At 48.5% G+C, this 121,896-nt stretch overlaps 1 protein-coding gene across 1 annotated transcript; it reads left to right on the forward strand.

Moving 5' to 3' along the window:
- The first annotated feature begins 7,551 nt into the window (after positions 1 to 7,551).
- On the forward strand, positions 7,552 to 119,474 carry NIN (ninein). Its single transcript, XM_062205146.1, has 30 exons — positions 7,552 to 7,620; positions 16,627 to 16,830; positions 31,917 to 31,998; positions 45,020 to 45,189; positions 59,993 to 60,032; positions 61,210 to 61,400; positions 67,918 to 68,064; positions 68,485 to 68,652; positions 69,497 to 69,633; positions 69,967 to 70,107; positions 70,385 to 70,559; positions 74,108 to 74,218; positions 74,570 to 74,659; positions 78,894 to 79,032; positions 80,897 to 81,018; positions 82,783 to 83,261; positions 84,155 to 86,248; positions 87,360 to 87,485; positions 87,598 to 87,667; positions 90,999 to 91,214; positions 92,951 to 93,064; positions 95,610 to 95,732; positions 96,401 to 96,514; positions 98,464 to 98,610; positions 99,982 to 100,161; positions 102,010 to 102,159; positions 105,856 to 105,957; positions 109,988 to 110,188; positions 113,484 to 113,597; positions 115,476 to 119,474. Exons 2-30 carry the CDS (start codon positions 16,648 to 16,650, stop codon positions 115,683 to 115,685), a joined length of 6,336 nt encoding a protein of 2,111 aa, XP_062061130.1. The 5' UTR covers positions 7,552 to 7,620; positions 16,627 to 16,647; the 3' UTR covers positions 115,686 to 119,474.
- Positions 119,475 to 121,896: the final 2,422 nt, after the last annotated feature.

The following is a 121,896-nucleotide window of genomic DNA, read 5'->3' on the forward strand; positions in this document are numbered from 1 at the left end:
TCCCCATGCAGGTGGGCTCATGCTTGGCACCTGGGACCTGCTTCCATATCTTCACTGACTTGAATTGAACGCTCCTTGTGCAACAGTTGGCCGTGGTGCCTCCTTTTGCTGAAGATGTGTGTCCCTCGCTGGCTTTAGCTGCATCACACAAGATGGGACTTGTGGAGTTTCAAAAGCTGAGGTTCAACTTTTCACCTCGCACTTCTCTTCCCGGGGCAACGACTTGCTCAGCACATCTTCTCCCGAATTCCATGACAGGCTGCGCGCTCTGTTCAGTCAAGAATGCCAACACGAGAAACGTTTTTGAAAGATCACAGTCAACCTCATTGCCAAAAGAAAAAGTTCTTGGCACACAAAGAACCTGGTTCAATATGAGCTGCCAGATGGTGACTGCAACTTCAGCTACATTCCTGCAGAAAAGCGTGTGAACTGCAGATGAGAAAAGCTCCTGTGACAAATCTCCAAGCATCACAAGCTTCAGAGGAAAATGGCAAGTGTGGATGGACTCCTCCCAGACCCTGCCCTGCCACCAGCCACTCCCCATTGCCACCAGCCACATGCACACCTGCCGTGGGACTACTCCCTGCCCCGAGGCGTTCAGATGCCCACAGAGGAGCCTTTGCTTTTAAAGAAGCCTGCAGAGCCTGGTTTGATTTGTACTGCTGAAGCTATTGACAGAGGATGCTGACAATAAACATGATTTGACGAATGCAGTGCTTTTTCACAGGTGTGTCCCCTTAGCATCCTAAACGTTCCTTCTTCTTCACTGGGAGCCCCATTGTTCAGCCAATGAATAACCAGTGTGCCTGCCCTCCCCTAAATACTTTCCAATTACAGGGGGTGGGTGTGACCCGTTAATTAATGGTGCTCTGTCCGGATGCCCTAGGATCCCTCTCCCTGGTTCTGAGTGCCCGCACTCCAGAGTCAATGTGCTGTGCTTTCTTTCTTTCTTTCTTTCTTTCTTTTTTTTTTTTTACAGGCAGAGTGGATAGTGAGAGAGAGAGACAGAGAGAAAGGTCTTCCTTTTTGCCGTTGGTTCACCCTCCAATGGCCACTGCAGCGGGCACATCTCGCTGATCCGAACCCAGGAGCCAGGTGCTTCTCCTGGTCTCCCATGCGGGTGCAGGGCCTAAGGCCTTGGGCCATCCTTCACTGCCTTCCTGGGCCATAGCAGAGAGCTGGCCTGGAAGAGGGGCAACTGGGATAGAATCCGGCGCCCCAACCGGGACTAGAACCTGGTGTGCCGGCGCCGCAAGGAGGAGGATTAACCTGTTAAGCCACGGCGCCGGCCTGTGCTGTGCTTTCTTAAGATTGCCTCTGCTTCTGTCTTAAGAGGATTGACCTTGGACCCTTTGGGTTGCTGGAAGTGCCTGGGAGGCACTGCAGCCCCCACGTGCTCACAGACCTGGTGCCACAGTGTGGGAGCCCAGGATCCTGAGTCAACCAGGGCAAACCATGGGTTTGCCAGAGCTCTGCTCAACAGGAGCCCAAGACTGGGGCTGGGACTTCATCTAAAATGACACGCTTGCTCGACTTCTTCCCTCTTTCTCTCACTGTCTTGCTCCTGGCCACCAACACACCCAGTCCAAGTTTCTTTGCTGAAACTCTTGCACACAAATCCTCACCTCAGGATCTGCCTCCGGGAAGCCTACCAAGGTGATTCGGGACAATGGCAGAGTCACGGAGCGTCACAGGAACGGAGGAAAGGGCAGATCCTCTGGAGTAGGGAGTAGATGGCGCCCCCTTCATCAGTCAAGGGCCCAAAAGAAAAATTCAGCATTTGCAGAAAAATTAATAATCTAGGGTTGATTTGCAAGTGTGTGGGCTGGGTGCAGAGAAGCAAGGGTAGTGCTTGTCTGGAGCCTGGTAGCAGGTGATGGTGCCATTACCAACTCTAGGCCTTATGGCAAGAGGTGGACAGGGCTTTGGGAGCTGGTGGTGGATGGAGAGGGCTGTGTGAGAGGAGCCATGAAGATTGTGGGCAGCCTACTAGACCCTACTGGGACTGAGCAGATAACTAAACATCCCAGATTCATGTTCCAGTCTCTCTCTCTCTCTCTCTTTTTTTTTTTAAGATTTATTTACTTATTTGAAAGTCAGAGTTACACAGATAGAGAGGAGAGGCAGAGAGAGAGAGAGAGGTCTTCCATCCAGTGGTTCACTCCCCAGATGGCCACAATGGCCAGAGCTGCACCAATCCGAAGCCAGGAGCCAGGAGCTTCTTCTGGGCCTCCCTCGTGGGTGCAGGGGCCTAAGGACTTGGGCCATCTTCTACTGCTTTTCCAGGCCATAGCAGAGAGCTGGATGGGAAGAGGAGCAGCCGGGACTAGAACCGGTGCCCATATGGGATGCCAGTGCTTCAGGCCAGGGCATTAACCCACTGCGCCACAGCGCTGGCCCCATCTTCCAGTCTTTTGCCAATGACCCTATCATCGGAACTTATGAGAGGCCAGGGCTCAAGGACCCTATCAATATAGATTGGCTTCTTAAGGCATAGAGAAGGGCACAGAGAGGATTTGGAGGGACAAGCAGAGACTATCCAGAACACCTACCTATCTTTATACACACAGACACACATGTGCACACATGTACATGCATGCACACACACACACACACACTGTCCTGTTCTTTTTTTATCTGTAGCCAGATACATGTAGTTAGGCACTACTTTCCACCTCTCCTGACATTGTTTTCTTCTGTCTTATTTGTTTGCACTTTGGAGAACCCAGAGATAGAGCTGCACGGTATGAGAGAGGAAGCCTCGACAATCAAGAATTAGATGCAATACATTTTGTTAAAGTCTGAATGTTTGGACATCTCTGTGTTAGCAGCAGACCTTCACCTTCTATGACAGAATTTCATGGAGGCTGAAAAATGACTGACACAGCTGATTGCCATCAATGTTATCCTCACTTTGACCTCAGCATTTTAGGGCAAAGAGATCTAAATTACAACCTTAGAGAGCTGTAACCAAATGAAAACAAGACGCAAGTAAAATCTCTCGATGTCACTTTTTGATGTGCTGTCTCCAATTTCTTCTGTATAAATCCGGGTGCCAGAATGCCCTCATCTCTCTTTAATTCCCAGTGTCTGCAAAGGCTCTGTTCCTATCGGTCTCATTTTCTGCTTTTCAAATGGCCGCTTTTCCTGCATTTTAGCCTTGGCTTGATTCAGAACATGAGGCACTGAAAAGTGTGCAAAGCAGAAGAAAAAAGGTCACCCAGTTATTTCAAGGCCTTTGAGATTAATTGTGGAAATGATACAAGTCCTCAACATCCTGGCAGGAGCTGACATGGGAGGGCTGGGGAAGGGATGGAGGTGAGGCACTGCACCGTCACCGTCACTGGCCCTGGAGGACAAGCAGGGCACAGCAGCCACTGCCTTCTGGCTTCCAGCCCTCTCTGCTGGGTCCCCTGCAGGCACTGACATAGCTAAACAGAAAACTGGTAGTTAGGGGGCATTTTCACGAATGGCCTAATGGGCCGTCTTTTATAATATTTTTGCAAAGATTTATTTATTTATCTGAAGGGCAGAGCTACAGAGAGAGAAAGAGAGAGAGGTCTTCCATCCTCTGGTTCACTTGCCAAATGGCCACAATGGCTTGTGCTGGGCCAGGCCAAAACCAAGAGCCTGGAGCTTCCTCTGGGTCTCCCACATGGATACAGGAGCCCACACACTTTGGCCATCTTCTGCTGCTTTCCCAGGCCATGAGCAGGGAGCTGGTTTGGAATTTGAGCAGCAGGGACTCTAACCAGTGCCCATAGGGGATGCCAGCACTGTAGATGTCAACTCTATCCGCTTCTCCAAGTGCCAGCCCCTGGGCTGTCATTTCTGTCTTAAGATAGTATACATTGGGCCATTTTCTTCTGAAAAAATTTTTAAAATATTTATTTCAAAGACAAAATTACAGAGAGAGAGGAAAGACAGAGATCCATCTTTCATCTCCCCAAATAGCCACAATGCTCAGGGCTGCGCCAGGCTGAAGCCAGAAGCCAGGAGCCTCATCCGGGTCTTCCACATGCATGCAGGGGCCCAAACACTTGGACTATCTTCTGCTGCTTTCCCAGGCGCTTTCACAGGGAGCTGGATCAGAAGTGGAGCAGCCAGCACTCCAGCTGGTCCCCATATAAGATGCCTGTGTTGTAGGTGGTGGCTTAACCTGTTATGCCACAATGCCAGCCCCTGAAACTTTATTTTTAAAAATATATTTGAGGGACTAAAGAGGTTATACTGTGTGATTTTAAAAAATGATTGTCAACACTGTGCATCATTCTGAAGCAACTGTTTAGGCAGTGCCAGCCCTAAACCCGCTCAGGGGCCAAATGCTAGGGTGGAAGGGATCAGGCTTAGTGGTCTGATATCAAGGTACTTCGCCAAGGTCACAGAGAAGTGAGTGTTTAGCCCAGTGATTAAGGTGGTGGTTAGGGGTAAATGGGGCAGGGATTAAGCCACCTCTCGGAATGCCCACATCCCATACCTGAGTGCGTGGCTCAGGTCTCAGCTACTCTGCCTGTGATCCAGCTTCCTGCTAATGTGCACCCAGAGAGGCAGTAGATGATAACTGAACTACTTGGGTGTCTGTCACCCACATGAGAGACCCACCCTGAGTTCCAGGTTCCTGGCTGTGGTCTGACCCAACCCTGATGGTTGCAGGCATTTGCGGAGTGAACCAACAGATGTAAGATCTCTCTTCTTTCTGCCTTTCTAATAAAGTGAAAATAAGTAAAAATTTAAAAACACATCCACCAGATTTTGAAGACTTAGTACAGAAACATAAAATATGTCATTATTGCTAATAGTACATGTTGAAATGATAGGATTTTGGAGGTAAGTTCAGTTGAATATGAAAAGCAATTTTATATGTTTGTTTTTACTTTTTGACATGTGGCTACCAGAAAATGTTGAATTACACAAAACATATAGCTCCCATTGTATTTCTTTTGGGCAGAATTGTTTTTAAGATCTATGCTTGTGTATCCCCTTTTCTCTGTGTACATTGAATTCTAGAAAATTCAGTGTCATCTTGCTTAGAGCAGAAATATTGCACCACTTTCCCCTCAGAGATGTAAAAAAAAAAAAAAAAAGTAAAGATTTCATGTCGTGTTGGCTAAGTGTTTTAGGGGAAGGAACACCAGTGTTTCCTAAATGAAGATTGCATTTCCTTCTCCTTTGAATGAAGCTGTTGTGGTGGTCTTTTGGCCTTGTAACCTGTAGAACAGGGGACCATTTCCAGATTTGAGCCACGTGAGAAAGGACAATTCCAAAAAAGAAGATGACCCCTCACAGGCACAGATGCAATACACGCGACCTGTCTTCTCCATGGAGGGCACCTACATGCTCAGCCCTTGAGAGCCAGAGGCACGGCTTCGGCATTGACTTCCCCACTGTGCCCCAACTGCTGGGCACGGGCCAGGCTCCAAAAAGACCTCAAGACTGGGCATGTGGGCAGGAAGAGCAGCAGCAGGCGGCTCAGAGCAGAGAGGAGGGAGCAGGGCTCGGCTGCAGATGTGAGGGCGCACACACGGGCAGGCCAGAAAGGAGATTCTGGATCAGATGCAAAAGGCATGGCTGTTCTCGCCTGATGGAAGCCCTGTGTTTGGGAAACCTCTGCTCTCTTCCGTGCTGAGCTGTGCAATGTGTCAGTGCCCCAACTGGAGGGTCTGATTACAATCCACTGCCACCTCACAGGTGCCCTTAGTCTCTCACCTGTGCAGTTTTGCTTCCCCAAGGGAGAACGATCAATTCCTCAGGGACAAAGACCAAAGTTGTTGCTTTAAAATCCCTTTATTTATTTGAAAGGCAGAATGACACATAGAGAGAGTTTAGTGATTAAGATGCTGCTTGGGACACCATATCCCATGTCAGTGCCTGGGTTCTAGTCCCGGCTCCTCCATTTCCAGTCCAGCTTCCTCTGGGAGGCAGCAGGTGCTGGCTCAAGTGCTTGGGCCCCTGGCACCAAGCACCCAAGTTCTGAGCGCGCCTGGCTTCAGTGTGGCCCAGCTCCAGCTGCTGCAGGCTGTTAGGGAGTGAACCAGGTCAAATAAGACTTTTTTTTTTCCCCCCAAAAAGGCGAGAGCAGCCTGAAGCTGTCATCTTAACTCTCCTGGCACACTCTATTGAGAGAAGAGAGGTTGAGTTTTTTAAAATAGGACTGATCTGCTTAATTTTTTTTTTTTTTGGTAAATTTGAGACAACTGTAGATCCACATCAAGGTATAAGAAACAAAGCAGGGACATCGACGAGACACTTCACCCAGTTCTCTCCAGTGGTAGCAGTTTGCATAACTGTACCAGGACGTCACGAACAGGAACGAGGCAGGGCTACGATCCGCCGGCCTTATTCCACCACCCCACCCCCGGGTTCACATCCTTTCATTCCCTGAGTGTGCATTTCGGTCCGTTCAATTTTGCCATGGAAGTGAGCTGCTTTTGACCCCCAGCTCTGCCAAGCAAGTCCTTGCTGTGTGACCCAGAGCAAGCTCGTTGACCTTTGGGAGACGCAGTTTTTTCCCAGGGCTGCCTCGGACGGGCGGTGTGGGGGCGTGAGAGGTCAGCTCGCTTCTGTCTCCAGCACCCCGGATTTCCCTAAACCCAGGTTTCCGTGCTGGGTCCGAGGCCGGGCCCTGCAGCCGCAGCGAAAATAACGGACCCGCGGGCTGTGATAAAGCTCGCGAACCCTTCTGCACGGGCCTCACGCTTAAGCCCGCAGCTCCGGAGGCCCGAGGGCGTGACCGCGGACCCCAGTCGCCGCGCCACCCGCCCGGCGCTCAGGACCCGCTTTGATGGCGCTGGGCGCAGGGGCGGAGGGAAGGGGGAGTGAGAGTGCTGGGACGTCGGGGGAGCGAGTGGAGTAGCGGCAGGCGGAGGCGGTCCGCACCGAGATACCGCTGGCCCGTGAGCCACAGACCCCCGGAGGCTGCGCCGCGGGCAGGTGCGGCGGCCCGGCTAGACCTGGTGGGAGGCTCGTGCGCTCTCCAGGGCTCGGGGCTAGACCCTCCAGGAAATCCAGGTCCCGCCTCCAGGACCCTTCCAGGAAATCCAGGGACCGTAAAAAGCCCCCCCCCCCCACACACACCCATCTCAAGGTCCCGCCGGCGGGAGACGAGGTATGCCCCGCGTCGGCGGGGATGAGGAAGGTGGGAGGTCGGGGGTGCGGGGTACGTGCGGGAGCCTCTGCCAGCACGGGCAGGCAGGCGGGGGTGGGGGACGCGCCCGCCTCGTCCCGCGGCGACCTCGGGGGCGCAGGCCTGCTCTACCCGCAGCCCGAGCCCGGGCGTCTCCAAGTTCAGCTGTCGGAGGCAGGGGCTCGGAGGGGGGCGAAGCATCCGGGAGGGCCCGGGCGGCGCCTCCCGCTCCTCCCTCGGCCGCTGGAGCCGCGCGAGCCGCGGAGGAGGAGCCGCGCCCCGGCCGGCGTCGCCCTGACTCCTCCTCCTCCTCCTCCTCCCCGCGCGGGCCCAGCGCTTCCTCCCCGGCGTGCAGAGCTCGGGGTGCCCGCGGCGGAGCCGGGAGCCGAGCGCGCTGGGCGCGGCCGTCCCGCCGCTGCAGCCGCCGCCGCCAAGCCCCAGTGCGCCCGCGGCCATGGTCCCCGCGGCGGCGCCGGGCGCCTAAGCCCCGGGACGCGGTAAGCTGGGCGCCCACCCCGGGGCCCCGGGCCGCGGCCTGGGGAGCGCGGAGGCCTCTTGCGCCGGGGGTGGCCGCGCACAGGGACCGGGGACCAGGCGGGGCGGGGACGGGTCTGGCGGGGGCTGCCGGAGGCCCCGGGAGCCGCGCTTTGGTGAGCGCTGCCCGTTACATGTGGAAACGACGCCCGCGCCGGTCTCGATGCGCGTCCTTTTGAAGGACGCGCGCCCGGAGCCGCGGCGCAGGCTGCTAAGTATTGTCCCGCGTCCCGGGCCCTAACAAAGCGTCCTCCCCGGCTCCGCACAGCGCCTGGCGCCGCCGGAGGCCCGCGGAAGGTAGGCAGCGGCCGGCGCCAGCACGCCCGGATGGCCGCGCAGGTTGCCAGGGACGCGGGCGGCATTCGCGCCTCCCCCGGCTGTCCCCGTAGCGTCGCCCCGGGCCCCGCCGGCAGCCCGGGACTGAAGCTGCCGTGGTTGGCGAGGGGTGGGAGGGCGTGCGCGGGGCAGACCTGGGTGCCCAGGGGCTCGGAGGGTGGCGGTCGCGGAGGCGTGCGCCCCCGGGGCAGCCCGGCGCTGGAGCCGCCGCCGAGGGAACCCCGGGTGTCAGCCTGCACCGTCGGAGGGTGGAGGGGGAGCGCGATTGCGACTTTGCCAGCGTCATGCCGGGGGCCGGGGCGGAGGGAGGGGGGCGCGAGAACACGGAAAGCCCCGGCCGCCACACTTGCGGGCTGGGAGTGTGCAGCTTCGGGGGCGGGAGCTGCTGGGGTCCCCGGGTGGGCCCCGCAAGGGGACAGCGGCGCGGGTAGTCGCCGCCGCTTTACAGCTCTTCCTGTGAAATTGAAAGAGAGCGAGACAGAAAGAGGCGACTTCCCAGCCTCCGCCCCACAACCCGGGGTTCAGGTGGAAGTAAAGTGGGGGCTTGTCCCGCCCGGGGGCGGTGAGTGCAGGCGGGTGGGATACGGTGACGTCTTGCGCTCGCTTCGCCCGACAGAGCCAGAGCCCCCCGGGGTTCCGGAGGCTGCGGGCTGGGCCGTCCCGCCCGGCTCCTGACTGCGTTAAGTCGGCACACATTGCTGGGACTCCCGGCAAAGTCCGTGGGGGCGCGGGAGCCGAGCCCCTGGGTACCCGGCAGTGGCCAGCCGGGTCCCTGCAGAAGCTGTGACATCTGAGGCTTTTCCAGCGCCAAGGGATTGGCTTCCTCCTCCTCCTCTTCCCTCCCCCTACCCTTTAGCTAAAGGTTCTCTAATGATGAGCATATTAGCTTGGCGAGTGACCTGAGTTATGGGGTTGATCCTTGCTCTAGAGTTGAAGGGAGCTGTGAAAATGGCCAGGCTGCAGAGACAGGCACAACACAGGCCGGCTGAGAATGGAGTCTGGGGTCTCCTCCGCCCGTGGCATTGTCCTCCCGGAGGTGATGCGAATGGCGGGGGCCGCTCGTGTGCAGAATCTCACCTGTTCTCTCAGCGTTTCTGCGGCGGAAGCACGCTAAACTGCAGGGCAGAGAAAGCAAACGGGTCGGACAGCAGCACAGAGACGGGCTTGGGGTGGGGGTGAGGGTGGGGGGCGGCAGAGAGAAAGCCGCCCTCAGCGTGGCCTTGGCATTGAAATGTCAGGAATCGGCTGTGTTAATAGGCACTTGTTCAGAACGACCTGTGTTTCTTTTTTCTTGTTCTTTTTTTTTTTTTCTATTTTTGATATGTAATGACCCTGAGTATCAAAAGATGCTGTCTCACACACGGAGAATAGGAAGCCAATGAATTCTTAACAGGTGATCTTAATTTAGCAGCCAATATTATGGGTCAGATGTTGAAATAGCATGATTTAAATGTCACTGCAAATGACTTTCTAAACTAATATTTCACCAGTCTTGATGCTTCCAGTTTATGTTGATAATGAAAATGCATTTCATCAGTCTTACGTGGATAAAGGGCTGGTAGGTTTAGCTAGAGTGTTTGAGAGACACTCATTAGCCTAAAGCCATTTGAGGAGGCTTATTTTTGTAGCTTCCAATTCATTTGTAAGCCAATAAATAATGCAGCTTGAATTCTGGCTATTTAGTTTGCATCTGTTCCACAAGGCCTTATGGGAAGACTCACTGAAGCTTGCAAAAAAAGATATTTTTATCCTATTAACAAATAAAACAGAATTATTAAAAGATTATGCATTCTGCAAGTGATCAACTTTGAAATTAGGATGCTGCTTTGTTGCAGCTTGTACCAGCAATTAGCCATTTATTCAAGCTTTTGGTTGGATAACATTACAGACCATCTAAGCACTGATGTTTGCCTTAATACGAAGTTGGGGAAACAATGTTTATAAATGTGAGCGAACATAGCTCTTCACTTACACCTGGAACTGTGAGCCCAGCTTCAGGCATCCTAAGTTAATTTGAATAAATAGGGCTCAAGAAGCGAAAGTTGTTACAAGCCTTCTATTTTAGAAAACAGTATCACAGAGTTCTGATTTCTGCTTTTGTATTTTCCCTTAGTTGATTACAGGTTATTGAGTCCACATTCGGCTAGGCTAATGATTTTTCCTCCAGCTACCCTGAGTTAACTACTTGATTGGGTAATCCACCTGCTGTTAGGTTTAACAAAAGCCTAGGATGACGGCATCCTTCAGGATATAAAATACTAAGGCTTGTTTGCATTTTAGAGTAAATGCTAAAGGGTGCCCTTAGTTAACTTAGATTCTATAGTGCACTAGCGAAGGTTGCTATTTTATTTTAAATTTGTGTAACCTGACCTTTTCCCTATGCCGTAGCACTGAGGCTTTTGTGGTCAGTTTTTACACCACAGTCTTCCAGTGATACTGTCATGCTTCTAGTACCCAGCTAGGAATGGAGGACTATCTGAGCAGAGAGGCCACACTGGACAGTACCTGATGTGCTGCCGGGCAGCAGTAGCGTTGGACAGAAGTTGTCTCCCTTGTAAACACACAGATGGAGTGCAAGCTCTTGTACTGTCGAGCTTTGGCTAAACTTGAATTTTTTTCTTGACACTATTTCCTTGTATACAGAACTGGGTCCAAGATGGTCAGCCTGGAAACCCTTACAACAGATTAAAGTGTTTGCAGCAAAGACAGAAGAAACAGTGTAATGTGATTGTTGGCGTTATTAGGCCCTGGCTTGCCAAATGAGGAAGGCGACAGCATGAATGAAAGGTTTTGCCAAAGTACGCTCTGTGTGCATCCCTTCAGTTCCAAAGTAACTAAATTAGCTGCGTGGTGGTCACTGCCTGCTCTGTGAGCCCCCGACAGCTCTGTCTGAACACAAGCCCTAACACATCTATTCTCATGCCCAGCAAGCAGGGCGGCCGAGCTGAGGGGCTTCCAGAAATTCCGCAGAGCTGTTCAGCTGCTGGGCCATCTGGAGGGGAAATAAAAGGCCTAGGCCAGGGGAATCTGGCCTCGTGCTTATTTATCATTTGGCTTTCACTTGCCAGACTTTGGCCCCTTTCACTGTCTCCAGCCCAGAACAGACGTCCCCCTCTGGCCAGGGTGCTGTTCTTACAAGCTCTTTCCTTGAACCTTGGATGCTGGAAAGTTCATGAGCCCCCTTTGGTTGGCGACTTCATTGTCCCAGCTGCAGTCTCTGTTGGCGCTGTGAGGTCGTGAGCTAGGGTGGCCAAGGGGGGCACTGGACACAGATCTGCACTGGGCTTCCTGTCAGGGTGTGCGGCAGTGTTTGGGCAGCCTTGTTTCGAGTTATTTGGAAGGAAAATGCTCAGAATCGTAGTCATTATGGGTGGTGATTGGGGATAAATGTTTTGATTAATGGCTGTGTGCATCTGTCTCTCTTGACCATCCCTAGTTAGAATTCCAAACCATGGCACACACTGGGTTTTTTTTATTCCAGAGGACTCCTAAGGACTTGAGACAATTGGATGGGGAAGGTAAATGGCGAAAAGAGGCCCAGGTTTATGGCAGGCTTCATAAAACTGGAATTGTTCTTTGGAACTGGAAGGAGGTTTTGTCACTCAAAACCCAGCCTTCTTCCTCCTGCTGTTAATGGGGTCTACTTGGGCTTTGTGGAAAGCATTGTATCCTACAGGTGAGACTTCAGTATCTGTTGTGGGGAAGTTAGCAATTGTCAGTTCCTGGGCTATGCTCATTACAGAGGATATGGGATGCTGTCTGATCAATTTTATATAAAAGTTCACTACTTCTGTGCCCTAAGTCAAAAAGCTGCTTTAGAAAAAAAAGACAATATTTATTCTATCTGGGTATCCTTTGTAGGCCATCATCAGTCACTCAGTAGGTCAAGAGAGGTAGGAAGAAAGGAGTCCACCTCTCCTTTCTTTTATTTTTTATTTTTTTTTTTTATTTTTGGACAGGCAGAGTGGACAGTGAGAGAGAGAGACAGAGACAGAGAGAAAGGTCTTCCTTTGCCATTGGTTCACCCTCCAATGGCCACCGTGGCTGGCACGCTGCAGCCGGCGCACCGTGCTGATCCGATGGCAGGAACCAGGTGCCTATCCTGGTCTCCCATGGGGTGCAGGGCCCAAGCACTTGAGCCATCCTCCACTGCATTCCCTGGCCACAGCAGAGAGCTGGCCTGGAAGAGGGGCAACCGGGACAGAATCCAGCGCCCCGACCGGGGCTAGAACCCGGTGTGCCGGCGCCGCAAGGCGAAGGATTAGCCTAGTGAGCCGCGGTGCCGGCCTCTTTTTTTTTTTTTTTTTTTTTAAGATTTATTTATTTATTTGAAAGTCAGAGTTACACAGAGAGAGAAGGAGAGGCAGAAAGAGAGTGTGAGTGAGGGGTCTTCCATCTACTGGTTCACTCCCCAGTTGGCTACAATGGCCATAGCTCTGCTGATCTGGAGCCAGGAGTCAGGAGCTTCCTCCAAGTCTCCCACATGGGTGCAGGGGCCCAAGGACTTGGGCCACCTTTTACTGCTTTCCCAGGCCATAACAGAGAGCTGGATCAGAAGTGAAGCAGCCAGGACTCAAACTAGCGCCCATGTGGGATGCTGGCACTGCAGGCGTCAGCTTTAATGGCTATGCCACAGCGCTGGCCCCCACCTCTCCTTTCTAACTTGAAGTTAGTGGGCATGGTATTCTGTACTGTTTGGCAAGCTAACCTATAAAAGTGGTTATAAGTTTGCTGGTAGGGTCTTTTCTGTGGTCCCATTCATGTGGTCTGTGTACATGTGTAGGATTGAGGTAGAATATAATTCAGATTCACTTGAGTTCAAATCTCACCTCTGCCCCCATGTTAGTGCTATGTCCTTGGACACTGCCTGATTTTCCTAAGCCCCAGTTAGAACATCTGAACTGGGAATATGGTAGTAACTGTTCACAGAATCAGGAGGATTACATGAGATGATGTACATAAAACACTTAGCACAGGCCAGACTCAGGAAATGCTCAGAAGTTAAAACTAATAAAATTTGAAAGTTCCTTCTAAATTCCTAACTACATTTTAGCCTTTCTGCTTTTATTTAACATTAGTGATTAATAAATCGCCTTTTTTTAAAAAATGTTCATTTATTTATATAAAAGGCAGAGTTACAGAGCAGGTAAGTGAGAGAGAAGTATCTTCCATCCATCTGTTCACTGCCTGAGTGGCTGCAGTGACTAGGGCTTTGCCAGGCTGAAGCCAGGAGACTGAAACTCCATGCAGGTTTCCATATGTGTGGCAGGGGTCCAAGCACTTGGGCCATCCTCTGCTGCTTCCCCAGGCATGTTAGCAGGAAGCTGGGTCAGAAGTGGAACAATCAGAACTGGAAATGGTACCTATATGGAATGCCGGTGTCACAGGCGGCAGGTTAATCCATTGCACCACAGTACCAGCCCCAGTGATATGCCTTTAAGAGCAAGGCAGCACTGAGCATTGCCGTTGCCATTGTCATTTACTAATACAGGGCTGTTTGTCTACATAATTCATCCCCTGCCCATTCTCATGCTTTGCTTTCTTGAAGGTAAGTCCGTGATTGACTTAAGTTACCCCTCCTAAGTTTATCCTTCCTTTGGAAGTCGGCAGGATTTGCTCAGTTCCCCTCCCATAGTAGCTTTCTCTGATTAGCCACTCTCCCATGCCTGCCATCTTCAACCCTCACAACAGCCCTTCTGCGTGGGTGCTGTTGTCCTCATGCGTAGATGAAGGGACTTGAGAAAGCATGTGAGCACAGATTCTCCTGCAGTTTCATCCCACCGCCACCACAACAAATGTGGCTGAGATGCATGAATCCATTGGCTTAATTATGAACCCATTTGATTAACCTTCAGATGGCTCCACATAGTACAGTTTGGCAGCTGCTGTTAGCGCTCTGCTTTTGCTTCGTTATGTCTGCATTTGAAGGAGGGCTGGCTGGAGGGAGGGGAGAGGTGAGTGGAGAAGAAACAGGTATTTCAGAAGTTTCATTGACTCCTTTCTCCAGCTCACGTGCAAGGTGAGTTGCCTCTCAAGGAATATGCCTAGACTGAGTCCATGGTGTTTCCTGAGTCGCTGTGCATTTGGAGGTTGGGGGACAGGGTAGAAAAGAAATAGAAGGTATGCACCTCACCCTGAAAGGCATTTCTTCCCAGTGGCGAGGAACAAATTCTTGCACATGAAATTACTGATGAACATTTGGAGAATCATATGAGCCAGCAAAATGCATGTGTGCCAGGGGAGCCCTGACAACTTGTCACCATGTGTAACATCTCCTGGATGTTTGCAGAGCGAGCTTATGTTCCTCAGGAGTGGGGCTTTCTTCCCAACCTCTTCTGCCCACCCTCCCGTTCCCTGCCTCGGTCTTAGCACGGGCTAAGAAATGTCATAGAGGGCTATGAAAGAAGAGATTTTTAGAAAAGAAAGCTGCTATCAAATCAAAGATGTTTGATTTCATGAAAACGCAGTGACCTTCTGAAGAGCTTGAGGTGACTGCGGATCAAATTCAAAGCAGCCCATGAGATCAGACCTCTGGGTGCATTGTTTTGCTGCTGCTTTCATTGGTTAGAGGTACAAATCCCCACCCCTTAGTTTTAATTTTTATAAAGGAGCAGTGTTAGAATTCATCCTTTTTTTTTTAACACATGCAATGGCACTTCAAAGAGTTTGTGGAAAAGGCACGTGAAGAAAAAAGCTAAGTATGGATTTCAATAAATTGATCTCTTAGTTCTGTTTGTCTAAGAACTTTCTGCATGGATTTCAGCCACTTTCTCTCTTCGTTGTCTAAGAACTTTGTGAGGAGCAGCTGTGGATGCCAATGTCGGCAAGAGCGGAATAGTGTGGCTTTTATGGAGTTGGTCAGGTGCCGTCCCAGTGGACAGTGAGGCTGAGCGCTATGGCAACCCTGGAAATCCCAGAGCACCCTGGGGATTCTCAGCAGGTTTGGGTTGACACTGGGCAGACCCTAGGTGAGTCTCATTAGCCAGCCCTTGGCCTTGTCTAAATTCCTAACCCTCACGTCTGGCTTAACACCTTGGTGCCTCTTTTCTGATGCGGTGATGTTTACATAGCACTCTGCTTATTTTGAAAATATTTACATGGTGATTAGTTAACCCAACAGACCAACTTCGGGAAGGTTGCCAGGACCAGGAGCACGTTAGCAGTGGAAACCCTGATAATTAAGAGAAAGATCCCTGTCCCAGACAAGGGGCCTGGGCCGCACCTGTGCCTTGTCCCTTTAAAAGTAGCCCCAGTACACTTGGAGCTGCCTGGCAGCGCTGTTTGGGTTCAGCCCCTAAGTCCACTGAACGCTGCTGAAGCCCTTGGGAAGTGGTGGCTCTGTTTGGCTTGTTGTGTCTGGAAAGACGGAAGTGGGATGCTGAGCAGTGCTGCCCGCTGATGGAGAGCGCTGCTGTTTCCAGCTCTGGCCGTGGTCCACATCCCTGCTGACGTGTTTCCCGCATGGCAGTGCTCTGTTCTGTGCACCCCTGCCTCTGGAATAGAGCATTTTCTGACCTAGAGCTTGGTTCAGTTCAAGGTGTTCTTTCCGTCATTCTGGGCCCAGAGATGAGAGGCTCACTGCAGGTGGCTCATGTCACTGTCTCAAGGGCCTACATAGATGGTGTTTGGCAGCCATTGCATCATGGTAAAGGGACCTTCACATGTGCGGGTTTCAGGCTTGCATTGGGCTATTCAACGCATTATGGATGAATTATTCTGCAAGGAATACAACAGATTTCGGTACCCGGTATCTGGAATTTGATGATGCATATCACTGGCATAAGTCACCGAGAGTTCTTGATGCCTTCAGTCTTTTATGGAAAGCCCAGGGTTGGGGAGGGTCAGAGAGATGGAAGGTGACCCTGCCAGGCATGAAGGGGTGGGACGCTGTGTGGTGCAGGTTGCCTGCCATTCTGCGGCATTTGGTTTGGGACTCTTTCAAACCTCACCACCTGAAATGTTGGAGAAGTGTTTTCTCATTTCTCCAGGCAACTGAGCATGACCTAATGCTCCCTGGGACGAAGGCACCCTTCAGGGAATACTCTTCCTGTCACACCTTGGGTAATTGCACCCACAGAGTTAATTGAGTTGCTTTGTGTCAAAAGCAGCATTCAGCCGCAGGTAAACAAGGAGCTGGCTTTGCAAGAGCTGTGTTCCTGCAGTGCCTCTCGCCGAGTCTCCCTGTTATTGGGGCATCCAGGCGGAACCAAGTGGAGCCCATCAGCTTGGCCCGTCGCAGCCTGCAACATCCAGACAGGTGCTCCGGAGCTTGCTGACTTCCAGGGAATGTTCGCTTGAACATTTTGGTTGTCACAAGTGGTCTTTGACCTTCAAGTTCTGGGTCAGAGGAGCCCATCGAGAGAGACCGACCGTCAGCCTGGAGTCTGGCAGACTGGCCATCCCCCCGAGGGCTGAGCAGGAGAGGAGGGTGACTTTGTGCCTACGTGACCCCCTGACTCTGGTAACCCCATCCTCGTGAATCTTCTCCTGATGGGAGCCCTTGTGGGAGCCCTGCTGGTCCAGGCTGGGGCGTGAAGGGACCTGTGGGCTTGCTGGGGTGTGTGTCACAGGCAGCGACGGCAAGTGTGCACGGGGGCTGCCTCACCCTGTCCCTGTCTCTTTCCTGCACACAGGTGAGCGCTGTGGGCTATGGGATGGATGAGGTGGAGCAGGACCAGCATGAGGCCCGACTCAAGGAGCTGTTTGACAGTTTTGACACGACGGGCACCGGGTCCCTGGGCCAGGAGGAGCTCACCGACCTCTGCCACGTGCTGAGCTTGGAGGAGGTGGGCCCGGTGCTCCAGGAGACGCTGCTGCAGGACAACCTCTTGGGCAGGGTAAGCTGTTGGGGAGAACGCAGGCTGGGGGAGGCGGGGTGCGCTTTCTGTTATTGGGGTGCCTGGCTGGCCATGATCTAATCGAAAGAGGACCGTGCTGGGCGTGCAGTGACGGGTGAAGGGGCCTGCTCTCATTTGTGCTCAAACAGGAGCGGCGTCTGAGTATCTTAGAGGTAACAGGAGGAGGTTTTCCTGGTTCTTAGTGTGCCATTTTCATCCTTGGAATGGAAAGGAGGGGGTGAGATTTTCATTGAAGAGAAGAAAACACGCTAAGATAAAAGAAGCCTGAACCTAGCGTTCCTGAGAAGAGCGGGTTTCTGTTGTGACTTTGACTCAGTAAAGCTGTTTTGTGTGCATTGGTTCTGGGTGAAGTATTAATTAAACCTTCCACCAGGAAATGAGACAGAAAAGGAGGTAAATACGGTGCAGGTTCATTTAAAACTCAGCATGCCTTGTTCCCCGCAGGGATGTGTGTCTGTGCCAATGTTAGCTTCCATGTTTGACAACGAATTGTCACACTCTGCCACAGATAAGTCACAGGTGGAAGGGATTTTTTTTTTCTCTTGCTGATAGTGGGAAGGACATTTGCTCTGACCTGCATTTGTCTCTCTCTTTTTTTTTTTTTTTTGTTTGAGAGTTAGAGTTACACAGACAGTGAGAGGGAGAGACAGAGAGAGAGAGAGGTCTTCCATCCTCTGGTTTACTCTTTAAACAGCTGCATCAGCCAGAGATGTGCCAATCCAAAGCCAGGAGCCAGGGGCTTCCTCCAGGTCTCCCATGCAGGTGCAGGGGCCCAAGCACTTGGGCCATTTTCTACTGCTTCCCCAGGCCATAGCAGAGAGCTGGATCAGAAGTGGAGCAGCCAGGACTTGAGCTGGCACCCATATGGGATTAACCTATTGCACCACAGTGCTGGCCCTGCAATTGCCTTTTAATTCTCATAATTTTAATTAATAACATCGTGTGTTTGGCTTGGTTGAGTTTCTTGCTGTTGGCTTTTAGAAGAGATAAGAGGGAAGACGGGTGGTGCTTTGAGCTCTGTCGCTCTCGTTTCACTGGCACTTTGTGGACGGTGGTTTCTGTCATGCGTTGAACACTGGGGAAGCAGGTGTGAAGCTCTTTCTCACTGGTGACTGAACTTCCTCCTCTTCGGTGCATATTGGCTGTCCCCTGGCTGACGAGATCTGTTAGCAGCCTCAGATCTAATTTGATGTGTTGTCTCCCTATAACCTGAGACAGGAGTTGTGATCCTCCTGTGTCCTCTGGGGCATGGCACCACAAATGGAGTGTTAAATGGGGCTCACACCTAGAGAAAAAGACAGTTCTTTGCAAAAGCTGAGGCTTTTCTTGGCTGCTCTGTGGGAGGTGAGCTGCTTGGGGATACATGGGGGTCCCTATAAAATGCTGCCAGTCTTGCTCTCAAGGTAGTAGCACCGGGAGCTTTGAAAGCTGAAACTATTTGCTCTCCATCGTGTAGTTCACTCCCATGTTGTTGTGGGGCTTCAGGATCCAAGGACTTTTTGTGCCGAAGGAATAGTACCAAGAGATGGATCTGTCTGAATGCTTGCTAAAACCTGAGGAGACTTAATACTTGTCCAACTGCAGGTCTTAGAATCAGCAGAAATACAGAGTCCTTGGCCCTGACCAGGTCACACCCTGGCAGCAGGTGTCTTCTTTCCAGCTGTTGCACATCTTTGCCTTTCTTTGACTATAACAAGGGACCGGCCATTGATTGGTTTGTTAATGACTGGACACTGTCAGCCTGATTTTTGTGTTTGCTGTTTGCTCAAGTAATGAATACCTGAGTGGTGTATAGCGTGATATTTACTTAGTGAGCCAGGGATAAACGTTAAATAGATTTAAGCTTACTGATTTCATGTGGGAGGTGCCTGGTGATTGTCTGGATAGCGGGTTTGGTGTGAACTCCCGCACTACTGCTACATCTGCATGTTCGGTGGAATGGAATTGCTCTCAGTTGATCACATAAACTTGGCCGTCTGCTGTGAAGGTACTCTCGGTGGTCTATAATTTTAAATTATAAGAAAAAAGAAAGCCATAGAATTCACTGGGGCCATCCAAATGCTAGTCCCTTCATGATAAATTGAGCAGGGACACTAAATTGAATTATAAATTATTTTCTATGCCAGTCACCTTTCTTCTATGTAGAAGTATTTATGGGGAAACTTGTAAGAGTGAGCAGCTTGGTTTAATAATAATAATAAAGCAGGAAGAAAGGGCATCATAAGAACCTGAAGAGATTTATATGTTAATTTATTCAACAGCTATGTGTTAGGTGTGGCCTGCGTGTCTGGCATCCCAGTAGTCCTGGGGTATGGGTGCCTCTCAGTTAGTTGTGCGTTTACCATAAACTGCAGTTTTCCATTAAATTGGCTTTCAGATGCATCAGTACCATCAACTTTCTGGATGCTTAGGGCATTAATTTTGTACATACACATAAAGTATAATTTTTTAAAAAAATAAAACTTGGAAATTTTACCTTTATTGAAATTGAGGCTGCTTTCATCATTCTTTGTTGAAAGAGAGATAAGGGGCCAGTACTGTGGTGTAGTGGGTAAAGCTACCACCTGCAGTGCCGACATCCCATATGGACGCCGGTTCGAGTCCCGGCTGCTCCACTTCCAATCCAGCTCTCTGCTATGGCCTGGGGAAGCAGTGGAAGATGGCCCAAGTCTTTGGACACCTGCACCCGCATGGGAGACCTGGAGGAAGCTCCTGGCTCCTGGCTTCAGATCGACGCAGCTCCGGCCACTGTGGCCAACAGGGAAGTGAACCATCAGGTGGAAGACCTTTCTCTCTGTCTCTCTACCTCTGCCTCTCTATAATTCTACCTTTCAAGTAAATAAATGAATCTTAAAAAAAAAAAAAAAAAAGATGAGAAGATGGAAAATATTTTTTCCTTAACCAAGAATATGAATATTATCTATTTGCTTTTTAATTTGACCATCTACCTTGAATCATTTGATTTTTCTCTAAGTCTAATTCTTTTAATGATTGTCAAGGAAGGTAACTTGAAACCATATGTCGTTTTCATGATAGGCCATTTCCTCCAGAATCACGTTTCCATTCATTTGTCTGGCTTTATACCTGGAAGCTGCATTCCCCTGAACATGATTGTTTTATGCAAGTGTTGAAAATGTCTAAAGCTTGAAGATGCCTGATTTGAAGGAAAGGGGTCCTCACTGATCTGTGTTGTTGACTCATTTATCTAAAGAGCTGCACCCATGCCTTTGTTATCATTAAACACCTGTCAGTCTCTTCTCTTAATCTCTCCCTTTCACTCTTCCAAATAAATAAAATAAATCAAAAAAAGAAAAGAAAAATCTGAGTTGCATGAAGCTCCAACACCAACTCCATAAGACACAGAAGAACTGGGGCTAAGCTGGTCAGTTAGCGATGTCTGGATACTATATGAGGGCTGGTTTGAGTCTTGGCTACTCCATTTCTGATCCAACTCCCTGCTAATGCCCCTGGGAAAGCAGCAGAGGAAGGTCCGAGTGCTTGGGCCTGTGCCACCCACAGGGAAGACCAGATGGAGTTCCTGGTTCCTGGTTTTGGCAAGCGAGTCAGCAGGTGGAAGATCAATCTCTCTCTCCCCTTATCCTTTCTACCTGCCCCCCTTTCTCTCTCTAAATCTACCTTTCAGATAGATAAATATTTTTAAAAAGAACTGAAGAACTTAGTCTAGTGGGTAGTGACCTGGCAGGTGACTAATCTAGGTAGCAAATACTACACAAATCTGAAAAGGGTAACAGTTTCTTCTTGAATCAAATTTTTATCCAAGCAATAGATAACAATTGCAGATACCTCCTATTTCTTGTATCTTTTACATGAAGCATTCCTACATGTTTCTCTATATCCTTCTGTTAGAAATCAAGACATAGGCCGGCACCATGGCTCAATAGGCTAATCCTCCGCCTTGCGGTGCCGGCACACCGGGTTCTAGTCCCGGTTGGGGCACCGATCCTGTCCCAGTTGCCCCTCTTCCAGGCCAGCTCTCTGCTGTGGCCAGGGAGTGCCGTGGAGGATGGCCCAAGTCCTTGGGCCCTGCACCCCATGGGAGACCAGGAGAAGCACCTGGCTCCTGCCATCGGATCAGCGCGGTGCGCCGGCCACAGCGCGCTGGCCGCGGCAGCCATTGGAGGGTGAACCAACAGCAAGAAGGAAGACCTTTCTCTCTCTCTCTCTCTCACTCACTGTCCACTCTGCCTGTCCAAAAAAAAAAAAAAAAAAAAAGCAAGACATAAGAATGATAGTTTGCCTTGGTTTTATTGAATCCTTTAGTTATAGTCATCAGCTGAATATCTGTTTAGTTACATCATTTAAATGAATTTTCCTTTCTTAAGCAATATACTCAAACTTTGAAACAAAATAGCTGAAGAGTTTTATTGCTAAGTTTTTTTTTTATAAATATTTATTTTGTTTATTTGAAAGGCAGAGTTACAGAGAAAGAGAGGGAGAGACAGAAGTATCTTCTAATGGCTAGCTCACTCCCCAGACGCCCATGATGGTCGGGGCTGGGCCAGATCAAAGCCAGGAGCCAGGAACTCCACCAGGTCTCACACATGTGTGGCAGGGGTCCAGATATTTGGGCCATCTTTTGCTGTTTTCCCAGGTGCATTAGCAGGGAGCTGGATCAGAAGCAGAGCAACCAGGACTTGAACTGGTGCTCCAATTTGGGACCCAGAGTTGCAGATGGTGGCTTAACCCACTGCCCCACATTGTTGGCCCTGTTGCTAAACTCTTGAGTATGAATTTGGATGCAGAGATACTGTGGTGTCCAGTACTCTTAATGATGAGCACAAGTCAGCTGAGAGCAGAGCTCACTGTCGGCTTCCATAGAGTCCCAGGGGTGTCAGGACTTCCATCACCAAAGGTACTTGGAAATATTCTTGTTAAAATTTGATAGCTGTACAAATACTTAATTTTCCTCAGCTTCCCCTTAGCTCAATTTGAACTGTATATATATATATATATATATATATATATATATATGTCATGATTAGTTTCCTATGCTGGATTTGCTTATTTGTTTGTCTCCAACTCAATGAAGGCACTTCAAAGTTTCTTTCCACCGTATACATTGTAATCGTTGGAAGAGTAAATCCCAAATAGAGAAGTACTTTCTGGTTGTCATTCCCCGGGCTTCCTCTCTGCATGCAGGATTATGCTTGGTCACCACGCAGTGTCTATTTATAAAGACCCCATGACTGTGCTTCGCCTACATTTTATTGATCTGAGGCCGCTTGAACCTATCACGGGTAATGGAAATATTTTATCACATCTCTCCATGTCCGACCCTTTCGTTTATCCTGCTGCTTAACCACTGTGATCTAACCTGAAATGGTTAGGCTTATTTTATTTCATTTTATTTTTATTCCTGTGCTGGTCTTGTGCCTCCAGGTAAATGATCATTCTCTTCCTTTCCAGGAGTTGTTTTGAACTCTTGTTGGTCTGTGGTTCCCCATTATAGAAAGCAGACTCTCCGTGTAGGAAGTTGCTAGACTTGTTTCTATTCTGTATTGCGTCTTTGCTGTCAAACTCCTCCCAGAATTAACTGGGCTTTTGTGTCCTGGAAATCCTTGAGTCTCTCAGAGGTGTTCAGTGTAACAGGAAGCGAGGGCAGGGGGAGAGCTTCGGGGAAGACCTTGGTCTCGGAGTGGCAAGGAGGAGACAGAGCTAAACGGCCTCTGTCTTCCACCTCCGTTATTTCAGTAGCACCTGCCTCCTGTGCGGATCAGATATGGTCAGCATGCTCATCAGTTTGGTTCACCAGTTTGGTTTTTGTGACTTGCTCCTTACCCACACAAAGGGGACTTTTTGCAGTGGCCATCACAGATGTTTGCCTCCTGGCTTTGGATTGGTGCAGCTCCGGCCGTTGTGGCCATCTGGGGAGTGAACCAGAGGATGGAAGACACTCCCCCCTCCCCGCCTCTGCCTCTCTGTAACTCTGCCTTTCAAATAAATAGATAAATCTTTTTAAAAATTATTTATTTATTTATTTATTTTGAAAGAATTAGATCTTCCAACTGCTGGTTTACGCCCCAGAAGGTTATAACAGCCAGGGCCAAAGCCAGGAGCTGGGAGCTTCATCTGGGTCTCCCACTTGGGTGGCAGGGGCCCAAACAGTCAGGGCCATCCTCCGCAGCTTTCCCAGGTGCAGTAGCAGGGAGCTGGATGGGACGTGGAGCAGCCAGGACATGAACTGACATCCATATGTGATACCAGCATCTCAGGCTATGGCTTTACCTGCTGTGCCTCAATGCTGGCCCCTAAAAAAATCTGCCTTTTAAAACAGCCTCGCTTGGGCCGATGTGGTGCTGTGAGTTAAGCCACCACTTGCGATGCCCTCATTGTATATCAGATTGCCTGTTTTGAGTCCCAGCCACTCCACTTCTAATCTAGCTTCCTGCTAATAGGATCCTGGGGAAACAGCAGGTGATGGGTCCCTGCTACCCAAATGGGAGGCCCATATGGACTTCCTGGCTCCTGGCTTCAGCCTATCCCAGCTCTGGCCCTCTATGCTGGCATTTGAGGAGTGAACCAGCAGATGGGAGGTGTCTCTGTCTCTCCATCTCTCTCTTTCTCTGCCTTTCAAATACATAAAAGATAAACTCTAAAAGTGGCCTGCACCTCGCTGTGTATTATCTACATTAAATATGACTGCTAAGCTACAGTAACCCAAATGCTTTTTGAAAATATTGGTTGTTCATTCAGATACCACGTGCCTTTGTTAGCCTGTGTCATCTCTCCTTGCACGGTGCTGTCAACATGGTTTTCCTGTGCCTTGACCTTCCCATGAGTTCCTATACCCATTTTAGCTAATGTGTCGTGTTTTTCTTTTCTCAACTTCCCTAAGTATTAAGAATTGCAAACCTACTGAATTTAATGACAGGCCCATAGGTCTCTGCGTTCTCTCCTTTTAGTGCCGTTTGAACACTGCCCCCCCACCCCCGCCACGTTGGATTGCCTTGTCTGTGCGAGGTGATTTGAGGCACCGTTAGCATCTGCATTCCGGTTCCTGTGGCAGATTTTCTGTGGTTTGAAAGAGCATTTGTTCCTTATGTGATGCTTAAACTCTCTCGGAAAGGCAAATTGTGTGTCTTAAAAAAGTGCTGACATGAAATGTTGAGAGGCAAAGTGAGGTGCATTTCTATTCAGCCATCGTGACACCTGACAAAAAATATCAAACTTGACTCGTCTTCCTGGTAATTGAGTTTAAATGTCATGTGTGTTTTGAGTCAGTCATGTCATTTTCCCATTGCTGGGAACTGCCCTTTGTGCCACACCAGATCCAGGGATGCTCTTAGGATGAATGGCATGCATTCTTATTCAAATGACGAGGCTACACCCAGCCGGGCCTGTTACTTGGTGAGGTCTGATTGCATTGTATATTTGGGAAGATTTCTAAATTTTAACAGAATACAATAGTAGAGCTCCCTTGGAAGAGAAGAATAGTACTGAATAATTGTACTTACTGAGCGTGGTCACCCCACGGATGCCCGATTATTCATGCTAGAGGAGGTTCGGGACAGAGGAGGGGGAGTCTGCGTGGGGCCCTGGGGGCTTTCCCGCCACATCAGTATTCATGAGCACTAATGGAAATGAGCCATCACCTGCCTCGGCTGGTGAGGCCTCTCCTTGAAAGATGTAGCGTTGGCTGCTATTTCAATCCAAGGCCCAGAGTCTCTGGCCTTTGCAAGAAGGAAACTAGAGATTAGTTTAAGGCTTAATGTTGTTCTGTTGGTTTGGATATGTTAGGTTTGGAATAGTTAGGGGTTCTGGCCTTCCGTACCCCCCAGAAAAGAGAGACGGAAAAAGAGCTGGAGACCGACCTCAGCAGAGGCAGGCTGCTTTGTTGAAGCAAAGAGGTGGTGACAGTCTGTTCTTGTGAAGAGATTGTGCCCAGGGCCCACACAGGGCTGGGTTTTCATCCGGCTGGAGAAGGAATCTGCTGCTGCTGGTGGGAGGCAGGGGTCTTGCAGCTGGTGGGGAGCAGGGAGTAGGGGGCTCAAAGAAGCTGCTGGAAACTTTCCTCTTAATCTGTTTGACAAGCTGTGCAGCTTCTCTGTCTTGCAAGGAGTCTGAGAGAGGTTGAGCTTGGTTCCTGAACCAAGGGTCTCAACAAAAGGGAAGAAATGGGGATTTATTGCCCTGTAGGATCAGCTGCTGAGTTGTATCTGGATTTTTGGATTGTTTAAGATTTATTTTTATTTATTTGAAGGGCAGAGTTAGAGACTGAGATTGAGATTGAGATTGAGATTCCACTGACTGGTTCACTCCCCAGATGGCCAAATGACCCAAATTGGGCTGATCTGGAGCCAGGAGCTTCTTCCAGGTCTCCTACATGGTTGCAGGGACCCAAGGACTTGGGCCATCTTCTGCTGCTTTCCCAGGCACAACAGCAGGGAGCTGGATTGGAAGTGGAGCAGCTGGAACTGGAACCAGTGCCCATATAGGATGCCAGCACTGCAGACAGTGGCTTAACCTGCTATGCCATAGTGCTTACCCTGAATTTTAATTTTTTTTTAATTTTTTGATTATAGATTATGAAGAACCTCCAAGTTAATACTCACGGTTCATCTTCTCTAGAACCCTTTTTCTGAAATGAGACTGGTTTACTACCTGATAAGCACGCCTGGAAACCTTTTGTTCTGCCTGTGCATTCATTGAAGAGGTGTCATCAAACTTTCCCTGTTCCTTGCCCTCCTGGCCAAGAAGGATATGCCTATCCACCCAAGGACCCTCCTGCCTGTTTTGCCTCTCTCAAGGCATTTCCCAGTGTGCTTTCTTCCCTTCCCCATCCCACCCCCCTGCTTTCTAGAATCTAGCCTAGAGCTGACAAACTCCTTAAAGGCAAAGCTCTTTGTCTTCCCCATCTTGCATCCCCTGATGCTGCCTGACACCTGCTGTGTGCTTTCCACCTGCTGGCTTCTGTTCGGTCCAGGGCTTGTCTCAGCAGCAGCAGGGCGTGTCCCTGGAGAGTGAAGCCATTTGGGTTGGGCAGAGTTGCTAGGCTTGGAAGAATCCAGTTGGAAGGCCTGATTCTCCCACTACCTCCATCACTTCCAATACCTTCGGCCTCGTGCAAGGCACATGCCTTCCTCTAAGCCTCTCTCCTCAATTTCAAGATGGGATCCCTGACTTGACTGTCACCCATGGATGTCATGAGATTCGAATGACAAAATGTCCGAGGGAGAATGAGCTGACAATAATATCCCCATCCGTGTAGTGTCATCCACAGCCACACTGTAGAATTTTCTAGTCACTGGATCATTTACCCCAGGTAGCAGCAGACAAAACACATTGCCCCTTGGGAACTCAAATATTGTTTTTAAAGTTTCACCCTATCCAAGAGTATGTTAAACATTGTGTTGTTCTAGATCATTTAAAATCTTCTTGGTCCCTCATTTGTTCTTCTCTAAAATTGATACCCTCAGAATTCATTTGGTGACATTTAGGGATCTTTGCCCAACGCTGAATAACTCCAACCTACTAGATTTTTCAGTGCACCTGTCAGCTTTTAAAGAAGCAGTTTATTAAAGCATAAAAAACCTTTTAGTTTTGGTTGGAGGAGGATGGTCGATGTATTTCCTCAGCCTCAGTATGTCCATAGTTGCTTCTGGTACTTACCTCGGGCTGTCCTTGTCTTTTATCTGCTGCTTCTGATCTGCAGTGGGTTGGGGAGCACAGAAATGAAGTTGATGATAGATCCGGAAGAGGAAGAGTAGGCAGACCCCACGTTGATCCTGTAGCATTTCCTATGAAAAGAGTGACTGGGGCTTGTGATGCCTGTCGGATTTTGATGCACTTGTTTGTGGGTTGTCTGGGAGACTGCAGTAGAAGCTGTAAGATAAACAAGCTTCCATGTGGTTGAGGCTTATACAGTCTCAAAAGTTTCTATGTTCGCTATCCCATATTCGAGGGATACTTAGGCCTCTTCTACAGCCTTGGAAGTTGATTATAAGTAATTCTGGATTATGGCTGTCTTTGTCGTATGTCCTGGGGAGCAACGTTGAGGGAGGTGGACCGCGGGAGACTGTCGCTGCCCATGCTTGCTGAGTTGAGCTCTGCTGGGACCAGATTCACAAGGGTTCTTCACAGTTGCCCCTGAGAAAACTTCCACCTTTAGAAGACTCACAGGCAGGAGATGTGCAGAGTCAAGAATAAGGGACTCAGGGTTCTCAGGACAAGCGCTCCTGAAATAGGAGCCTCTCCCTGTTCCCTTCTCACTGTAACCAGGGGAGGCTTGGGTTTCACTCACGTCCCCTCCAGGAATACCCTGAGGGAGAGAAGCTCAGCACCCCTGGGGTCCCTCCACAGCCAGCTGAGTCCCCCTCTCTGGAGCTGGGCAGCTCTGCAGATACCTGGTGGGTGGGGTGGGGTGGGGGCACCCCCACCCTCCTCCTCTGCTGTCTCTCTCTCCCCCAAGGCCAATTGCCTGGCTCGAAAGAATGGCCTCACTTCCCTTGGAAGTGAGGGGAGCAGATACGCCCCTTTAGTACAGTTCGGAGTGTTAACTACACTTGCAGGGTGCTCGATACAGGTGTATCCGAACAGCTTGTGGAAAATAGAATTCAAAAGCTTGAAATCCATACAGACTTTTTTCAAACTATGGTTTCCATGAACCGTGTTGAAGACCCCACCTGGCATGGACTTCTAGATGTATTTATTTTTATTTTATTTATTTATTTTGCATCAAAATAAACTCATTTTCCAGGCTGGTGCTGTGGTGTGGTAGGCTAAGTCTCCACCCATGGTGCTGGCATCCAATATGGGCTCTGATTTGTGTCCCGGCTGCTCCTCTTCTGATCCAGCTCTCTGCTATGGCCTGGGAAAGCAGTGGAAGATGGTCCAAGTCCTTGGGCCCCTGCACCCACGTGGGAGACCCAGAGGAAGCTCCTGGCTCCTGGCTTCAGATCGGCCCGGCTCTGGCTGTTGCAGCCATTTGGGGAGTGAACCAGTGGGTAGAAGACCTCTCTTTTTCTCTCTCTGTCTCTCCCTCTCTCTGTAACTCTGCCTCTCAAATAAATAAATAAACATTAAAAAAAAAAAAAGCACCTCATCTTTGAATTCCATTTTCCATACACCTTCTGGAGTACCCTCATGCATCCCGCAATATTCTGTATACTTTGTTCATGATGTTCTTTTTATCTCCTTGCCGGCGCCGCGGCTCACTAGGCTAATCCTCCGCCTTGCGGCGCCAGCACACCGGGTTCTAGTCCCGGTCGGGGCACCGATCCTGTCCCGGTTGCCCCTCTTCCAGGCCAGCTCTCTGCTGTGGCCAGGGAGTGCAGTGGAGGATGGCCCAAGTGCTTGGGCCCTGCACCCCATGGGAGACCAGGAGAAGCACCTGGCTCCTGCCATCGGATCAGCATGGTGTGCCGGCCGCAGCACGCCTACCGCAACGGCCATTGGAGGGTGAACCAACGGCAAAAGGAAGACCTTTCTCTCTGTCTCTCTCTCACTGTCCACTCTGCCTGTCAAAAAAAAAAAAAAAAAGAAGCATGATGTTCTTTTTATCTCCCTAACACTGCCATCAGCGCAGTAGGATTATCATTAGCCTAAATTACTGCCCTGCTGCTAGCAGTGTGCCTGCCTGACTCCCCGTGACACTTCCTGAGAGTCTGCTCTGTGCGGCTAGAGTTTTGTCCCACTTGGTCACCGCCTTGTCCCCAGAGCCGAGGGCAGTGCTGGCATGTGACAACTGCTTGATAAATATTTATGGAATGAATCATAAATATCCTTTCCTGGATAGCCTCATTTTCACAGATGCGTGAACTAAAGCGGCTTAGTAACGGAGCCAGTTCACGATGGGAAGTGGGCAGTGGAGGCAGAATTAGAATCTGGATCCACCTGCTCCAGAGCCTGAGATGTCCTTGCTCCCTTCTGCCTGCCCTGGGAAGGAGGGCCATTGCTAGTAGGAATTAGGAGACACCTGTCCAGCAGGCCAGGTTGGGTGCGTGCCTGGGCGTGTGATGACTGTGGGTTGATTGGCTGCTGGGGAGGATGGCCTGGCCCACGGGGACTGGGGTACACAGGCTCCAAGCCCATCACCGACTCAGGCCCACGGAGGCACATCCTGGCCCTCGCGCCTGTAACATGCTGTCAACTGTGAGACCTAATTAACACTGCTCATGTTTCTACCATGTGTTAACCCTTGTAGGGATTGTGCCCTGGGTTTTCAGCAGGTGCCCCCCACCCCCACCCCACGGACGTGTGCTTGGCTGCTTAGCTGACATTGGTCCTTAAAGTCCATACAGTCTAGCCAGCGCCGCTGTAGCTCATTAGGCTAATCCTCCGCCTGCAGCGCCGGCACACCGGTTCTAGTCTTAGTCAGGGCACTGGATTCCATCCCGGTTGCCCCTCTTCCAGGCCAGCTCTCTGCTATGGCCCAGGAGTGCAGTGGAGGATGGCCCAAGTCCTTGGGCCCTGCACCCACATGGGAGACCAGGAGAAGCACCTGGCTCCTGGCTTCGGATCAGCGCGGTGCGCCGGCTGTAGCACGCTGGCCACAGCGGCCATTGGGGGGTGAACCAACAGAAAAAGGAAGACCTTTCTCTCTGTCTCTCTCTCTCTCACTGTCCACTCTGCCTGTCAAAAATAAAAAAAAAAAGTCCATACAGTCTGACTTGAAACTGGCTAAGTGTTCTCATAACCAAAAACAATCAACAAATAATTTTTTAAAAATAACTATGTGAGGTGATGGATCTATTAATTAGCTTAAATGTGGAGATTATTTTCCAATGTTTATGTAGATCCAGTCATCAAGTTGTGTATAAAATTAAAAAGTCCATATAAATTGAAGGGAATATGATTTTGGAGGGTAATTTCAATCCAACAAAACAAAGGTGGTAGAGAAATCGCATAAGCAAGCAAATACGGCTTTAGGAAGTGTAAATTGAAGTGGGTTTTTCTCCTTTGATTGGCATAGATGAGACATTGTGTGATTTTTTTTTTCCCCTCCTTTGTTTTGATGATCAATAAGATTTGCTGCCTTTCCTAATTTAATTTGGAAGTGCTTTTTAAATTTTTGTTTATTTTTTTAAAGATTTACTTATTCATTTCTTTCTTTATTTGAAAGGCAGAGTTAGAGAAGGAGAGTCACGGAGATATATATATATATAGAGAGAGAGAGAGAGAGAGATCTTCCATCTGCTGTTTCACTCCCCAAACTACCACAACAGCCAGGGATGGGCCAGGCCAAAGCCAAGAGCCAGGAGCTTCATCCACATCTCACATGTGCATGGCAGGGGCCCAAGCACTTGGGCCATCTTCCACTGCTTTCCCAGACTGCTGGCAGAGAGCTGGATTAGAAGTAGAGCAGCCGTGACTCTAACAGGTGCCCGTATGGGATGCTGAGCTGCAGGCTGTGGCTTAACCCGTCGCACCACATCAAGGGCCCCTGAAAGTGCTTTGTGTCTGTCACCTATAATTAAACCTAGGTAATACGTTGTCTGTAACATCCAGAGACAGCTGTAGTAGCACAAGGCACAAATCTGTCAACTCTGCGTTTCCATCCGGGGACCTGTATGGATAGGTGCCTCTTGATCCAACTAGAATTATAATGGTAAAAAGTAGCATCTCTCCCTCCTCTCCCAGGGAAAGGTCCCATAAATTGAGGTTACAGAAGAATATATTTGGCTATAAACTGTTTAGGGGCCAGTGTTGTGGTGCTGCCTGTGATACCAGCATCCCGTCTGAGCACTGATTCCGGTCCCTGCTGCTGTGCACCTGGGAAAGCTGTGAAAGAAGACCCAAGGTCCCATCACTGTGGTACAGTGGGTAAAGCATCCGCCTGCAGTGCCAGCATCCCATATGGGTGGTGGTTCAAGTCCTGGCTGTTCCACTTCTGATCCACCTTTCTGCTGATGGCCTGGGAAGGCAGCGGAAGACGGACCAAGTCCTTGGGCCCCTGTACTGATGTGGGAGACCCAGAAGAAGCTCCTGGCTTTGTCCTGGCCCAGCCTGGTGTTGTGGCCATTTGGGGAGTGAACCTGTGGGTGAAAGATCTCTGTCTCCTTCTCTCTCTGTAAACTCTGCCTTTCAAATAAATCTCAGAAAAAAACTGGTTCACTTTTTTAACCATAATGATATCCCCAGTTTGGATCAGTTACCTAAGTAACACTTGGGTTCTTGTTCATTTCCTTCATGGTGATTGTATTTTTAGGAATTCAGGAAAGTACTTTCTCAGATTCTTTAATCCTTTGTGTTTGCTTTTTTTTTTTTAAGATTTATTTATGTATTTGAGAGGCAGAGATAGAGAGGTCTTCCATCACTGGTTCACTCCCCCAAATGGCTGACAGCTGGAGATGAGCCAATTGGAAGCCAGGAGCTTCTTCCAGGTCTCCCATGTGGGTGTAGGGGCCCAAGGACTTGGGCTATCTTCTGCTTTCCCAGGCCGTAGCAGAGAGCTGGATGGGAAGTGGAGAAGCCAGGTCTTGAACCGGCAGCCACATGGGATGCCAATGCCGCAGGCGGAGGATTAACCTACTGTTCCTTAGTGCCAGCCCCTTGTGTTTGCTATTGATTGCTGCTTGTTTATCCCATCACAGAGGTCTCAGGAGATGAAGAAAATATGCCTGCCCCAGGCAAGACCGGTATCAGTCACCCCCCAAAAGACAGCCTGCTTGGATATCTAGGAAATGAGAGGGTCTCTGGGGCTCCTTGACAATGCTTCATTTACTCAGGAACTTCTCCCCAATATCCAACTTGACAGCTTTCTCTTCTGGTCTTGTTTAGACAAATAAAAGGAGCTCAGAGTTCAAAACATGTCTTTTCCCGAGCTTGCAAGGAGGGCTTTGCCCTATTGCTTTCACTTGGGGACTGGAATCACCGCCCCTGTCGGTGTTGGTGTCTCGGCCCTGTGTGTTGGAAGTGCTCGTCCCACTTTACCTCCTGTGCTTTTGAGAAACACAAGGCAGCCGAAGTGGGTCGTGACTCGCTTCCAGGTTGTCGGGACAGGAGCAAACAAACAGAACAGATCTGCTACCCTGTAGATAGATTTGTATTCTTAGGGCTGTGGAAGTGATTTTAAAGGTAATCGTGTTGGCTTTTTTTTTTTTAAGGTGCATTTTGATCAATTTAAAGAAGCGTTGATACTGATCTTGTCCAGAACTCTGTCAAATGAAGAACACTTCCAAGAACCAGGTAAGGCCACCTCTTTTTTTTCCTCTGCTCCCCATCCTCCATTAAGAGGTGTCCAGGGAAGAATGTGGGGACCCCGAAGCACGTGCAGGGGGGATTTGGGGCATCTGGCTCTCTCGGAGTGAGCTGTTATTTTCAGTGCCTTCTCTCTTGATAGCATCCTAAAAGCCTTGCAGCTTTTGGACACTCGAATGAGACATCTTTACTCCAGCAGCACATTATGGAAAAAAAAAAAAAACCACTGGGTTTGTTGCAAGGCACCACGTCGGATGGGGTGGCAGCGGAGCTGGTGACTGCCTTTGTCTTTGTTGGCTGCGCGTGTGGCAGGAGAGGCTTTGGGGGACATCTTCCCTGGGAGAAGGAGGGTGGCCAGGCAGGAGTTGATTTTATTTAGTCCTAGTGGTTGGGTAACTCCCTGCTGTGAATATCAGCTCCCTGTATTAGGATTGTTTACCTGTCTGTGCTCTCTGGGATGGTTCCTGCAGGACTGTGTGGGTCATTTGTACATCTCCAAGTGTCTCAAGGAGCGCTGGAAATGCTCAATGTTCAGTGAATGTTGGGAAAGAAAAGAATTTTGTATTTCTTGGTTTTTAAAACATAGCCAAATGTCACCGTGTTCAAAGCTGTGTGTGTGTGTGTGTGTGTGTGCTGGATGAATGAGATGTGGCAAGTAGCTAAGGGGAAGTCTAAACAGGGTAGAAATTGGAATTGTGGTGCAATCTAGCTTCGACGGCTCCATGGTCACCGTGAGCTGGGACTAGACGTTGATTCTAAAGGGACACTGGGGGACTAGGGGTTTGATGGAACTTTTAAATCTGATGTGTGATACAGTTACAGGATTGAACTTTTCTAACCCTCAGAATCGTGCACGAATGTTGTGAAATTTACTCGATGTAAATTACTCTGCAGTGAACCTGACTTTAAAAAGGAAAAGATTTTTTTTCCCCAAATACAGCTCAGTTTGGCACTGAGGAGAGGTGTTCATGTTTTGTTGCTGCAGGGAGTCCTTCACTGGGACCTCTGAGATGAGGCACCAATGGGAATGCATGCTTATCCTTCTAGAATGTTCCAGATTAGCATCCTGTCTATGATCGCTTTCTTTTTAGTAATGCTGTGGATTCTGGATTGAGCCTCTCACTTTTGCCTAAGGGTGGCCACCTCTGGGAAGCTTATTGTCAATGCTGGGGCTGGCCAGAACGCGCTGGAAGCCTGTGGGGGCCTGGAGGCAGGTCACTTGCCTTTTGGAGATTTTCCTAACTAATAACAGAATTTCTGTAGGTGGCATTACCAGAACATGGACTTCAGTTACCTATGGGATGACCTATGTTATTGGGATTTATGCTTCTTTAAGGTTGCCTGTCATCTTGGTAACAATTAGGCATGATCTGGGGACTCCGAATAGAGCTATGGTGATGTCACCGCTGGTGTACACTTTCCTTGATAGAAACGGAGGTACTGTGAGGGCACCTCTGTAAGCTCTTGGAGAGAATGGAGTTCAAAGATAAGTTTATTTTGCTTCATTCAGTATTTAAACCCTTTGCATAGCTTTTCCATAACGGGATTTTTCATGAACCTCTGAATCCATGCGCAGATCTCAACTTTTTTTTTTTTTTTTTTGGCATCAAGATAAACTTATCTTTGAATTCCATTTTCCAGAAACTTCTTGAAGTATCCTCATCCACACAGGAATTCAGTGATCGTGGGCTTTTGTGTGGTGTTGGAATGGGCAGCCCGCCCACACGCCTGCATGGTTGCCATTTCTTCAAACCCTGTGCCGTCACCTGCCAGAAACTTGTCCTAATAAACAAGCAGATGTGTGCTCATCACTGGGTGCCCCTTAGAGCTGTGTGGTGCAGGGATCCAGACAGCAGGGTGCTTGGCTGGGCTTGGCGGTAGCCAGGAAGTAAAGTTTGCAAAGCTGGATCTGCGTGATGTGTGTGCCTCGCTCCTGTGTGGGCACAGACCTCCGTTTGGTCCAGGTTCCAGGAGGGCCCCCAGCAGGGACTGTCTCAGCTTTGCTGTGTGCTTGCTGCCTCGCGTGGGCTGCAGAGAGTCCCTGTCTCAGAGCGGCAGCAGCAAGAGGAGCCATCACTGCTGTTCTGTGTGGTGTTCGTGGGACTCCCCTGGCATCTGTCCTGCCGGGATCTGGGATGGATCCTGTGGGTGATGTGTCATCTCCCAGGAGATGCAGCGGCTCAGCTCTTCCTCCCACGTTCACCACGTGGTTCCTCAGTGGCCCTGCTTAGTCAGTGTCTCCCTGGCTCCTCCAGCTGTTCGTGGGGCTCCTACGATCCTTTCCACCCACCCGTTCTTCCACCCACTCTGAGACATGGCCGCAGCCCCTCACACGGCTGGGGAGAAGGCAAGAGAAGGGACGGGGCTCGGAGGCAGCATTTCCCAGAGGCCATCTGAGGCCCCCTCTTCTTTGAAGAAAACAACTACCCCTTCAATCACGGACCATGGCTTTTTAGGGCTGGGGGGAATGCAACCATTCTGTCAGCGAGCAGTTGAGGCCTAAAGAGGATCATGGCTGAATTGGAGTCTCAGGGTGATGGCGGTGGAGGAGGCTAACAGTGTGTCACCCAGGGAGCTCCCGTGATGCCACAAGGCTCCCGTGCAAAAGACTGTAGCCTTGAAGTGGCTGAGGCAGGCCTGAGTCCATGCAGCCTGGCCCACAGAGGCAGCCAGAGGCATTGGGAGCGATTCGCACCTGATCGGTAGTGATGAAGGTGCCCGGGGCCTCTGTGCTAGCTTCTGCTTGAAGCTTCGGGGCGAGGTCTGTGCTATTTCTGTTTTGCCTTTTGGAATCGGTGGACTTAGTCAACTTGGAAAGAAAAGATTCCTCTCCAACTATCGAAGGAGACTTGAGAAGCAAAAAGATCCTAAGGCACCTCATTAGAAACAGAAGTGCCAGGGACTGGTACTCTGTAGTACACGAGACTTTTTAAGAACATGCATGCATGTAACTGTGATGTATTTGAAAGGTAGAGCAACAGAGGAGGAGGAGACAGAAGGAGAGGTTTTCCATCCATTGGTTCACTCCCCAAATGGACACAAAAGCCAGGGCTGGACCATGCTAAAGCCGTGAACCTGGAATTCCATCTGGGTCTCTTACATGGCTGTTGGGGCCAAGCACATGGGCCATCTGCTGCTGCCTTCCTGGGTGCAATAGCTGGAAGCTGGGTTGGCAGAAGAACTGGTGCTCTTCTATGGGACACTGGTGTTGCAAGCAGTGGCTTAACCCTCTGGTCACAATCCTGGCCCCTAAAAGGGATTTTTGTTGGTTTTTAAGCTGGACAGGTGTGCTATACCAGACTTTAATGTAGAAAGTCAGCGTGATGTGACATGAAGAGTCTTGAGCTAGGAGTTAGCAAATACTACCTCTGCCTGTGTGTTGGGGAGACCTTGTGTGTCGCCCCCTCTGTGGTTGTGGTCACCTCCCGTGTAAAAGTGGTTGTGCTGGAAAATACGTAAAATCCATTCAGCTCCCAGAGTTGATGTCTTCCCGTCTCCCACATGGATACAGGACAAACACTTGGGCCATCTTCTGCTGCTTTCCCAGGCGCATTAGCAGAGAGTTGGATTGGAAGTGGAGCATCCAGGACTTGAACCAGGGCCCATATGGGATGCCAGCATTATAGGTGGTGGTTTAACCCACTAGGCCACCGCGCCAGCCCCTTGGGTATTTCTAACATTTGCAGGCCATACACAATTAGCAAATTAAATTTAGCCTGCTACAAATTTATGGAATTTATTTTATTTTATTTTTATTTTTATTTTTTGACAGGCAGAGTGGACAGTGAGAGAGAGAGAGAGAGAAAGGTCTTCCTTTTGCCGTTGGTTCACCCTCCAATGGCCGCCGCGGTAGGTGCGCTGCGGCTGGCGCACCGCGCTGAAAATTTATGGAATTTTGACTCCCATCTGTGGTTGCATTGGCAGGGCGAGACCAAATGATTCTGTGAGCCAGATGCGCACTACCCCTGATGTTAAGCCATGAAGAAAGCCCTTTGTGTTTTTGTAAGATTTTTGTCCACCATAAATGGACACCCTCAAAGTCGTATTCCTACTGGCGTGTGCCCGGCATGTCTCCTGCTTTCAGAGAAAGGCAGCTGCTTGTGAACAGTCCCAAAGTGAAGCTCGAGTGGGGTTTGGAGGAAGTGAGATGGAGTCATGATTTGCAGTCTTGGGCCCCCCTGCCATTTTTCACCTCTTTGAGGCACAGTTTCTTTTAAAACTAGAGGATACAGCCTGGATTCTTCTCAGTATCTCTTTAATGCTCATATTTGTGATTCTCTAAGCTTAGAATTTTTCCCTTAAAAGGCAATAACAACAACAACAAAACATGGTGAAAAATACTGAAAATCAGATACGGGCAAAAAAAAAAAAAGTGAAAACACAGGGCATCTTTGGTCAGTTCCAAACTGATTAACATTGCCAGTGGCACAGCCCTCCTATCTATATGTGCAATTTAATTTCTCAATTATTTTTCTGGAATAAGATAGGCAACAACTTAATTATTAGCTATTTATTCCACTTGCGATGGCTTTGGCTTATAGGATTTTTGTAATGGAAATGTTGGTGTGAGCTCTGACCTACGTGAACGCACGGGCTGGGGCTGCCCTCCTGAGATTTTTTTTCTCTTTGATGCATCTTGCATTAGATTTCTGTTCGGTAGTCGATGCTAGTTAATGCGGGAAGCCCTGATGTGGCTCATGGAAAATGTCTTTCCTTTGTTTATTGCGGGAAGAAAAACTCAGGTTTGGGAAAGCCAAGTCACTGGGAAAATAGGACGAGGCATTGTTTTCATGTAGATGATATTTTTTGAACAGACCTTTTCCAGAAACTTCCTGCACTGTAATTATTTTACCTTTATCTGGAAGAAGCCGGGATATAATGAACACACGTGTTTTCAGTCGCTCCGTAGAGGCGCATGGAAGCGGGTCCTGTGGGCCGGCGCCGGGCTAGGTCCCAGTTTGCACTGCTTGCAGTTTGTTTGTGCAGCCACAGTGGAGACTTGGGGCCTGAGCCCTGCCTGAGGGCCCTGTCTTGCAGAGCTGTGAGTCACAGGGGGCCCAAGAGACTGCTACTGTCCTCTCTTTGGTTAAGTGCCTGTTCCCTTAGTGTTGATGAGATGCTAATGGTGAAGACTAGATGTTCTCACTAAAAAGCAAAAACCAAAAACACTCCCACCACCCCCAGTAACAACTGAGGTGTGTTAGAGGTGTGTTTATCAGGAAGTTGAAAACATCCACAGCCACCAGTGGTCATAAAAAATGACAGAACCGGGCCCTTGCTGCGGCTCAATAGGCTAATCCTCCGTCTGCGGCACCAGCACACTAGGTTCTAGTCCCAGTCGGGGTGCCGGATTCTGTCGCGGTTGCCCCTCTTCCAGGCCAACTCTCTGCTGTGGCCCCAGAGTGCAGTGGAGGATGGCCCAAGTGCTTGGGTCCTGCACCTGCATGGGAGACCAGGAAGAAGCACCTGGCTCCTGGCTTCAGATCAGCATGATGCGCCGGCCATGGTGGCCATTGTGGGGTGAACCAACGGTAAAGGAAGACCTTTCTCTCTGTCTCTCTCACTGTCCACTCTGCCTGTCAAAAAAAAAAAAAAAAAAAAAAAAAAAAAGAAAAAGAAAGAAAGAAAGAAAAAGAAACTACCAAAAAATGACAGAACCTTTCTGGAACTGCGTAAGATGACAGACACTGAGGACTGTGATACTGCACGTGGCTGATCAGTGCCATGCCATGAGTTGATGCTGTGTAAATCATGGAGAGGCACAGATGTGTGCAATCACTTACGACAGTGGCTGTATGTATATTTGCAATAAATGCTCTCAAAACTTGCAAATCCATGCACGTAAGGGGTTTTCAAGAAGTTCATGAAAGATGCATACTATGAAAAGCCTGTGCATGGGCAAAATTTCCTTTTTTTTTTAAAGATTTATTTATTTGAAAGACAGAGAGGTCTTCCATCTGCTGGTTCACTCCCCCAGATGACAGCAATGGCCAGAGCCGAGCTGATTAGCAGCCAGGAGCCAGGAATTTCTTCCAGGCCTCCCACTCAAGTGCAGGGGCCCAAGGACTTGGGCCATCTTCTACTACTTCCCCAGGCCACAGCAGAGAGCTGGATCAGAAGTGGGGCAGCCAGGACTGGAACTGGTGCCCATATGGGATGCCGGCACTGCAGGCTGGGGCTTTAACTGATGAGCCACAGTGCCGGCCCTGGACAAAATTTCTTCACACCAAAATAGTTTTATCTTTTCATTTCATTTGTTCATGAACTTTTGAAAGTACCCTCATATAACACAAGTGAAAAAAATTGATAGTGTATTAGTAGGCAGATTATAATATATCCATGTAAGCAGTCTATCAGAGCTATTTAACTGTGCTAAAGAACACTTAGGCTGATTGTCCAAAGGATAAAAATGCATTCTTTAAAAATATATATATGTGCAAAACATATGCTGTTTAAAATTTAATAAAAAATAGGGCTGGTGAGAATTGTGATAATGCAACAGTTTATTTGGGAGTTGTGTCTTACACTTTAGTTCATCTCCACTGGGTGCTTAAGAAGGTTTGCCAACAGGGGGCATGAAGATGATGGTTTTCAGAAGGGAAGCTTAGAACAGGTGTGCCCCTTTAAAGGAAGCTAACTAGGCAACTGGGACAAGCGTGAGAATAAGATCAGGGCAGCTCCAGTTTCTCAGGTGACAGACTGGATGATGTCATGCACCTGCCACCACTCCTACCTGTGAAAAATGAGGTTGAGGAAACTGCTGAGAGGTGAGAGGACCATGAGGCTCTCCTGACTATTCTCCAAGGTGCCCAGCGTCGGATGCCTTGCCCCGGCCTGATGGCTTTGGGCTGCTGCTGGCTCCACAGGAGTCTGTGTAGAAGGTCCAGAGTGTGGTTGGAGCTCCCAGGACAGAAGCTGCTAGATGGGGTGGTGATCCTGAGCCATGGAGCTCCTGTTGATTTTCTTCCCTCCAAATAAGAAAATTAAGCCTCTGTGAGGTTAAGTACTTGTAACCTTGATAATGAACCGAGTGTCCAGGTCCACGGTCATTTGATTCCAAAGCCTAGGCTCTTCCCATGAATCCTTGCTTCCTTGGAAGGTGTTAAAGTCTCGCTGGGTGGATAATTCTAACATGAGAAATGCTCTTAGAAAAATATGACCATGGGGGCCAGTGCTGTGACTTAGTAGGTTAAGACTCCCCGTGCGATGCCAGCATCCCATAAGGGCTCTGGTTCCTGTCCCAGCTGCTCCACTCTGGATCCAGCTTCTGCTATGGCCTGGGAAAGCAGCAGAAGATGGCCTGAGTGCTTGCTGGGTCCCTGCGCCCATGTGGGAGACCCAGGAAGAAGCTCTTGACTCCTGACTTCTGATTGGCTCAGCTCTGGCCATTTCGGCCATTTGAGGAGTGAACCAGCGGATGGAAGACCTTTCTTGCTGCCCACACCCCGCAACTCTACCTCAGAGAGAGAGAGAGAGAAGGAAGGAAGGAAGGAAGGAAGGGGAAGGGGAAGGGGAAGGGGAAGGGGAAGGGGAAGGGCCCGGGCCCATACACGGTGGTTCATCCTGGTTTACAAGGTGAATATTAGCACAGCTGTGCAGTCTCTCTTCTTGGGACAGACAAGATGTGGAGTAAAGAATGTAGTGTCTTTGAGGCCACTGATGAGGCACAGTGGGTTAAGCTACTGCCGGCAATGCCGGCATCACATATGGGAGCACTGGTTGGAGTCCTGGCTGCTCTGCTTCCAATCGAGCTCCCTGGTAATGTGTCTTTGGAAAGCAGCAGAAGATGGCTCAAGTGCTTGGGTCCCTGCCATCCATGTGGGAGACCTGGATGGAGTTGGGGATTCCTGGCTTCTGCCTGGACCACCCCAGGCTGTTGCAGCCATCTGGGGAGTGAACCAGTGGATGGAAGATTCACTCTCTCTCTCCTTCTCTCCTTCCCTCCCCCTCTCCTTCTCTCTCTTTCACACTCTCACTCACATTTATGCAATGCGGCCAAGCAGGAGAAATAGAAAATAGGGACGAAGGGGCAATGGCTGAGAAGCTTGGCAACCCAGGAGGACTCGGGAGCATCCTTCCAGGGAACTGCGATGCTGCCAGTACTGCAATTCTTAGTGCTTTGTTTCACCAGCATGGAGCCCATGACTGGAGCAGCTCGTTTTATTTAGGCTAAAGAAAGACATGTGACACAAATAATTTCTTTTATAAAAAAAATATTTGAGAAGCAGAGATATATAGAGACAAATAGAGCGCCCATCCTCTGGTTCACTTCCTGGACGCCCACACTGGCTGGCCCTGGGCTGGGCTGAAGCCAGTCTCTAGGAACACAACCCTGATCTGCCACATGGGCGGCAGGGACCCAAATGTGTGAGCCGTTGCCACCGCTACCTCCCCAGGTCTGCATCGGCAGCAAGCTGGCATCAGGAGCCAGAGCCAAGAACTGAACCCTGGTGCTTTGATATGGGATGCGGAATCATGACTGGTGTCTTACCTGTTAGATCAGATGCCCGTAACTTCATGTCTTATTTTTAAAAATATTTATTTGTTTGAAAGTCAGAGTTAACACAGAGAAGGAGAGGCAGAGATCGGGGCGGGGAGGGGAGGGGTTGGTCGGTCGGTTGGTCGGTCTTCCCCCTGCTGGTTCACTCCCCAGATGGCTGCAATGGCTGGAGCTGCACCAATCCAGAGCCAGGAGCTGCTTCTGGGTCTCCCATGCTGGTGCAGGGTCCCAAGGACTTGATCCATCTTCTACTGCTTTCTCAGGCCACAGCAGAGAGCTGGATTGGAAGTGGAGCCCATATGGGATGCTGGCACTGCAGGCAGTGGCTTTGCCCATTATGCCACAGTGCCAGCCCTTTATTATTGTTTAATTAAAAAAAAATTTAAATAGCCATTTTATTAGAGAGAGGAAGGAAGGGAGGAGGGAGAGAGGGAAGGATCTACCTAGTGGTTCACTTTCAAATGGGGAAGGGTCAGGCCAAAGCCAGGAACCAGGAACTCAGTGTGGGACTCTCAGGTGGGTAGGAGGGACACAACTACCTGAGCTATCACCTGCTGCCTCACAGGTGACATGTCAGGGAAAGCTGAATATTGCAAGTGGAGCCAGGACTCAGACCCAGGCACCTGGATACCTAATGCAGGCATCCCGAGCAGCCTCGTAACCACTGCGCCAAATACCTGTCCCCTCTCCATTCTTAAGAAACCAAACAAAATGAAACCCTAAAAACATGTGAGTCCCATCTATGGGATGCTTTCATGAAGCAGCAGACTGCCCAGAGCTGCAGTTCTGGGTGTAGCAGGCACCGAATGAGCCGTCCTTTGAGTTCAGCAGTGCCCTCCTGCTTGGCACATTGACTGCTGCTGGGGGCTTCTAAAGCCCTGGAGCCTGCTCACACTTTGCAACTCCCCGCAGTGGTGACGGCTCCGTGACTAACCGCTGCACCTGCCTGCTTTTGCCGCACTCGTCTCGTGCAGTCCGTGCGCTGTGGTCTGCACAGGAGAGGGTGCGTGCCGGTGTCATTCTAAGAGGTAAGTTTTCTCAGTGCTGTGACGAGCCGCCGCCTCTGCGGGTCACATGCACAGTTGGGGAAACTTGGGGATGAGGAAGCCTGGGTAATCCATTTTTCCTTTGTGCGTGCTAATGTTTTTATTCTGAAAGATTATGCGGTTTAATAGGGTTCTCTAGAAATTGACTTTGTCACATATGAGGGCACTTCAAAACATTCTTGGATAAATTGAATTAAGAAATAAGTTTATGGGGCCGGCGCTGTGGCATAGCAGATAGAGCTGCCACCTGCAGTGCTGGCATCCCATAGGGGCACCAGTTCGAGTCCTGGATGCGCCACTTCCATTCCAGCTCTCTGCTATGACCTAGGAAAGCAGTGGAAGATGGCCCAAGTTCTGACCCCTGTACCCATGTGGGAAACTTGGAGGAAGCTCCTGGCTTCAGATTGGCGCAGCTCTGGCCATTGCGGCCAGTTGGGGAATGAACCAGCGATGAGAGACCTGCCCCCCCTCTGCCTCTCCTTCTCTCTCTGTGTAACTCTGACTTTCAAATAAATAAATAAATCTTTAAAAAAAAAAAAAAGTTTATTGTCGAGACAGGCGTTTAGCCCAGCAGATAAGATGCCGATTAGGATGTTCGAATCCCATCCTGGAGTCCTTGGGTTCTCGTTCCAACTCCAGTAGCCTACTAATGCAGAGCCTGGAAGGCAGTGGTGATGGCCTGGGGATGTCGGTCCCTGCCAGCCATGTTGGGGCCCTGGATTGAGTCCCTGCTCCTGGCTTTGGTAGCAGCCAGGGCCATTGCATGCAAATGGGAAGTGAACCACTGGATGGGAACTCACTGGCTCGTTCTCTCGCTCCCTCTCCCTCTCCCCTCATCACCAGAATGAATCTATGTTGGTGCAACAAATGTTTGCAGTTCATTCCCAGCTTTTTCTTTTTTTCTTTCTTTTTTTTTTTTTTTTTTTTTTTGACAGGCAGAGTGGACAGTGAGAGAGAGACAGAGAGAAAGGTCTTCCTTTTGCCGTTGGTTCACCCTCCAATGGCCGCCGCAGTAGCGCGCTGCGGCCGGCGCACCGCGCTGATTCGATGGCAGGAGCCAGGTGCTTATCCTGGTCTCCCATGGGGTGCAGGGCCCAAGGACTTGGGCCATCCTCCACTGCACTCCCTGGCCACAGCAGAGAGCTGGCCTGGAAGAGGGGCAACCGCGACAGAATCCAGTGCCCCGACCGGGACTAGAACCTGGTGTGCCGGCGCAAGGCGGAGGATTAGCCTAGTGAGCCGCGGCGCCGGCCATTCCCAGCTTTTTCATAATACATATTTTCCATCAATCTTTTGAAAACCCCTCCTAAGTGCATTCCATGTAGGATTAACGTTTGATTAAAACCAATTATTATGATAATACAGTGTAACTCAATACATTAAAGTGTTTGAAGTTGCTGACAATGCAAACATCAGCAGATCAGTTCCTAAACGAGACTCTGCCGTGTCCTCCAAGTGTTCAGTCTCTGCTGCCTTCTATTGCTTCAAAAGGAGCTGTCCCAGCTGTGTTGCTCCCGCCACTGCCTGGAGTAGGGAGTGAATAGCTGGGGAGCGCTGTTGTGCCCAGGAGGGTCTGGGCAGAGGTCACGGTGGATTTTCTGGGAGAGACTTGTTTTCTCATGCTTGTTTCCCTCTGAAAAAGCCCGTCCTGCAACCAGGGCTCCTTGATCATTTCCCTGCACAGAAAGTGACTTTGCTCTCCCGCTGGGAAAATCCCGTGCTCCATCTTCCAAGGTTGTACGTTTTCCTTTTGGTCCTCTCCAAACCCTCCTAGTCACTCACGGTGTATCTGTGGTGCGCCACTAAAAGTGAGAACTGTAATCCATTAAGGATGACTCTGCCTTGCCTCTTACCCGATCAGCATCTGTGGGTATCAGCTGCCAACCAGGAGCTCGGGTGTCGGGGCCACTGCTGAACACTTGCAAGCTGACACGTTCCCTGCTGATGAAGGGGACCTTCTCCTCCGCATGCGGTTTTCAGTGTGGATGCTGTATGCTTCAGCACTTCCTGTTGGAGAATTGCTTGACCTCCTGAAATGACGTGGCTGTGACTTTTTCAAGTGCTGGATATAAATATCACTGAGCAGTGATATCACTTGCATAAATACCTCACTCCGAGCTGTGCTGAGCACTTTCAGAGTGCTTCTAGCCACACTTGTGAGGGTTTGAAATCTGGGGGCCTGGGGAAGGACATAGGGGGAGGAGGAGGATGGTCACACAGGACCACCCATCCTCCCCGGGAAAGCCCCAGCATGGTGGTTTCCGGGGAGACTCAGGAAGGGTTGTCTTTTAGTTCTTGTCCAATCAGCCACTGTCATTTGATGTTACATGCACAGAACTCATCTCAGAATCTATGTGTCTAAGTTGAGATGCACCTGCTGAGACCATCATGCTCAGAGCACATATTGCCTTCCCCAGGGAGGCCATGTGTGTCTGTGTGGATAACACAACAGACAGCAAAGCAGTGCTGGTCTTCTGTATGTTAGTGGAATGTTTTATTCTGCTATTACTGGGCAAGGCGCTAAAAAAAAAATCAGTGTCTAAGATGACATTTTGAGTACAGTGAAGTATTTGTTTTATTGCTTTAAAGCTGACTGTTGTATCAGAGGGTTTAGAGGTGATAGGGTGGCAGAGGTGGTGGTGGTGGCCCGGCTGGCAGCGGTCATGGCCATGGCCATGGCTGTGGTGCAGGCTGGGGGTGAAGGTGATGGGGAATCTTGAACCCGAGATGCCTCTCCATCTGTGCATGTTCCTTTTTTATTTTGGACAACACAGAAGCTCATGCAGGCAAACATCCCATTTTTTTTCTCGATGCAGTTTCACACTTGCTGTGTTCTTCCACGACTCTGAATTTTATAACGAGGTCCCGATGGCTGGTTCCATGTCAGCGTTGCTGAGAGTCTGTGGCGGCGGGTTCCTTGCTGTGTCCCCTGCTTGTCGGGTAGATCAGAGAGTGGCGAGCTTAATGAAGGAGTCGCTGAGCCAAGGGAGGGCTTTTCAGACTAATTGGTGTGGGTGCCAACTACCCACCGCGGATCCGGCGTCGGTTTTCTTACCATTTTCCGAGGCTTCCTGGGAGGTATCAGTCTGTGAATATAGCAACTCTCTCTATCTCCCCTTCCACCTGCTTTCGAAACACCAGCTTAATTAACAAAAGAACAAATACAACTCCTCACCTTTTCCTGATCTGTTATGTGCTTTGAAGTCAAATCGCTTGCTGCGGTGGGTGCACGCCTCCCACCCTCTGCAGATACCCATTCAGGGTGCCATAAATCAACCCGAATTAGAAGCCGCGCTCTGCCTGTGACTTGAGGGCTCGTACACGCCCACGGCCACCACAAGTGGCAAGCGGTGGGGGTTTATTTTGAGGCTGGTATAAGAGGCCAGGCGCGTCGGCTGTGTGTGTCAGCTCAGGGCCCAAGACGCTCGTGTCATGTGGCCTCAACTCTTGTCTCCTTGTCCAGACCGGCCCCTCGAAGCGCAGCCCAAGTACGTTCGAGGTGGCAAGCGCTACGGACGAAGGTCCTTGCCCGAGTTTCAGGAGTCCGTGGAGGAGTTTGCAGAGGTGACAGTAATTGAGCCGCTGGATGAGGAAGTCCCGCCTCCGCACCTGCCCGCCGAGGACAGCAGCGAGGTAAGTAGCTAATGTGCGTGTGCACCTGCGCGGTGGGCGGCTCTGGGCTGCCGGGGGCCTTGGCCCCTCACCGTCTCCTGGCTGGTGGCATTGCTTACTTGTGGACATCCTGGGCTCCTCTTTCTGTTGTTGGAATGCGTTCGCCTCTCAGCTTTTGGCGAAGCGGCCTCTCTGGGCGTGCTTTCTGCTTATCCACGAAGAATTCAGCCTTTTTTTGTATTCTCTGCGTTCTGCTATACTCCTGATTCCCCTTGGCGCTGTACCTCTCCTCGCTGTCTGTAATTCTGTCTTTCAGATTCATAAATCTTAAAAAAACCTTACCCGCACCTCCCCTTCCCCTGTGAAATGGCATCACGATGTGCATGGGCTGAAAGCAGTGTGTAGAGACGTCCTGAGCCCCTGCGCCTCCTCTTTTGTGGTGAGACTGCCAGCTCTCACACTTGGTTCTTGCCTCAAGATAGGAGCAGGGGCGCTTTGCTGGTGCTCGGCGGTTGCTCCCGGTGTCTGCCCGGTGCTGGGGTACTGAGCCCATCCTGCCATCCTGCGTGCGGAGACCCGCCTACCTCCTCGAGCTCCCTTCTTGTCATTCTGCACGTTTGCCATAATCTCCCAACCAAGGGGGAAGCAGTAGCATTTTTCTTTATTCTTTCTTTACGGCTCATTTCCCAGCATCCCAATTATAGAACGTGATGGAAAACACCATGCTGAGCAAGCTCTAAATATTTCTTGCAAATCCCAGCCCAGACGGGGCCTCCAGATATTCCAGATATGAATATCAAGTAGCAAAGAGACAAGGCACCTCAGCTCTCTGAAAGCGGTCTGTACACTGTCGGCTGGGTGTGGGGGCTGAGTGTTGGGGGGCTGCGCGTGCACATTGCTAACATTAGGAGTTCCACTTACTGAAGTCTGCGGGAAGCCTGCTCCCCACGCTGTCCCCCACAGTTAGGCATCGCGTGTCCGAAGCCTTCCAAAGCACTCACAAAGCCAAAGGTAAGTAGAGGTAGCCTGGGTACTGAGCAGAAATGAAACTTGCAGTAAGTGCTGCAATTGACAAGGACACGTGACCCATCTGCTGATCCGAAGTTGGCATCATGTTTTTAAAAAGAAACAAAAAACCAAGTAATGTTTGTCCTCACACCAGAGGTGAAGGAATAGTGGTAGAAGTGTGAGGGACTTGCTGGGGAGAGAGAAAAGCCACAGGAGTGGATGGGCGAGGAGTAGCGTGGGTGAGAAGTGAGGCTGAAAACAGAAAAAGCTGCGAGGAAGCAGAAGGAAAGCGCAGCCTGCAGCATCCCAGCCCCAGGGCCGGGGAGTCTGGGCCAGCAGCTGCTTCCCATCCCAGGGACGGTCGCTTGAGTGGCCTCTGCCCCCACCCACCAGGTCCCCTTGACAGTTTAGAGGAGAACCTTTGTCCGGGAACACACGTCCGTGCACAGCAGTTTTCCGTCTTCACATTTGTCTGCTTCGGTCAGCACAGACCTCTTCATGTCTGCGTTGATGTCAGCAGGGTCTTGTTGTATTACGTTGAGTCTGTTCTTATGTCCTTACGTGACTTCTTGACAACAACAAAACAAGAAAACAAAAAACTGGCTTAAGTGTCCCAAGCCTTGAAGGACGTAAGTTTTGTTATCTGGGAGACACTTGTAAGTCTAACATCTCGTTTTCCCCTCACTGTTTTCAATACTCAAGGTGTTGTTATCTTGCTAAGAAATTCAGTGAGCGCTTATTTTTTCCTATGGTAGTTTCAGCAGTATCCAGAAGTTCTCGGGCAGAGCTGACCTCGTTGCCAGCCAGTTTAGATCCTTCCTTAGATCCTGTTGCATCTCATCCATCAGTTGGTTTCACGTATAAGTAAAGATAAGAGCTGGGGCCTGGGCGTGGGCCAGGTCTCGCAGCTGTGTCTCAGTGAAAGCACAGAGCTCGCAGGGCCGTATCACCCCCCACGCGCCCAGCTTCTCTCAGATCCTGCAGAGGCTGCTAGGTACGGACCCTGCTGTGTTCACAGCCGACGGAGGCCGACACACGGCTGTTCCTCTGGATCTCTGTTCTCAGTGGGGACTTGCCTGTGACAGTCTGTCACATCCCAGGCCAGAGCAGCTACAGGGGTACCGGATAGCATCTTTTTATAAGTCCTGGCCTCTTTTATTGCTGAAAGTGGACTCAAACCAAAGCTCATCCAGCTGCTTATTTACCTAAAAATAAATGTTCCAGAAATTGAGTTCAGCCTGTCAGTTTGTAAATCAACATATCTCTAAAACATTAATAGCTTCATTTATGATATTTATTTATTTATTTATTTGAAATTCAGAGTTTCAGGGGGAAGGGTATAAAGGGAAAGGGAGGGAAAGAGAGCTCTTCCATCTGCTGGTTCACTCCCCAAATGGCCACAATGGCTGGAGCTGGACCATGCCGAAGCCAGAAGCCAGGAGCCAGGAGCTTAATTCAGGTCTCCCACATGGGTGCAGGGGCCCAAACACTTGGGCCATTTTCCACTGCTTTCCCAGGCACATTAACAGGGATCTGGATCAGAAGCGGAGCAGCTGAGACTTGAACTGGTGCCTGTATGGGATGCCGGCTATAGCCGCTATGCCACAGTGCTAGCCTTGTGATTCTTTTTGTTGTTGTTGTTGTTAGAGAAATAAAGAGCCAGCTTCCATCTGCGAATCCATTCCTCAAATGCCTGCAATGGCCAGGGCTGGGCAGAGGCTGAAGCTTGGGGTCGGGAATTCAATCCACATCTCCTCCAGGGTGGCGGGGGCCCAGTTACTTGAGCCATCACTACTGCCTCCCAGGGTCTGCATTAAGCAAGAACCTGGAGTCAGGATCTGGAGCCAGGAATTGGACCCAGATATTCTGATGTGCACACAAGCCTCTTAAACACTAGGCCAGACGCCTGCTCCATGTATCCCGTTGTTAATGTCTCTTCGTGGTTAAAAGAGCTAATCCCAGCGTCGCGCAGCAAGTGTCTGGGTTACTTGCTGCCCTCCCTGGTGTGCACGATGTGCTGGTCAGCTTTGTCCTTGCATCGTCACTCTTGCTGCCTACCATCTTGTCACAGTAGCATTCCTCTCTGCTGGCCAGTGGCAGTACCAGCCTCAGCCACTGGGGGCCGATCACTGGGCCACCAGGCAGTGTGGAAGGTGGGCATGAGACTGGCTGGCTCCCAAGCTGAATAGTGTGTGGGAGTACTTGGGTGGGGCCAGGCAGCCTCCTCAGTTTTGCTTGTGGTTTCCTTCCACTCCTGGATCCTTGCTTAACAGAACGTGAGACTCTTGGCTTACAGTTTCTCTTGCTTTGAGATACACCTGATTTTTCCTAAAGCAATAAAGGAAGTAGAGGAATTGAATTTGTTGTCGGAAGCTAAATCTGTTGTCAGAGGGGCTGGCACTGTGACATAACCGGTAAAGCCGCCGCCTGCAGTGCCAGCATGCCTTATAGACAATGGTTCAAGTCCCAGCTGCTCCACTTCTGATCTGGCTCCTGGCTAATGTGCCCAGGAAAGCAGTGGAGGATGGCCCAAGTGCTTAGCCCCTGCACCCACATGGGAGACTCAGAAGAAGCTCCTGGCTTCGGTGTGGCCCAGCTTCAGCCATTGTGGCCATTTGGGGAGTGAACCAGCCGATGGAAAATCAATCAATCTCGCTCTGTAACTCTGCCTTTCTAATAAATAAATAAATCCTAAAAAAAAAAAAAAGTTAAATGAAGGGGAAGGAGTTTGGTTATTGCTACCAAATAGGAGACTGATTTTAGCTCTTGGTTAAATCCAATCCTAATTTAACTTGACCTGAGGCCCTGTGGGGGGTGGGCCATGCACTGGAAGCACTCTCAGAGCCGCCCCCAGGTGGCTCACGAAAGTAACAACAGCGCCTCCCCTTTCCCTCTGGGCTGCTTCCGCAGTGGGAGGGCATGAGAGCTCATTCCTAGGCTCCTGGGTTTATAGGCGAAAAGATTTTTTTCTGCCTCCTTATTTGGAGTGCCTTCTCCCATAGCAGAAGGAAAGCTAGGTTGCTGTCCGTGGTGACCATTCTCTGCAGTAAATCTACAACTCCGCCCTTTGTCACCCACTCAGGAAAACATCCAGCCATGCAGGCGAGTGACAGCCTGGCTGTCACAGAGACGGCTTTGAAGCCACTAAATTTATATTTAATGTAAGTCCCGTGTGAAGCTGCAGGCTTCATTAGTCACAAGGGACTTGGAGCTCATCTGGTTGGCCCCGCACCTCCGGGACGCAGAGCCGTGGCTGGGAGCCTACACCGTTGTCACTGCAGGTGTAGCAACCGTTGCAACACCTTGGCTGTGTCCCCTGGATGGCGTCCACGAGGACCAATCTGGTTGGTTCTGATTGTGTTTGACTTGCGTTTCAGCTCGTGCACGTTAGTGTCCGACTAGCCTCCATGCGATCCCCTCTCTCCGCTAGGGCTTTTATTGATGTAGCCTCTTCCTGTTGCAAAAGAAACTATCGAATCTAACCACTCGCTGCGTCCCCCCGGGAAGCCGGGTCTGCAGGGCAAGGCAGCCACTCAGGGGGGAAAGACGCCGGTAGCCTTGCTCAGTTGTCAGCACTAAATGTGTGTTCCCGGATGTCACGTGGAAAAGCTGGCGCAGCGTGTGCTGGTGCCCGGGGGTCAGCTCCATCCACCGCCGGGCGGCCGTGTGCCTGTCCCTTGCAGCCTGCTCTGTGTATCTGGCAGATGGAGCCCGGGGCAGTCCGACCTCTCATGTCAGCAAGTGGCCGTGTTTCTGTTTCCTCATGCCATCATTCCCACTGGAGCCAGTTCAGTTGGATGTTGTCTCCTAAATGCATCCACACTAACAAAGGACACAGTGTTGATTCCAGCCTAAGGGGTGGTTGACGGGAAGCTTTTGGTTGTGGCTGTTTTTGCCCGAGTCCACGTAGAAACAGAAAGGCGGCTTTAGGTTTGAAGAGTCAACTTGTTTCCCTTTTCCTATGCGGTAGCTCCTGAGTTCACTTCAGTCGTATGCTTGCGTTTCTTCTGAGGGTGGGCGTGAGGGGAACAGCAAAACCAAATGGATTGTCTATTCTCTCTTAGGCAGACCTGGGAGGAAGGTTGTGCAATGAATACAACTGGGGCAGGCGCTGTGCGTTCTGGCCTGGTTGGGAACAGGAGACAGCTTGTTAACTGGCTTCCTCCATAGGGAATAAAGCCCGTCTAGTGAGATTCTTATCAAAAACAAGGGGATTTGAACAATGATCTCCCTAACCATAGACAATAGGTACGTAAGCCAAAACCGGTGGCTTGCACCTTGCAGCTTCAGGGAGAAGCTGAGGGAAAAGTTAAAGCTGATTGCTGCCTGGGCCCAAGGATGGAAGGGCAGGGCCAGCCTTTGTTTGGGCGTGGGAACAGGGCAAGTTGTTTAACAGCTAAAAGCAAATAAAGAAAGAAAAAAAGGACTGATTTTACTACCCACAGTGCTCAGAGTTCAGGAAGTGTGAAGCTGACTTCTTCTCCACTTCTGCTGGTTATCATAGATGCATAACTTGGCAGTTAAAGTTGATGAATTATTCCTGTCTGTTGCATAGAGTCAACACTGAATGCAGAGCAAGCGTCTAGAAGATGGGGGCAGGCCTGCCGAGACTTTGTAGTCGGGGTACACCTGCCTTCCCATCGTTCCTGTTACCTTTTCTGCTCTAGTCTTTGACAAAGCGGTTTTATTCACAATGCCTTTTTCACAAATGATTCCACATCACCATGATAGATTTTTTTTTTTTTAAATAATGGCATTCCCAGTCTTTGCCTTTGTATTTCTGGAGTCTTATCAGATCATCTGGCTATTCCAAAAGATGAAACGCTCACTCGGGACGAGTGTGTGGGTGACTTGAAAGTGATGGAAAGAAGCCCCTTCAAAGCTTATCAGATGGCTCTGTCCCAACACAGCTGCCCGGAATTGGGTGTCCGTCCTGCTGTATCTTCCTGCCCTGGCCTGGGAGGGAGGGGTCTTGGACTCTGCCCTGCCCCTCCCTCCTTCCAGACCCATAATTTCTATTAGGCATTTTCTAACTAGAAACTAAAAGAGACAGCAGCCCACACATGAACGAGGTGATTCGTGATGATAGTAACATTTTCCAGCTGTATCATGGAATATTTTCCACATAGCAACTCCACTCTGATGAGGGTTGTTGTTGTTGTTGTTGTCAGCTCTTTTCTTTAAGGATGCTAAAATCCAGGGAACCAACACGAGTCCCCAGCCTCAGGATGAGACAAGGGTTAAGGCTGCGATGCTGAAATTCACAGTGCTTCGCGCTAGCGGCACAGAAGCTTGTTGGCAAGGTAGCCAGACGCATCTAAATGCCTGTGCATTTTAAACCATGCAATAATTCCTGTTATCCCCGGCAGGCACTTGTAGCTTTTAATTGCTTTTAAAGATGAAGGCACCGATTTGCATTCTAGTCCTGACCGGCCCTGCGGCTGACCGGTTTGTCCCTGAGTTCAGAACAGAGAGGTTCGGAGGTGAGCTGTCAGGCTGGCCCTGTCGCTTGTGCCTTCAGGGGCGGCCGTGTGGCAAGCGCACCCCTGCAGAGACCACAGCCAGCGCTCCTGGGCACGCTTCGCCTCTAGTGCCCAGCTCAGAGCTCCGGCTTCATAGATCTGGAGGATTCCGAGTGCGCTTCGCCTGGGATGCTGTGTTTTCCCAAGTCCTGGGGTTGGCTCACAGGCAGTGTCCTCACCCTGGTTCTTCTGACATTTGCTGCATGTAGCTCCGTGTGCTGTCCTGTTGCATCGGATACTGCAGCTCAGTTTGTTGGGAGCTGCTGTTCTGCTCTGGGCTTCCGAGGCTTCCCCCTTTAAAAAGAAAAAGAATCACTTTGGGCTCCAAGGCCGTGGAGGTTGGCCCAGCAACCTGTGCTGGGAGAGAACAGCCCCGTGTGTGCCCCCGTAATCGTTTTAATTAGCCGTGCACTCTGCGGGCACAGAGGTCCACATCGCGGCAGATGGCTGGTGGGGGCAGGGGCCAGGCTATTGTGGCCCACGGGCAGTGCGGGGGCTGGGGGGCCTTAGGCTGCAGATGCTGGCCTGGCTGGGGCTGGGAGCCGGGACTCAGAGTCTCCAGCCATCTGCTCCACAGTGCAGCTGAGCAGGTGTCTCTGCAGAGAAAGCATTCCTGGAATGGGTGCCACCTGCCCCACCGATGTGTGCAGGACACCCTCGTCCAGCTGTAGCACAGTCCAGGAAGCGGCCACAATGGCCTGCGTGACGTGGAGATGCCAGGGCCACAGGGCGGCTGTGGGCTCCCTTTGTCCATCTGGGGGCACGCGGGGGGGGAGGGGGGAGCAGGGGTGTGGGGTGAGACTCCTTCTGTAGCGGCCACTTTGGGGCCAGGCAACCTCTGACCCTGTCGCCTGCTACTGCTGTCACTAGGGCTGAGGGACAGAGCACTTGGCATGGTAACCAGCAGACACAGGGCAGCCCCTGCCATCTGTGGCCACCAGGGGGCACTGTCTGCAGGGGCGTGGCCTCAGGGCCAGCCCTGCTCCCAAGTGGAATCCAAGTCAAATGCTTCATCACAACCCCCAAGCTGAGAGCTGCAGCTGGGGCGACTTCCCCAGCTTTCAGGCATAGCTGGTGAAGAAGAAGTCCTTGGTGGCGGTATACAGCGTGACGTGCTGGGGTGCCATGATTAAGTCAAGCCAACTCCCTTGAAAGTTCTGTCCATTTTCAAGAATCTGAAACATCGCCGGGCTCAGTGCTGCTCTTCGTCCTGCCCTGGGCCTGGCCTTGGACATCCACGTGATAGGAAGAGTATTTCTTAACATACATTTATTTGGCAAATGCCTCGCCCTTCGGTTCTCACAGGCACTGTTCTGAAGGCGTCCCAGATCTGAAGCACATCCTCTGAGCAGCTGTTGTCTTGCAGAGAGAGCTTAAGTCACTTCCCCAAGGTCACACAGCCAGTAAGTCAGGGAGCTAAACGTCCAGGGGTCCAAACCCCTAACCCCGACCTGGTTCTGGCTGAAGTGATGAAGGTGATCGCTGAGCTTTCCTGAGTGCCCAGTGTGTGCCTCGGTACCATCAGGTGGCTTGGAGGGTCATCCCCGCCTGGCAGGTGAAAGTGCTGAGGGTGGGGCCGGCACTGTGCATAGTGCCTGCAGTGCCCACATCCCATATGGATGCCTGCTCGAGTCCTGGCTGCTCCACTTCCAATCCAGCTTTCTGCTATGGCCTGGGAGAGCAGTGGAAGATGGCCCAAGTGCTTGGGCCCCTGCACCTGCATGGGAAGACCCGGAGGAGGCTCCTGGCTTCGGATCAGCCCAGCTTCATTGGCCTAGCTCTGGCTATTGCGGTCAGTTAGGGAATGAGCCAGCGGATGGAAGATCTCTTCCTCTGCCCCTGCCTCTGCCTCTCTGTAACTCTGCCTGTTGAATAAATAAAGAAGTCTTTATTAAAGAAAAAAAAAAGTGCTGAGGGGTCACAGAAAGTGGCAGAGCCAGGTTTCACCCAGGCAGCCTCTGTGCCAAACCCTTATCCACTCCGTGACTTTTTTTCCCTCCAGAGTTGTTGCCAAATGACCCCCAAACTCGTTGGAGTGGTTGCTGTAGAACCCTAAACCTGGGTCCACTCGCCCAGCGTGCAGAATAGTGATCGATGGCATCGGGATGCTGGAAGAAAGCAGGTGTTTGTTGCAAGCACTGGACAGCTTTTGCTTTGTCCCTGGGCTCCTCAAGGAGTTAGGGGTGAGGGTTCTTACAGACTGACACTGGGGCTGGGAGGGGTGTGTTCAGCTGTGTCCAAGTTCCTGATTGGTCAGTGGTGCTCGTGACCCTCCTTTGATTGGTCGGTGATGCCGTGCTCTTCAGGGAATGTATAATGGGCAGGTGGGCTCCAGTTGACCTGGGGAAGTTAAGGGCAAGTAGCAGTCACCTTCTGCCCCAGTCCTGGAATTTCGCTGTCTGGACCTGGAATTCGCCGACACGGACCCCTCCGCTTGGTCCTGGCCTCCGAGTTTTATCTACTGCAGAAGCAGATGGCTTCTTTGTGCCCGGTTATTGGAACCTTGGGCCAGCTATGTCACTCCCTCTGTTCAGCGACTTCCGGTTGGCATGGACACCCTGGGCCGAGGCAGGCAGATGGGAAGCTGCATCCCGCCTTCGCATCCTCGGGGCTCAGGGGTTCCAACTCAGAGTGGGGAGCAGCCCAAGCCCGGCAGAATGACTACAGTGCATTCCGACTTGTTTTCCTCCAGTGAGAAGCTACATAAGATTTCCAGGGCAGAAATTAAAACTCTTACCTCCAGTCCTCCCTACCTTTCTCTCCAAAGATTGCCCTGAGTCCATTCCTTGCAGTGCACCTGGCGGGTCTGTGTGGAGGCCACCGGCCAGCTTCGGCCGTGAGTGAACGGCCCTGTTCCACAGTGATGGCCCTCTGCTCTGGTGCTGCTCCAGGAGCCGGGCATCTGAGCCGCCATCCTCCTAACCCGCCCCCGCCCCCGCCCCCTGCTTTTTTAAGTGGACCGACTGGCTCCAGGCAGTGAGAATGAAAATAAATGAGCTGTGAATGAATTAAATCTTCACACCCCCACCCTGAAATTGGAATTTAATAACAAATGTGGAGGAAGGGCTTCCCTCCCCAGTCTGCTGAAAGGAAGGGACCCTTGATGGAGGCCCCGCTGGTGTCTGGGGGTGGGCTTGGAATGAGATTGCGGCCTTTAGCATGCGCTTGTGTCTGTTCCTGGCAGGGTGGTCCTAGCTGGCCCTGTGTTTCCTCTGAAGGGTCGTGGGAGCAGTGCCGGGGCTACCATTGGGCCTCCCAGCTTTAGACCACGCCTGGGTGCTCCCCTGCCCTGCCACCCTCCCACCCCCACCTGCTTTAAGAGTTTGTGCGAGGCACTGGCTGAGCCTTAGAAGGCTATACTGTGCCTGGCCCTGTAGGGTCAGACTGTACTAGAACTCCTCTTGGGGGTGGTCTCTGTCCCCAGGCGAGGTCCCAAGTTAGCATCTCCAGGGGTTGCCACTAAGCTGAGCAGGCGTTGGCATCGGAAGAACTCGCCTACCCAGGCTGTACCCAGCCCACTCATGGGCCTCTGTTGAGGAATGTGGTACAGAATGGGTCTCACTCCTCTCCCTCCATGTGCCCCCGCCCAGGCCAGCGTTAACTTTCTGAGAATGGGCGGACAGGTGGGCAAAAGAAACCATGTAGGCTGTGCCTGTTCCCCTTGCATAAGCTACGTTCCCGACAGGAAGCTCTTCTCCCGTAGTGTCTCAGCCAAAATGTCTGTTTCATGATCTCTGTTTCCTTCCAGCCTTTGTCGGATTGAGTAAATATTTTTGCCAGTGGTAATCATTGTGAAGACAGCGTTTTCATTATGGTCTCTCACTTAATGTTTCCTGAGATGTTTTCCGATGTTTCTCTGTGGTTTTTTAATTATACTTTTAATGACTACATTAGGGTGAATCATACTACGTTATGCCCTGTTGTTCAATATTTGAGTTGTTTCTAATACTTCATTGTTTAAAAAGTGCTGTGATTTGCGTATTTATGCATATGATTTCTTCCTGCTTAGTTTGATTTTCTTGCCTTCAGATGTCAAGTGAAATTACTGAGTCAACAAGCATAAAGACTTTTTTATTTGCTTTTGTTTCATGAAGCCATTTCCTTTACTAAAAATAATGGGATCTTTTTACATGAAAACAGCTCTATTTTAAGTCATAGTCTCACTGGCCAGAGGAGTTAAATCTCTGGCTAATTTAACAAGAGCACTGTGAGTCCTTGGTGTTAGTTTACCCTTACTTCGTTGGTCCCCTATACATATATTTTTTTAAAGATTTATCTATTTATTTGAGAAGTAGAGTTAGAAAGAGAGAGAGAGATCTTCTGTCCACTGGTTCACTCCTCAAATGGCTGCAATAGCCAGACTGGGCTGATCCAAAGCCAGGAGCTTCTTCGGGGTCTCCCACATGGGTACAGCAGCCCAAGGACTTGAACCATCTGCCACTGCTTTCCCAGTCCAGTAACAGAGAGCTGGATCGGAAGTGGAGCAGTCAGGACTCAAACTGGTGCCTATATGGGATACCGGCACTGCAGGCGGAGGCTTAACCTACACACGGCACCAACCCTGGTCCCCATATTTAACGTACTGCCTTTTATAGAAATCATTGGTGTTCTTAGCATCTCTGCTGCAGTCTTGGGCATTTTTTCTTACAAACTTAAGTGAACAAGGGATGACTCCTCAGGCCTACCCACATTTATGCTTTGAGTTTAAAAGACACAGTGATGAAAAAGTTGTACAAATATAAATTTAGTATGTGTTACAAAAACAATTGTCCAAGAAAAATGACACAGTTGTGCAGGACTTTTATGTGCCAAGCACAACTCTAAGCACTTGAACCCTAATGCTATGAAATACGTACTGCTTACTCCCATTGTATAGCTGGAGAAACTGAGGCAAAAGAGATCAAGAAACTTGGCCACGTCAGAATCCAGCCCCAGGAGGTCCAGCTGCCAACCTGTGCTGCAGGTCAACACTGGATCCCATGGGGGGGGGGGGGGGGGCGTTGGAGAAAGAAGGCAGCCAGGGAGAACTGTCCTGGCAAGAATGAGGAACAGGCCCCAGAACCCGAGACTCGTGGGCGTTGGAAACAGTATTTTGGAGCTTCTTGGTTCTCGAACTCGTGACTTTTCCAAATGAGCCGAGGGTAGTTGGCGTTGTGGCATAGCAGGTGAAGCTGCTGCCTGTGAGACTGGCATCCTCTATGAGTGCCGGTTCAAGTCCTGGCTACTCTACTTCCTATACAGCTCCCTGCTAATGTGCCTGGGAAAGCAGCAGCAGGTGGCTCAAGGGCTTGGGCCCCTCTAGCCACATGGGAGACCTGGATGGAATTCCAAGCTGCTGGCTTTGGCCTGGCACTGTTCTGACTATGGAAGCCAATTGGGGAATGAACCAGAAGATGGAAGATTCTCTCTCTCTCTCTCTCTCTCTTCCCCCCTCTCCCCCTTTCCCCTTCTCTATGCAACTCTGCTTTTCAAGTAAATAATTTTTTAAAAGATTTATTTATTTATTTGAAAGTTAGAGTTACATAGAGGGAAGAGAGGCAGAGAGAGAGAGAGAGAGAGAGAGAGGCCTTCCATCTGCTGGTTCACTTCTCAATTGGCTGCAATGGCCAGAGCTGCGCCGATCTGAAGCCAGGAGCCAGGAGCTTCCTCCAGGTCTCCCACATGGGTTCAGGGGCCCAAGGACTTGGGCCATCTTCTGCTTTCCCAGCCCATCACAGAGAGCTGGATCAGAAGTGGAGCAGCTGGGTCTTGAACTGGCGCACATATGGGATGCCAGTGCTTCAGGCCAGGGCATTAACCCTCTGTGCCACAGTACCAGTCCCAATAAATAAATATTTTTTAAAAATGAATTTAGTAAATGACCAAATGTATGAAATAAATTGCATACAGTAAGACAACAGATGTAGATTTAGGGATTTTTTGAAGATGTGTGAGCTGCATTTTTGCTCCTGTGTGTCCCAGCTGGGGTTCTCTTCTTGGTTTGGGTTGGGTGGGAACCCAGGCTCCTACCATTTCTTCCATCGGGTGCTGGTGGTGGAAACCATCCCCTGCTTGTGATGTGCTGGGTCTCGATCTTGACCAAGAGTTATTAGACCACAAAACCCTATTTGTTTGTTGTAGGTGGATTTAATGGATTTCATTCCAGGCTGTTTCCAATTTATTTGCTGAATAATGACTTTTCACAGTTCCGGATGCCAGAGTAGGGTGCGCATTTGGATCATTTGGTTCTGTAGGATGAAGAATTCGTGCTGGGGACCACAGACAGGACTGCAGGACGCTTCTGAAGTGATGCTTTGTTGGCTGGCAGGTGTTTCCGTCTTCCTGTCCCTCTGTGCCTTAAACTCCCCGTCTGGAGATGCGTCTTTGTGCGGGAATGGGGGTTGAGATGAGTCATCAGAAGCAAAACCCATGCTGTGCTCCGGTTCCTTTCCATCAAGACCACGTGCATGGGCTCTTCCGAAGTTCATGGAAAATGTACATTGTGGGAAAACTGCCGGGATTTCAAAAAAAATTTTTTGTACCGAAATAAAATCATCTTTCAAGTGAATGCTTATCTGGGAGGCAAAGAGAGGGAGAGCGAGCTCCCATCGGCTGGTTCACTCCCCAGTGCCTGTAATGGCTGAGACAGGGCCAGGAGCTGGGAAACAGTCCAAACTTCCTACATGGGTGGCTGGGACCCAGTACACCCAAGCCATCACCTGCCACCTCCCAGAGTGCACATTAGCAGGCAGCTGGATTCCAGAGCAGAGCTGGCACTCAGGCTTGGGCACTGTCACTTAGGGTGTGGGCGTCTCAGGTGGCATTCTAACCGAAAGGCCGCAAGCCCGCCCAGACTTTGCTTTTAATTTAACTCAGCTTTTCCATGAACTTTTGAAGTATCTTCCTATTCAGTTGTCACCAGAAGGAGCTGGAGGGAACTTAGATGCTTTGTTAGAGCCTTTTAGTGTCTTCTCTCTGGCAAGAATTCTCTATCTCTGGGGCCAGTGTTGTGGCGTAGGGAGTGAAGCCACACCTGCAACACCAGCATCCCATACAGGCTCCAGTGTGAGTCCTGGCCACTTCACTTCCGATCCAACTCCCTGCTGATGCACCTGGAAAAGCAGCAGAGGGCGGCCCAAGACCCTGGGCCCCTGCACCCACGTGGGAGACCAGGAAGAGGCTCCTGACTCATGGCTTAGGACCGGCCCAGCTCTGGCCATTGCAGCCATTTTTGGGTAGTGAACCAGGGGATGGAAGACCCATCTCTCTCTGTCTCTCCCTCTCTGTAACTAGGCCTTTCAAATAAATAAAACTTTTAAAAAAAAAAATGCACCTCAGCATCGTCAGTCTGGGCTTTCACTGTCACATGGCTGAATGTGCCAGACTTCCTGCGCTGGTGCTGTCTTTGGGCTCCAAGTCAGGCTGAGAGCTGTGGAATCATGGGAGAGGAGCTGGGTGTGTTACCAGTGGCAGCTTCACCTTCAGAATGGTGGAGACAGCAGCCTGGTTTTTAAAGGGGCACTCACCTTTTTTCCAAGGGTTGCCTTTGAGGGTGCTAGACCCCCACCCCCAGCAGGAATGGGTGTCCCCTCTCCGTGGCCATCAGCTGGAAGCAGCCCAGTGCCAGCCACACCACGGAGCAGGGGCCACATTTCGGTCCTGACTGTGCCCTGAGTTAGGTAGTTTGGCATAATACACCAACCACCCTCTGTGACCTTGGAGAAGACCCAGTCGTAACGTGGCGCAAGGGAGCAAGATGCTCTAATTCTGATAAACTTCACCACGCGTGCTGTCACTCACCGGTGTCACGTGTCTTGATTTCACGAAACTTCCTAGCTGCCGTGACCTGGGCTGCCTGTCTCTCTCCTCGCTCTGGCGCAAGCGCATTGGGCTGCTGGCTTCCTCACTCGGCAGGTGGAGAAGCACTCCCTTCTCTTGCCTGCCTTCTCTGCAGCTCAGCCTTAGGTGGCACTTCAGGCGTTGCTTCTTCCAGGAAGATTGCCCTGATCTCCCAAGTCCGGGGGGTCCCGTGTAGGCTCCTCATAGCATCCTAAGCAACTGCTTCTCCTCCAAGTACTTGCGGTAGGTTGGTTTACAGATGAGAGGGATCTGTATGTGGCACCGCAGATGCCCGCCGGTCCCCTTTGCTCGGCCACTTCGGCGAAGAGACCCCACTCAGAGGAAAGCACTGGGCTGTCCCGAAAGCATGAGACTCCCCCAGGCGAAGCGTTGAGAGCTGGAGAGGGCCTCCGGGTAGGAGGGGCTCCAGTTGCTTTGAGTTCTGCAGCTCACTCTTTGTCTCTTGCCTTCCTCAGCGCTGGAAGCCACAAGGCAGTGAGGAGTATGAAGCTGAAGGTAAGAGCCCAGCGGGTGTCAGGACCTACCAGGAGGGAAGGGGCGGCTGCTGTTCATAGGGTGCTCCCCAGACTCCACCTTTCTGGGTCTCTCTACTAGAAACAGCAACACAAGTGTATCCCCAGCTGATAGCTCATAGCCTTAAAATCCTCGCGTTTAACACCTGCAAGAGATGGCACCTAGGATGTAGGATCCTACTTGCAGGCTAATGACTCTTTGAGACAGACTTTCAAACTTAATGTGCTAGCAGTCCTAAGTGTGTTAAAAATCCTCTGCCAAGTACCAAGCGAGTGTTATTAAGCATCAGAACGTGTTGATCCTCTGGCCACCAGAGGGCACTGTGGCTCAGCTGACTCAGCGGGACTGCGGTGTGATGACAGCGCATGCGCAGTAAGAGCTGCTTTCTGTCCAAAAGCAGTAGGATAGCCCTAAGCTCCTCTCCTCCCTCCAGGGTTCTTCCAGGCACGGGCATTGAGCCAGTGATTATCTCACATTTAAGTGATGTCATCACAGAATCCCTAATATGTGAGTGCATGACAGCCCAGTAGGCCCTTGTAATAAACACACCTAAGGAGTCTGGCTTCTTAAACAAGGTCCTCTGATCCTTAAGTCTCCAAACTGAACTTACCTTGAATATATCGGCCATCAGGACCTTGCACCTGGCAAACCATTCCTTCCTTCACGTTGGTCTGTTTGGTTTCTGTAGGTCCAGATATTCATATGTGCAGATTTAGAGGCAGGCTCATAGTGAAAATCTTGAAATATAAAATTCTTTTTCTGTCCAGTAAAAGCTACTTTTGTACTTGGACCAGAACATGGAGACGGGTAACGGTAGTTGAAGCAGGGTTTATAAAGCACTTTGGAATGGCTCTCAGCCAGCCTCATAGTCACCAACAGGCTCGGCTGGTGACGGTCTCAGCTGGGATCCGTGCAGTGGAGCCCTAGAAATGGCGTTCCTCACACAGCCACGACTGCCGGGAGACACAGCCCTGCCTGTCTCATCTGGCAGCAGCCTAAGGACGGGGGGTTCCGTTGCATCAGCCCTTCAGGCGTGTATCAAAATGGATTCGGTCGTGGGTGTTTATTTTCAAAGCCACATTTTTTTTCCCATTGGGAGTAGGCGATCTGTCTTTGTGATTCCTTTGGAGACAGCACAGTGTACTGGCTGTCATTTCAGGCCAGTTAAGGTTTTGGAACCCAGACGATTTGAATGCCTCGCCGAGTGGGACTGCCCCGCCCCCCGACTGGATAGAAGAGAAACTTCAAGAAGTGTGCGAGGATTTGGGCATCACCCGTGATGGTCACCTGAACCGGAAGAAGCTGGTCTCCATTTGCCAGCAGTATGGCCTGCAGGATGTGGACGCGCAGGTAGGCGTGCTGTGTGCCTCCACTCAGGAGTCGCGCTGCTGAGAGAAGCGTAGCTGGCCCACGTGAGCGTCTGCTCTCTGGTGGCTTCCTGCAGCTCGCCAGACTCCATTGGCTTCTTTCCTAGGAAATGCTATCTGAGGATTTGTCTTTGAGGGGCTCACACTGGGTTGTGGGGCGGGGGGAGGACCACAGCGGTTAACACATCTGGAGCCCGTGCCACGTGCCCAGCACTGCTGGTCACCGGGAGATGGGAACGTGTCAGTGGGTTGCTCTGAACGTACAAAGAAGAGTTTGGAAAGTGCACCCAGCAGACTCTTAATTTGTACAACTCCAAGCATTAGGCTCTCTGAAAAACGGAGGGAACCCGCAGGACCGGGCCCATGAGTAGCTGTGAAACCCAGGAAGGTAAATCATTCCAAGATGCGTCTTGCAAAGGGCCAAAAAGAAGGATTAGAGAGAATTAGAAGTGAGGGCCACCGTGGTAGCCTTGGGAGTCTTTGATTGTAATGCCATCTGCTGACTGCTTGCTCCAGAGGATAAGTGGTATCGGCTTCCTAAACAAGAAGGAGATTTCTCATCAAAAGCTTCTAAGGAGCCCGGCTTGCAGAAAAGGGTTTTTTCCTCCCCACTCGTGTACGCGGCCACTGCGCGCCCCTTGACCACCTGTATAGCAGCTCAGTGGGAGTTGATTTGTCGGCGGTGGTGGTGGACTCATCAAATCTCCTAAATTGTAAACCAGTGCAGTGTGCAGAACCTTGGGCTGCTCTGTTGCCAGGAAATATTGCACGAACTTGGATTATTTATCTAGAAACAATTCTTGGAATGAACTTGCAAGGAGCCACACGATCTTCCGTAGCAGGGGTCTCCGAAACCCAGGGCTGCGGCTGGGGGTGGGGGTCGCCTGCTGAGCATAGCTTCTCCTTGTGCCTTTCCTCCTAGAGGGCGTTCTTGCCCTCCCTCCAGTTAGCTTTAAACCTCAGAGAGCCTGAGTGTTGGCGATGATCTCCGTAACATGCAGCTCAGAGTCCTACCCTTGACAGCTGAGAGCAAGGTGAGAATCCGTCACTGCCCTGTCTCGCATACCCAGGAAGTGTGGTCACTGCTGCCCACTTCGATAAGGGACACTCCAGTCACCGTCTCATTGCCAGGGCTGGGAGTGTCAGGGTGGGGATGCAAACTGGCCCTCTGGATGCCAGATCTGGCCCAAAGCCTCTTTCATTCGGCTTCCCTGTGCTTACTGAACAACTGTACTTTCTGGGACCAGTGTTGTGGTGCAGCAGGTTAAGCTGTTCTTGCACTGCCCACATCCTATATCACAGAGCCAACTCCAGTCCCAGCTGCTCCACTTCCGATCCAGCTCCCTGCTAATAGCCCTGGGAAAGCTGCAGAAGATGGCCCACGTGCTTGGGCCCCTGCTACACACATGGGAGACCCAAAAGAAGCTCCTAGCTCTTGGCTGAAATAAATCTTTTTTATTTGAAAAGGTAGTTACAAGTGGAGAGAGGGAGAGAGAGAAAGTTCTTCCATCTGTTGGTTCACTCCCCAAATGGCTGCAATGGCCAGAGCTGAGCTGATCCGAAGCCAGGAGCTTCTTCCTGGTCTCCCACTAAGCCACAGCGCTAGCCCCTCAAATCTTTATTAGAAAATGAATTTTCTAAAAAAAAGAAAATGAATTTTCTGCTACTTTTTTTTAAATTCAGGAGAGTTTTTGCATAACTCCCAAGATGAGGCTGTATTCCGTGGGCGGTGAGACACAGCCAGCTCCTTCGGAGAGGGTGTCAACTCGGCTTCCATTCCCCAGCTCTTGCTGCTGTCTGAAGTCTTAAACCCTTCCTGCCTCATTCATTTGCATCACCTTCTGGGTTCCTTGGGCTGTTTGGGTTTGCAATCCCTATTCTGGTGCCACAGGAAACCTGCCATCCAAAGAGCTGGCGAGGGGATTGTGGGGACTCTGGTGTCCGCACAGTCCCAGCTGCAGCTCCTGCTCAGAGCACAGGGGGTGCCCTTGCTGTCCATTTCACCTGCATTCTGCCCGTCTGCCCTCTGCTGAACTCACATCCTTCTAAGCCCCCCTTGCCCACTCTGCCATCTGTCGTAACTGCAGCCCTCACCTGCCCCGCTGCTTCGACTGCTCCAGGTGAAGGGTGTTCAGGCAATCAGCTGTGTACTGATTTGGCCAAGGTCATAAGGTTGACCAGTGTGGATCTGTGGTTAGCGGCAGAGTCAGCCTTGTTAATTCCCATCACTGCACCTGGTTTCCAGTGCAGCTTCTGATTGGATGACCTTGACAACCGCGTTCCTGTGGATGCTAAGGAGGAGGCACAAAAACCCAAGAATTTTGTGCTATGCGTACCTCTCTGTTTATTTGATCACAAGAGTCTCTCTTAGGAATTCTTAGTTCTCCCAGTGATTTCCACGCTCTGGAAATTTCTTATCTCCAGAGGAAGCATTAACAAAGCAAAAATTGGGGTCAGTGTGTGGCATGGCATGTTAAGCCACAGCCTGCAATGCCTGTGTGGGCACAGGTTCGAATCCCAACTGCTCCACTTCTGATCCAGCTGCCTGCTCATGCACCTGGGAAAGCAGGGGAAGATGGCCCAGGTTCTTGGGCTCCTGCCACCCACTTGTGAGAGCTGAATGAAGCGCCTGGCTTCAGTCTGGCCCAGCTCTTGCATTTGCGGACATTTGGGGAGTGAACCAGCAGATGGAGGATCTCTCTCTGTGTCTCTCCTCTTTCTCTGTAACTCTGACTTTTAAAAAAAAAGAGAGAGAGAGAGAGAATGGAGACTGCTGTTTCCTTGTCGATGTGAAGTAGAAAACAGAGATAAAAGAAATGCCTCAAGGGTTTCTATGAAGGATGAAACCAGTGCTGGGTAGAGCAGTTAAGACACCATCTGGGATGCCCAGATCCCAAGCCAGAGTGCTGGGGTTCAAGTTCCCAGCTCTACCCTGATTTCATCTTGCAGCTGAAGCACAGCCTGGGAGGGTGCAGGTGCACTGTGAGGGACAGCAGGTGATGACTCAAGTAGTTGGACCCCTGGTCCTGACATGGGGGACCCAGACTGAGTTCCTGGCTCCTGACTTTGACCTAGCCCAGCCCTGGCTATTGCAGACATTTGGGGAGTGAACCAGAAGATGGGAAATTCTCCTCTCCCTCTCTCTCTCTCCCTCTCTCCCTCTTCCTCCCCTTCCCCCTCCCCTCCCCCTCCCCCTCCCCTCTCCCTTTCCCTTCCTCCTCTCTCCCCTCTTTCTCTCTCCTCTCTTTCTCTCTTCTCTCTCTCTCTCTCCTCTCTCCTCTCTCTCTCTCTCTCGTTCACTCTCTCTTTTACTTTAAAGATTTGTTTATTTCAAAGGCAGAGTTACAAAGAGAGAAGGAGGGACAGAGAGGGATATTCCAACCACTAGTTCACTCCTCAAATGTCTGTAATTGCTGGAACTAGGCCAGGCTGAAGCCAAGAGCCTGGAACTCTATCTGGGTCTCTCACATGGGTGGCCAGCGCCCAAGCTCTCAGACCATCATTTGTTGCTTTCCAAGGAGCATCAGCAGGGACTGGACATGGAGCATCCAGGACTCAAACTGGTGCTCATATAGGATGCTGGCATCACAGGCTGTGACTTAGCCCACTGTGCCACAATGCCAGCCCCACTATGCCTTTCAAATGAATAAAATAAATAAGTTTTAAAAGAATAGTACCTGTTTTCAAATGATGAGAATCCTGGTAGTAGTCTAAATGTATGAAATGAGTATGAAAAACTCAAAAATATGTTATAGAGAATTTAGGCTTTTAGAATGGACAGAGTGTAGGCTTTAAGCAACAAGAGTAAATTTATTGCTTGTTCATAGAGACTTGGGGGTGACCCTGGGAGCTTGTTAGAAAGGCAGGATCTCAGGCAGCCGGTGCTGAGGCACAGTGGGTGAAGCCGCTGCCTGTGAGGCTCACATCCCGTGTGGGTGCCAGTTCGTGTCCTGGCGGCTCCACTTTCCATCCAGCTTTCTGCTTTTCTTTGGGCCGGGGAAAAGCAGTGGGAAAAGCCCCCCACCCACTTGGGAGACCAGGATGAAACTGTTGGCTTCTGGCTTCGGCCTGACACAGCCCTGACTATTACAGCTATCTGGGGAGTGAAGCAGCAGATAGGAGAGCTCTCTGTCTCTCTCTGCCTCCCCATCTTTCTTGGTAATTCTGACTTTCAAATAAATAAATATATCTTTAAGAAAAAAAAGAAATGTAGACTCTGGGGGCTGGCGTTGTGGTATAATGACTTAAGCCACTGCTGCATTGCTGGCATCCCATGTTGGAGTGCTGGGTTTGGGTTGTGTCTGCTTCATTTCTGATCTACCTTCCTGCTAATGGCCTGGGAAAGCAGTGGAAGATGGTCCAAGTGCTTGGGAGTCCCTAGTGGAGTTTCTGGCTCCTGGCTTCAGCCTGGCACAGCCCTGGGTATTGTGGTCATTTGGGGACCAATAGATGGAAGATATTTTTCTCTCTCTCTGTCTCTCACTTGTTCATTCACTCTGCCTTTCAAATAAAATTAATCTTAAAAAAAAAAAAAAAAAAGGTAAAGCCGCTGCCTGCAGTGCCGGCATCCCATGTGAGCGCTGGTTCGAGTCCTGGCTGCTCCACTTCCGATCCAGCTCTCTGCTGATGTGCCTGGGAAGGTAGCAGAGGGTGGCCCAAGTCCTTGGGTTCCGCCACCCACACAGGAGATGGAGGAAGCTCCTGGATTCTGGCTTCAGATCAGCTCATCTCTGGCTGTTGCGTCCATTTAGGGAGTGAACCAGTGGATGGAAGACCTCTCTCTCTCTGCCTCTGCCTGTAACTCTGCCATTCAAATAAATAAATAAATATTAAGAAAGAAAGAAAGAAAGACAAGCAGATGCAGAGGACCGGCCCCAGACTGAGCAGAGAGGAGTCTGCGTTCAAGAGATGCCAGGTGATTTCTGCTCCATGCAGGGGAGGCCTGTTCACGGACAGACACGTTCACCCGAGATACGGAAGCCCTGCCTGCCAGGGTGCGGGTTTGCTGTCCCCTTCTGCTGGCAGCTTCAGCGACTCACCGTGCTCCGACCCCCTTCCTTTTCCTCTGTGGGGCTGGGGAACAAACTGCCTCAGGCGAGCCTCTGGGCGGGACTGTGTTCAGTCTCCCTGTGCCCTGTTCTGTGATGACAACTGCTAGATCATGGTCAGAGGGTGCAGGACAGCTGTTCTAAACCCCCTTGGCTACAGCTCCTGGAGCCCACCTGTTGCACACAAAAGCCTCCTCGTCCAGTCTGTTTCTCTTGAGCCAAAGCATTGGAACAAAACCCAGACACACCCTGTGGTGTCCTGAAGCCCTAGTTAGGGGCTTAAGACCCAAACTCTTCAGTCTTTGCCGTCTGTCTGAAACCACATCGTTGTGCTGTGCTGGCCCACAGGTTTCAAAACTGCGTGGAGGCCGGCGCCACGGCTCAATAAGCTAATCCTCCACCTGCGGCGCCAGCACACCAGGTTCTAGTCCCGGTTGGGGCGCCAGATTCTGTCCCAGTTGTCCCTCTTCCAGGCCAGCTCTTTGCTGTGGCCCGGGAGTGCAGTGGAGGATGGCCCAAGTGCTTGGGTCCTGCACCCTCATGGGAGACCAGGAGAAGCACCTGGCTCCTGGCTTCGGATCAGCGCGGTGCACCAGCCGCAGCGGCCATTGAGGGATGAACCAACAGAAAAGGAAAACCTTTCTCTCTGTCTCTCTGTCCACTCTGCCTGTAAAAAAAAAAAAAAAAAAAAAAAACAACTGCGTGGATGCCATGTATCACTTAGGGGCACTGCAAGTATAAAAGAATAATGAGGGGCTGGCCCTGTGGCATGGCAGATAAAGCTGCTGCCTGCAGGGCTGGCATCCCATATGGGCTCCAGTTCGAGACCTGGCTGCTCCACTTCCAATCCCGCTCTCTCCTATGGCCTGAGAAAGATGTAGAAGATGGCCCAACACCTTGGGCCTCTGTACCCGAATGGGAGACCCAGAAACTCCTGGTCCTTGGCTTTGGATCAGCACAGTTCTGGCCATTGCAGCTAATTGGGGAGTGAACCAGTGGATGGAAGACCTCTTTCTCTCTGCCTCTCCTCCTCTCTCTCTCTCTCTCTGCCTCTCTCTGCCTCACCTCTCTCTGTGTAACTCTTTCAAATAAATAAATAAATCTTAAAAAAAAAATGACTGTTTCTATTGTTGACACTGGGAAGCTGAATCTTGATATTCTTTTAATTTATAATAATAGGTAGCAACATTTAAGACATCTGTTGTAAAATGTGAGTAAGAGAGAAAGCAATGACTGACTTGCATAAGAGAAGGAAGATGCTGCGAATGGATGTTCACATCGTTGGTGTGAGGTGGCAAGAGACGGTAAACTCAGTCAAGTGAGAGTAAAGGGCCTCGTAGCAGCCGAGTGTGTGGACTTGGGGGAGCCACACCGGTGCTGACTTCTATCGGCCAGGAGTGTGCTTTGGGCCTTGTGTTGTTTTGTGTAAAATATGTGGTTGCTCTTTTCTAGACGCTTGAGGAAGCATTCCATAACCTTGACCCTGAAGGCACGATGAGTGTGGAAGACTTTTTCTACGGTTTGTTTAAACACGGGAAGTCCCTTACGCCCTCCGCATCGACTCCGTACAGACAGCTGAAAAGGCACCTCTCCATGCAGGTAAAAATGCCAGAAGGCGGCTGTGAAAGGCGAACCCGTTTGGATCATTGCCAGGGAGGTGATGCGCCGTGTGAGGCGCAAAGAGTCAGACAGACTCAACTATCAGGAAGGGGAGTGTGGGCTAAGGAATGATCCTAAACGACAGCCCAGGCCACTACACAGGCCTGTTAGTGTCAGCTCGGGGCCTGAAGAAGCCCTAAGTAGAAGCGCGTCTTGTCTAAGTCACAGCACCCCCTGAGGAGCTCTGTGAGCCTGCCTGGCCCGGAGCAGAGCACACAGCGGCCACGTGCCCTTGCTCGCTAGCAGTGGCCGGCAGTCGTGCTTGTCGTGGTCAGCACTGGACACACCCGGGCTCGCCCGGCAGCTGGTCAAGATGCTCAGAGCCAGGCTCAGCTCGCGGTGGTCCCTTTCCTCTTGCAGTCCTTTGATGAGAGCGGCCGGCGCACCACAACCCCCTCCGGCAAGACGGGCACCGTTGGCTTCCGGGTCTTCTCCAGCCTGGATGACGGCATGGGCCAGGCCTCCGTGGAGAGAATCCTGGACGCCTGGCAGGAGGAGGGCATCGAGAACAGCCAGGAGATCCTGAAGGTCTGGCCCCAAAACGGGAGGAGAGAGGCAGGCTGGGGGAGGGTTGAACATCTCCAGTTCTTTCCGGGACTCTCTGATCTGACTTGATTTTACTTCTTGATTCTTCTGTTCACAAGATCTCAGAGATCAGCAGGTAAGTAACTTTTCCTACCTCTTGCGAGTCATCTGTGGCTAATTACTTGCCCTATTTGTAACCCCAAAATTATTGACGTGAGAAATGTTCTTAACTATCTCTACTTGGAACAGACTAGAATTATACCATTGTATTGGGTGGCAGTACTGGACAATGTTTTATTACATGGAAATAACTGATAACCATATTATACTCTGCTTAAAGAGAACTTCGTTAAATTCTAGAGTGAAGATTGTTCTTTTTTTCTTTAAAGACTTATTTATTTACTTGAAAGTCAAAGTTAGAGAGATAGAGAGAGAGAGAGGTCTTCCATCTGCTGGTTCACTCCCCAGTTGGCTGCAATGGCTGGAGCTGCGCCGATCCGAAGCCAAGAGTCAGGAGCTTCTTCGGGGTCTCCCATGTGGGTGCAGAGGCCCAAGGACTTGGGCCATCTTCTACTGCTTTCCCAGACCTTGGCAGAGAGCTAGATTGAAGTGGAGCAGCCAGGGCTTGAACCTGTGGCCATAAGGGATGCCAGCACTGCAGGCGGCAACTTTATCCACTACACCACAGTGCCAGCCCATGAAGATTGTTCTTAAGCTGTCACTAAAGAAATGCACCCATCCCGATCTAGACCGTACTTAGTCCCCTGAGTTTGTATAACCTTCATGTTCTCTGCTTTCGGAGGATAGAACTTGTCATTTTTTCTTGAACTTCTGTTCTGATTTTTAGGCCTTGGATTTCAGCCTTGATGGAAACGTCAACCTGACAGAACTGACACTGGCTCTTGAAAATGAACTTTTGGTCACCAAGAACGGCGTCCACCAGGCGGCTCTGGCCAGCTTCAAGGCTGAGATCCGGCATTTGTTGTGAGTTGAGCAGGTTTGCCTGCCCCATCCCTTTGCCTGCTTGCCCATCAAGTCCATCAGATGCCCTCAGCAAAGTCCCTTGTTCTGTTCTCCCACTCTGGGCGCACCTGTGGCTAATTTCTCTCACTGAACTAGGGACAGATCTTCCTACCACAGTAGGAAAGGGAGGCGGAGCTTAGACTGGCGCGCAGGCTGTGGAAGGCCCCTTTGTTGGGGAGAGTTTGGGTTGTCTTGGTTTTGGCTTCACACTGAAGCAAGCCAGAGGAGAGCTTTTTCAGTCCTCCTGCTGCCTAGAAACCGTTTCCCGTGAACTCCCTTTGTTTCTGATTCCAGAGAACGAGTGGATCAGGTGGTCCGAGAGAAAGAGAAGCTGCGGTCAGACCTGGACAAGGCTGAGAAGCTCAAGTCCCTCATGGCCTCGGAGGTGGACGATCACCACGCGGCCATCGAGAGGCGGAATGAGTACAACCTCAGGTGCGACCCCTAGGGCGACTCCTCCTCCCCTTCCCACCACCCTGGCTCGCACGGGGGGCGCCTGCAGCTACAGGACCGCAAAGGCAGGGGGCGCTGTGCCTGCTTGGCCGCCGCTAGCTCTAGTGGTTTAGCTGTGGCCACGCCTAAAAGAAACCAGGACACCCTAGGTATTTGCAGGAGGGCGTCTGCCTCTCTGACGAAGCTTCCATCTTTGGCAGATGCTCGGAGGGACCAGGGAGGGGTTTGATGGTAGCTTCTCGACTTTTCCTGCTCGCAGGAAACTGGACGAAGAGTACAAGGAGCGCATAAGCACTCTAAAGAATGAACTGCAAAGAGAGAGGGAGCAGATCCTGCAGCAGGTGGGCAAGCAGCGTGGAGAACTTGAGCAGGAAATCGAAAAGGCGAAAACAGAAGAGAACTACCTCCGGGACCGCCTCGCGCTGTCTTTGAAGGTAATGATCTTGTAGGTTCTGGGGTCTGCGTCCCTACTGGGGACACCCCGTGGAACTGTCCCGCCTGCCAAGGGGACAGGTATGCGTAGGGCTCGGTCCCAGCTTGCTGTGTGTTTGCCCTGCTGGCCTCTGGGTTGCAAGCACACCCAGGCTTCTGGTGTGCTGACAGCACTGACGAGCGGTGATCTTGTCCTTGTCACCCCCTGCCGTTGCTTGGGGTCTTCAGGGCTGTGTGGCACTGGTTGACACCCTCGTGTCCACAGCCGCTCGTCCAAGCCCGTCCCGCTCCCTCATATCCCTTCCTCATTCCCTGCTTGTCCTTACCCAGCAGATGGCTCACCTCCTGCCACATGGAGGCTGTTTCTCTCCTGTACCCTCCCTCTCCTCCTGGCCCTCCGTGGAGGAAGTGGTCCCTCTGTTTTCCACACTCCCTCACCAGAAAAGCTGGTGCAGGGGTCTGGGGTCAGTTGGCCTGGTTGCAGTCTGGGTTCCCCAACGTGCTGGGAAGCCTGGACCAAGTCACTTACCCCCGTTCCGAATGCACATGTGGATGCTGTGGTAAAGCTAACACCCACGTCCACCCTGGGCATTGGTGTGGGGCTCATCTCATCCGGTGCATTGTGCAAAACCGTGAGTACAAATGAAACATTTGCCACGGCTGCTCTTAGGAAAGCTTCCTGGAACAACACACATCAAAAATAGAGCTAATTATCACTCCCTCACCAGCCAACTGCCTCCTCTCCGGAATTTTTTCCTGAGCCCCGTGATCACCATGTGCTGAAATCCCAGGAGCTGGCGTTCTCAGTGTCCCTCACCTGTGGTCCGTTTGTCCCTCGCAGAGTCGCGCTGATGCTCTCCAGTGCCTCTGCGGTGTGTCCCCTCCCTGCTGTCACAGCGACCTTCCTAGGGATCCGTTCTGGTGAGGCTGGTGCACTTTATAGAAGCACAGCCACACGTGAGCAGTCCAGGCCGCAGAAAGGGGGCTCATCCCCCCCCACCTGTGCCTTTCTCGCCCAGCTCCTGCCGGCAGCTGCCAGCCCCATGCCCACGCCCCCACTGCACCTCCACCAGCTCTCTTACTTCCTCAGGGGCCAAACCCTCTGACCCCTCCCCAGCTGTCCCCAGCCTGCAGGCCCAGTGACAGCTGCATCCGCATCTCAGTCGATTCTTTGTCGCCAGGGGATGGTGCGTCTCCTGGCACAGCCTTGGCAGCTGTGTCCACATCCACCTCTCTCCCTGTGCTCAGCACCGGTCTCTGATTTGTCCGAGCCCCAGCACCACGCCTGATACACAGCGATGGCATCTTAGTGCCCTAGCATCTGAGCTGAGATGTATTTTGAACAATTAAAGTTATAGAATTGGCATTTTAGGAGAAGTTGGCATTTGAAAAATAATGCTTCAAATACATTCTTCTGTGCTCCATATTGCTATGTGAGGGTGTGAACTAGAATATATTAAAGAATGTACTGGCTCTATATTCTTTTGGCAAGATAATCTTTGAAAATAATGTTCTGCCAATCAGCCTTTAACACTGGAGGGGGAAATATCAAATGGCTTGTATATGGATTTTTTTCAACAAACGTGGGTGGAAATCTCTCTCAAAAGTATTGTATATGCAGGTCCAGTTTTTATTTCTTTTTGAAAGGGGGAGAAAGAGAGAGAGGGAAGGAGAGAGAACGCTACCATCTGCTAGATCACTCTCCAAATGCCTGCAATGGCCAGACCTGGAGCCAGGAAGTCAGCCCAGGTCTTGCACGTGGGTGGCAGAGACCCAGGCACTCGAGCCATCATCTGCTGCCTCCCAGGGTCCACGTTAGTAGGAAAGTAGCATTGGGAACAGAGCCAGGAGCCAAACTTGGCCGCTCTGATACACAATGCTTGCAATCTAACCAGCATCTGAACCACGAGGCCTTATGCCAGCCCCTCAGACCCTTTTAAATGAAGAAGACAAAGACTTCATGAGGGTTTCAGGTGATATTTTATGATAAGAATTTAAACATGCACAGATCGTGAACAGCTTACACGTATAGCTTTTATATCCTTAACCAGAATTAGTTTATAAATATAAAACACACTAGAATATCAGTATGTTAAAATTGATTTTATTCTATTTTTTGTAGCTTTTCTGATTTCTGCTGGCGCTGAACAAAGTATTTTGTAACCAGTTTTCTTTCATTTTACAGTATATTTTTATACTTTCACATCATTTAGTATTCTATTGCAGTGTTGTCCAAGGAAATACAATGCAAGCTACATGTGGAATTTCAAACTTGTAAATAGCTCTGATAAAAGGTAAAAAGAAACAGGTGAAATTATTTTTAACTCATCTAATATCTCCAAGACATTGTCATTTGGCATGTAATCAGTATACACAAAATATTACTGAGCTATTTTGTATTTTTGTACTATTCAAAATATGGTAATTTATACCTACAGCTCATCCCGGTTTATATGAGGGCATTTCAAAAAGTTTTTGGAGAAACTGAAATAGAAGATAATTTTGGTGCCAAAATTTTGAAACCCATGCATAATTTTCTGATAAGAATCATTTTCCATAAATTTTTTGAAGACTGCTCTACTAGATGTATTTCAAGTGTTCTGTATCTACATGTGGCTGCTAGTGGCTGTCATGCAATATTGTTGTTTTGTTTTATATATTTTTAAAGATTTATTTATTTGAAAGACATTTATTTATTTATTTATTTATTTAAGATTTATCCATTCATTTGAATGGCAGAGCCACAGAGAAGCAGAGGCAGAGAGAGAGAGGTCTTCCATCTGTTGGTTCACTCTCCAGATGGCAGCAATGGTCAGAGCTTCAATGATCCAAAGCCAGGAGCCTCCTTTGGGTCTCCCACACAGGTGCAGGGGCCCAAGCACTCAGGCCATCTTCCACTCCTCTCCCAGGCCACAGCAGAAAGCTAGATCGGAAAAAAGTACAGTAGCTAGGACTCAAAGCAGTGCCAGCACTGCAAATGGTGGCTTTACTCACTGCATCACAGCGCCAGCCCCTGTTTTTTTCTTTTTTGAGAGTCACCCAGAGAGAGAGGGAGACATAAATAGTTCTCACCTCAAATTACTTCAATAGCTTAGGGCCAGGAACTCAATCCAAGTCTCCTCCATGGCTGGCAGGGACCCAACCACCTCCGGCATTGTCCACTGCCTCCTAGGGTCTGCATTAACAGGGAGCTGGAGCCAGGAGCAGAGCTGAGCCTGAACCCTCTTGCTCTGATAGGAGACGCGAGTGTCTCACAGCATCTCTACTGCCAGGCTCAAAGCCTGCCCCCCAGCGGTCATGGGGGGCAGCACAGTTCTATAGGATCAGCAAAACAAAAACAAAAAACTCTTGGTTCTGACTCTGGGTTAGGAGATAGATGGCGAGTCTTTCACATCTACTTTTGTCTCCTCTAGTCTACTGTAACTGAATTTCAACACAGAGGCAGGCATTGTCTTAAGCCAGAGCACTGATTTGAGCTTCACCTATGATGGGACTGCAGTTGGCTTATTTCTAACTCCGTGCCACATCCCATTTCCCCAAACCTCTTCAGGAAAACAGCCGTCTGGAAAAAGAGCTGCTGGAAAATGCAGAGAAGTTGGCGGAGTACGAGCATCTGACCAACAAACTCCAGCGAAATTTGGAAAATGTGTTGGCCGAAAAGGTAAATCCGTTGAAATCTGCTTTCCCGATAGCACAAGAGCAGAAAGCAACGCCCAGAACATCTTTGTTAGGAACGTATGTGGGTGGTTAAAGGGAGCTATGACTTCGGCAGGGGTGTCATTTAACACCTTGGTGATGGCGGAGCCACGGCCGGGCACTGTGATCTCTGCCTTGGTTGGGCTCATCCCTCTAGAATGTTCTCTCCAGCATCCAGCTGGTGGTGTCTCTCCCAGCCACCACATTCCTTTCATACTCGAGAGACGGGTTGGCTGCCAGAAGCTGGGGCCTTGGGTGTGTTCGGTCACAGAAGGGCACTGGAGAAAATGACAGCTTTGACCTTTGCCCCTTCCAGTTCGGGGACCTCGACCCCAGCAGTGCCGAGTTCTTCCTGCAAGAAGAGAGGCTGACCCAGATGAAGAATGAGTATGAGCAGCAATGCAGGGTAAGTGGTCGGGGGGGAGTGAGTGCATGGCGGGTGCCGGGTTCCAGTCCCTGCCTCGCTGTTTCCTAGCGGTGTAACCATGCACGGGGCAGTCTGGGTGGGTGGGGGGGCTTCAAGTCCACATCTGGAGGATGGCAGAAACACGAATGCCTACCACGTGGCATTGGGGTGAAGATTTCTTGAGTGGATATGTGCATGGTGTGCTTAGAAGCCAACCAGGCAAGTAACAAGCACGCACAGAAACGTTGGCTGCTGCTATTACCACCCAGCACCTCGAACTCACTGCGTGCCAGTCTCCTACAGCTAGGATTGAAAATTGCTGGTGCTCAGAGGAAAACACGGTTTTATTCCTAGTGGGGCATATGTGTTCATGTTGATGTGCTTGTTCCAGAATTAGCCTTTCCCGACTAACCACTGCAGAACTAGTCAGATGGGGTTTAGTTTTTCTGTGTCTTTTTTTTCCTTGAGATTTATTTATTTCCTTATTTGAAAGACAGTGTTACATTCAGAGAGGGGGAGACCAAGACATCTTCCATCTGCTGAGTCACTCCTCAAATGGCCGCCATGGCCAGGGCTGGGCCAGGCTGAAGCCAAGAGCCTGGGACTCCATCCAGGTGTCCCACATGGGTGGCAAGAGCCCATGTACTTGGGCTACCTCCTGCTGCTTTCCCAGGCACATTAGCAGGGAGCTGGCTCGGAAGTGGAGCAGCCCACGTCCATATGGGATGACAGCATCACAGTCGGCAGGCGGCAGCTTAAATTGCTTCACACGCTGCACCACAGTACTGGCCCCTGTGGACTCTTTTTTTCTTCTTCTGAATATATTCCTTTATTTACAAAATGCAAAAGATGTAGAAACTACTCATGTCTTTAGTCAGCCATCTGCAGTTCCTACCAGGATAGACATAAACATTCTCATAATTTTTTTTTTTAATTTATTTGACAGAGTTATAGACAGTGAGAGAGACAGAGAAAGGTCTTCCTTCCGTTGGTTCACCCCCCTAAACGGCCGCCACGGCCGGCGCTGCACCGATCCGAAGCCAGGAGCCAGGTGCTTCTCCTGGTCTCCCATACGGGTGCAGGGCCCAAGGACTTGGGCCATCCTCCACGGCCCTCCCGGGCCACAGCAGAGAGCTGGACTGGAAGAGGAGCCACTGGGATTAGAACCGGACGTCCATATGGGATGCTGGTGCCGCAGGCGGAGGATTAACCTAGTGAGCCACAGCACCAGCCCCAACAGGAATCTTTGAAACAGCTTTTTTTTAAAAAAATTTATTTTATAGAAAGCTTTTATTTAGTAAATATGAATTTCATAAGTACAACTTTTGGATTATAGCAGTTCTTCCCCCCATACCCGCCTTCCCACCACCTACTCCCTCTCCCATCCCATTCTTCATTATGATTCATTCTTAATGCTCTTTATGTACAGATGATCAACTCTATACTAAGTAAAGATTTCAACAGTTTGCACCCACACAGATACCCAACCTATAAAGTACTGTTTGAAGACTAGTTTTACCATTAATTCTCATAGTACAACTCATTAAGGACAGAGGTTCTACATGGGGAGCAAGTGCACAGTGACTCCTGTTGTTGATTGAACAATTGATGCTCTTATTTATTTATTTTTTGAAGATTTTTTTTTTTTTGACAGGCAGAGTGGACAGTGAGAGAGAGAGACAGAGAGAAAGGTCTTCCTTTTGCCGTTGGTTCACCCTCCAATGGCCGCCGTGGCCGGCACGCTGCAGCCAGCGCACCGTGCTGATCCAATGGCAGGAGCCAGGTGCTTCTCCTGGTCTCCCATGGGGTGCAGGGCCCAAGGACTTGGGCCATCCTCCGCTGCACTCCCTGGCCACAGCAGAGAGCTGGCCTGGAAGAGGGGCAACCAGGACAGGATCGGTGCCCCGACCGGGACTAGAACCCGGTGTGCCAGCGCCGCAAGGCGGAGAATTAGCCTAGTGAGCCGCGGCGCTGGCCTGATGCTCTTATTTATGATATCAGTGATCACCTGAGGCTCTTGTCATGAGCTGCCAAGGCTATGGAAGCCTCTTGAGTCCACAAACTCCAACATTTTTTAGACCAAGCAGTAATCAAAGTGGAAGTTCTCTCCTCCCTTCAGATAAAGGTACTTCCTTCTTTGATGGCCCCTTATTTCCACTGGGATCTCACTCACAGAGATCTTTCATGTAGGTCATTTTTTTGCCACAGTGTCTTGGCTTTCCATGCCTGAAAAACTCTCATAGGCTCTTTAGCCAGATCCTAATGCCTTAAGGGCTGATTCTGAGGCCAGAGTGCTTAAAACAGCTTTTTATACCATATATTTCACCCATTTAAAGTGTACAACTCAGTGTCTTAATATATTTACAGAGTTGTATACTCATCACGCATACTCAATTTTAGAACATTTTCATCATCCCTCAAAGAAACCCCTACTCCACTCCCATGCTCTACAGCCTTATTAATCTAATTTGTCTTTATTTATTTACTTTTTGTATTTATTTAAAAGGCAGAGAGTGAGTGAGTTATTTCCCACCTGCTGGTTCACTCCCCATATGCCTGCCGTAGCCTAGACTAGGCCCAGCTGAAGCCAGGAGCCAGGAAACTCCATCCAGGTCTTCCACATGAATGGCAGGGACACCAGTATTTGGGCCGTCATCTGCTGCTCTTCATTTGCACATTAGTAGGAAGTAGAATCAGAAGAAGAGCTGGGACTTGAATCTGGCACTCCAGCATGGAATGTGGCTGTCTTAGTGGTGTTTTAACCACTGTTCCAAACACCCACCCATACTACTACACTTTCCATAGACTGGCTTGTTTTTTTTCTTTTTTTTTTTTTTTTAAAGATTTATTTATTTATTTGAAAGTCAGAGTTACACACAGAGAGGAGAGGCAGAAGGAAAGAGAGAGGTCTTCCATCCGGTGGTTCACTCCCCAATTGGCTGCAACGGCTGGAGCTGTGCCAATCCAAAGCCAGGAGTTAGGAGCTTCTTCCGGGTCTCCCACATAGGTGCAGGGGACCAAGGACTTGGGCCGTCCTCTGCTGCCTTTCCAGGCCATAGCAGAGAGCTGGATCAGAAGTGAAGCAGCCAGGTCTCAAATCGGCATCTATATGGGATGCTGGTGCTTCAGGCCAGGCGTTAACCCATTGCGCCACAGCATGGGCCCCAATTGTTCTTTTCATTTCCTATGAGTGGAACCACTTGTGGTCCTGTGCAATCAGCTTCCTTCACTGAGCAGAGTTTTCCATGGCTTACCCATGTTTGTGTCACAAATCAGTAGCTTGTTCCCTCTTAATGGCTCCATTGTACAGATATTTCACATTTTGTTTCATCAAGTAATGGACATTTGGGATGTGGGAGCTATGTTGCATATTGCTGTGAACATTGGTGTGGAAGTTTTTCATCTCTCTTGGACATATGCCTACGCATGGAATTGTAGGTATGTGTAAATTTTTGAAGAATTGGCAAAGTTTTCCAAGGTGGTTCCACCATTGTCAGTTCTGCACGTAGTCATCAACAGCTGTTACTCTGTGCCTCTTTAATTCACGTCTTCCCAGTGAAATAGTATCTCATTGTGGTTTTGATCTGTATTTCACTGACAGCTAATGATGCCAATTATCTTTTTATAGACTTAGTAATTATTGTGTATCTTTGGAAAAATCTATTCAGATCCTTTGCCTATTTTCTTTTAAGATTTATTTATTTGAAAGGCAGAGTTAGAGAGGGAGAGACAAAGAAAGAGATCTTCCGTCTACTGGTTTACTCCACAAATGTCCACAATAGCCAGGGCTGGGCCAGGCCCAAGCTAGGATCCTAGAACTCAACCCATGGGTGACAGGGGCCCAAGGACTTGGGCCATCTTCTGCTGTTTTTCCAGGCATGTTAGCAGAGAGCTGGATTGGAAGTAGAGCAGCCGGGACTCAAACTGGCACCCATATGGGATGCTGGCTTCACAGGCAATGACTTAACCCGCTGTGCCATAACACCAGCCCTTTGCCCATGTATTGAGCTCTTTGTCTTTTTAATATGAAGTTATAATAGTCTTTGAATGCTCTAGTTACAGGTCCTTTATCAGATCTACTTGTAATATTTGCAGAACATGTCTCCCATTTTCTGGGTTATCTTTCTCGATGGTGTCTTTTGAAGCACAGAAGTCTTGATGTTGAAGATGTCCAGTTTATCTATTTTTTTGTCTTTTGTTGCTGGTGCCTTGGGTGCTGGTTTGTAAACCCCAGGTTTTACAAGACCAAGTGGACGAACTGCAGTCTGAGCTGGAAGAGTATCGCGCCCAAGGCAGGGCACTCAGGGCGCCCGTGAAGAGTTCATTGGCAGAGGAACTGGATGGCAGTGGCAGTGGCACTGAGCCCGACCACGGTAAACACACTCAGAGACTGTCTTCTCAGCCTCTGTCCTTGACCTTTGTCGTTAGGACCATGGTTGCACGTCAAAGTACGAATCTTTGGCAACCTGAAAGGAGCAAAAAAAAAATGTTGGCATGACTGTGCTTGAGCTATTTCTTTTGTGGTCTGGTTGTTCATTTGTCTTTGAAGTCTTTATGAGCATATTTCCATCTGAATTTGATATGCATCAGGGAAGGAATGGAAAATTCAAACCACAGGGGTATTTGCTTTATTTATTTAAGACAAACAAAAACCTGGCTGTAAATCTGTGGTCTTCAGAGTTAGAATTCAGATCCTGGGCTGTCACTGACCCCTGCCTTCCTGCAAGAGTGCCTGACTGGTGTGAAGATGGTTCTGGAGAGCGGGCCAGCCACAGACCACATGGTCCCTGGCTGGGTTGCTTCGGCTGTCTCTCCTAAATGCCTGCATTGCCTTTGCAAGACAACACAAATAAGATAAAGAAGGGTTGGTGTGTGGGGAAGATTTGGAGTGGCCATGTTGGAAAGCCAAGTTGGTTACGAGCCCACCCACACTGACCATCAGCCCTCTCCCGCCCTTCCCATATCCTGCCTTTCGTTGGGAGCACTGAGAATGAACTTCAAGAAGGAATCATAGTCATCTCCTCTGTTGTCGGCAGCCTTTCTGAGTACTGCTGGGGACAGAGTACAGTTCTTCTCGGGCCGTCTATTCCTCCTCTCCCCTACTTCATGTATAGTACATAGGGATTGGGGAGGGGAGAGAGAGGCCTGGGGACCCCTGCTCTGATTCTTGGCTCACTGTGGGCAAGGATGGAGGTCATTGGGCTCTATGACAGGTGCCAGCAGCTTCTCTGGGCTTTTCCATAGACAAGCAAGTGTTGAGGTTGCTGCTTGTGGGTGTGTGGCACTGCACCATATGAAGGTGGCCAATACTCTATGTGTTACTTCCCAGTTGGGGACATGCCATAGCATGTGACGACAAAGCCCAGGGAAAGAATATCTCTAGTAAAAACATTCAAAACCTGAAAAAATAAAAAGTATGTCAATTCGAGCTATCCAAGAAGAATCCCTTTCTCTCATATGCCTGTGACTCCCCGCATAGAAAGGTATTTTGAGTCTCCCTATCCCAAGAGTGTAGGCATACTCTGTTTATCTGTGTGATAGCTCAGCCCCCAACCTAGGCTTTACCATTTTTCTCATGTTCATGGGCAATGCAGAGGTAAACCCAAATGGATGAATTGAGAATCATCCCTCTCCCTACAAGACTAGATTTATCCATGTTCCTAACCTATGCCCCCTCCCAGCTTTTTTTGTCTTATTTTATTTGATAATTTAAGAGGAGACTCCACCATGCTCCAGGAAGTTCATGTGATAATATCTATTTTCCTGTAATGTTGAGTGATGGGTTGGATAACTTGACCCATGACGTGAGGTCCTCAAAGCATAGCAGCCAGTTGGCTGGCCATTCATTCCCCTGTCACATTGCCCCTCTGCTAATTTGTCACTCAGTATTTCTCAGATGGCTAAGAAAGTTGGTTGATTTGACCAAGCTACTCATGGGGCAGCATTTCCATGAAGAGTTGGTCACCCTTAGCAACACTTGCCACAGCTGTCCCCACCTACTGTTCACAAAGATGGATTCTACTAAGGCTTGTTTTCACTGTCTGGACATGAAACAATCTGTTCACCTTCCTGTCTTCTTATTCGCCCTGATGCTTGAGAGGAGAATTCTCTTGGCTTTTGCTGGTTCCTAGTCGATCACATGTGTGGCAGTTCAGGCTGAGGAGTCTTCCTTAAGTAAGATAAACTGGAGGGCTCTCCTGAAGCTGCCGCAGGATCGATGGCCCCATGTGTTTGCAGGGCTGGGCTCTGAAGAATGCCGTCCGTTGAATATGAGCATTGAGGCAGAGCTGGTCATCGAACAGATGAAAGAACAACATCACAGGGACTTGTGTCGCCTAAGACTGGAGCTGGAAGATAAAGTAAGTCCCTTCCTAACGACCCACTGCCCCGATTTCTTGACACTGTGCCAAGCCTTTGCCAAGCCTTTGTGTGCAGGGCCTTCCTCATTTTTTATTTCGGGGCCCACAGCCTCTGGACAGTTCTACAGGCTAAAGACAAGGCCTTTCCCTCCTGGGAGAGAGTTTCTTCACAAGGCCTTCAGCCCTGGAAAGCAGGGAACTTGAAGCTTGAAGTCCATTGTTATTTCCAACTCATTAACAACATATCTTTTTGTTTGTTTTAATTTCAAGAGTTATAGACAGAGAGAAAAGTCTTCCTTCCGTTGGTTCACTCCCCAAGTGGCCGCTATGGCTAGTGTTGCGCCAATCCAAAGCTAGGAGCCAGGTGTTCTTCCTGGTCTCCCATGCGGGTGCAGGGCCCAAGCACTTGGGCCATCCTCCATTGCCCTCCCGGGCCACAGCAGAGAGCTGGTCTGGAAGAGGGGCAGCCGGGACTAGAAGCCGGCGCCCATATGGGATGCTGGCGCTGCAGGCGGCGGATCAACCAAGTGAGCCACAGCGCTGGCCCCAACATGTTCAAAGGCCCCTTGACATAGCATTGCCTTCTGCATTAGCTACAGGTTCTGAACACTGGCTTCCAAACCGTGCACCATGTGTCTTTACCTTCCGTTTCCAGTCTGTGACCATTCCTTAGAGTTACCTGTCTTTCAGCCACACCAGGTAGCGTACCCTTGTCCAGCAAACTCTGTCCTCTTGTGCTTATGCTATTACTGTTTCCCTCTGCCTCTTAAAGTCTCCTTACCCTCAGAGTTGACATCCAGTGCTGCCCCTTGCATGAAACTTTCTGAATTTCCCCCAGCCAAATGTGGCTGTTCTCTCCTTGGAATTGAAGTTGATATATATATATATATATATATATATATATATATATATATATATATATAATGTTAATTTATTATATATAATAAATTATATATTATTAATATAGAATTTATTTATTTCAGAGGTACAGTTATAGACAAAAACAGAGAGAGACAGAGAGCGTGATCTTCCTTCCACTGGTTCACTCCCCAAATGGCCACAACAGCCAGAACTGAGCCAATCTGAAGCCAGGAGCTTCTTCTGGGTCTCCTATGTGGGCTCATGGCCCCAAGCACTTGGGCCATTTAACAGTGCTTTCCCAGGCCATAAGCAGAGAGCTGTATCAGAAGTAGAGCAGCTGGGACAAGAACTGGTGCCCACATGGGATGCCAGCGCCATAGGCGAAGGCTTAGCCTACTACACCACAGTGCCAGCCCCAATATATTTTCTATAGCTTTTATATTTTACATTTTGCCCTGTAGTGTACTTACTGTTGTCTTATGCATGTCCAGATTGGTTTCTCCTTGATGGTGGGGACTATGCATTACCATGGTAACTGTAGTCTGTGGTGTACCTGAGAGGTAGTGAATAAGTATTTGAATTGAATTAACCACTTGGAGACCCTAAAATTGCAGTGGGGAAGGATGCATGGGAAGACAAAGGCTGTCTGGGATGACGAGTTGGCTCAGTTCTTAATAGGGTTGTTCAGAAACTAGTAACACTCAACCAAGTTAAAAACGAAAAGCAAATGATACCTAACTTCCGTGCCCTACCTAAAGTGTTTTTGAATTACATTGCCTGGAAACAAAATGGGGAAGCCGAGGCACGTCACGGGGAAAAGTGCCCTTGCAGGCGCACAGTGTCAGAGCCTCCCCAGGGCCACGCGGTGACCATCCTGGTGGTGACTTTGCTCTCTGGCTGCAGGTGCTGCGCTATGAACAGCAGCTGCAGGAAAGCAAGGCCGCCCGTGCCAAGGAGCAAGAGGCCCTGAGACGGGAGCACGAGCACGAGGCGCACGCCTTGGCGAAACAAATAAGTGACCTTGAACAGCAAGTGGCCGAACTTCAGGGGCGGGCCGAGGTGCTGACGGAGGCGCAGCAGGAGGCCACCCGCAGGCACGAGGAGGAGAAGGGCCAACTGCGAGCGCAGCTGGAGGAGCAGCGGGCGCACCTGCGGCTGGAGCAGGAGCAGGAGCTCAGGGCGAGGCTGGAGCAGGCCGAGGAGAGCTTTCGCCGGGAGAGGGAGGGGCTCTGGACTGAAGAGAAGGTGAGAGGCTTGACCCAGGGCCTGGAGCAGCTTCACCGGGAGCAGCTGAGAAGCCTGGGGGAGAAGCATGCTCTGGAGAAAGCAGAGCTAAGGAAAGAGCTCTTGGAACGGCACCAGCGGGAACTTCAGGAGGGAAGGTAAGGAAGGGAGGGGAAGCGGGGCGTCCTGAGGTTCCGGTCAGCAGAGGGGACTTGGAAGACAGCAGAAGGCCTAGCAGCCCTGGGATTGAGTAGAGGCATTGACAAGCTTTCCACCATTGTGGCGGAAGCCTCCCTTGGCGTCACTGGAACTGGTTTTTGTTTTCAGAAAGCTGAGAATTTGCTTGTGTGCAGGCTCTTGGTGCCTCCTCGGGCTCCCGCTGAGGCTACAATGACCTGAAATGTGCTTCCTTCCTAGTTCTGTCCGGTCGCTTTGTGAGGTTCCCCAGAGCTGCACATTGTGGTCAGTGGGAGTTCCTCCCCGAGTGAGGGCGCAGTACTTCAAGTTCACGTCCCTCCCGTGAGATCCCTGGCTCACCGGGGGGCTTTGGAGCCTCACACCCTGACAAACTTACTGTCCCTTTATTAAATAAGATGCAGGAGCAGAGTGAAGCTGTTACATGCACACCCGTATAGTGTGCGGAACAACCATCCCTCCGTGCCTGCTTCAATAAAATGAGGGCGTGGTCTCCATTGCCCAAGTTAGAGTTTAGGTTCCTAGGCATGTGACTCTTCAATGTGAAATACCATTTTGGTCTTTGGTTTAAAATCCGTAAACGAATGCACCCAGGAGTACGCCCAGTACTTTGGTTGCATCAATTTCCCCCTCACTCCAGAGAGAGGTAAGTTTGACATGGAACCGTGGTTGCCAGTCTCCGCGCTGAGAAGTAAGATGGCATCCCAGGACATGCGAGTCACAGAGGAGTAAGTGCAGACCGTTTTTGGAAGCATTCCTTGCTTGGCAACCCCCAGTATGCACAGGAAAAAATGTTTTTTGTTTGCCTCTGGCATTGGTGGCAGCACCAGTAATGCTGTATGTTGACCACATTTAGGGAAAAATTGGAAACAGAGTGTACTAGAAGAACGTCTGAGCTAGAAGCCCGGTTTCAGGCCGAGCGCCAGGAAGTCACGCAGAGCTGTGAAGATGCCTTGCAGAGCCTGGAGGGCCGCTACCGCCAGGAGCTGCAAGACCTCCTGGCTCAGCAGCGGGAGGAGAGGTCCCAGTGGCAGTTTGAGAAGGACGAGCTCTCGCAGGAGTGCGCAGAAGCCCGCGAGCGGCTGCAGGAGGCTGTGCAGCGGGAGAGAGCAGCTTCTCTGGCCCTGACTCAGGAGAGGGAGATGCTAGAGAAAACCTACAAGGAGCATCTGGATAGCGTGGCTGTCGAGAGAGAGCGGCTCCTCCGGGACCTGGACGAGCTCAGAAAGGTGTCCGAGCGCCAGCGCCACCGGATCCTGGAGCTGGAGAGGGATCCCTGCAGAGAAGCGAGGGGCGGCGAGCAGGTGCTGCGCCGGGCAGGGGCCGCCGAGCCGCTGGGCAGCCAGCGCCCGGAAAAGCTGGAAAGGGGGCCTGCAGGTGAGAGGCAGGACTTGATGTCCAAGCTGCTGGCTCTGGAGAGCGTGCACAGAGCGACCTGCGAGCAGGCGGATCGCGACAAGGCTGAGATGAGCGCGGAAATCTCCAAGCTCCAGAAGCAGATCGGGGACCTGCAGCAGGCGGCACCTTCTCTCTCCGGGCCGCCGGGTGGCTGCCTGGCGGAGGAAGGAAGCGGAACCACGTCCCTGCTCCAGCAGGGCCAGCAGCTGCTGGAAGAAAACGGAGATGTCCTCCTGAGCCTGCAGAGAGCCCACGAGCGAGCCGTGAAGGAAAACGTGAAGATGGCCACAGAAATTTCCAGGTTACAGCAGAGGCTGAAAACCTTAGAGCCGGGGTCAGTAGCGTCTTCTTGCTTAGATGAGGCAGCCACTGAGTTTTTTGGAGACTGTGTGGACCAAGCGGAGTCGCTGGCACCCCAAAACCAGTTGCAGCGAGGAGGCCGTGTAATCACACGGCGCCTCCCCAGTGACTCGCCAGGTGACAGGGCCCGGGACCAGGAAAGCGCCGGGACGAGCTCTGTCCAGAGGCAGGAGATCCAAGTCGGGGAGTCGGAGACGTCCCTGGAGAGTTTTTCGGAGCTGGAAAACAGTGAAGGGACCAGGACGGAATCCTGGGAGCTGAAGGCGCGCATCGGTGAGCTCCGGGAGCAGCTGGCGGTGCTGCGCGCCGATTGCGATCGCGCCTCCGAGAAGAAGCAGCACCTCCTATGCCATGTCTCGGTGCTGAGGAAGAAGCTGAGGATGCTCGAGGGGCTGCCCGAGGCTCCGCCCAGGTACAAGGCGCTGTACGAAGACGCCAGCCGCGAGAACGACTGCCTGCGGGAAGAGCTGCGCGCCGTGGAGACGCGCTACGAGGAGGCGCTGGAGAACAACCAGGCGCTCAGCGCCGAGCTGCTCCGGCTGCAGGAGGAGCTCGGCGGGGCGGGCGAGGGGGCCGACCTGAGCCCGGAGAGGAGCTACGACGAGGTGAGAGCAGAAAACGTGCTGGTCGCCAGGCTGCAGGGGCAGATGGAGACGCTGCAGGAAAGAGCCATAGGCCCGTGCGACTGCTTCTCCCGCTGGGACACCTGTGGGGACCACCTGGGAGCCGCACCTGAGGAAGAGGCCCTGGCAGAGCGCGTGCCCAAGGTCACAGGCGTCCGCCAGGGTACGGGAGACTGTGAACCAGCCAGGCAGTGCCCAGAGCCGGAGACCGCACAGCTCTTGGGAAGAGTCAGAACACATGACCTTGGCCGGGGCCCCAGAGCCAACGCTCAGGCGCGTCCAGAACAGCCGAGAGCGCAGGGTCCGGCTCCGCCAGAGGAGAGCACCGCTCGCCTGAGCCTGCAAGACGAGCGCTTGCGGCGCCAGGCCACCATAGCGGAGTTGGCCCTGGAGAAGAGGAAGCTGCAAGAGCTGACGAAAAGGTTGAGGGAGCGAGTGGCCACTCTGGTCAAGCAAAAAGACGGGCCTTGTCCGGGCGAGCAGCAGGAGGAGCAGGAGGAGCTGAAGGCCGTGATGCACGAGCTGCACGCGGCGTGCACTGAGATGCAGCACAAAGTTGAACTCCTGAGGTAACGTACGCAGCTGGGCGCCTCCCGGCGGCCGCCCGGCCTGCGCGCTGGCCCTAGAGAAACTAACCCGCTAGGCTTCCGGAAGACAGCAGCGCGGTAGATGTCCTCCCGCTTCCGTGTCCTACTAACGAGTAGAGCGGCCTCGCCTAGGAGGCCTTCCCTTGCTCTGTGTGCCGAGTAACTGCAAGTCCCCACAGCCCCCGGCAAGAGTTCGCTGCTTAACCCCCGTGTGTGTGTGTCTTTAACCCTGTTCTAGCCTCGAAATGGATAGGCACCTTTGTCTGTCTTTGCTAAACGTGAAAACACGACGTATGAGCGCGGACGCCTCTGTGTGCATTAACCCACTTGGTCGACAAGAATTCTGTCCTTTTACTAATACAGGAAAAATGTCTTGTGGCTTGCAGCTTTGCACTTCCGTCAGTCTGAGTACGCACTGAACATTGCTCTGAGAACATATAATTTGATCCAGGAGCTACCAGTTTGCAATAAATCTGCTTGAAAAGGCAAGGCAGACATGGAACTCATTTGAAGCACTGCTCATCTGAACTTTATAAAATAGGGTGGCATGAGCCTTCCCACAAATTGGGTTTTTCCAAAAGAAAAAAAAAGCCTTAGAAAATATTACATCATGTCTGAAGTATCTTAATGACAGGAAACAGTCATTTATTCTGAATGGAGTTTTTCCTCCTCACCCCTCAGCCCATTTTTAGCTCTGATGCTCAGAATGGAGAGAGATGAGGAAAGCCACAGAGTAAACCCGAGTGTGGCTGTGGGTACCTCAAAGTGACCACGGCAGAAGGTACGCCGAGTGATGTCCCTTCCGAGCAGAGAGGACTTGAGACTGAGCCAGTGAAGGTCTTTGCTCACCACCAAGTCCTTTGCTCAGCGGCTACCAGTGAGAAAAGCAGCAGCCAGAGTGGACGTTCAGTCTCGCTCTTACGTCCCACAGTGTGGCATAACTTGATTTCCAAGTACTAAGAGACTACGAACTTCAGCTTCCCTTTCTAACTGGCATGGAATCCTGGTCTTACTGGAAGTTACTAGAAAATATTTTCCAAAGATGACAGATGACTGCCTTGTTAAAACATTTTTTTTAATCTCTCTGCTTCAGATATGAATCTGAAAACCTTCAAGAGGAAAATTCTATGTTGAGAAACGAAATTACTACTTTAAGTGAAGAAGATAACATTTCTAACCTGAAGTTAGGGAAATTAAACGCATCTCAGGAAGAAATGTGGTAAGGCATGGTCTATTTAAATTTTCTTAGGACATTTTTACAAGGACTAAAAATTATTTTGTTTCAACTTTTAGAGCTTAACTCTTAAATTACATTTTTATTGTTTCTTTAGGCAAAAACTAGAAACTGTGAAACAAGAAAAAGCTGCAGTTCAGAAGATGGTTGAAAATTTAAAGAAACAAGTAAGGAAATGCTTAATATTTCCCAGTATTTCTTCATTCTGAAATTTATTTTGTTTGAAATGTAAAAATTTACAGCATGTGCTACTGGCAGAACATATACGTACATTCTTAGTTTGCAAATGGACACTCACTTAATTCCAACTCTAAAGTAGGTTCCTGTGTTTTGTGAGATGACATGTATATTATTTCTAGGTGCTAGGTGCGTAACACAAGCTTTATAATCAATGGAGATAGGAGGTAACACCCCTAAAACCACACTCACAAAATACCACCTCTACCCTTTGTGTATTTTCAATTAATGTGCCTTCATTTTGCCACCATAACTGCAAGTCAAAAGCTCAGGACAGACTTTCATGGCTACAAAATGCCAGTTACTTAGCACACCTTCTCTCAGAATTATGAGTTACTCATATTGCTGCGGCAGTCAGTAGTCAGTCTGTATAATCTTTGTAGCTGAGAAAGGGAAGGCCATTTAAGATTCATCTGAAACAATCAAAACCTAAGGACTTGCTAAGAAAAGTGTATTTCCAATACTTAAAATAGATCCAGAATATATTTTGCGCTTTCATGAAAAACAGGCAGTCAATATGAATGGTTAAGTCACAGCAGAAAAAGAAAATAACATGTAAACAGGAGAGTAGTCTCATTAGTTATTAGGGGGATGTAAATTAAATGAGTTTCCACCAACTGATAGAGCAAAAATCAAAGACTGCTACCATCTAGTATTAAAAAGTGAGTGAGGACATCAGTGTCCTCATGTATTGTGGGTAAAATTGTAAGCGATGACACGGTGGGAAAGACATTGTTGGGAGATCTGTTAAGAGAGTAACATATGAGGGTACTTCAAAAGGTGCGTGAAATGTTGATTATGGTCTGATTGACAACAGCAAAGGTAGGGAATCAACCCAGCTGTCCATCAGTGAAGATTGGATGAAGAAAACATAGTATATATACGTAAGGGAATATTACTCAGCCATAAATAGGGACAGAATCCTGACATTTGCAGCAAAATGGTTGGAACTAGTGATCATTATACTGCGTGAAATAAGCCAGACACAGAAAAAAAAACTTTGCATGTTTTCTCTCACGTGGAATTTAATATATCATATAAAAATGTGTGGATGCTATATTATTTGGTATATTTATAAATATTGTCTTCAATGAACTGTACTGCTTACATAATAATATACCCTTCCTTCTCCCACTTCATGATAATTTGCCATGAATCTTATGTTATATGATGTTAATATCCCTGCTTTCAAGAACAATAGTATGTGTGTATGAGTATAATAATATTTACAGGGGAAGAAAATAGGGCAAAATGATAAAAATTGTTAAATCTCCATGTGCTCACTGAGCTCCGTGTACTTTTCTGTATTATTTGAAATGTATTATTTGAAAATCAAAATTAAGAAGGCAAGAAAGATATTGCTCTCCCAACCAGCAGCATGATTTGTTTATGCAAATCATTAAAAATCCATAATGCCGCTTTTTTTGAAAGCTATATATGACAGTAATAGATACCTAAATCCACTTGAAGTACTGTAGTTACAAAATTCAATCTCCCATTATTCCACATGCAAGAAATCTTCTTGTTAATGATCATCCAAGTAAAATAACACAATTTTCATAGAAAATGGAATTAAAAGAGAGGTTTATTTTGGTCACAAGGTTTTGAAATCCATGCATATGAGAGGCCTTCAGAGAATCTGTGGCTGGGACGGGTGTTGAGGCTAATTGGATAAGGTGCCTGTGTCCCACATTGGAGTACCTGGGTCGGACTGCCGGCTCTGGCTCCTGACTCCAGCTTCCTACTAATGAAGCCCCAGAGAGCAGCAGTAATGGGTTCTTGGCATCCATGAGGAAGACAGGTGCTGAGTTCCTGCCTCCCTGCCTTGGCCTCAGCCCAACCCCAGCCACTGCTGGCATTTGGAGAGTGAATCATCAGATAGGAGCACTTTCTCTCCGCTCTCCTTTCTCCCCTCCCTCACTCTCTTTCAGGCTATCAAATATATACATTTTTTTTTTAAAATTAAGTTCATGGAAAATGCTTATTATGAAAAAACTCTTCGAGTCTTGCAAAAAAATTTTTGTGGGGCTGGCATTGTGACTTGGCAGCTTGAGCTGCTGCCTGTAATACAGGCATCCCATATGGACACTTGTTCCAATCCCAGCTTTTTTTTTTTTTTTTTTTTCACAAAGATCAATTTATTTGAAAGAGTTAGAGAGAAGGAGAGACAGAGAAAGAAGAAGAGAAGTCTCTTCTATCCGCTAGTCTACTCCCCAAGTGGCCACAATGGCCAGGGCTGATCAAGATCAAAGCCACGAGCCAGGTGCTTCATCCCTGTGGCAGGGGCCTAAGCAGTTGGGCCATCTGCTGCTGGTTTCCCAGTATCCGTAGCAGGGACCTGGATAAAAAGTGGAGTAGCCGGGACATAAACCAGCACCCATATATATAGGATGCCAGCATCATAGGCTGTGCTGCAGCACTGGCCCCAGCTGCTCCGCTTCCAAGCCAGCTCCCTGCTAGCACGCCCTGGGTGTTGTGGCCATTTGGGGAGTGAACCAGAGAATGGAAGATCTCTCTCTCTCTCTCTCTCTCTCTCTCTAACTCTGCCTTTCCAATAAATACATAAATCTTTTTTAAATTTTTACACCAAAAAAAAATTATCCTTTGCTCCCATTTTCCATGAACTTTGCAAAGTTTCCATATGCATACATGTATTTATCTTCTAACTCAGCAACCCTACTTCTAATAAATAGTAATCCTAAATAAAAAATGCTACCATGTTTAAACAGATTTTCTAAAAGATCGTTTTGTTTCCTTGCAATTAAAGGAAGTGATAAAACTGTAGCTCTGTCAGTGTTGTAATGGAGTGATGCATTGTGGGAAGTCTCATTATGGAGACTACCTCGTAGTCACTAAAAAATACAGCGTGTGGCAGTTTCTGTATGCACTGACTTGGAAGATAAGTTTGAGATCGTGTAAGTGAAAAAGCAGGCTGTCAAAACATGAAATGATCCTTTTTTTTTTCCTTTAAAAAGAAGTAAAGAATCTTTGTCTCTAGCTTTTGTGTCTGCATGGGGAATGACATAGAGGGATTTGCTCCTAGCTGTGCAGAATGGGTCCCTGTGGAGGGAGATTAACCTGTATCTCACTTGTTCATTCACATTTCAACTGATTAAATGGTAATAATGAGCATATTTTATTTCCTTTATTTATTTCTCTAATTTTAAAAGTTTATGAAGAGAGAGAACAATTACTCTCTAAATCTGTTTTTCAGCAGAAGCAGAGTAAAAAGTTTTTAAAACTTATCTTGATTTTAATTAGATTTCAGAGTTAAAAACCAAAAACCAACAGTTGGATTTGGAAAATACAGAACTTAGCCAAAAGAACTCTCAAAATCAGGACGAAATGCAAGAACTTAATCAACGTCTGGCAGAAATCCTATGCCAAAAGGAAAAGGAGCCAGCAGACGGTACATTCAAGGACTGGGAGCAAGAAAACTCGAATCTCAAAGAAGAACTGGAACGCTGTAAAGTGCAGGTATGGCGTCAGCTCCCGTACAGATTTTTTTGGAGGAAATCTCAAGAAATAGAAATATTTGTATTAAACTATGTGTTCACAAAGCCTTAGTAATCAAGACAGCATGGGAGTGGCAAATGAATAGACAAATTGGTAAGGGAAATAGGAAGTGTAGAATTCAACCCAAGTACAAATGGAAACTTAGTATGTAACAAAGGTGGCTCCTCAAGTCGCTGGCGCCTGGGCAACTGGGCAGACATTTGGAAATTAGATAAAGTTAGGTTCATATTTCATGCCATGTGCAAGGATAAACTCCAGTTGGATTAGGAGTATAAATATAAAAAGTGAAACTAGACAAGTACTAGAAAAAAACATGGCTGTATTTGTCTTTCACCCTGGTGAACAAACGACTATAATTATGACCCAAAAGCCAGAGGCAATAAAGGAAATAGACTATAAAAAAATCTGGCAATAAACACCATAAAAAGTGTCACAGGACAACAGACTGGGAGCAACTATTTACAACACATGGAACTAGGGAAGGGCTGGTACAGAAGTCTGCAAAATGGAGTCACAGGAGAAAATCTGCAGGCATAAAGGGGAGACACACATGAACAAGCAGTTCATTAAAAAAGGTCAAAATGGCCTTCAGGCCTGCGAAAGAATGTTGAAAAATCACTCATAATCAGATGCAAATTAAAAGCGTGCTAATAATTTCTCGCCTATGAAACCAGCAACAATTTAAAAATAGGATAGTCTATTTTATGGCAAAGCTGCGGGAAAACAGACACTTTGGTACCTGGCTGGCGGGGATGTCCGCTGATGCTGTCTCTGCCAAGGTATATTTGGCAGTGCCTAACATAATTACATAACTCCCTACAAAGGCCCAGCAGTCTGACTTCTAGGAATACCCTTAAAGGTACACCTCTAACAATACAAAAATCCCTATGCACAGGGCTGCTGATAGCAGTGTTGTTTGTAATTGCTAAATGTGCCCATACGAGGAGCAGTGGAGTAAATGTGGCAGGTACATGTACACCATGGAGGAGTTACTGTGCAGATATTAACAAGAAGAAAAAGGAGAGGTTTTGATTTATATGAACCAGTTTCTAGGACACGGTATTAAGTAAAACAAAGCACAGGGGTACTTGTTGGACAGAGCGGTTGAGATGCGCACAGTCCTGTAGCCTAATGCCTGGATGTAAGTCCTGACTCCGTGCTGGATTCCAGCTTCCTGCTAACGTGCATCTTGGGAGGCAGAAGGTCATGAGTCAAGTACTTGGGCCCCTGCCACGTATGCAGAAGACCCGGATTGAGTTTTGGGCCCCTGGCTTCAGCTGGTCCAGCCCTGGCTGTTGCAGACATTTGGGAGAGTGAACCAGCGGGTGGAAGACCTCTATCTTTCAAATGAACATTTTTAAAAATTATTTTTAAAACTCCATTGATAGATACTAAAATAAGTAAGCAGAATTTTGAGGAGAAACAGGATTTGCTTAATCTCAAAATAGCTACCCCAAGAGAAGGGTGGTAACAGTATAGTGGAAAACCGTATAAAAACTGAGAAATCATACTCGTGCCTTTTAAGTGGAAAGTCTTTTTTAAAATAGCTTTGATTGGCTCCACTGCATATGAGAACTGGTCATAAAATGTGTTGTTGATTTTTGCGCTGTTATTTCTGTCGTGTCGTCTGTTACGCGCGTAGGAAATCGCCCCCAGCCTAAGTGACAATGTACTATTGGCTTTTCTTGCCCTTTCAGTCCTCCACTTTGGTGTCTTCTCTGGAAGCCGAGCTTTCTGAAGTTAAACTGCAGACCCATATCATGGAGCAGGAGAATCTCCTTCTCAAAGAGGAACTGGAAAAAATGAAACAGGTGAGGCCACGTGCTGCCCCGTGGCGCAGTGGCTCTAGAACGATATGGAACTAATGGTCTAGGGCTGCTAGCACCCAGGTGCCCTTGGCTTTGAGTCCTGTCCACTGGCTTGTTGCTGAGTAGAGTGGAGTGTGAGTCATTTGTAAGGGCTGCGTGGACTCACCCTGCGTGTGCTGTGCTACTTAGGTGTGTCTGAGTTCTAACTAAAACTACTCCTAGACACGGATCCCGACCTTTATGATGGGAGAAACTTGCTCTGCTACTTTCTCCCAGCCAGGAGCTAAAGCATCCCATTTGTCTAAAGGAGTGTGACCTCCTGCCTCCCATGACCCACAGCCCTGTTCGCTGCGGTATGACACAGATGAGGCTGGGCTGCCTTCTCCTCCTAGCAAGTATGGACTTGATCTTGGGCAGAGAACTAAATTCTAGAGCGTTGCCAGGGAGGCAGCCTCTCTTTCAGACTAGGCTTTCCGAAGCCCGTTTCAAACAAAAGCTTAATTTTAAGTTCAGAGAGAATGTACCTTAAAAATTAGGTTCTAAGCATTGTTGTATTTTATTCTTCATTGATTCAATATAGGCAAGGATCTTTCAATTGGAACAGTCCTAACTTGTGGAGAATTCAGTTCTGTTGTATTGAGGCATTTAGATTAGATTAGATTAAGATGATGATACCCTTGGATTTAAAATCCTCCTCCTGTGTCTGTTCAGCCTATAAGCACAGAGGTCTCCTTCCCTGAACACACACACACTGGATCTGCGCCGGATCTGTAGCACCTACTGCCCTGTTTGTGTCCTTCTCTAATGAACACTGGGAAGTCTGGCTCTCCTACTGGGATTCTCAGACTCACGGGCTGTTTTGTTTCATAATACCCAGTGTTACCCAGCTTCCTAGCAAGCGCCTTGTGAGAACCTTTGCAAGTCAAATACTTCAGGTGTATGTGTTGTGCCATCAGTGGAGAAGCTGTTAGTTCTGTATAAACTTGTCCGAAGTCACAACCCCCAGAGCCTTTCTCTGGTGTCTTAACAAGATTCCCAGGATCTTGTTGGCAAATTCATCCCAAGTAACCCAGGCATCTGGGTTTTTTCCCCTTTACCTTTTGAAAGTCTGTCTGCAGTTTGGGCTCTAAGATGGTAACAATCAGTCCAAATCTGTAGCCTGGGAAACGTGTGCTAAGCTAGGAGACAGAAGGAAAGGAGCAGAGTTGGGAGGAAGAACACCAGGAGGAGGGCCTTGTGCAGCTCTCTGGGATGGCGCATTTTTACAGTGGCATTGGCGCAAGGAGTGAGATGGAAAACCAGGGAGCCCCTCAGCCCCGGGGAGGGGGCTGTTACCTCAGCAGCAGAAAGCTCTGGAGCAGTTGATTCTCCTGTCACCGCTGTCCCACAGCCTAGACCACCCAGACAGCCTGTGCCACTCTCAGTGATGCCAGGATTCGTAGTGCCCAGAGCATGCTTGTGTGCATTTGTGTTGCACCAAACAGAAACACGGATGGCAGCAGCAGAAGCCACACGCCAGCGTGGAGACACCCACAGCGCTGCCTGGCTTTCGTGGGAGTCTGGGGGCTGAGCAGCCAGGTCATGGGTAAGGGAGAAGGCTCTTAGTCCAGCGCATTTCCCCGAGCCCTCGGACTTGGTCAGAGCTGGAAGCTATGCTGTTTTCGTGCCAGTGGAAACCCTCAGAGTCTATTTTGTTATGTTATTCCTAAAGCTCAGTGTAAACGAATTTCAGGTAGTAAATAGAAAAGTGGCCATAAAATCATAATAAAGATGGAAAGTGTGAAAATCAAGTGAAACGGAGGCGAGGTAGGTAGTACCGTGTAACTGTGGGGAAGGGTGAAGGGGCGAGGAAGCAGGCCGTGCCTCTCCACAAGGTGGGAGTGGCGGAGGCTCGCCCACCCCACACACTTTGCAGTCCCTGGGGACATTTTTGGCTTTTACACCTTGGGGGCTGACGTCACTGGCGTCTGGTGGGTCAAGTGAGAGATGCTGTGAAACATCCTACCGTGTACAGGGCGGCCCCCTCGGCCAAGAACAACCCAGCAGCGGTGCTGCGTAGGGACGCGTCAGCCTTGATCTTAGCAAATGGAGATAAGGGGGCCGCCGTGTCCACACCAGCAGTGCACTGCTGCCAGGGCCACTTGGGCACCTGCCACGAGGAAGGGCGCCTGGAACAAGCAGAAAATCGGATGGCTTTATCTCCAAACTGGCCGCCGTGCGCATACCCTCTAAGGGCTCATGCCAATTGTACAGGCTTGAGGATTCTCAAGAAAATATTTTTGTACTGAAAACCTGAGGAACCTAAGTGGATGACGGCGTGGCAGTATGTGACTTTACCCTGAAGGTGCGATGGAAAGCTAGAATCATTATTTCACAGCATCCCGCTGGGTGAGTCCGAGCACACGGTTCGGCAGACAGCCGAGGAGTGCAGAGCAGCCTAAGGGACCCTTTTGTCGAAGCGAATTCTAGTTTGCACCTCCTCTGAAGTGTCGACAGAGCAGCGCAGCCGTGAGAGGTGATGGGAGGGCCATGTGTTTGTCTCTTGCAGCTGCCCAGATGCCCCGATCTCTCGGACTTCCAGCAGAAACTGTCTAGTGTGCTAAGCTACAACGAGCAACTACTGGAAGAGAAAGCAGCTCTGAGTGAAGAGTTAAATAGCTGTGCAGAAAAGGTAGTGGGGGGAACGAGACGGCGCCTTCCTCCTGGCGCTAGCACATCGCGAGCGTCTGTCACGGACGGGGGCCCGAGGGTGTCCCGTGTTGGCCCGATTACTCCAGAAGCCCCTGCGGCAGCAGTCGGCTGGCCTGTGTGACCCTGCATCTCCACCCGTGATTGTGACCGGAGTCCACAGTCATTGTTTAGTAATTTTATTAAATATCAACTTGGCCCCATCCTAATATATCATGCTACTTAATACTTACCCTTAGGTAAGTATTATTGCTGTTCTTATATAGGAATATATTGGTTCTATTCTGGAATTTCATAGATTCTTGTTTTCTATTGTATTTCCCCTAGCAGATCTCCAAACACTGCTTTCCCCACCCCCAACCTGCCCTCCTGGGCATTCTGTGTTTGCCTGACAGGCTGCACTCCTGAGATCTCTCACTGCCTGCCAGGCCACCGTCTCCCAGCCTCCAAATGCAAGCAGTGAGAAGTGAAAAGTCATAAAAAGATGCTGAGCCCCTGCCTCAATTCGAGGCAGAAGAGGGAATCGGGAAAACTCTTGTGCCTTTGACATGCTCCGGTCCCAAGTATACACTGCCGTGGGAGTGCAGCTCTCCACGGGGAGCTGGGTCTCTGCAGGTTCACCCCGCTAACTCTCTTGTTTTGCTGAAACAGTTGGCGAAATCCAGGCTCTTGGAGCACAGAATTGCTGCAATGAAGCAGGAACAGAAGTCTTGGGAGCACCAGAATGAGAGCTTAACGTCCCAGCTGGTGGCTTCCCAGGAAAAGGTATGGGGACAGCTCTTGTTCCATCATCACAGTTGGAATTTTTCTTTTTTTTCTAACAAATCCCACTGAAAAGAATGTTCCAGGTGAAAGTGGCCCAAGAGGGTTCAGCGTGATTCATGCAACCTAATGAGATACATTTACAGCGTGATAATGTAAGCACTGCTTCCCTCAAAGCTCATTAATTCTGATTACTACTTACGAAGGCTTGAGAACGGTGTGAAAAATGACTGCTTGTTCCTACTTTAAAAATAGGATTTATGCGGTAGGCGCTGTGGTGTAGCAGGTAAAGCCACCACCTGCAGTGCTGTCATCCATATGGGCGCCGGTTCAAGTCCCAGCTGCTCCACTTCTGATCCAGCTCTCTGCTATGGCCTGGGATAGCAGTGGAAGATGGCCCAAGTCCTTGGGCCCCTGCATCCATCAGGGAGGCTGGGAAGAAGCTCCAGGCTCCTGGCTTCGGATCAGCACAGCTCCAGCCATTGCAGCCATTTGTGGAGTGAACCAGCAGATGGAAGATCTCTTCTTTCTACCTCTGTAACTCTGCCTTTCAAATGAAGAAATCTTTTTAAAAATGGGATTTCTAAAGTAGGTTCACACCCTACTGTTATTAAAATCTCTATCAATATTCCTGTTATAAATTTGTTTTTAAGATTATTTGAAAGGCAGAGATACAGAGATAAAAGGAGAGAGTGAGATTTTCCATCCATGGTTCACTCCCCAAATTGCTGCAATGGCTGCGAATGGGCCGATCAGAAGTCAGGAGCCAGGAGCTTCTTCTGGATCTCCCATGTAGGTGGCAGAGGCCCAAGGATTTATGCCATCCTCTACTGCTTTCCCAGGCACATTAGCAGGGAGCTGGATTGGAAGTGGAGCAGCTGGGTCTTAACTGGCACCCAGATGGGATGCAGACACTGCAGGTGGAGGCTTAACCTTCTATGTCACAGTGCCAGCCCCCAATTTTAGTGTTTTTAATTGAAATTTACATGAGAGATTAGCATAGAGTAGGATTCTACTCTATGCTATCATGTATCATTTCACACCAGAAATGCATTCTGGGAAATACATCATTAGGGAGCTTTGTCATTGTGCAAACATACTGAACACACACACACCAACATGGCTGTGACATCACCAGGTTATGTCATGTATGGAACCAGTATCATCTATGTGGTCCATTGTTGACTGAAACATCGTTGTACAGCACATAGCAGCAATGTTATTTTCTTTTTTTTTTTTTTATTTTTTTTATTTTTATTTTTGACAGGCAGAGTGGACAGTGAGAGAGAGACAGAGAGAAAGGTCTTCCTTTTTGCCGTTGGTTCACCCTCCAATGGCCGCCGCGGTAGGCGTGCTGCGGCCGGCGTACCGCGCTGATCCGATGGCAGGAGCCAGGTGCTTCTCCTGGTCTCCCATGGGGTGCAGGGCCCAAGGACTTGGGCCATCCTTCACTGCACTCCCTGGCCACAGCAGAGAGCTGGCCTGGAAGAGGGGCAACCGGGACAGGATCCGGTGCCCCGACCGGGACTAGAACCTGGTGTGCCTGCGCCGCAAGGCGGAGGATTAGCCTAGTGAGCCGCGGCGCCGGCCGCAATGTTATTTTCAACCAAGAGGTCCTTCACAAACTGACATCACAGGCTATGATACAATTTCTATAAAATTCAGGGAAATCCTCTTTTATAATGCCATGTGGCACACAGATTCCCACACATCATTTGGTAATCTCCCAGGTGATTGTCAGCACGTGACCAGGTACACATCATCATTGTTCTGAATATAACTTCATGTTCCATCGATATATGTGTAATATCCTGAGTTTCCACTGAGCTCCTGGACACACAGCTGGGGATCGCAAACAGACGCAGGGGGCGCTTGCTCATTCGTCCCTAGATGTTCTAGCGCTGAGCCCCCAAGGCCGTGTGCAGCAGTGTGTGGTTGTTCTCGCGATGCAGGTGCAGAGTCTAGAAGATACCCTACAGAGTGTAAACCTGCACATGTCCCGGGTGAAATCTGACCTCCGAGTGACACAGCAGGAAAAGGAGGCATTAAAACAAGAAGTGATGTCTTTACGAAAGCAGTTGCAGAATGCTGGTGACAAGGTAATGGCTGTTTCCACTGAGGGAGAAGGGATTTTTCTACACGTGTATGTGTAAATATGTATGAGACTCGTGGTTTACACATTGTCATGTGTACGTTTGTGTATCTAACACCTGGATCAAAAAATGCAACACTGCCTCTACCCCTCCAGCTGACAACCCCACACACACTGCCACCATAGGTTAGGGATGCTGGTGTCTAAACTTCATATAAATGGAACTCCAGTGATACCAAAAGGTCATTTTTTATATCGAGCAAACCAGAAGAGTGTGGCTGGGCTGTTCAGTATTCATAATGTTAAAACATTGTCTTAGTTAAATGATAGAGGAGAAAAACATTGCAAGAAATTCATCTAGGCACGCACACACACAACACACACACACATACACACACACCCAACACAGGCTGCACAAAAGTAAGGCTTCTGCTGAAAGGGAAAACTATGGCCTAAAACACCAGTACTGAATTTGGGAGATAATTTCCTGTTACAGAACGGGTTGTTAAGACATCACAAAGCCCAGGGAGAGCTGGCTCAAGTGTTAACGGGTGGACGGCTTATGCTGGTGTTACAGAAGGAGTGTCTCATCTTAACCTTTCACGAAGTTTGTTCATTTATGTACAATTAAGAACAGTGCTATGGATATCCTTAGGGTAGATGTTAGGATTTTTGCGCTATAATAAAAAGTAGGTACTAATACAGTTATTTCACAGTGATACCTTTTTTTAAAAACAAAAAGTTTCCATTTTAAAAATTACTTTTGGGTTGACATTTTTCTCACCAGGATATTGTGCCTGTTCTTTTTTTCCCCCATGTTTGACTTGAAAGGAGGCTTATCCTGTCATGTTACTTTTATTTCTTAGATTATTTTTAGGATCCAAAAAAAAAAAAAACACTTTGGTAGCTTAAAGTGTATTCCTGAATTCAGGCCTCAATTACATGCACAATATGTGCTTTAGATTCTAAAAGAGGCTCCGACTGCCGATGATGAAGCCTTCCAAGTTGGCAATGCTTTGAATCCCTTTGTTTCCTAAAGATGACTTCTTCAGAACAAAGCAGCTTGGAAGCCTCCACCCTCTATGTACCTGGGTCCCATGGAACTAGGACTTGCCCTACAGCCATACTTGTCTTTGGACTTGACCGGGCCCTTCCACCCAAGGCCAAAGAATTCCCAACTTTCTACAACTCAAACTTCCGGAATATTGTTTTGTTTATAGCTATACTTGCATACACCTACTCCCATGAGCAGACAGGTATAGGCTGCAAGGTACTGATGAAGAATTGTTGTCATTACATTAAGTGAGATGCATTTTGCAAAACACAAGTTCCCCCATCCTCCTGTTTCTAAGGATTAACTCTGCAATTCTGTCCTAAGCACCGGGCCCCAGATGGAGCCACTCGTCCATCAGGATTCCATAACCAGCAGCAAATGTTGTCTTGGGACAAGTTAGATCATCTAGTGAACCCGGAACAGCAGCTGCTTTGGCAACAGAGCGAGAGGCTCGAGACCACGGTGCAGAAGACCAAATCTGAGCTCACACACTCCCGGGAGAAGGTATGTCGAAAAGTGGCACATGTGGTGCGTGGTTGAAATTGACACGTTGGAGATGAAAATGGATGTCCGATGGGATTGAAGTAGCTCAGGGCTGTGTCTTTCGGTATCCTGCTATGGCAGACTTACTTTCAGAATGCATAATTGATCATTTACGTACATGTGATTTTATCCTGATGTGTTTATAAAATATTTTTCCTTTTGTATAAGCAGTGTATATTAAAATGTATCTGTAATTTTAATCCTCATATCCAAAATGTAGACTTATGGAAATTTTGTGAACCATATATTCCTCAAATAGGCTAGCCGCCAAGACAAGTAGTATAAAACTGGCAATGCGGTGCTCATATCTTGTGGGTCTTAATATCTGCTTAGAAGAGAAAAAGGTGTCCCCCTTTTTGTCAATTTTTTTACTGAACTGCTTTTACCAGGATTTATGTATTTATTTATGGATTGAGAGGGACCTTTCACTTGCTGGTTCATTCCTCAAATGACCATTACAGTTAGACCTGGGCCAGGCAGGAGCTAGGAGCTCTGTCCTGGTCTCCCACATGGGTGGCAGGGGCCACAGTACTCGGGCCATCTTCTGCTGCCTTCCCAGACACATTAGCAAGAAGCTGGGTCAGAAGCAAGGTAGCCAGGACTCCCATCAGCAGTCTGCCATGGGACACCTGTGTCACAAGTGGTGGCTTCACTGCTGCACTACAATGCTGGCCTCTTTTGTAAAATTTGTTTTCAGAGGCAGAGAGAGACGAGAGTGCCTTTCTCATGCTTCACAACCCAGATGCCTTCTCCAAAGCTGGGAGCTTAGGAACTCAATCCGGGAGCCCAGTGACTTGTTTGGTTACCTTTGACTGCCAGGGTTTGCACTAACAGGAAGCTGGGGCCAGATAGCCAACTCAGGGATTCCCATGTGGGCGGCAGGCATCCTAGCTCCTAGGCTAAACCCCGACTCCAGATGTCCGTTTTAATGTCAAGATTTGAATGATCTTTTTTTTTTTAAGAATTATTTATTTATTTGAAAGAGTTAGAGAGAGAGAGCCAGAGAGAGAGGTCTTCCATCTGCTGGTTCACTCCCTAAATGACCACAACAGACAGCTGATCCAAAGCCAGGAGCCAGGTGCTTCTTCAGGGTCTCCCATGCGGGTGCAGGGGCCCAAGGACTTGGGCCATCTTCTACTGCTTTCCCAGGCCACAGCAGAGAGCTGGATTGGAAGAGGAGCAGCTGAGATGCAATCCAGCACTGCAGACTGGGGCTTTAACCCGCGGGGCCATAGCGCTGGCCCTTGAATGTCATCTTTTCCAACTACCAGCTGATGGACTGATGAATTCTTAACCTCTGCTACCAAGTTACCCAGTTAGATAATTAACCTATGTTCTAACACCTCGGGGAGGAACTTTCTCAAGCTTGTCCTCTAGAACACCTCCTCAGTGCCGGAAACTCTGCTGTTGCAGAAGCTGCGTGGTCCCTGTCTGCATGGAACCTGGTCCACATGAAGGCTGTTGTAGGTCTACACTGCCCATAGCAGAGTAGAAGGGACCTCACTGACTCCCAAGAGTCACGCTCAGAGTTACAGTGTGTGGGCCTTCTGTGTCCATCTCACGGGCAGCCACACCACACACGCTCTTGACTCCTGGAGACTCAGCGTTGGCTTTGTAGACCCAACTGGATTGATCTAGAAAGGACCTTTGTCAATGCCCAAAATTAGTCTTGCAGAATGGGTAGGCTTGGCTGGCAAAGTCTTGCTCACACCCAGAACCCGAGTGCTGCTGGAGCTTTCCCTGCACCTGCTGGCTGTTCTTCCTGGCTGGCTGACTGCGTGCTGTTCCTCTCACTGCTGCTCTTCTTAGGTCCATCAAGGTGAATCTAAGCTTCTTCCCCCGAAGCACCAGAAACATCTGAACCTGTCAGGTCCTGTGCGACTCACAGAGCAAGAAAAGTTGAGCTTAAAGCGAGAGAGTGAGCAGTGCCACACGGAACGGTGCCCTCCCACCAGGAAGGTGAGTTTCTGCGCATGTGCCGTGTGTGTGTCTATGTGTGTATATATGTATGTGTGTCTGTGTGTGTATATATGTGTGTGTATATGTATGTGTGTCTCTGTGTGTATATATATGTATGTGTGTGTACTGTGCTTCTAAGATGCAGTTTCTTCCCAGCTGTGCTTCTAAGGAGATGGTCACAAGGGCATATTTTGGTTCATCCGTATATCTCTTTATGTTTCTCTCTTCTTGTCTCAACAGTATCATAGTTTTGATTAATGGTTGAAAAGGCATAATTTAAAATTTTTTTTAAATTTTTATTTATTATTTATTTGACAGGCTGAGTAGATAGTGAGAGAGACAGAGAGAAAGGTCTTCCTTTTCCGTTGGTTCACCCTCCAATGGCCGCTGCAGCCGGCGCATCGCGCTGATCCGAAGCCAGGAGCCAGGTGCTTCTCCTGCTCTCCCATGCGGGTGCAGGGCCCAAGCACTTGGGCCATCCTCCACTGCCTTCCTGGGCCATAGCAGAGAGCTGGCCTGGAAGAGGGGCAACCGGGATAGAATCCGGCGCCCCAACCAGGACTAGAACCCGGTGTGCCGGCGCCGCAAGGTGGAGGATTAGCCTGTTGAGCCACGGCGCCGGCCTAATTTAAGATTTTATAAAATACGACAGTGAATCATCTTTGTATTGCATGCTTTTATAAGTTAGCAAAAAAAATGAGGGTGCTTCTCAAAGTTGGTGGAAAATGCAATTTAAAATTTATTTTGGGGGCTAGCACTGTGGCGCAGTAGGTTGGTCCACCACCCGCATATCATATGGGTAGCCAGTTCGAGTCCCAGCTGCTCCTGGCTTCAGATCAACACAGCTCTGGCCTTTGCAGCCATTTGGGGAGTGAACCAGCGGATGGAAGACCTCTCTCTCTCTGCCTCTCTGTAACTCTGCCTTCAAATAAATACATAAATCTTAAAAAATTGACTCAAATTTTTGAAATCCCATTTTCCCACAAATTTTTAAAGAGCCCTCTTAGAGAGCTTGACTGTTAGAACCATCTGAAGGCAGTCTGTGTTACATGTTGCTGTGCAACAAATGCCAACAGACCTTTACTGTCTCTCCGTGACGATGAGGTGGGAGCTGAGAGCAGCTTGGCTGAGCGGACGCAGCCCGAGCTGCCGTGTGGTTGCAGTGCGGAGGTCACCAGGGCCGCAGTCACCTGGGGGCTTCCAGGTGGCTGGAGCTCTGCTTCCCAAGCGCTCTCCCCTGTTAGCCGGAGGCTTCTGTTTCTTACGGGCTGATTGCCTAAGACCTCAGTTGTATCACCACCTGGGCCCTCTGGTGGGATAGGGCTCCTGCTTCCCCCCGAGGCAGTGATGCCAGGCAGACAGTGAAACCCAAAGACCAAGATGGGTACCGTAGTATCTTTTTAAAAATGTCTATTTTGTTTAATTTCATCTACTTCAAAGTCAGAATAACAGAGTGCTTCCATCTACTGATTCACTCCTCAAATGCCTACAACAACTAGGGCTGGGCCAGAACAAAGCCGGGAGCCAGAAGCTCCACCTGCGTCTCCCATGCTGGGGAGCAGGGGCCCAAGCATTTTAGCTGTCAGCTGCCATCTCCTACAATGTGCATGATCAGAAAGTTGGATCAGAATAGAATGCGAACCAGCACTTCCATATGGAATGTGGGCATTCCAAGTAGTGGTTTAACCCACTGTGCCACCAGGCCAACCCCCGTAGTGTTTTACAAAACCTAATCGTGGAAGTGACATACTATCATTTCTGCTTTATTCTCTTCACAACACTTCCCCTCTGTAGTGTGGGAGGAGACAATGCACTGGTACAAACACCAGGAGGTGGGCTCCTGGGGCCACCTGGTCAGACCTGCGTAGCACTACCTGGCATGATTTCTTGTACTTGGTCTCATGAAGTTAGATTCCTGGACCAGTGTTATTCTGGGAGTTACTGTTGTTCCTTTCCTTCTTTAAACTGAACCTCATGAGTTTTCTCTATTACCTTCTTTTTTCTTTTAAAAATATGTTCACCAATCTGGGAAGAATGAACAAGTTGAGCTTGCCCAATTCAAAAATATGAAAGTGCTTCTCGAATGCTGGGATGACACCAGAAGTGGAAAATTCCACACCTGACCTCACAGGAGGGGGAGTTACAGTCAAAATGCAGGCACACTGTTGGTCAGCTTTTTAATCACTTATAATACCCGAGAGGAGCAGCCGAGGGAGGAAGGGGAGTTGGTTTGCTTTGCTGTTTGCAGATTCACAATCCAAGATCAGGAGGGCCCAGTGGTTCAGGCATGTGGGGAGACAAGAGGATGGCAGAGGGATGGTCACATGGCCAGCAAGAGCAGGCAGAGACACACCACACTCTTCATCCACCCTCCAGTGTGGTCTCTCCTCCTGAAGCCATCAAGATTCGATCACAGGACTCCGCCCTAGCAACTGAATCCTATCCTGTCATTTCCCCCCGGGGCCCTGCCTTCAGCCACCATAGCTGGATCACATCACCAAGTTCATCGTCAACCATTAACATCAGTCCTTTGACTGTTACTAAAAACCTTCTGGCAGTCAAGTCCTGTTCAAACCATAACATGTATTAGAAATATTACTATTATATATATACTTATATATTATATATGAATTCTGTCTTTAGGCTGGGGAGGTTCCATTCTTGAGATATCTCATTATATATATGTAAATGTTACCCAATCCAAAAACATCTGGAATCTGAAATACTTGTAGTCCCAAGCCTTTTGGAAAAAGAAGACTCAAGCTACTCTTGAAAAAACGTTTTAGTTTGTAAAAGCTGTGATCATTTGCTGCACTAAGCGTGGTTTGGCCGTGCAGTTGAAATGCCATTTATTTTCAGATGCATTCAAGAAAACTTTTCAGAAAGTGATGAGTTTCTTTGGCTGATCACGAAGGGAAAAGGCTGGTGCTCGATTTTAAAATAACCTTGGCCCTGGAAAGATGACACTTCAGTTCAACAATCTCTCTGCTCTTCTCAGCTCTTTTTGATTAAAAAGAAAAATTCAGTGTTGTAGAGTAGCATCATCTATTTTCTACTTGACAAAATTTGGAAGCTCAGGGTCCTCCGGCTCAGCAAATTCCGAAGTTGGATAATCCTAAAATCTTCCAGTCTCATCCTGAAAACAGAGAAAGAGTTACGTGAATGAGATTGTGTGTACTTTTTTAAACCTTTTAACTTGGCCTCGTGACAGTGTGGTCCCAACTGAAGATCCTGAAATCAATTTAGTGGAAACCACTAGAGGACAACGGAGAACATGGCTTAGACAAGGATATGTTATTTCATGAAAGTTAAAGGTCATGGAAAATGTCATTACAAGATACATAAATGTTTTAAAAATCGATGCATAGTTTTTTCATGATACTCATTTTTCATGAACTCTTGATTTTTTTTATGTGGGTGTGTGTTGTGTATCATAGATAAGATTTTTTTTATAGTCTGTGACATCAAAGTTTCAACACCAGCTGCCTTCAGGAATCTGTCTTATGTCAGAAGGGGTGATTAAAAGGAGATTACTTAAATGGAAGCCAGGCATTGAATTGCATTGTTTGTTGTTTTCCGTTGCTGAATTACCCTGGCTTTCCTCCATGAGTTGAGATTTAGGACCAGGACAAATTGGTCAGAATTAAGGAGAGCAACTTGGGTGTTTAAGCAGATTTTTTGTGTGTTTTCTCACAGGTCAGTCAGATGAATTCCCTTGAACAAGAATTAGAAACGATTCACTTGGAAAATGAAGGCCTGAAAAAGAAACAAGTGAAACTGGATGAGCAGCTGACGGAGGTACATTTTTTTAAGCAAATGGCCTGAAACTATGAAGAATATTTTAATCCATGAATGAGCCATTTATTGGGAGACTAAACATGGAATTGAATTCCTGTTGCGAAAATCTAAGTACTGTGCCAAGTGGAGTTCTTTGGACCACGTTTAATAGGCATTTTGCTTAATTACACAGTCAAAGGAACCCATATTGCTTTGCACAGGCAGGAGTAATACTGACCTAAAATGCAGAGATCTGTACCTCAGCCAGTTCAGGGAACAGGGACTCTGATCCTGACCAAGAGGCCCAAAGCTCTGAGGCCATCACTTGGTTTTTATCAGTTTCCTGACCTCTCTTACGATTGTTCTCTAATAACAGAAGATCTGTGCAGGGAATGTGAAAGCATTTACATTTAGAAGTCATATTTTCAAGTGCTGCCATTTTTCATTAGTACATTTGTACTCACCACTCCCTTGACAGATGCACATTTGATAAATTTGAAAATGATTTGTAAAACTTGTCAGCCCGAACACTGCTTGGGTTCCGGTCTACTTGATGACTTCCTGAATCCTCAGTACAATTAAGAGAAAATATAACAGCTCACGTACAAATTCTCTTTATTCTGTAAAAATTTAACTGACATGCTTTGCTTTGGGTAAATGAAAATGTCAGTTAATCTAACACTTGATGAATTAATGCAATTTACCTAGGGAAGAATGCATAAAAATTGTCTTTGTGCTCTTAAAAAGTACACTTAAAAAGTGTTTGCATGTTTTTAAAGCTGGAATTCTCTGAAGGCAGATATTTAAATATTTTCTCTTATGAAGCTGAACAGTTGCAAAGGTAACTTGAAAAATTAGTGTTTGCTTTTTAAATGTGAAATATGGTTAACCATACTGCATCAATATTTAAATAACCACTGAGATTTCTGTCGATTTGATGTTCTTTCATTGACCCACAGTAGAGGATTGGTGAAACTATAAATAGCTAATTCCAAACCATTTTTTTTTCTGACAACATAATGAACATGCTCAAAACCTTGAACAGTGGGCTGTGCTTGTATGTAGATTTTTTTTTTTTTTCTGGATGAAATGACTGTGTCCTCTAACAAGTGAGATATATGAGGCTCAGCCCATCACGTTTAATGGTAAAGTGAGGAGTAACAGGGCAACACGACAGCTCTGCTCCCCAGTTTTTCTCCGTCTGTGCCTCCCATGCGTGGAAGCTGCCTCTCCTAGCCCCATTGACAGGACTGGCCACCATCTTTGCCCCTGATTGAGTGATAAATATTTGCTAATAAGTGGGAAAAGTCTGTGTTCTTGGCACTGGAGCTGAATAAGGAAAACACTTGAATTTTCCATTTGACCACTGAAAAGAACATCTCATATGCTATTCTAGTCCAACTCCCATGAGGAAAAAAAGACTGACCTGTTAACATTCCAGTCTGTCAGACATCTGTCAGGTTAAGTTGCATTGAGGTAATTCATATACTATATAGTTTACCCGAAAGAAATATATACCATTTAATGGTTTTTAATATGTTACATTATGTGGTAAAATATAGTCAATATATACACTGAAATTTGCCATTTTACCTACTTTCACATATGCAATTCCATGGCATTAATGACATTCACAATGGTATGCAACCATTATCACGACTGCTGAAATCTTTTTATCACTCCAGATAGAAACTCTGTTAAACCTTAGCCATTCCCCACCAGCACTACCAGTTGGATTTGTATTCATATTGTGATAGCATAGCATATGCCCATTTTGGACACGACAGCGGTTTTTCAGTCTTTTCTGCCTCAACTCACCTGAAGAACGGGTGCATTTCTGGCAGAATTCTCACCTGTTTGGGGTAAGAGGTGGTGGGCAAGGAGGAATATGTTCCTCCCTTAGAATCTTAGAATCCTTGGGGCCAGGCTGGTTGAGCAAAGCTTTCTGTGTGATTCTCATCTGATGTATGTGGAAGGGATCTTTCCCTGTGTCCACTGAGACAGTGCAACACCTGTCCTACCCGGGTGTGGGGAGCGCAGTCAGTAGACCAGGACATGGAAGGAGGAGTGCTGGGATTCGACTCCCACACGAGGGCTTTTTCAGCTACGCAAGGCAGTGTGTAGTCAACAATTCATTTTGAACATACAAAAGAAGGGATACAGGGAGCAGGTGTTCAGCCTAGAGTTTAAGGTGCTGCCTCCCAGGCTCTAGCTCTTGCCCTCAGCTCCTCAGCAGTGCACACCCTGGGAGGCAGCAAGTAATGGCTTAATTAGTTGGGTCCTTTCACCATTGTGGGAGACCTGGGTTGAACTCTGACTCCTTTGTGGGCATTTGAAAAGTGAACCAGCAGATAGGAGTTTGCTATCTGTCACACTCTCTCTCCAAAGAGGGACGAGGGGGGAATTTATAGTCTAGATCAGCAGCCAAGTCCACCATGCATCTGGGCTAGCCAACAGTTGAGACACCTGAACAACAAAAAACATTTTACACTTCACATTCTGCATCTCCAAGGGGCAAGGGATTTAACAAGAGATCAATTCCATACTGGTCCTGGACTCTTGTGAGTAATTATAGCAGGCACTGGTAAAGGCAAGTAGGCTCACAATCCCCTTAAATTACAGTAGGTGAAGATACATACAGAGATAGGTCAGTGTTGGTCCTCCGTAGGCTCTTATGCATGTTAATAATAAGCTGGTACTGTTTTTTCTCTTTTTGTAACACAACTTTGCCTCCTCTTTTTCTAACTCCTGTAATTTTCTCTTGTTTTTGTCTGTGGCTAACCTGTACCTAGAACTCAGTGGTTGGAGGTAGCAGAGAAGGGTGCAGTTCTCGGCCCGAGATAGTGTGTGAAGGTAGAACATTCTCTTTCACCGAGTTTCCATAGCATGGGGACATCTCATTCCACTCCTTGTCCATGTAATCATTTCTGTTGTCCACCAGTTCTTTAAGAGCCAGTATTCATTTTCATTGTGCTTTAGTTGTGGAATATGTACCTGTACACCAAGGTTTTCCTCAATATTTATAGCTGAGGAAAATAATCCCACAGCTGTAAAATCCTGGGGTTATAATTCTCCATAGTCTTTAATGAGGAAAATGAAATGGTAGGTTTTCTGAATCATCTCCAACTTAGAAATATTTCAAAATGGGCCATGGCTCAGCTCAGAAATTGACCTGTTTGGAAACGGATAGTGGCTCTGAAGTTTCACGGTAACGTTTCATTATAACTGCGCCTTAGAGATCCTCTCCCCCTTTCTCACATGCCTACAGTGCTTCTTGGGGAATGCGTACTGGGTCTTGTCTGCTGCATGCCTCCGTTTGAGCCCGCTGTCTGCCAGCTGTGTGCCAGCTGTGCTGACAGATGGGAGATAGCAGGCTTCCCTGGCCAGAAAGCCCAGGGTGAGCTCCACGGGCTCTCCCCCACTGACTGGCACGCTGATACACGTACCACTGCCTCACTGCCTCCAACAAGGACTTCTCTGCCACCTGCTGCAGTCCTCAGAGGGCAGGGTATTACCTCATGCCCAAGAATTGCCTGTCTTACTGTGCTGTTTATTCGAGGGTATGACCTCATGCTGAAAAATGAAGAGATGTAAAGATCTTTTTTAACACGAGATTCTTTAAAATAATACTAATAAGCTATATTTGGGTTGGAAAACAGATAGTCACTAACATTTGCCCATAAGAAGCACACCGAATGGTAAGTTACTGAAGTACCTCCTTCTCCCGACTCCCTCTTGATTCAACATTGGCAGTGAAATTTCCCTGTTGTAAGAAAAAAAGGAGATAGAAGTCAGACGTTATCCTCTGCATCGGTACCTCATGCTGTGAGTGCCTCGCTCAGTTTGAAGTGAACAAGTTTGCTTATTCTGTAACTGTGGTGCCCCCTGGCAGAACACCTCTTTCCTGTGCATCCTGTCGAGGCTCACCTGCTGTCCCATTTCCTGGTTGTCAGTCTGTAGGTTTGAGTTCCCAGGCTTGCCGCCTTCAGGCTAGCCCTGGCCCTTTGGGCACTGCCACTGACCCGGCCTTGTCCTTGCCCTTGCCCTCCAGATGCAGTCCCCGAGGTCCACTGTGACGCCTAGCCCTGCCCCTCACGCCTGGGATCTGCAGCTGCTCCAGCAGCAAGCCTGTCCGATGGTGCCCCGGGAGCACCTGCTGCAGCTTCAACAGCAGCTGCTGCAGGCCGAAAGGACAAACCCGTGCCTGCAGGAGGAGCTCAACAACAGGACCTCGGCAACCAGCACGCCACAGGTACGGCCAGCCTCAGCGGGAAGCTCCTCCCGTGCTCAACTTGGGTCACCTGTCTCATCAGTTTTCCCTGTGTGTTGGAAAAATCATACCAGTTCCAGGGCGGGGCAAAGGCTTCTGAACCTCACCTCAGAGTTCAGCCTTCCCCGCCTTTGCAGGTGCACTGAGCGGCAGTGCTGATGCGAGCTCTTAGCTTCTAAGCTGGGTGATGAAGGGTGCAGGGTGTCCTTGGCACATTTCTAACAGATGGTCAAGTATCAGGATCACTGGAGCTTGGGGCTCAGTTGGCCTCACACTCTTTGCTGCCAAAAATGTTCCACAACTCCAGTGCAATCCTAGGGTGTGCACTACTCACAAAGCAGCTTGAGTCTTGCCCAACCTGACGGGTGCAGCCTGCTAAATTCCATGGGATTTGTGTAGTCCGTGCTACATTTCAGGTCATTTAATTGTTAAAAATTACCTAGTTTGAAAAAAACCTACAAAGAACCTTCTTCCTCTTCCCTTGGAATTAGCATTACCCACTAGCAGATATAGTCTCTAGTACCTAGGTTTTCAAACTTAGTAAGAATTTTCTTCCCATTCCCTGGGAACTAGCAGTACTCACTACCTGATACACTCTGTAGTACTTAGGTTTTCAAATAGTTACTTCTCTTTACGGCTTCACTCCTAATTGTCCTTTCCAGACATTTCTTAATTCATTCAGAATCAGGAATGAAGACAGAAGTGTTTCTTGGTAGAATTCGACGTTAATTCTCTCTGGTTCCAATCACTTGTTTTCCAATACCTCGCCTCTCAGTTAGTATTGGGAAAGGAATTTCCCACTCTTCCTTAATCCCTTGCAAGCACCCCTGCACAGCCCCATAAGCACCGGGATCGTACATAGGAGCAATTTCCTGTTCCTCTCCTTCTAGCATATCTATGCTGTGTCATGATGTCCTGTACTTCTGTCACCTGTTCTAACAAAACTTTTTTAGTTTTTTTTGCTTTAACATCCTTGTTTTTGGAAGCTTTTTACATACCGCTTCAACCCCCTGTGCAGGATTGACTTGAAAGTCTTGAATTCAAAGTGTGACGGTGGTGGGCAGTTAAAAGGGTGCTGTGACTCCTTGTCAAGTGCTCGAACCACCACCTCAGAACCGTGCCCTCAGTGCATCACGGGCCTTCTCAGGCACACAGCTGGGCTCAGTCTCCTTGTTGCTCTCCCATACGTGCAATGTCCAGAGCGTGCTCTTGCCAACCCACTCGCTGATGTTTAAAAACAGTCACCTGTACTCCAAGGACGTCAGGAGTAAAGTCCTCCAGCCAGACGACAGGGCAAGCTAATTATGGCAGCCACAACAGGCTCACCTGTCTCGAGCTGTTTCAGCTGATGCTCGTTTTAGGCATATGGAATATTCTTAGAGTCTGCACGTGGTCTGTGTGTGTGTAGTGATGTGGTTTCCTCTGCCTTTGTGTTGCTTTGCTTGCATCGTTCATGTCCGTGTGTGCTCCTTTAACCCTCGTTTGCATTATACATGTGTGCGTTTCGACTCCCCCAAAACCGATCTTGACCTCAGGGTGAAGTGTACCACTTGCCTTCTTTCTCTAGGCCTTGCTACCGGAGCAGCGCGCAGTACATGCAGATTCCTGCAGAAGGATTGGGCACCTGTGAAAACTGGGCCGCTCATGATGACATTTCTTGCCCTGGCACACGCTGCCTGCACTCTCCCACACACGCACACTCACCAGCCCAACACAGAGACATAAGCTGAGGATGTTGGAATCAAGTGCTCTTCCAAGTCACTTTATCTTTACTGTGAAGCCTTTGCAGTATTATGTCTCAATTATTTATGTAGAAATGACAGATTTTGAGAACAAAATTCACAAACTTCAGCTTGCTGCAAATTTATTCCATTTCAAGAGTGTCGATTTAAAATTCTTCAAAGGACATATTCTATCTATTTTCTCATTCCATATGTTGTAACTATTTTTAACGAAAGGTACTACTTTTATATATGGAATTTGAAGAAAATCAGGGATATTTATAGTGTTTTGTATACAATGTGTAATACTTTTTGACAGGAAAAAGGAAAATTTTGATGAAACAATAAAATGAATTTTAAATATGACTGCCTCTGTTTTTCCTCTTTTCCACTCTTATGCCATATTCCATGTTTTTCAAATTATCCATTGTAATGGGGTTTTGTTTGGCTTTTTTTATTTCTCTAGGCAAATGGAAATCAGCCATTTTTCAATTATGTCTGAATTTTAAAACGCCATTTTACCTTTTTAAATCACAAAACTTAGATATTCAAGGCCCAATTTAAAGTTACTTTGTGCAATTGACTTGGATCTACTACAGTTTATCAAATTAATCATAAAAGAAACCACTAAAACACGTGACTAAGTGCTGTGATTTACTCTCCAGACAAATGTCAGCTGTAGACTCAGGTTGGGTCATTCTGCAGTGTTTAAAGTGAACCTAAATGCCATCAGTCATTAAACATTGGAACTTAGCTTAACTATCTGAAGCACCTTCTGTGTCTCAGATTCTTTACATGGGACTCATCAGTAGGCTATGGGTGGGAGATAGGGGCCCAATCAGTTGCACTCTAATTTCTCTCTAGATCTCTCTGCTCTTCAAGGCCCATGGCCCAAGTATTCCTGAACCTATCACTACTGAGTGAGAAGATGAAGCAAGGCCAGGGGTGTTTTCCCTGCCCTAAGGGGAGAAGACCCTTAATTTTCAGTGTGTTCTGTTGATAGACCCATCCTCTACTCCAGATGTTTGCTTCACACGGACAAGTCAAATTTGCAAACAGATGACTAGAATAGTGGCAGGAAGAGGCTGGTTACTAGCAGCCTCAGAGCAACCAACCAGCCATTTCAAAAGAGCAAGAGACATGCATGGTGCAAGTCAGGCAACCTGAATCAACTCAGGAATTAAGTCCCAAATCACAGAGGGGAAGTTGATAATCACCTTTTACTTAACTTTGGATACTCATTTTGTTAGAAGTAGTACATTCATACAAGTATAAAAGTATGGGCTTTAAGAATTTTGCTCTATCAGGAGACAGTAGTCACACAGGTAAGATTTTCTTTTCATTATTTATCTTTGATTATTTCTCTAATAGGGTTGCTTTTCTACAATTCATGCAGTGCTCAGAACTCCCATCTCATCCGAAATCCATCCTTCCTGACACCAAGACAAAACATTGGCTGTCCTTTCTCTAGGCATCTTTTGGGGAAAATCAGTCACTGGTGTTTTCAGTATGGCCTGACTTTCAAATGATAATGTAAATTGTTTTCTTGCCTCCAGGAAAACCAGGAGCAACTGGTAACTGTCATGGAGGAACGCATGATAGAAGTTGAACAGAAACTGAAACTGGTGAAAAGGCTTCTTCAGGAGAAAGTGAATCAGCTCAAAGAACAAGTGAGCGGCCCTGGTCATCTCTGTGTGTCCACCTCCCATTCCAGTCTCGGCGCCAGTCTCACATTCCTTTATCGCCATTAACTTCTTCACTGTTAATAAAATAAAGGCAAATTCTATGTCCAGGAGAAGTTAGGATTCCCTCTCCATCGCACCGTGCCCAAAATATAAACTCTGCTTGCTCCCTATGTTTTCCCAAAGCTCTCTGAAGGCGTAGGTTTGTCCGCAAGTTACAAATGTGTATTTGCCACCAGGGACTCACGTAGACCTCAGGCATCCCTGATGAGGTTCAGCGGCTCACATTGAATATTTTCAGATTTGTGAAAGGTTTTTTTGTGGTTTCTTCCCAAGATAGGAAATCTGATTTTGGTAAATAACTAGGGATAATAAATCAGAACTTTAGCTTCCCTGTCTCAACAGCTTGTGATAAACTCAAAAAGTACCATTTTGCTACCTCCAGAATCCAAAGGATGTGCTGGACCCGGAATTCCAGGTCCACCAAGTAGCCTGATCCTTCTCTCCTGCTGGTGCCAGGTGTGGCATGAGGGCTGACGAATTAGTTGGGTATGCACTGAAGAGACACAGGGGGACTGCCTTCCAGGAGAGTGTTACAGCCTCTCTGCAAACCGACACAGACCGACTGAAGGATCTGGGGGTGGGAATTAGCCAACTTTGTTTTTCTAGATACATAAAACTTAAGAGTAACAATCTCAAGAGTGATCTTAAAGCCGATACAGACAAAGTTCATGAATTTACTCTTGGGGCTGCCTCAAGAACTTGGGGAACAACAAAAAATGTCTTCTTGAACTACTATAGGGCCTCTCTAAGAATATGGAATGTATAAGCCATGTGACCTTATTTGTGTGTCATATTTACAGTCATAGAATTTTTATTTCTACATTTTCAGGGCATTTAAACTTCTGGGGAAAAAAGGCATTGACTTTAGAGTTAAAACCTCTTGTAGGGAACAAGTGTTTAGCTTAGCAGTTAACATGCCCATAGTCTACATCCAAGTACTTGGCTTCCATACGTGGCTCCTGCTCCCGGGTACTAGGAGATGAAGAGCCATGGAAGTGTTTTAAAAATGAGAAGAGTTAGAGGGGGCAACTTTGTGTGCAACAGCTCAGTGTAGAGAGGAGGTTCTGAAATGTCACACATCACACCTGCCAGTCATGTATGTCTGGGCTTTATAGTGTTGCTGTCCTCATGGTTACCCTTTGAAATGCTAATAAATTCATTAGCTGCTCCTGACTTGCTCTTTATTCCCATAGACCTTTATAGTTTTAGATGCCCTTCTTGAGAGTGGGTTTTGATGAGTGGGAGGTATTAATAAGAGAAATAGTGAACAGACACCAAGGCTGCTAACCAGTTTTCCCATCCAAACCTAGACTATGTATTCTAGCCACAGTGATTAGAATATACCTTCTACACAAGGCTCCAGGCACAAAAAGACGGGTTCAGGAAAAGTCTTATTTCTAATCCATGAGCCAGATTTTCAAAGGATCAGTAGCTCACAGTTATGAATGATAACTTTAAGCATTTGTAGTGCAGAGTTACACCTTGCCCCTCAGAAATGTAAGGGACAGAAGTGTTTTCATATTTCACAGAATAAATAAAGGAACTTAGATGGAGAGCAGCTTTCATTTGGAACTCTGAAATATCCATTCTTTTCTTCACTAACATCTACACACTTATTTTCCAAAGAATAAGCTGGAAGAAGTGGATTTGCTCTGATGCCAAGTCTCATGTTGTACTGTAAAATGAAAGGGTGTCATTGGCAGGACAGTTGGCCTGTAGAAAACACGTGTCCTCATGTCTGATCTTGAGCTTACAAGAAAGATTACAGAAATGGAGTCAAGATGTTTCTGGTTCTGTTTCTAGCTCTGCAAGAATACCAAAGCAGATGCCATGGTGAAGGATTTGTACGTTGAAAATGCCCAGCTGTTGAAAGCCCTGGAAGTGACTGAACAACGACAGAAAACGGCAGAAAAGAAAAATTACCTCCTAGAAGAGAAGATCGCCAGCCTCAATAATATCGTCAGGAATCTGACACCAGCGCCACTCATTTCTACACCTCCTCTGAGGTCCTAGCCAAACCAAAGGACATGCTTCTAGCTGTGCACTTTACTGAAATACATGGAATATTTCAGTACGTTCTTTAAACCTCCTATGTTTCTTAACCTTGAATGGCTTAGTATTAAGCCTTAAGACTGCAACCAACAGACCTGGAGTCTCCACATTCACTGTCGTTAGTTTTCCAAACAGACCTTAATGGGAGTTTCAAACAAATATTGATGTATTTCACTGTTTATTCCCAAACTTCCAATTTATTTAAGAATTCTAACAGCCACCAGGAAGGGGGACATATGAAAACAATTCAAACAATTTACAATCAAAGTTTTGAGTGAATTTTTTAAAAAAGTCACTGGGATTAAGTACAGATCTGTGTATAGAGTCCAGATCTTTTGAGATTGATTATAGTGGTTATGAAGATTATTTTTAGGGTTCCTAGCTGAATACTGAAAAGTCCCTCTGTTTTTAATAGTTTAATTCTCTGGATTAACTGGTAAACTGTAATTGATAAGAAGACTGATCTCTATAACCCTGTGGTCACAAAAGCCCAAGACCATAGAACTCTACCTTCTTACTAACGCCTATGACAGTATTATCAACTCTTGATGTACTATAGACTTAGAGCCAATTTATTCAACCATACTCTTAATTTCAATGGCCTTTTCTTCCCCCTTTAGAAGTTTCATTTGGTAACTTGTCTTTTAAGAAATGATAGAGCCACAGTCTTAAAGCATCTGAACTATACAGATAATACTGAACAAACCACTTGGGAGTAAATAGCTACTCCTGGAGTTCATGAATTTACCCTTGGGGCTGCCTCCAGAACTCAGGGAACCATATCTAGACCGTCTTCCTGAACTGCTATAGGCCTCTCTTAAGAATTTGACATGGATAAACCTTGTGACCTTATTTATTTGTCATGTATTTACAGCCATAGGATTCTTTTTATTTCTACATTTTTAATGCATTTCATCTTCTGGAAAAAAAAAAAAAAAAGCCCTTGTAGGGAGTAGGTGTTTAACCTAGCAGTTAAGGTACCCATATCCTACATCCCAATACTGGGCTTTCAGACCTGGCTATAGTTCCTGACTCCAGCTCCCCGCCAAACCCCAGGAGGCAGTGGTGATGACTCAAATAACTGTGTTCCTGCCACTGATTCGAGAGACCTGGATTGTATTCCCAGCTTCTGTCTTGACCCTGGCCCAGCCTCTGTTGGCATTTGGGGAGTGAACCGGCAGATGGGAATTCTACATTTCTCTGCTTCTCAAACAAACTCTTCAAATTTATGTAATAGTTTATATTATTTAATATGAGTCAAAATGCCCAGGCTTCTATTCTTACATAAATTATAAGGATTTCTTACTGTGATATATATGATATGCCATCTGGTCTTTAAAAAGTGCTAAACAGGACCTTCCCTTCATTCTCAAGATCAGAAATTTCCAGAACAGTCAACATTTTAGATTTTTTTTTCCCCCTCCAATTAAAATCTCTGCTCAAAGTCTACTTCCACCATTAGTTGGTGGAGAACGTATCAGGTGCTGAATGCTGCCAAAGCTCATCGCAGCCCCTCCTTGTTTTTCTGGGAGAATAATTAGAAAAGAAAAATTAACTTTGATGTATTTGAGAAGGGCCACACACATCTATTTATAAGATATAACAGCAAAATCAAACACTGCTATATATGCAGGAAAACCAGATAAAACAAATTGCCTTCATACAGTAGAGTAAAACTCAACCTCGACCAAGTGATTGCCATCAAGGAAGCTCAGAGTTGTCCCAGGCCACACCATCCACTAGTTGTCACACTTGCCAGCCTGACCAGGCACTGTTGTTTGTGGAACTGAGAGTTCACACTTGATGAAGCAGACCTTTTAATTTTTTCATAGCCTTTATCAGAGTGTCCTTATTTGCCTCTGGGAAAAAATGTTAATCCTTTACTGTAGTAATACTTAAAAATATTTGACATTAGCTATCATGCCTTCCCCAAATCTTTCTTCTCCAGTGCAGACATTCCCAGGAGACTTAACTACTTGTATTGCATTAGCTTTAACAGAACATGTTTTCCATTTAAAACTGTGCATAGGCCTAGGCTAAGGCCAAAAATAAACTAAGCATTTGTGGCGTACTTACATGATATGCATCAAGTTACTTGAAGTCATTGCCATTGAGTGAACCCCAAGCATATTTCTTCAATATCTAGCTTAACATGTGGTCACACTTGTTGTACTTTTTTTACATCATGAAAAATTTAAGTGAATTTGTTCTTTTCTATACATTTGTATATGTGTATATAAAATGCTGTACAATAAGTGTATATATGACTTTCTGGAAAGTTTTAGACTACATTAAGAATCCCCTTATTAAAAAATCAAAACACTCCTCAGATGTTAAACTAGCTTTCACTTAAGCACTTGATTTCTGCCTTTACCCCACTTAGGAGATTGGAAAAAAGATCAATAAGAGCAATGTATAGATACCTCAAATTTATATATGTGTACAGTTTATTTTTGAGAAACAGTTTCAAGTGAGCATCTCACTGGCAATTTTATAATACATCTTATAGCTTTTAAAGGACCTGCTAAAGAGATTACATGTAAGGTGTTAAAATTATGTTTTAATTTTGCTTTCAGTCTTTACAGTAGCACTCTTCCAAATTTTGTGTTATTTTAAAAGCACTAGTCTTCAACCTTTATTTTGATTTAGGAACTGTTATTTAAAATAGTCTCAGGAGATGGAGTGTTCATTTCCAGGAACGGGAATCGAGTTTGCCTTTGTAATAAGCACTAGAGAAGGGAAGATGTCGGCAGGGCTACATTTATACTATTTTACTTTCTTCTGCTTTGTGGAAGTCTGAATCCTTAAGCTCAGATTTGTGCAGGAAGGGAAAAAGAGGAAAGGACTAGAAGGGACCCTAGTATTTTATTTGACTTACTCTTCTAAAACTCTTAATCTAGATTTTCACAGCTATTTTGAATGAGAGTCCTTCCTGGAAGCTTCCAGGCCTTCCTTATAGATTTAACCTTCACATCTTTTGCGTGAAATGCTCACAAAGTCCTATGTTACCAAGGTACAGGAAGAGACTTTACAGGTCTAGTATTCCAGTTTACCAGGACCCAGGGCAGTTATTATTGTGAGGAACATTTTTATAAGAAAGAATAAGGCTTTTACAGCAGATTGGGGTTTTTTGAAATTGGGTGTGTGTGAGAGAGAGAGATAGAGTGTGTGAGTGTGTGTGTGTGTGTGTGTGATTTCTCTTTCTTTCCCAAGTGAGGGCAAGGAGAAATGTTTTTATTATTGGCCTCTTCAAGGTATTCCCAATCAAGTCAAGGCTAAATGCTTTGTATTCTTATTACTCAAGTCCTGTTTTGAGTGGATTACCTGTAATAAGTGACTCACTACAATGATAACTATACAAGTAATGCCAAAACCAAGTCAAAGCCTAAACCAAAGCACTCAAGATTAAAACATTCATTGTATCACTTCGTGACCTATGAGAACATCTTGGCACTGTGAAGTCATTTTGGCTTTAGAGCATATGGATGGATAGTTGTACAGTAAATCAGAGTCAGCTTTTTTGAATGATGCAAGTGAAATTCATTCCTTTTGGGAGACATTATGACAGTACAATGATTTAAGGGAACACCGGTATATAGAGAAGAACCTCAATTCATGTAAAGCCTCTCTAGAATTCTGTTCAGATAAAAACCCATGTGTATGTGTTTATACTGGCTTTGTATATTTCACCTTAGCCATTCCATCCTAGAAAGTGTGTCATGTGAGCTTAAAATGTAAATAAATAATTTTGTAAACATGTCACTTGTTTTGTATATACACTAAACTTCTATCAGCAGTTTCAGTGTGTTTAGCATTGGTCTTTAGAGTGACAACATCAGATACACCAAGCATATTCTACAAATGCAGAATCCCTTCCCTTACCCACAGCCTACGGAATTCATTTTTAAAAGATCCCCAAGTGATCTGTATGTGACTTAGAACATTGGGACTCCCTTCTTATCTAAGAATGGATGTCTGTCACACCAGCCAGAGTGGGGTGCTTATGTCCTATAGAAATGCATAATTTACCTGTCAAAGCCTGACTTACCCCCAGCCAAGGCCCTACTTCCAATTTGGAGTGTTTCATAGTTAGCTGTATTTTACTTTGCACTTTTATGGGTGGTATTGACTTTGTTAACTGAGCTATTCTTCAGTGATGATCAGGATTTAATTAGAGTACAAAAAGTAAAACTAGGGACAGGTGTTGTGGCACAGCTGGTTAAGCCTCCTCTTGGGAAATCTACATCACACATCAGAATGGCGGTTTCAGTCCTGGCAACTCGCTTCTGATCCAGTTTCTTGCTAATGTGCACTCTGGGCGACAGTAGAAGATGGTCCAAGTGCTTGGGCCTTTACTACGCACGTGGACCTAAAGTTGAATTCTGGACTTCTGCTTTCAGCCTGTCCAACTCCAGCTGTTGTGTGCACTTGGGGAGGGGAACAGCAAGTCGATCAGTTTCTCAAGATATATCTGTGTATGTATGTGTCTTTCAAGTAGGTGAAATTAAAATTTTTAAATATTTATTTGAAAGGCAGAATTACAGAGTCCTTCCATTGCTTCATCCCCCAAATGGCTACAACCTCTGGAGTTGGGCCAATCTGAAACCAGGAGCCAGGAGCTTCTGGGTCTTCCACACGGGTGCAGGGGCCCAAGCACTTGGACTGTCTTCTACTGCCTTCCCAGGCCATCAGCAGGGAGCTGGATGAGAAGTCAAACAGCTGGGACTTGAACCAGCACCCATATGGGATGCCAGTGCCACAGGAGGAGGTCTAACCTGCTACGCCACAGAACCGGCCTCAATAAACATTTTTAAAGACTTGAAATATTAGCCTAAACATAAACTAAATTAACATCTGAACACAGAAATGTAGAATGGTGATGTTTGGCCAAACTAGACACATATTACGAGCCCTATTTATTTTCTAAACTGTATGCCAAACATAGGCTGCATTTATAAGAGAGACTTCTATCCTGATTTTACAGATGAAAGAACTGAAGTTTAGTAGAGGTAGGACTTCTTCAAGACCACATTGCCAGCTCAGTCTCAGAACTCAAGGCCCAGTGGCACAGCAGGTTAAAGCACCATTTGCAGTGACAGCAGCCCATATAGGTACTGGTTCGAGTCCCAGCTGCTCCACTTCTGACCCAGCTCCCTGCTAATGCACCAGGGAAAGCAACAAAGGATTGCCCCTCCACCCATGTGGGAGACCTGGATGAAGTTCCTGGCCACATGAGAAGTGAACCAGTTGATGGAGATCCCTTTATCTCTCTTCTCTAACTCTGCTTTTCAATTAAAATATCTCTTAAACAGATGGGGCCAGCGCTATGGTACAGTGAGTTAATGCCCTGGCCTGAAGTGCTGGCATCCCATATGGGCACCGGTTCTAGTCCCAGCTGCTCCTTTTCCAATCCAGCTCTCTGCTATGGCCTGGGAAAGCAGTAGAGGATGGCCCAAGTTCTTGGGCCCCTGCACCCACGTGGGAGACCCGGAAGAAGCTCTTGGCTCCTGGCTTTGGATCGGCACAACTTCAGCCATTGCAGCCATCTGGGGAGTGAACCAGAGGATGGAAGACCTCTCTCTCTATCTCTCCCTCTCTTTGTAACTCTGTCTTTCAAATAAATAAAATAAATCTTAAAAAAAAAAAAACAGACAAAAAAGAACTCAAGGCTCAAGTTGTCTGGGTTAATATGTTGAAACAGTTGTACTGATTCCCATTTCTGCCAAAACATTGCATCAATGTTGATTAATAGCTACCATGTACACTGCAGTCAAGAAAAGATAACATTCATGCGATCTGAATGGAATAAAGTGATAACATTAATGTACAGAAATTATTAAACAGCCTCCCAAGATGTCGTGCTCCTCCACAAAGAACCAAAGTGACAAAAGCTGCACATCCAAGTGAGTGCACAAGAGATAACACTGGGTTTCAGCAAGGGAGACACAGGACATGGAGACCTGGCATGACACCATTAAGGAATGAAGAACAATGGCAATAAAGCCCATGACCTCACAGCTAGGGAAGAGGGGTGGCAAAGGTTTAGCAGGAGGACTCCATTAGCCCTCATCCCCAGGGTCCTCAGATGCCCCAGAAGTACTATCTATTAGGCATCCAATGGTCACAGATTTTGGAACCCAGCAAGGGGAGCTATCTAGACTATGCCCAGTAC

This window comes from Lepus europaeus, chromosome 11, assembly GCF_033115175.1.
Source record: "Lepus europaeus isolate LE1 chromosome 11, mLepTim1.pri, whole genome shotgun sequence".
Taxonomy (NCBI): domain Eukaryota; kingdom Metazoa; phylum Chordata; class Mammalia; order Lagomorpha; family Leporidae; genus Lepus; species Lepus europaeus.

Bases quoted from the DNA above. Each gene is read 5' to 3' on its own strand.
- NIN (XM_062205146.1), top strand. From the start codon at position 16,648: ATGGATGAGGTGGAGCAGGACCAGCATGAGGCCCGACTCAAGGAGCTG. The intron at 74,660-78,893 runs GTAAGTGGTCGG...TGTAAACCCCAG, and splicing joins AGTATGAGCAGCAATGCAGG to GTTTTACAAGACCAAGTGGA. The intron at 83,262-84,154 runs GTAAGGAAGGGA...GACCACATTTAG, and splicing joins CGGGAACTTCAGGAGGGAAG to GGAAAAATTGGAAACAGAGT.